General features: G+C 34.9%; 5 protein-coding genes and 1 pseudogene across 11 annotated transcripts in view; 3 read left to right on the top strand and 3 right to left on the bottom strand.

Moving 5' to 3' along the window:
- The window catches only part of LOC109075418 (bile salt export pump-like), a 24,014-nt gene extending 4,843 nt beyond the window's left edge, over positions 1–19,171 (bottom strand). Inside the window, exons 1-22 of the mRNA XM_042731841.1 lie at positions 18,913–19,171; positions 15,244–15,337; positions 15,137–15,149; positions 12,610–12,667; positions 12,283–12,524; positions 10,818–10,902; positions 10,431–10,564; positions 9,863–10,035; positions 8,977–9,100; positions 8,475–8,649; positions 7,500–7,613; positions 7,288–7,398; positions 7,068–7,193; positions 6,010–6,213; positions 5,680–5,850; positions 4,490–4,691; positions 3,467–3,548; positions 3,261–3,381; positions 3,012–3,176; positions 2,677–2,781; positions 1,828–1,989; positions 648–851 (exon numbers count right to left, since the gene is read on the bottom strand). Coding sequence (XP_042587775.1) covers positions 648–851; positions 1,828–1,989; positions 2,677–2,781; positions 3,012–3,176; positions 3,261–3,381; positions 3,467–3,548; positions 4,490–4,691; positions 5,680–5,850; positions 6,010–6,213; positions 7,068–7,193; positions 7,288–7,398; positions 7,500–7,613; positions 8,475–8,649; positions 8,977–9,100; positions 9,863–10,035; positions 10,431–10,564; positions 10,818–10,902; positions 12,283–12,524; positions 12,610–12,667; positions 15,137–15,149; positions 15,244–15,319 — 2,847 coding nt within the window. The 5' untranslated portion in view covers positions 15,320–15,337; positions 18,913–19,171. The remainder of the gene's footprint in view (positions 1–647; positions 852–1,827; positions 1,990–2,676; positions 2,782–3,011; positions 3,177–3,260; positions 3,382–3,466; positions 3,549–4,489; positions 4,692–5,679; positions 5,851–6,009; positions 6,214–7,067; positions 7,194–7,287; positions 7,399–7,499; positions 7,614–8,474; positions 8,650–8,976; positions 9,101–9,862; positions 10,036–10,430; positions 10,565–10,817; positions 10,903–12,282; positions 12,525–12,609; positions 12,668–15,136; positions 15,150–15,243; positions 15,338–18,912) is intronic.
- An 808-nt stretch (positions 19,172–19,979) lies between these two features.
- LOC109102611 (retinol dehydrogenase 7-like) lies at positions 19,980–24,750 on the top strand. Of its 2 annotated transcripts, XM_019116002.2 has the most exons (5): positions 19,980–20,136; positions 21,039–21,353; positions 22,173–22,431; positions 23,773–23,936; positions 24,056–24,750. In XM_019116002.2, exons 2-5 carry the CDS (start codon positions 21,041–21,043, stop codon positions 24,277–24,279), a joined length of 960 nt encoding a protein of 319 aa, XP_018971547.1. In that variant the 5' UTR covers positions 19,980–20,136; positions 21,039–21,040; the 3' UTR covers positions 24,280–24,750. The 2 variants fall into 2 exon arrangements, with proteins under 2 accessions (XP_018971547.1, XP_042587774.1); XM_042731840.1 differs by lacking the exon at positions 19,980–20,136 and having other exon boundaries at positions 20,957–21,353.
- A 3,490-nt stretch (positions 24,751–28,240) lies between these two features.
- LOC122138358 lies at positions 28,241–31,319 on the top strand (annotated as a pseudogene).
- A 2,493-nt stretch (positions 31,320–33,812) lies between these two features.
- On the bottom strand, positions 33,813–40,554 carry LOC122138536 (low-density lipoprotein receptor-related protein 2-like). 2 transcript variants are annotated; one of them, XM_042731838.1, is made up of 8 exons: positions 40,435–40,554; positions 38,762–38,829; positions 38,373–38,490; positions 37,046–37,172; positions 35,965–36,072; positions 35,730–35,846; positions 35,514–35,585; positions 33,813–34,570 (listed from the first exon to the last, which is right to left on the bottom strand). In XM_042731838.1, exons 1-8 carry the CDS (start codon positions 40,443–40,445, stop codon positions 34,400–34,402), a joined length of 792 nt encoding a protein of 263 aa, XP_042587772.1. In that variant the 5' UTR covers positions 40,446–40,554; the 3' UTR covers positions 33,813–34,399. The 2 variants fall into 2 exon arrangements, with proteins under 2 accessions (XP_042587772.1, XP_042587773.1); XM_042731839.1 differs by having other exon boundaries at positions 33,813–34,564.
- A 9,057-nt stretch (positions 40,555–49,611) lies between these two features.
- Positions 49,612–138,360, bottom strand: LOC109072964 (low-density lipoprotein receptor-related protein 2-like). Of its 5 annotated transcripts, none has more exons than XM_042731834.1 (61): positions 138,159–138,360; positions 125,868–125,981; positions 124,449–124,571; positions 124,050–124,166; positions 121,704–121,814; positions 119,778–119,891; positions 119,560–119,676; positions 119,304–119,447; positions 117,935–118,054; positions 117,708–117,836; positions 116,125–116,294; positions 109,403–109,626; positions 108,688–108,894; positions 108,371–108,573; positions 107,111–107,251; positions 106,748–106,951; positions 104,535–104,727; positions 102,919–103,044; positions 102,533–102,663; positions 101,972–102,109; positions 101,531–101,812; positions 100,880–101,119; positions 98,500–98,619; positions 98,103–98,219; positions 96,996–97,376; positions 95,934–95,948; positions 94,093–94,341; positions 92,367–92,578; positions 91,923–92,107; positions 91,604–91,835; positions 89,419–89,593; positions 88,212–88,346; positions 84,993–85,159; positions 84,715–84,858; positions 83,305–83,414; positions 82,848–83,025; positions 82,203–82,416; positions 80,436–80,675; positions 78,885–79,073; positions 76,640–77,560; positions 75,673–75,838; positions 75,422–75,580; positions 72,913–73,202; positions 69,881–70,081; positions 69,721–69,744; positions 68,757–68,789; positions 68,353–68,595; positions 68,081–68,206; positions 66,860–66,979; positions 64,862–64,993; positions 62,141–62,342; positions 61,028–61,323; positions 59,313–59,979; positions 58,733–58,903; positions 57,348–57,571; positions 55,597–55,774; positions 55,277–55,472; positions 53,934–54,179; positions 53,661–53,789; positions 51,404–51,523; positions 49,612–49,631 (listed from the first exon to the last, which is right to left on the bottom strand). In XM_042731834.1, exons 1-60 carry the CDS (start codon positions 138,343–138,345, stop codon positions 51,515–51,517), a joined length of 11,331 nt encoding a protein of 3,776 aa, XP_042587768.1. In that variant the 5' UTR covers positions 138,346–138,360; the 3' UTR covers positions 49,612–49,631; positions 51,404–51,514. The 5 variants fall into 5 exon arrangements, with proteins under 5 accessions (XP_042587768.1, XP_042587767.1, XP_042587770.1 ...); XM_042731833.1 differs by having other exon boundaries at positions 89,419–89,596; positions 91,607–91,835; XM_042731836.1 differs by lacking the exon at positions 68,757–68,789 and having other exon boundaries at positions 89,419–89,596; positions 91,607–91,835.
- A 1,899-nt stretch (positions 138,361–140,259) lies between these two features.
- The window catches only part of LOC109075947 (coiled-coil domain-containing protein 89-like), a 9,250-nt gene continuing 5,330 nt past the window's right edge, over positions 140,260–144,179 (top strand). Inside the window, exons 1-3 of the mRNA XM_042731832.1 lie at positions 140,260–140,398; positions 140,612–140,695; positions 143,522–143,994. Coding sequence (XP_042587766.1) covers positions 140,369–140,398; positions 140,612–140,695; positions 143,522–143,994 — 587 coding nt within the window. The 5' untranslated portion in view covers positions 140,260–140,368. The remainder of the gene's footprint in view (positions 140,399–140,611; positions 140,696–143,521; positions 143,995–144,179) is intronic.

Here is a 144,179-nt window from a genome sequence, read left to right as displayed (position 1 = left end):
GTGTCACATGATCCTTCAGAAATCATTCAGATATGCTGATTTGCTGCTCAAGAAACATTTCTTATTATTATCACAGTTGAAAACAGTTTTTATGTTTGTAGAAACCCTGAAACGTTTTATTTCAGGATATCTGATGAATAAACACTGTTCTTTTGAACTTCCTATTTGAAATAGAAATCATTTGTGACATTATAGATATCTTTACTGTCACTTTGATCAATTTAATGCATAATTTCTTTAAAATCTTACTGACCCCAAACTTTTGAATGGAAGTGCATGACATTTATTTCTGTAAATATATTTTCACATATCCCTGACTGAACATATTGGGATAGCTTACAATTCTTTTAGTAATTTTGAAGGACACCAGTATAATTGTTCCTATGTAATGCTAAATGCTACATAAAAACAATACTATTTAACATATTATGTGTTTCTTAAACTAAAGTACTATTTACTGCAAAACAAACTTCAAATGTTCATTTTTCACAATACTAAATACTTCACAATGCTAAAACCAGTAAAAAAAATTTTTGCTGACTACACTGGTTGCATTTTACGCATGTGTATTTGCTGCCTCAGTGAAAGCATGAATGTTGCATTTAAATGAATAAATCAGACATTATTTAACATGACTTTTATTGTACCTGTCCAGCAGCCTCCAATGCATTTTTATCTTCATTAGCAAATCCTGTCAGCATTTTAGCCTGAAAAACTCCAGACAGGCCGATGAGAGGAAGAAAGCAAGTGACCACTAGACTCAGTTTCCAGCTGAAGTAATATGCAATAATGAAGGAAGCACCGATGTTGGTCAGTGAATTCACAATCATGCCGATCTGTGAACCTGTAGCCTTTGGTGAAGAGCACATTGAACACAATCAAACATACACTTAACTATATAAATGATCTTAAATCTTTAAAGGGGCATTTTTTACAATGTCATTTTTCCCACTAAAGTCCTCTAAAAATATTTGTTTTGAATGTCATAAATTTGTTTGTTTTTGACTTTACAAATCATGCCCCTTGCTCATGAAATCAGTGCTTTTTTTAATGTAATGTCATGTAACTGTTTCCCCCTAAAGTCCAATTATAGTGTTAGTAAAGTTTAAAAGTCCCAAATTCGGTCCTAATTTGTTTTCATATCCATTTTTTATGTTCTCTCTGATCCTTAGATTTAAATACTCTGTTTTCGTTTCTGCGCCTTTAAGAAACACCCCATTTGCATATTAAAATGAGTGCTTTTTTCAGCTTTGCAACATTTTTTTTATTATTGTATTTTCTTGTAAACCTTAACGGGCATATGAACTTTTCACTCCACTTATAATGTTTGTAAAGTTTCTATGTGCCAAAATCAGTCACAAGTATGTTTTATATCCCTTTTTTGTGCTCTCTATTGGAATTAAAAAATAAATTTTTTGCTGCTGCACTTTTAAGAAACACCCCTTTGCATAAGAAATGAGAGCTTTGTTCATTATACAGAGGAATGTGGTTGCTGAAACTGTTTGGTTACCCACATTCTTCAAAACAACTTAAGTTGAACTTCGTAAATATTGGTATAGAGTAGATAAACTTGGGATGAGTATACGACAGTAACTATCCCTGTAAAGATGTAATTTTATGGAACTTTCCCCCTAAAGTTATAATGTTAGTAAAGTGTCTGTGTGCCAGAAACTTTCAGTCACAAATATTTTTATTTATTTATTTTTTATTTTTTTGCTGCTGTGCCTTTAAGAAACAACTCTTTTCATATGAAATGAATGCTTTCTTCAGCTTTGCAACATTTTTTGTTATTATTGTATCTTCTTGTTTGTATCTTTTGTCACTCACCCCCTGCACCATGGAGGCGTCAGTGGCTAGTCTGGTAGTCAGAGCACCAGGACTGTTAATGGGGTTGTCAAACCAGCCGATCTCTTGCTTCAACATCGCCTGAAATCCAACCTTCCTCAGCCTGCGAGTCAACAGCTCTCCTGATTTGGCAAATGAGTAGCCCTGCGATAAACATATCACTGTATCATTGATCTGCTGTAATATCACCACACAAATTTCTCATGGGAAATGTTAAAGTGCCCCTATTATGGATTTTTGAAAATGACCTTTCATGCAGTGTGTAAAACATCCTGCAAAGTTTTAAATCTGAAAGTGCACTGTGTATAAACTTATTGTCTCTCAAAAGAAAGAGTCGACTCTGAATCATTGAAACGAGTCGTTTTTAAAACGAATCCCAAGCCACTTCATGTTGACGTCATCATGAAACATTAGCATATTGCCTGCCCACTTGTTTGTCTTTTCTTGTTGGTCTGAATGAAAATACAAATTCATTCTTTGCCACTAGGTGCTGCTTCTGGAGCATAACAACAGTGGTTTCCCCGGTAATGACTGTAAACAAAGCAGCACTGCGCTCACAAACACAGCTTTTATTATGAAGTGGAGATAAAATCGACCAATCACGGCAGATTAGCGTCACGCAAAGGAGGGGTTTGGAAAATGAATCCTTTAGCGAATCGTTTGGGCATCATTGAGCAAATAAGGTAAAAATAAATGCATATTATAAGACAATAAAAGTGTCAACCTGTTGTTGGGGACTCCCAAAACCAAAATATGAAGCTTTCATTAACCATAATAGGGGCACTTTAAAATGAAGGTATACAAAACCTCAACAAGGAACTGTAGAAATACCTGTAAGAACTGTGAAAAGAAGCTCAGGACTCCTATGCTGACAAACAAAATACAAATCCCGTTTATCTGCCTCCTCTGTTCATCCAGGTCTTGAATGGAGAATGTCTGAAAAGCAACCATGATATTGTTAAACTCCGACTAAAATTATCATCATAAGTTGATTATCTAGATAGCGCAGAGTATACATACAGCTAATGGGATGCTGCATTTTATTCAAAACCCTTTCAACAAGGTAGACATCGAAATGTAATATTTAGGGATAGGGATTAAAGACAGAATTGCTTTAGGGAACAACACTAATCAGAATGTATCTCATGTTCATGTGTGTGTCTCACCCCAAGGATTTCACTGAATAAAAGAGCATAGATGGGGTTGACCGATCCATTGATGGCAGCACCTAAAGAGCCCAGCAGCATATATGGCCACTCGGGACAGTTATACTTCAGGATTCGTGCCACAGGAGCCGGTTCAATGACTTCTTCATCTTTACGCTTGCTTTTCTGCAAGACAAGATAGGGAACTTTAGCTAAAAATTGAAAGCATTGCATGTGTGATGCTGTATTTAAATGCACTCGGTTCCAGACCTTGTTGTTTGCGTCAAATTCCTCAGTTTCTAAATGATCCGAGTGGATTTTGAATTTTCCAGATATGGCATCTGGTATGTTGTTTGACATCTGAGAATGTGATCGCTGTCTCAAAGAGCGCCTATAGGAAAGGTGTTTTAGTTTAAAAACAGAACATTTTGGACTCTCCTCTCAAAATAATATCAAAAGTCATAATGTTTATGTACCTTAAGGCACTCTCGTAACTTCCTCTGCTGAAGCTCTTTACTTTCTCAAGTCCCTCCTCCTCTGTAATGATCATCTCTGCAGCTGTGTGATTCAGTATCATGTTAGAGTTTAAAGAAACCGTTCACCCAAAAATGTACACAAGGTCATTGACCCTCATGTTGTTTAAAACTCGCTCCATGCTGTTTTAATATAATTTAAAATGTAATTTTTTTATGTGTGTTAAACCACCTTCGTGTGCTATTTTATTGCATCAATTCAGAATAATATACTGCAATATAAAGGTTTTATGTTGTTGTGTTATTGTCGCTGACAGATGTAGTCACTATTGCTATGCTTCCATCAAAATTTGATAAATTAGAGGACTGCATAAAACATCAGAAAATAAAGCATTTCCATCCCATGTTTTCAAGACAACAAAATCGAAAAGCCTGTTTCCACCACTGGATAAAATAATAAAAAAAATGATCTCACAATTTTTTTACTTTTTCTTTGCAATTGCTTTTTTTGTTGTTGTTGTTGTCAGAATTGCATGATATAAATATGCAATTTGGTCTTTTTCTCACAATTACTAGTTCATGTCTTGCAATTCTGACTTTTCTTACAATTCTGTTTTTTTTTTTTCTCACAACTGCAAGTTTATATCTTGTAATTCTGACTTCTTTCTCAGAATTATGAGATGAACTCGCAACTGTGAGTTATAAACCCCAATTCTAAAGAAAAAATAAATAAATTGGCATCTTTTCTCAGAATTGCAAGTTTGTCAAGCAATTCTAGGAAAAATGTCAGAATTGCAAAAAAAAAAAAAAAAAGTCACAATTACCTTTTTAATTTTTTAGGCTTCCAGAGTTTTTTTTTGTTGTTGTTGTTGTTGTTTTAATTCAAATAAAAATACATGGATGGACATGTAGCTTACAATGCATGAAAATTCACAGGTGAAGTGATGCAACATTTCTGCTTTCGTGTTTCACAGAAAAATACCAGCATACAGGTTTCCAATGACCTCCAAAACTCTCTGTACTCACTGTACTCTGGTTTATCGCTGTCTGTATCCTTTCCTTGATTCTGCAGGGTTACTAGTGTGAAGTAAACTCCGTTTCTGTCCAGTAACTGTCTGTGCGTGCCTCTCTCTACAGTGCGTCCATGTTCAAAGCCCACGATCACATCAGCGTTGTGGACGGTGGACAGACGGTGTGCGATGCTGATAGTCGTTCTTCCCTGCCGAGCCTGAAAAATGCCATTGAATTTTGAAATTGTGAAAATTTTGCAACAACAAATATTTGGAAATATCGCTTTCTTAAACAAACCTGCATTTGCTTACAAGTAACGTTAAATTATCGGATGCTAAAACATTAAATTATAGGATACTAAAATTGTTGAAAGATATTTTAAAGAATGATGGTAATCAAACAGTGTCCCCATAGTATTTCTTTCCCTATACTATGGAAGTCAATGGGGACCAACAACTGGTTTTTCAAAATATCTTGTCTCTAAGTGGTTGCTAGGGTGTTGCTGGACACTTAAGGTGTTTTATGTGGTTGCTAGGCCCTTAAGGGGTTTTAAATGGTTGTCGGGTGGTCTCTAGGGTGTTTCTGGGTGCTTAAGGTGTTCTAAGTGGTTCTTAAGTCTGTTGCTAGATAGATGAAATAGATTCCGTCAGCTATGAGAAAACCATCCAGTCAGTTAGAGGAGATATACAGTCAAACCAAAAATTCCAGACGTCAGATATCATTTTTGATATCTTTTTACTAGTGGGTGCAGGACACTATACAGTAGTTCATTCATGTAAGTGAGGATAGCAAAATAAAGTGAACTGTGACACATTATACCCAAATACTTCATACAGTGGACTACCAGTAAAATTTGGGACCAAATATTATTCAGACACTTCGACCTGACCTTGTTTTGCTTAAGTGTTTTTTTTTTTTTGTTTTTTTTTTACACCACAGACTGAACAAAATGAAGCATTGCTTGGTAACTGGTTGACCTAATTTGTTATTATCAAATTGTGTACTAAAAAATTTAACAGCTGAATAATCCATTACATACCTTTTTATCAAAGTTATCTGACATATTTAAGATGAATTTGTTTTGACACAGTTTAACTCTGAGTTATTATTTTATTACCATTTTCTAAACTACAGCAAATAAACTGTGATAATGTGAGAAATGTTCTCTGAGTAAATTTGAGATTGACTATACTTCAAAAAGTCACCTTATCCAAGGCCTCCTGTACTACAGCCTCACTCTCGTTATCCAGCGCTGATGTGGCCATGTCTAACAGGAGGATTCTGGGATTCCTGACCAGCGCTCGAGCAATGGCGATCCTCTGTTTCTGCCCTCCACTCATCTGACCCCCACCTTCACCCACCAATGTGTCAAATTTCTGCATGATACGACAATGTCATAAAATGTATTTAGTTTGATATGCAAAATTTATATGCGCAAAACTAATATAAAAAAAATCTCCAAGCACTTCCTGTGTTACTCTGTGTAATTTATCAGTGAGGTAATGCAGGTACTGATCTTATGCAGTAGCTATCACCTGAGGAAGATCCATGATGAAGTTGTAAGCATTGGCCTGTTTGGCGGCTTCTATAACCTCCTCCATGGTGACTCCAGCACGGCCGTATCGGATGTTCTCCGCGATCGTGGTGGCAAACAGAACAGGCTCTTGCTCCACTATGCCAATAAGGGAACGCAACCACTGGATATTCAGGCTTCTGATGTCATGACCATCCACGGTGACCTAAAAATGACAATAATTTAGATTTTCAACACTAGAACAGTCACTTAGTTTTAGATTTTACTGCATTACTAGTATTTCAGGAGGTATTTTAACAAATAAGATGAAATAAGATTAATTAATTTATATATACATATTCATTCACTCATTCATTGTTCTATTGTTGGAAGCAACTACTGTCCTATGAAATTGTGTAAGTGTGAACCAGTGTTGTGAATGTTAAATTAAACTTTTTTTTTTCTTTCACTAATTCAAATATAATAAAATGTAATCAATAGGTGAAAAATGAAAATTCAGTACTAAATAAATAATTTTATTGATTGATTAATTATTTGTAAATAACTGATGTCCTATGAAATAAAGATGTTTGACCAGTGTAAATATTGTTAACTAAAACTATTTAAAAAACAATTCAAGGTGAAGATAAAATATTACAAAATCAGATGAAAAATGCAAATAAATGCTAAACATGTATTTATGTATTTATTTAATTGTTTGTTTGTTTAGTTGCTTTTTGTTGTTGTTGTTGTTAACCTTTTGGTAATTAAAATTAAGATAAAAAAATTATAAAATATAAATACTTGATGAAAAATAAAAATTAGAGCTGACATAATTAGCAGTCCTTAAATAAGTCAAAGTCTTAGTTACTAAAACTAAAACTTAAATAAAAATAAATTAAAGCTAAATAGAAATATTAAAAAACAAAAATGTATAAAAAATCAAATTGAAATGAAAAACATGAAATTGAAAATAAAATTAAATAAATGAAAACGTGAAAATAAAAGCTAAATAAAACTATTAATAAATACTGTACCAGTATATATAGTACTAATTAACACTAGTCTGTTTTACTGTACCATTCCTTCTTTTGGGTCGTAGAACCTCTGAATGAGTTGGATTGTTGTGCTCTTTCCTGATCCACTTGGTCCAACAAATGCAGTCGTCTCACCAGCTTTGACCACAACATTCAAATCATCTAATATCTGAACATAAGATACAGCCAATCAACACTGGATTCAATTTAACTGTTGAATGCAAACATTAGATTAAATTATGCATGCTAAAAACATAACCCACTTTCACTTCAGGACGAGAGGGATAGTTGAAGTGAACACTGTGGAATTCAATGTCACCTTTAACTTTGTCTAACACATGACCTTCTTCTGAGAAGCAATCGATTTCTGGTTCCTGTATGGGAACAGGATGTGACAGTGATTAATCTTTCCCTGAAGCTGAAAGAATGAAATTCATTGATTTTGGGAGAAGAACTGTGTGTGTGTTATTCTCACCCTGTCAATAGTGTCGAATATACTTTTGGCTGCGGCCCGACCAGAAGCAAAGGCTTCAAGACAAGGAGAGGCCTGGCCCAGATTCACGGCACCCATAAGAACACCAAAGAATACCTGAAGAGAGCAAACATTTCATAAAATAATGTGTTGCATCCTTCTGACTGAAAGATACAATTGTATTTTTTATTTCTCTATACTTTTCTCATTTCTTTTTAATACATTTCCTATTTTTATTGATATTTGTATTTCCTGCATATCTTTTATGGTTATTTTTAATCACTTTCATGTATAGAACTTTGAATTATCATTAATGTAAAAAAAATGCTACAAATAAATGATCAAAATAAATTTATCAAATAAAATAAATAATCAAAGACCAAAAAAATAAAGGGTTATTTAAAAAAAAAACTAAAAAAAAAACTAAATAAAATTAAAATAAGAATAAATTAAAGATACAATTAAAGAATAAAATAAAATAAGATAATAAAATGTGAGCCTGGAGCACAAAACCAGTCTTAAGTCTCTGGGGTATATTTGTAGCAATAGCCAAAAATACATTGTATGGGTCAAAATTATCGATTTTTCTTTTAGGCCAAAAATCATTAGGATATTAAGTAAAGATGATGTTTCATTAAGATATTTTGTACATTTCCTACCGTAAATATATTAAAACTTAATTTTTGATTAGTAATATGCATTGCTTAGAACTTCATTTGGACAACTTTAAAGACGATTTTTTCAGTATTTCGATTTTTTTGCACCCTCAGATTCCAGATTTTCAAATGGCTGTATCTTGGCCAAATATTGTCCGATCCTAATAAACCATACATCAATGGAAAGCTTATTTATTCAGCTTTCAGATGTTGTATGAATCTCAATTTCGAAATATTGACTATTAAGACTGGTTTTGAGGTCCAGGGTCACATATGATAATAATAATGTTTCTCCTTCTGTGTCCACACTTGGATGTCATACCTGAACAAGGCCGCCGGGCGTGAGCTCCTTGGTTTCAATGACCAGTTTTGAGCCGTACCAGAAAGCCAGTGCATAACACAGGAATATGATGCACCAAAGGTAACCCTGAAACACACCAATGATCGCTCCCTTCTTAATACCCCACGCCTGGGCCTCCACGAGGTTCCTGTCATACCTGTGGAAATAACCATTAAAAATCTCTCACTCTACAGTATCTAGCTGTGCATGACTGGAAGATTCATCCCGATGAAAACAATGTTTTCATAATCTTTCACCAAGATGCAATTACTTGCTCTGTCTTACCTCATAAATGACATCACCACCACTTTTACTCTTGCCATCCCTTCATTCCAACAATAATGCCCACTTTTTACAATCCACATTATTCCAGGTTCAGAATACCTTTACATTCAGTGTGTTTTCTCGTTAAATATACCAGTTTCACTTGATATATCCAGATGTAAAAGGGTTTGCATTGGCAGATAAAGAGGGCATGCTGTACCTTTCTGTCTCTTTGTGCTCTCCTCCAAAAGCGGCAACCGTTCTCATGGAGGAAAGGACTTCATCAGCCATTGATCCTGCTTTAGCATAAGCCGTCAACTCATGACCCGTCAGCCTCGCCACAGCTCACATCAAAAATATACAGTACATTTTCATTTTTTTTAATCTAACTAAGATGTAGATGAGTTTGTTTGTTCATCAGAATAGATTTGGAGAAATGTAGCATTACATCAGCGTCTCAGCAATGGATCTATTGCAGTGAATGGGTGCCGTCAGAATGAGAGTCCAAACAGCTGATAAATACATCACAATAATCCACAAGTAATTCAAACCACTCCAGTCCATCAGTTAAAGTCTTATGAAGTGAAAAATTTGAATGTTTGTAATAAGCAAATCCATCATTAAGGCATTTTAACTTTAAACCATGCAAAATACAGTACAAGTCCATAATCCAGAATAACACTTCCTCCACTGAAAAAGTCTATGATGTTGTCTCACATCAAAATCCACTGATATATTTAGAACTGTTTAGGATGGTGTTGATCGGTGCATATTTTTCTCCTGATTCAAACAAGATCATTTTTTTTGTGTGGATTACTTGTGGATTATTGTGATGTTTTTATCAGCTGTTTGGACTCTCATTCTGACGGCACCCATTCACTGCAGAGGATTCATTTGTGAGCAAGTGATGCAATTCTAAACTTCTCCAAGTCTGTTCAAATGAAGAAACAAACTCATCTAAATCTTGGATGGCTGGAAGGTGAGTAAATTTGCATCACATTTTTGGGTGAACTATTCCTTTAAATCATGCATTACATCATGAGATTTCTCCCATTCATGTTTCTACATTTACAGTTATCATATTAAACTTTCTGTAGTGATACCAACCATCGCCATGAGTCCTGCAGCCAGTCCAATGAGAGGACTGACTGCTATCACCACCAGCGTCAGCTTCCATCCGCCGATGAATCCCACCATGAAACCAAATATGAATGTTGAGATCCTCTCGATGAAGATAGATACCTGGTCTGCTATAGCGTTGTTGATTTTGTTGATGTCACTACGTGGAAAAATAAGTCACAAACATGAAAAATAAGCTAGATTTTATTACAACGGATAAAAGATTTGTTTTGAAGCATTTTTTCACTCAGAAATTGCTAGTAAATTTAACTAATAATTACAAAGAAATTACTAGTAATGCATTTAATTAAAAGTGAACTTTTGAAGTAAATTAAAAAATATATTTTTTGTAAAGCATGCTCCAATAATCAACTTCAAAAAATATTTTTTTACAGTGTACTTCATGTATTGTTTATTGTTCACTAAAAAATCTGATCATTCTTCAAAATGCACGTTTAGATTTGTCAATGCAAAGTTTAATATTTAACACCACTAACAGATTCATGAACAAATCTAACAATAGTACAAGACAACACAGAAAGACTTGAATATTACTCAGATATCCTTGTGTTCAGCTCCCCGACAGAGTTACAGTCAAACCAGCCGATCTCCATGCACATTATCTTCCTGAAATACATTTTCCTGATGCGTTGGATCTGTCTGGCGGCAGCAGAAACCCAGAGAGCGATCTGAAACCAGAGTGAATGCTCATGAATACTGTGAATTTATAACAAACACTTCTTCTTGAGATTTTGGCATAATAATATCTCAGTCTCTTGCGGATCTGGAGCACTACTAAGAAATAAACGATGTGTATGTTAAAACCATGACTGCATCTCTAGACAGACATTAATATTGCACCATTTCTTTGAAGTACATTTGTCTGAATGGCCATTACAGTAAAAAGTTTCAAATGAGATGAGAACAAACTTTCTCATATACCTGAAAGTAACTCAGAATAAGGACTCCAGCTCCAATTCCAACATAGTAAAACGCAAACTTGGTCATTTCAGCCTCAATATCCACACTGTAAAGGGGGACAGCGCAAGAACATTTAAATGCAAAGTGACACATTTGACAATGTTTGAACCTATCCTGCAGTTCTTTCTCCAAAACCCTTTTCTGGCTATTAAACTTGTTGGGAAAAAAAGCAAATAAATAAAAAAATATAAATAATTAAATGTAATAAATATTTATATAAATATTTTTCAAAAAATTATAATATGTTAATATAAATATACAAATATTATAAACTTGTTTTAAAAAAGTAAATAAACAAAAAATAACCAAGAATTAAATGTAATAAATATTTGAACAATGCAAAAATTCTAAATATATCTATTTAAATAATAAAATATAAATAAAAATGGAATACAAATATTATATATATAATAAAAAATATGGAAAATAAGTTAAAAATAATAAATGCAGTATAGGTACATAAATATAAATATTTCTTATTTATATCAGAAAATATATTTATGTAATTAATAAAAAATAGAAAAAAAAAGTTGACTTCCCAAATTTGAGACTTTGAGAAAATGAGAATCAAACGGAACAGTTTTAAGTTTCCAAATGAAAAAAACAAAATAAACACAAATGTTTGTTACTCATAAACGGCAATGTGGAGCTCAAATATAGACTTTTGATTAAGTCTCTTGCTTTGTTTCTAAAGAAACAGATGCTGGGAATCTCATATGCTTTTCTCCTCTAGAGTTTCTTAAGAGATTTTATGTGGGAACCCATTTTGTCCCAGGTTTGTACCTGGCCCCTGGCTGTAGCTGTCCTAGGCCTATGTAGAAACTTGTGAACAATGCTCCTATAGATGTGGCATCACCATTTAGTGACGTCACTGAATGTTCCGGGAAAACTGAAGTTGTATTGTTAGTGTCGGTCACGGTGCCTTTTAATTGCTGGATATCAGAAAGCCTGAAGTCCTGACTGTGGCAAAAGGAGGAGTTGGGGATGGAGGAGGGTAATTTGCTCCTGAGCAAGTGAAAAAGCTGCTGAATAATACTGTATAGAGCTAATATAGGAATGCGTGATAGGTGTCGTATTCTTATTAGTAGATGTGATCAGCTGAGAGTCAGCGATGCAAGCATGATGCTATATGGTTCATTTTTGGATCCGGTGATTATTCATTTACAAATTGAGCACTGATTAATTGTCTCAGATTTAATTAACTTAAATTCAGTCTCAATGAACTCAAATATTTCTCATCAAATTCTCCTAGAACCAAAGAATCTGAGCTATACATGATTATTTTAAAGCTCTATAATTGTCTCAGTTGTGTCTAATATTTGTCCTAAGGAATTTACATTAAGTCTGTTGCACTTTTAAAAAGCAGCACAATTTTCCTGTGAGGACACTCAAGTTGCAGGTTCCATCTTGAACCATCCTCACTCACCCACAGTACGTGGTGCTGTTGTCCAGCCGCTCGACCACAGTCCCGTCCAGCCAGGTGATGGTGTTATTAATGCAGGTTTTGTTCGGGTTGGCCAGTTCCTGAACCTCAAGCTCATAGCCCACAAAGGTGTTGGTCATCATGCCATACACCAGCAGCATGAGAGGAGATGCGGCGCCGTGGACCAGAGAGCACACGCTTCCCACCACCATCATCAGCACCTCCTTCCATGTGGCAAAGCGGAACTGGACAGAAATCAAAAACAGTGATGTGAGAGAAAAATCAAGGATTAAATCCATCTAAACAGCAGAATAACATTGAAACGCTTACCAGCTGAAAGAATCCAACGGTCAGCGCTTTCTCTTTTTTTGTTTTGTCAATGCCATTCCTTCAAACACAGACAGAATTTAGATTTGATTGCAGACTTTATTGCAGCGTAAAAATTAATTTTCAGATCATTTGACTCAGATCGGAACTTTGGTGCAGGGATCGCGGATCTTTTTTTCTGATATCTTTTTTTTTCACAAAACAGTAGAATACATCAAACCATTAAGGCAGTACAGTTATAAAAACAAAGAAAGCATACACAATACAGATGCCTTAAGAAAATGAACCCTGGTTGAACTATAGTAAAAGTGTAGTAACAATAGTTTCCATGTACTTGTATAGATCAACTTCGAATAAAGAAAAGAGAGGTTCAGAGCCAGATTTTTGTTTATGAATGTAAAATTTAGCCAAAACGTGTGAATGGCATCTTCCTCAGAAGAGTGACAAAAACAGCAACTCATTCAGTGTTTGACTTATATTATAATTACATCCATAAGTTTTTTGTGAAATTTGAAGTAACTCATTAATCTGTTGCTTGACCTCTTCCTATTTAAGAGAACTACAGTTTACAAATCTGGAAATTGCTTGTTATGATGTCCCCACCATTATGCAGCAACTACTAAATTGTTGCCAGTAATCATTTTGATTAAACAATTAAATGTCTGTTGTCTGCCGTTATGTCCCCACCAATGCCGAAAGCAAACCTACGCTCTTGAACCAAAATTAACAAAAATGCCACACAAATTCAAGATAAAGAGGCAAAAAAATGCCCCTGCACTATTAAACAATCGATTACGGCTGTCACAATTAAACATGTAACGTGAAAATAAATGAAAAGTGTCTATTTGCATAATTACATTTTGATTCGCTCACACTGCATCAGATTGCTTTTTACGTATTGTTTTTTTGGCAACGATGAGCCTTATAACCAACCACATGTGTTTCTGTTGAGCTTAAGAATGCAGTGCCCAATCACGAGATGCTTAGATTAGTCAGCGCTGAAAATGCAACAACCAGAAACTTTCAGATAAGTAAGTGGTGAAAACTGTAGAGTTGCTGTGGAGTGTGTGTGCTCACTGATTGAAGTCTTTACGCTCGTCTAACAGCACAGTGAAGAGACAATGTAATTATATGATTCATTTCGTAGCTTCAGTGATTATAGCGGGAGTTCTTCCGCAAGACTAGACTAACGTCATGGACTGACATGTTTGTCTGTGAAGCCAGAGCCAGAAAATATGTGACCCTGTACCACAAAACCAGTCATAAGGGTCAATTTTTTTTTTTTAATTGAGATTTATACATCATATGAAAGCTGAATGAATAAGCTTTCCACTGATGTATGGTTTGGCAAGAGATACAACTATTTCAAAATCTGGAATCTGAGGGTGCAAAAAAATCAAAATATTGAGAAAATCGCCTTTAAAGTTGTCCAAATTAAGTTCTTAGCAATGCATATTACTAATCAAAATTAAGTTTTAATATATTTACAGTAGGAAATGTACAAAATATCTTTATGGAACATTATCTTTACTTAATATCCTTATGATTTTTGGCATAAAAGAAAAATCAATCATTTTGACCCATATGTATTTTAGGCTACAAATTTACCCGTGCTGCTTTTGACTTATTTTGTGGTAGAGGGTCACATATGTTGAACGGTTTCTCAAAAAAAATATTTATTGAATAATGAATAATGTATTCTATTAATCAACATTAATAATCATCACAATATCAAGAGCAATAATCAACAATAACTAATTTTTGTCATAATATTGCAGCCCTATAAGCTCCTGTTTTTAAATGTATCATATAGATACAGTTAGGTTCTAAGTTGGTGATAAAAATTGCCTTAATAAATGTAAAAAAAAAAAAAAAAAACCTGAAATCAATTCCAGGAGGCAAAAATTCCCTCTTAATGGAAAAGTTCATTTCTGACCCTCATCCACACAGTTAGTGAACAATTAACTGAACCAAAAACCATCTGAACAATCATGGCTGTTACTTCTAAATTAAACCTACATGAAGTATCTGGACAAGCAATAATGTAAATAATAAACAAATGAAACAGCAATGAAAAAAATATTATCAGTCATATTGTTATACTGTCAGTGTCAACAGTAGTTATGGTGAGTTTTTTTTAGTTTTTGTTTTACATTTCATCAAAACCCACTTCATATTATCTACACATTCAACAACAACTCTGAGACTACAAATATTTGAATCCCTAAATCCATAGAATAGAACAGTTCACCCAAAAATTAAAATTTGATAAAAGTTTATTCAGCCTCAAGTGATCCAAGCTGTATATGGCTTTGCGTAATAAACTCATCTACATCTTAAAATGTGTGAAGGTGAATACATTTTCAGCAAATTTTGATTCCTGAATGAACTATTCTATAAAAAAATTTCTCCGATGTTAAATTCAGCAGATGATTTTAGACATATGTGACACTTTCTGTAGCATTTTTTTTTGCCATATCATGTATACATAATATTGAAAGAAGCCAATAAATAAAAACAAAATACTCACTTGAGGTCAGCACCTGTGTTGTAAGAAAACAGAAGAGATCAGCTGCACATTGTAAAACATTAAATAGTTTGCAATCGAAATTAATGACAGCACACTACAGTTCATACCTTCATCAGCTTTGTATGATTTTGTGGTTTTATCTACACCATCCCTTGGAGAGTTTTCACTTTTATTCTTCTTCATTCTTCAGTTTGGTCGCATCTGACATGTGGTTTTACAGAAAAATACACGTTTAGCCAGTTTTAACTTCCCAACAGCATCAAATCACACAAACTTATGAAAAAACAAAGCATTTAGTATTATCTGACTGTAGTCACAATGCCTGTGTGATGAACTACAGAGACAATAACTTTTTACCTACTATTGTTAACCTGGCATTTCATAGTGATTATATAACAGATATATGATTACTGAATATTAAAGTGCCCTTATTATGGATTTTTGAAAATGACCTGTCACGCAGTGTGTAACACAGCTCTAAGTGAATGAAAACATCCTGCAAAGTTTTAAATCTGAAAGTGCACTGTGTATAAACTTATTGTCTCTCAAAAGAAAGATTCAACTCTGAATTATTGAAACGAATCGTTTTTAAAACGAATCCCAAGCATTTCATGTTGACGTCATCATGAAACATTAGCATATTGCCCGCCCACTTGTTAGTCTTTTCACTTTGGTCTGAATGAAAATACAAATTCATTCTTTGCCACTAGGTGCCGCTTTTTTTTTTGGTAACGGCTGTAAACAAAGCAGCACTGCGCTCACAAACACAGCTTTTATTATGAAATGGAAATGAAATCGACCAATCAGACCAATCACAGCAGATTAGCGTCACGCAAAGGAAGGGTTTGGAAAATTGAATCTTGAGCAAATCTTTGGGAGTCGTTGAGCAAATAAAGTAAAAATAAATGCATATTATAAGACAATGAAAGTGTTTTTTGACCTTGCATGCATGTCAACCTGTTGTTGAGGACCCCCAAAACCAAAATATGAACCTTTCATGATAGGGGCATTTTAAGAATCCTTCATTCTTCTCCACACATGATTTTGTCCAAATAAAAATGACAAGAATATTTGAAAACCACTAGTGGACAAAATAATAGTTTACCCCCTAGATTCAATACAAAACTCTTAGTAGAAACAAAATAATGATCATAAACAAGCTGAGGTTGTGTAGTTGTAAAGTTTTTAATATATGCCGACTTGCGCATATGATCCGCTCCGTGTGATCGTGTCTCCGGAGCCAAAGTCCGGATCATACTGTGTGCACTGCCGCGGTTCGTGTGAAACAACGTGAAACCAGACCTCATTTGCACCAATCGAAGGCTTATTTACACTGTCTGAATCGTTCCCTATTGCCTACATCAGGGATCCTCAAATCTGGACCTCGAGATCGACTTTCCTGCAGAGTTTTGCTCTATCCTTATTCAAACACACCTGAGCATGCTAATCAATGCCAATCAATGTCTTTGGGATCATTAGAAAATCACAGGCAGGTGACTTTGATCAGGGCTGGAGCTAAACTCTGCAGCACATTGGACCTCCAGGGCAAGATTTGAGGAAGGGGCCCTACATTGTGCACTAGGGGCCATTTACTGTACAGGAAATACTACACTGTGAACAAGTGACTGATCTCAGTCAGTGCTTCAGTGTCTATTTATAGTGCAGGAGGTGGGCACTTCGGATTCTAGAGAGCATTTGATTGGTCAGAAGATTTGATGAGAAGATGAAGTATGATGTGATGTCAAAAAAATAGTTGAGCTGTTTTGGCGGAAGTGACGAACTGCAAGCTTTGAATGCTTATATCTTCTAAATGCGAATTTTGTCACTGTTTTGGAGCACACTGTCTTATATATAACCTTAAGACTAACATATTGATACTAACACCCAAAAAACTTTCATTTTGATTTCATGGGGACTTTAAGACACGTGTGATTAGTGACATCTTTGCTTTGGGAGAAAACAAATCTAAGAAAAAAAAATGGTGTGGGTTTTGCCTTAATAATAATCTTCACTCCTTAACTGCTAGTAAAAGCAGAAAGAATTAAACAGTATTTTCTTGTAAAACATATTCCAATAACCTTTGTTTTATTTACAAAATGTTTTTTTTTAAAAAATCATTCTTTACAGTGCAGGTGAAACAACTGAGATAACAAATAAGATCTTACTTCCAAATAAACTTCCTAAAACATATCAAACGAGCATTCAATGTGATAAGAGTTTTTTTGTAGTAGAGGAAGCGAGACATTTCTCTCATGTCCGAGGGGCTCTTCTATCAGTCTGTTCTCACCTTCTGCACTATCTTCTCTTTTATTAGACTGATAAGACATTACCTGACCAAGGTCAAGGTGTGCACAGTCAGTTCTCCAAATAGTGTATAATGAGTTAGTGGGGGGAAAAAAACAATGTTAAAACAGTTGAGTTCAGTCACATTTGTTAATCACTTATCAATTCACATTGAGGTTTGCAGTTGATTATTAACGTCATCTCATAGACATCAGTAATAAATTGGGTTGAATGACCGTTGGGTTGTTAGTTTATTAGGTTGGTCTTACAATATTGAGTATGATGATAGAGAGTCTGACAGACGGATCCTTCTTTATTTATTTATTTATCTATCTATTTTCATTTTTTTGATTTGATTTGATTTTGATTCTGGTGACATGTCATCTCAAAAACAATATAAATAATCAATAACTGATAACAAAACTCTGATGCATCTCCACTATCTGAATCCAGTGCAGTAGAAATGAAAAAAGAAAAGAAAAAAATGCATGTATTAGTGTTAAAATTTTAACATATTCCTCGTGGATATAGAAATTACTTTGATCAAGCTTTGACAAATATATAATAGGAAGTATATAAGTGTTTTTTCCCTGTAATATTACTATTTGTAAGATTACTATTTTTACTGATGTTTTTGGAGCCTTCAGAATAGCCAAATTTTTGACTCTAATAAAATGTGACGCTGAGGGTACAAGCTATGTCAGTCCTTATCAAAAACCTCTGAAAGAGCTGGTTCTGAAAATATTTATATCATAAGGACTTAACTTAAGTTAAAAATTTTATTTTCGTGCACAGCCAATCAAGAGAAACATAGATAAGTGTAGTAATAAAAAAGTAATAGAAACACCAGTGTACTAATATTGACATCTGGTGGCCAAAAAAAAATGAAAAACAAAAAAATGCATTTTTTAGGCTTAAAATCATGTTAAGCAACAAAAATGGCATGTATGCATTTGTCAGCTAATTACAGCCTTACAAAAGCATGCAAAACATGGATAGGTTTTATGTATTTGGAAACATATATTTTATATATCGGACACTCTAATATTGGTGAGACAAAATTTTACATAAGTTAACAAAATAAAAAAATAAAAAATTCACCAAAAACCAAAAAATGAATAACTGCACTGTATTTTTTGACCTGTGATAAATCATTTAGCAATTATTAATCAGTTTTACTATTAAAATGATAAAGGTTGGTGTTGTTGTTTGTAATAATCTGCCATAAAGTTGCATCTTGCAACTCTTTGTCATTTGTACATCTTGTATAAATCCTTGACTTTTACATGATATTTACATGATAATGGATTTTAGTGGATGTAAAAGGAGGGCTGGTAACACTTTACAATAAGGTCCCATTAGTTAACATAAGTAACAATGAGCAATATATTAATATTCTTTGTTAATTTTAGTCAATAAAAATACAACTCAAAGGCCTGGCAATACAAGTCTTGATGTTTACACCTCTAGAAAATGACTGACTAGAAAGTTACCTGTTCATATACATTATTGGCTCCGTTCCTGTTAGCAGGTATATTCTGGGTTGTCAGTCTTAAACACAGACTGAATGTATCCAGTGCATCTCATCTGCGTCTCAGTCCCAGCTCACACTTTCTGTTGAATCGCTGAAGTCCTTTTGTATATCTGCTTCTGTTAAATGAACGATCTGAATGCGCCTCAAGGACTTGTGCAGCAGACTTGAGCCGTTACAGCCGCAGTTTACAACAACACAAGTGATTCCTGCTCAGTACAGAATAGATACACAATTTCAAAGAAGCCTGAGGTTGCTTCCTGTGCTCAGGAATGTACTGTTTATAGATTCACAAACACAGGAAACTGTTTGATCTGTTTCTAGAAACAGATCCAAGGACCAGTTGCTATTGTTATTTAAAGGTAAAACTATTTTTAAAAAATATTTAGTTAATTATATTAAAAATAAAATAAAAATTAGAAATGTTGCCTTTAATCTACATAAAATATTTTTTTTAAAAATTAAATCGAATTTAAATATAAAACTTAAACAAAAATGTTGCTAATTTAAAATATTAATAAATACTATAATATAATAAAAGATTAAATAAAATAATAGTAAATCATCCCTTCTTTGAACTAGAATTTTTTTTTCTATAGACCTTGCATTTTCTATTTTTTTAAACCTATATATATAGTTTTTTTTTTTTTTTTTTTTTTTTTTTTGTTTTTATAAATTTCATCCAGTGATGCTTTTGTGAAAATTTTTGGAGTTTTTATTGTTGTTTTTTTTTTTTTTGTTATTATAAATTTCATCCAGTGATGCTTTTGTGAAATTTTTTGGAGTTTTTATTGTATTATTTAATGAACTGAAAAAAAAACAAAAAAACATCTAAATTATACCAACAGCATTACCATCCATCAGTACAAGCTTCTTTGCAATTGCAAGAAAAAGGTTGGAGAGATGTATCTCTGGTGTTTTAACAGACTTTCCCATTGAGAAACATTGTCACATTTCCCACAAACTGCCAATTAGTGTGGAATCTCAATGCGCCTGTCCTTTCTGGTCATCTAGCGCCCCCTGCAGGAGCATCACGGCACAGTTATTACATAATAGCAGAGACTTCAGTAACCGGTATCAGATGCACACGAAGCCTGAAGGAAGAACAAGCACATTCACAAACTACTGAGACGACTTACTAGTTTCTAGAAACAGGTATCTTAGAAAGCTGACTTCTAAAGCAAGGGTAAGTAGTCTATATGGCAAAATGGGTTTGTACAGTCAATTTTGTAGAGAGGTTCAAGTGAACAAATTCCTGTTTTTTGGTAAATGCATGCTGTTTGTAAAAGGGTTTTTTAGAACATGTTCGAGAAGGCCTTCTGTCTTATCACGCGTTTTGTAATGGCATTTCATCGTTGTCACAACTTGGTTTCTTTCTTTTATTCGTTCCAAGTTTGCAACAGTTCAGTGTAAAAGTTCACTATTGTTGACATCGCCTTAATTTTCACCCCCCATTTAATTATACTGAAGTGAAGTCCGACCGACTCCTTTCCGGGAATCGGTTCTTTCAAACAGTTATTTTTGACAGAACCGGTTCAGAACAGCTTCCTCGGTTCTTTCACTTCGAACACAATCACGTGATCTCGACATTGATATCGCGTGTTCTTATTGATATTGTTGACTCCAGAACCGAGGCGACCTATTCAGTCCGATTTGTCAACAAATCCTGTACATCGGCTTGTGTGATCCGGTTCAACTGGTTCTTTGACAAGATCCAATTCAAACGAATGATTCGTTCACGATTCGAACCGTGGCTTCCGTGTGTTTCACAATCATACAGCATTTACTTGCACATGTGTCCAATATGTATTCATAAAGAAACAGACAAACTTATTAGTCCGTTATTTATCATATATTGGTATTTATCTTTATTTTAAATGTGTCTTTTGATTTTTCTTGCTTGTCTATGACATCTCTCTTACTTTCTGATCTACAATCATAAGCCAAAAAGTTAATGGTTCACTAGGGCATGTACTATATGAGTAGAGCTTTGACCACATGCACTCTCTTTGGTGGTTTTGTATGAATCTGGATCCACTTTTCTTATAAAAACAATTTATTTTTTATTATTTTTTTTTTTTTTTGCAGAAATGTTCCTGTACATTATAGGTCTCATAGTCTGCTTCTATGTCTATCGGTGGTTCAGAGAACTGGGACGAGTTCCCAATAAATCGGAGAAGTTTGTGTACATCACAGGCTGTGACACAGGGTTTGGGAATCTCTTGGCCAAACACCTGGACACCAAGGGTTTCCGTGTCATCGCTGGCTGCTACATGGAGAAAGGAGAAGTTGAGCTGAAGAAGTGCTGCTCTGACAAACTCACAACGCTGCATTTGGATGTGACCGATAATTATAGCATCAAAAAAGCTGCAGAAACCATTAAAGCCCTGGTGGGAGAGAGAGGTAGGTCACAGAAAGACGTTCAGTTCAGCTTTGCATCACAGGAATAAACTACGTTTTAAAATATATTCAAATAGAAAATGTCTATTTTAAATTAGAATAATAATCCACAATATTACTGTTTTTACTGTATTTTTGAGCACATAAATGGAGCATTGGTGAGCAGACATCATTTAAATGTCAAGAAATTAAGAATGCATTCAATATTTAATTCCTGATCTTAAATGGATGCATTTAAAAATGTAATGCAAGATTTGACTTTAAAAGTAAAATTAAAATTCAAAAAAATTAATTTGATCGTAATTGCATGTTATGATATACACAATGCATGGGGTAATGCACAATATATACATACATACACAATATGTATTTCCAGAAACCTTAGATGATATTAATAACCAGTATTTGAAATGTCATCTAAACAAAATTTATTTAAATGTATTATATTTAATTAACAAAATTTCATTTTATGGACAATGGGGAAATAAGAGCATAATTTTCTGTCTGCTCATTTAAGCAGAAAGTTTCATTATTTGTCAATTAATTTTAGTTTAGTGGTCTCAATAAAAAAAAAAATATATATATATATATATATATATATATATATTAATTGTCAGGAATAATTAGTAAAAATAAATGCTTTAATTATGTTCTTGTTGTTGGAATAATGAAATTCCTAATATTATCCTTATTATTATTATTATATTATCTTTCTATTCTTTAATGAAGTTGTTGGTCGAGTAGTTTCTTCACATCACACTTCCTGTGTATTTCGTAATTCGATGAAAGAAAACGGTTTTATTGATTTTTGTGTGTTTGCAGGTCTGTGGGCCGTGGTCAACAACGCTGGGATCTCTTTCCCAACTGCTCCCCATGACTGGCTGGAAATTGAGGACTTCAAACAAATGATCAATGTCAATCTGATCGGGGTTGTTGCCATCACTCTGAGCGTGTTACCGCTCATTAAGAAGGCCAAGGGCAGAGTGGTCAATGTGGCCAGTGTGTTTGGAAGGATTAGTACTCTGGGAGGAGCGTACTGCATTACTAAGTATGGAGTAGAGGCTTTTAATGACAGTCTGAGGTCAGTATGTCCAGTGACCACTTCTTTTTTTAAATATTTTGATATCTCCAGAAAAAACTGGTCAAAGAAATTAAAATTCAATGCATTTCTCAGATACAAGCCAATGTTGTATTTGGGTGTGGCATATGCATTTATCAGCATCTATTTAATGAATGCAAAGTCCAAACAAAAGGAAACCATGTGCTATTAGTCATCATGATAATACAGCAACCATTCAGTCGAGTACATTTAATTTGGCAAGCATTTTGTCTGCTGCAAATGCTAACATATTCAAAAAATATCTGATTAGTCAGCACAGACTACAGCTGAAATATAGTAGCTGATAACTTCAACTGTGAATGACCAATCATAACAAAAGCTTAAATATATGTCCAGAGTGTCTGCAAGAGGCTGTGTAGAGAACTCACCAAAAGGTGCATTCTTGTATCAAGAATTATGCAGACCAGGATCTTAGTTTCTCTTTCCCCTGAATACTTTTTATGTTTCTAGAAATATATGTAGTTTATATCCAATTTACCTGTATATTAAGAGATGCAATACGTCCAAACACAGGGCAACAAGACAATCGTAAAACATGTAAAATCTCTTTTACAGTGCTTTAAAAAAGCTGTTATTTTAGTATTATTTATATACTATTATAATATTTATTCATATTTTGAATTCGCTTTTATTTTTATATTTTCAGTTTTGCCCATAAGTTAAAGCAGTTTTGTTATGTTGTTTTTAATATTCTTATTTCAGTAATTTTGAACTTAAACTTATTACAGCTTGTTGCCAACATTTCTAATTTTATATTTTCAGTATATTTAATCAAAAAAGTATGTATGTATATACACACACACACATATACATATACATATATACATACACACACACACACTACTGGTCAAAAGTTTGGGATCAGTAAGACTTGTAATGTTTTTTTAAAGCAGTCTCTTATGTTCATCAAGGCTGCATTTATTTGATCAAATATACAGAAAAAAACAGTAATCTTGCATAATTTTATTACAATATAAAAAAAGGTTTCTATTTTAATGTCCTTTAAAATAGAATTTATTTCTGTGATGCAATGCTGAATTTCCATCAGCATTACTCCAGTATATATATATAATTAGTAGTAGTAGTATTAATAGTTCAGCTTTATTCCATTTGCTCAAAATTATTTAGTTTTAGTTTTAACAGTAATAAATTATCTCAATGCACAAGTGTAATTAGGGAAGTTGAAATTGACCACCAAACCAACATTACCACAATCCATTCTTTCAAATCTGGCAATTTTATCTTTATCTCTACTTTTCCTGTGCTTGTATCCTGATTATATTGTTTGTCTTTGTTCTCCAGGAGGAACATGGCACCGTTTGGAGTGAAGGTTTTATGCATCGAACCTGGATTCTTCAAAACAACTGTTACTGACTCCACTGTCTTTGAGAGCCATTTGGAGAGATTATGGAAAAAGTTGCCTCAGGAGGTCAAGGATGAGTACGGCAGTGATTTCATAGACAAAAGTGAGTTCAAATCTCACTGAAAAAGTGATTTCAAATAACAGTCACACTCCCAAACTGTTTGCAGTACTAGTTCTGAAAGCTAATATACATTCCTGATGTCTCTATGGTTGTGTTTGCAGCAAAACAGGCGGTTAAGGAGAGGTATGAGAAGTTATTGGATCCAGATCTGATGAAGGTGGTCAGCTGTATGGAGCATGCGGTGGCTGCGGTCCATCCTCGGACCAGATATTCTCCAGGCTGGGATGCCAAGTTCTTCTGGCTGCCTCTCTCCTACATGCCAACCTTCATCTCGGATGCTTTTGTCTTAAAAGATGCTGTTAAACCAAAAGTGTCAGTTCTGTAAGCATAAACAGCCAATTCTCTGTGCTGCAGTCATGCAGCGTACGGATGGAGTAAACCATTTTTCCACTTTCAGGGGGATGTATGGTTAATAATGAACAAAAATAAATATTGTCTTATTTGAACGAAAATTAAATTTAAACTCAATCTATTTTTCAACGGCATTTAGATTGTAAGAAATAAATTTAATATAGATCATCTTGACTTTAACATCTTTATGCATTATTTTTGAGCTCCAAACACAAGGACATTGCAAAAACTGTAATTTCTAAAACTAGGCATTTTCAATCAAACAGCGTGCACAAAATATTTGTGTGAGATTACAGTATGATATTTCTGAAGAAAATTGGTAGAAAAAAATAGTTATCATCAATGGACACGAAAGGTACCCTAATTATAAAAATGACCCACAATTAAAACTTTAATGTACATTTTTACAATATTGAATATAAATAAAAACAAAATTTTAAAATAACATTTTTGGAGAGTTTCATTTTTCCTGTAAGGTTTTCTAGATCACAAAGAAATATTTCCCTTTACTTTTACAGCATTTCAAACTTTCCCACGCAGTACAAATATACTCTTATTATATAAAATATCTCAACTTTCTTTAAAGAATATTAAACAAGTGATATGATTGCTTAAGCACAAAACTGAATACCTTTCTTAAAAAATATATCTATGACATACAGAGTTACTTTTATTACACTTCGTTAACCATCACCTTACCAGCATGACACTTGTGAAGCCTGTGTTCTTCAATCAGTTAAATCTGAACCTGTCAAAGTGTCATTTCACCACCTATTTTGACCTCAGATTTAGGAATACATGGGCATTGGGCAAACAACTAAATATTGAATGTTTAGAAGCCAAAGTAGGCTTTTTGGTTTATTGCACAACCTCAGTGAACGTACTTGCGTTTGGCGCCATCTGACCCCGCAGTCAGTTTGTGGCCCTTGAGCTCTTCATTGCACCGGGATCAGGACAGCAGTGGGAATTGGGAGATCTGCTGGTTTTCACAGTGAAGGAGTATTGATAACTGTTTGTCAGTTCTGAACACAATCAGATAATTTGTAAGTAAAGTAAAGTAGTGTGCATGATTTGTTAAAGACAATTTCAGTGTTCAAGGCTATAACTGATTTTTGCAATGAATCATTGACGGAGAAATGAGGGAACATACAATTATAGTTGCGACGCTAACTAGTGGCTGTTGAATGATCTGTCTACAATAACGTTTTTGTTTAGCATTTATATTAAACAGATTAAATTATAAATATTTCCTTTCTATATAGCAAATGTTCTATACTCAAAAAAAAAAAAAAAAATCGTGTTAGATTTAATGAAGGAATTTTATTAAATCATGCAATTTTGCATTAAGCTTATTTTGTTAACCAAAGAGAACCTAAAGAAAAGAGTGCTTAATTGCCATAAAAATTACTGCAAAGAATCATAATTTTTTGAGAGAGTCAGACAGCCAAACATTGTGTTTCTCCTTTTGACCGCAAGGTTGTGCACTATAATCAGTTTTAATCTGGTCAGCATGCCCAGTGGAAGATCTTGCGTATAAACTTTCACACAGTTGCAAGACAACCTCATTTTAACTAATTACTAAATAGGAATCTGCCAGCCACACACTTTCAGTCTTAGTGAGGACGCCAAGGGTACATTTAAATGTAACCTTTTCTCTCAAAGTGTTGTCACAACTTTTGCTCTCCTGTCTCTTCATTAAAAGTTAATAAAGTACCCTTGTTGATAGGTTCTCTTGGGAAACACTTAAATACATAAATAAAAATACATAAATATCTACATAAAAAATCCACTTAATCTGTGTAAGAAAAAAAGAAAAACAATTTTAAAACATTCACATAAAATTCTAAATAAAATCTAAATTAAAATCTATAAATATATATAAAAAATGAATAAATGAACAAAAACTAAAATAAATATACAAATATTTCTGCAATTATTTATTGATTGATTGATGAAAGTGGGTTCACATACCAGTGTCACAGTGTTATTGTACTAACAATAACTGTTACAATTGCAATTGAACATAAACATGGGAGCCTGAGAAAAATACTTATTTGTGACCCTGGACCACAAAACCAGTCATAAGGGTGTATTTTTTAAAATTGAATAATTTGATTGCTGAATAAATAAACTTTTCATTGATATATGGTTTGTTGGGATATGACAATATTTGGCTGAGATATTTGAAAATCTGGAATCGGAGGGTCCAAAAAAATCAACATATTGAGAAATCGCCTTTAAAGTTATCCAAATGAAGTTCTTGCAATGTGTATTACTAATCAAAAATGAAGTTTTGATATATTTACAGGAGGGAATTTATTTTTACTTAATATCCTAATGATTTTTGGCATAAAAGAAAAATCAATCATTTCTGATATACATAGATTCAAGATTTTTATTTGTCACATACACGATTATATAGAGAATATATAACCAGCAGTGAAATGTGAGTCAGGTCCGCTCCATGGACAGTGCAATTATTAAATAATACACAGAGGAAAATATAAGTATGAAGAAATGAAATAAAAGTAAACAATAAAAATTAAATTAAATATAGAATAGAAAATAAAATGTGTATGAAAGTATTGTAGTCTTGAATATAAAGATACACGGGAATGTGCAAGAGGTGAATGTGCATATGTGCATTATAGTGTAATCTTAAATATTAAAATACAGGAATGTACAAGAGGCGAATGTGCAAACAAGTTTTGACACTGACAATATGTCAATATGACAATATGAGGTAGAGAATGATGAATATCTTACTGATTAAGTGAATATTAAGTGGAGACATGTAGATGTTAAGAGGCTGGTTTTGAGTTTAGGAGCTTGATGGCCTGGGGGAAGAAACTCCTCCTAAGTCTCTCGGTTTTTGCCATCAGGCCACAGATGCGCTTACCGGATGGTAGTAAAGTGAAAAGATAGTTACTGGGGTGGTTTGAGTCCTTGATGATTTTAACTGCTCTGCTTTTGCAGCGTTTGAGGTAGATGTCCTGCAGAGAGGGGAGAGCAGACCCTGAGATGCGCTCAGCTAAGTGCACAACTCTCTGCAGGGCTTTGCAGTCTTGACTGGAGCTGTTCCCATACCACACTGAGATACACTGAGTCAATACACTTTCTATGGCCCCCGAATAGAAAGTTTTCAGGATTGCAGGTGAAACCCTGAATTTCCTCAGCTGTCGCTGATGGTTCATTCTTTGCCTGGCTTTATTAACCTGACTTTGGATGTGTGAAGTCCAAGTCAGGTCCTCGGAGATGTTTACACCGAGGTACTTGAAGCTGCTCACCCTCTCCACGAGGGTCCCGCTGATCATTAGAGGAGTATAGGGCCGCTGCTGTCTCTTCCTAAAGTCAACAATCAGCTCTTTAGTTTTGCTCACATTCAGAGAGAGACAATTGTCCTGGCACCATGATGTTAATTTCTCTACCTCATCCAAGTATGCAGCTTCATTACTGTTGGAAATGAGGCCCAGAATCACAGTATTATCAGCAAATTTGATAATAGATGTGGAGCTGTGGGAAGACACAGTCATGTGTGTAGAGAGAGTAGAGCAGGGGACTCAGGACACAGCCCTGTGGAGCTCCTACGTTCAGGGTGATGGAGCTGGAGATGAACTGGCCTTCTTTCACCACTTGAGGTCTGCCGGTGAGGAAGTCTTGAATCCAGTCGCAGAGTAAAGAGTTTAGACCGAGGTCTATGAGTTTAGAAGCTAGCTTTATGGGGACTATAGTATTGAAAGCTGAGCTCTAGTCAATGAATAGCAGCCTCACATAGTTCCCAATGCTGCTGTCAGTGTGCTTGAGAGAAGAGTGCAGGATGTAAGAGATGGCATCTTCAGTAGATCTGTTGGGGGCGATAGGCAAACTGAAGAGGGTCCAAAGTATCAGGGATCGAGGAGCAGATGCTGTTCTTTATAAGTTTCTCAAAGACCTTCATGACTGTTGACGTAAGGGCAACCGGACGATATTCATTCAGGCAAGAGGGGTTATTGTTCTTAGGCACAGGGATGATGACAGATTTTTTAAAGGAGGTGGGAACCACCGAGGTAGCAAGGGACTCTATATTAAATAATAGATGTAAACAAACCAGTGAGCTGATCAGCACAGGACCTCAGAACACAACCAGAAATGACAGCCGTGTAATAATGAATTCATTCATTCATTCATTCATTTATTTCCTCCACATTTCATTTTCAATGTTACAGAATGAATGAATGAATAAATAAATAAATATGCATTTATGTATTCAGTTATGTATTTAACGATTTATTTATATATTTCAACATTTATTTAAAAAAAATAATTTTGAGTAATTTGGCCCTCCATATCATAGAAAAACTGGAAAGGTCAGCGTTTATCCAGCACATCTTCATCCATCTCCCTCCGCAGGTGTTCTTCTGCGCGGATCTGCTGCTGTTCTCTGGCCGTTCTGGCGCTCGTCGCCGCGGTCTGGTTCTTCCGAGACTCCCGTCAGATCCTGGTGACGGGCTGCGATAGCGGCTTCGGACAGCTCGACCGGCGGGGTTTGCACGTGATCGCCGCGTGTCTTACGGAACCTGGTGCCTCCAGACTGCGCGCGGCGGCCTCCCCCAGACTCGAGACGCTTCTGCTCAATGTTACCGACAGCGCGAGCGTCGAGAGTGCGCTGGAGCGCGTGCGCAGCGAGACCGGGGAGAGAGGTGAGACGGACAGTCAGATAGGGTGCCAGCTCGAGTCAAGCACAGCGAGAGATAAAGCCGAGATACAGGCACTCTGACGACCACACAGCCCCCAGACCAACTCATAAATCTGCAACCCTTGGACAAGCGCTTTCAGCTGACCTGGAGGAGCATCTTCAGGCGAATGCCATTCTCATACCAAAGCTGCATCATTTATTATAGAACCACTTACTTTTCTCATAATGCCCACCTGACATGTTTGCACACCTCAGTGACTTTTGACCTTAAAAGGATAGTTCAGGCCAAAATTAATATTTGCTGACAGTTTTCTCACCTTTAGGCCATCCAAGATGTAGATGAGTTTGTTTCTTCATCAGGGGCCAGTTAGCCACCATGTTAAGACTGTGTCTTAAGAACTAGTTTGACCAACTAGCAGTTGCCAGGGGGTAATCAGTCTTACCTTTTCAATACAAATAAGACTAATCATAACTGAATAAAAAAAGTAATCACCAGTTTTGAAGAAAAAAATTAGATGACTAACTTTTTAAGACTAGTCTAAACAGTTTATGCAAGCATCCCCTGAACAAATTTTTGGAAGTTTAGCATAACATCACTTGTTCACTGATGGATCCTCTGCAGTGAATGGGTGCCGTCAGAATGAGAGTCCAAACAGCTGATAATGACTTTTTTTTAATATCTTGTGAAGTTTAAGGCATTTTAACTTTAAACTGTTGCTTCTGGCCAAAATACAAGAACATAATCCATAAATTTTCTGCATATCTCACATCAAAATCCACCAAAATATTTGTTTAGAACTGTTTAGGACTGTTCTGCTTGTAAACGGTGCTTGATCTGTGCAGGGGCGTTGCACAAGATCCCGGGCCCTATGCATTGGCAGTCCTGATGGGCCCCCATGACCTCCCAATGAAAATATCCAGGTAAAATAAAATATATTACAGACTTTTCAAGGGCCCTCTCTTCCTTTGGGGCCCTGATAATCAGTACTGGTTTTACCCCCAGTCCGACGCCCCTGGATCTGTGCAGATTTCTCTCCTAATTTCTCTAAGTCGCGACAACTTTTTAACTGAAGAAATCAGTATTATGGAGAGGACTGATATTTTATCTGTAAGCAACATTTAAAATGAAGTTAAAATGTCTTAATGATAGATTTGTTTCTTAAAAATATGGAGTTTTTCACTTCACAAGACTTTAACTGATGGACTGGAGTGGTGTGGATTACTCTCATTCTGACGGCACCCATTCACTGCAGAGCATCCATTCGCCCCCATGGAATGGATGCAGCTGGAGGACGAGGTGACTCTGAAGTTTCTTCTTCTGCTGAAGAAGGCTCGTGGTCGGGTGGTGAACGTGGACAGCATACTGGGCAGAGTCTCACTCATCGGGGGAGGATATTGTCTCACTAAATATGGTGTGGAGGCTTTCTCTGATAGCTTAAGCTATGTTTAGGCAATTAACAAGAAAGTAAACTCCGAGACATGTAAACAAGGTCTTTTAGCATGTTTTGTAAAAAGTACATATTTTGAAGGTCCTCATGACTTACATTTATTATTTTTTTTAATTAAAACTTTTTTAAATAAATGTATGTATTTATCAAATATCTTCATTTATTTAAATAGATATAAATACATATGAATGAATAAATACATAAAAAGTAATAATTACAAATAAAAATAATACAAACAATAAAACATTAAATGTGTTCAATTATGTTGTTAACAAGACAAAATAATCTATTTATCCATTTTTTATTTTGCAGGTCAACATGGATTTTTTTTCTTTTTCAAATATAAAATATATATTTAAATATAAATAAATCAATACAATTTTAACAAATACATAATGCATTTAATAATTTAATAATTAATAAATTAATAAAAATGTATTTTATATATTTTTATAATATATTTTATATTGCTATTAAGCTGATAATATCATCTGACTTTTATTAAAAACAGCAAACAAAATCAATTTCCAAGTATTGTCATTTGTCTTTGTAAGACCTCTCATCAGACCACAACTACAGTCTTTCTGAAGTTAACCTTGAAACACTTTGACATTTCATTGAGTAAAATACTTCATCTTTTTTTCTTTTTTGAGATTTGCATCTTTCATTCAATGTCTCCAAAATCATTTTATTCTCTCTCTTGCTGCTGTCAGGAGAGATATGATGCACTTTGGAGCGAAGGTAAGTATCACTGAACCAGGCTTCTTTAACACACAAGTAACAGATTTGAGCCTCATTGAAGATGATCTGAAGAAATGGTGGCACAACTTCCCAGCAGAGGTCAGGAGAGCCTATGGAGACTCACACTTGCAGGACTCTGAGTGCTTCTGATGCCATATCAGTGCAGATTTCATGCAAGACTACAGGTAATTTAGAATTTGAAGACTGATATCATGATGCATTCAAACATGAACTCACAACTTAAATTTCAATGTTGTTTAGCATGTGCATATTGGTAATCAATGCAATGACACTCTAAAATACATTGCATACACAAAACAAGTATATTTTTAATTATATTAAACCATTTTTGCCACCTTATATAGATGGAGATGTTTGAAGCAGAGCCTCATGTGATGCTGTTTCGTTGTACCGACTGAACTCGATTGACATTTCTGCATTTCTCTCAATTATTTTTTAAAGTTGCAGGAGTTCTCCATGAAGACTCTGGCTATCAGTGACCTTTCTAAAGTGACGTCATGTATGCATGCCATCCACAAAGGAGAGCTGAACATCTCTACAAATAATTACTGAAAACGCCACTGCAGCTCAACATATCTTATTTGTGAAGTTTTGTCTTTGAAACTGTGATTGCTGTATGCAACAATTTTCAACCAGCCCTGCATTATGAAAACAATTATTTGCAAAAAAAAAAAAAAAAAAAAAGAGATGGTGCTGAGTTCAAAAATCAGCATGTGAGTTCATCACATACAGCATTAACATCTCAAGTGTTTCATATTATTTAACTTACAATCTGCAAAGTAGCGGAAAAAGTGGAAATGAGAATTAGGCATAAAAAAAAAAAGTCTTCAGAAATCATTCATATATGTGAAAATGGGCTGTGAATTGAACAAATGATTGCAACCTGACTCAGAGTAAGATGTGAAAAATATCTTTGTGGCAAGTTTTCTGCTGATTAAGGGGAAATACAAGAAATCTTCACCTTGTAAATAGTTGTTGAAAGCAAAAAATGCTATGAAATGCATATTTTTTGAGAAAGTGATGCTTAGAGTGAAAAAGGCACTATTTTTGCTTATTATTTTTACCTAAAAAATTAGTAAAAGTATTGGATTTCATATATATGGATAATGTGCTTTGAAGGAATAACTCAAATTAAGGAAAACTCTTCAACACTCTTAAAAATTCATGTTTTGCAAATATTGAAGAGCAGGCTTAAAGAGAACCAAGAACCTAGATCTCAAAGCTCTTCATCAAGCACATGCCCCAAAAATTAAGCTTTCATTTTCCCCCCAATTTTTTTACGAAACACACACACACTCTGCACAATCACTCTTCACTCAATTTCTTCAACCCTCTCAATCAGCACCAACTTTTGGAGAGTTCTTTAAGGCTTCTTTGTAACCAGTATCACCTGTCTTCACTAATTAACCCAACCCACATCATTCAGCCTATTACCATGTGGGAATAAGGGGACAGACAGAAAAAGAAATGTGTAATATATATAAAATACATTTTATATAATGTTGACATATATTTATGTGTGTGTGTGTGTGTGTGTGTGTGTGTGTGTGTGTATATGTATTTATTTGTTGTACAACAAAAAGATCTTACCATTTCTTATAAAACAAATTTATTAGATTTTTTCACAGCAGCATGAATTTGTTTCCAGTTTTTTCTACAGTAACATAATCGACATGTCAAGATGAATAAATTCATAATATTACATATACATTTTTACTGTCTTTAATATTCAAAATCATTTAAAATATAATGACTTCACAGCCCATGCACTTCATCAGAAGGGAAAGCAAGTATGAAAATCACTTGAAACGCTGATGGGACATCAGAAATAATCACATTTATATAAACTGGGGAATTTCAAGTATTATTTCAATATATAAAACAGAAGTGGTATGTCTTCTACTTCTATTAATATGTTTTTTTTGTGGTGTATTTTGTTGCTTTAATTATAATTTTTTAATTTTTTTTTTGGTAGTCCCTTTCTCTGCATGGCGAGAGTCCCTTTCTCTGCATGGCATATTTGGAGTAGTTCACCATTTCTGTCATTATTTCCTCACCCTGATGTCATTTGAAACCCATATGCTGTTATTTTGAGGAAAATAAGCAGATCTTTATCATGCAATATGGTGTCAGTTCCTTAAACTAAGATACTGTACAACTTACTACTCACAACTGGAGCAGGAGAGTAAATAATGACCGATTTTTCATTTCTGGGTGAACTATTTCTTTAATAGCTCTCAGTAGATCTGCACATGAGTGATATCTCAGACATACTGTGATGCTTCTGCACTTTTTCTTGAATCTGGCCACTCCACAAATGAGGTATAAGTACATAAGTGATCCATATGTGCTGTGTTTTCTCAGTGGTGAAAACTTTAAAGGAATAGTTCACCTAAAAATTAAAAATTGCACTGGAGGAAGCATTATTATGGATTGTGAACTGGTATTTGAGCTGGAAGCAATGGTTTGAAGTTAAAAACACCTTAATGATGGATTTTTTTATTAGAAAAATGTGGATTGACGGATTTATGGTTGTTATGTGTTTTAGTGGAGTGGTGTGTGTTTTTGTGGTTTTTTTGTAATGTTGTTTTTGTTCTCATTCTGACGGCACCCATTCACTGCCATTGGTGAGCAAGTGATGTAATGCTACATTTCTCCAAATCTGTTCTGATGAAGAAACAAACTCATCTACATCTTGGATGTCCTAAAGGGTGAATTGTAATTTTTGGGTGAACTATTCCTTTATGAATAATCAGATCAAATGTCAAAGTCTCAGCTGGCTCTCAAAGCACTTTTACTCAGTATCGTTGGCATATGTGTGTGTGTGTGCGCGAATCTCCAGGAATAAGTGATAATCAATTTTTAAAATAACATCTGACCAGAAGATATCATCAAACAAAATCTTTTCAATTTACAAATGTACAAAATATTCATAACATTCTCCTTCAGCAGCATCAGTGCAAAGATATACAAATATGACATCACAATAATAATACAAAAAGAATCATACAACATGAATTGGCATACAAAGTATCAGAAGGCAAAGTCTCTTTTCTGTAGGCTATACAAACATTTAATCTATTCTCATCTATACTTTTTTTTTATTTGTTTCAAAAATAATCTTAAATTGATTTCTGTCATATGCAGGCTGCTTATAAAAATAGATTCTGTGCAAAGGGAGTTTTTCTTTGTATTTTCCCGTGTGATGGTCATATTTCACTGTCCTCTTTAACCAGGTTGGCCGTGTCTGTGAAGGTGTCCTCTGTCGGTGAATAGGCGCTCAGTTTCTCTCGTTTCTGGGGTTTGGGAGGAGGAACGAAAGGAGACGGCTGTGATGAAGCGCTGGCGTCTGCAGCTCCATGATTCTGCTCATCCTGCATCTGACACAAAGACAACGTCAACTTTGACCACATGTGCATCATTCTCACATTAACACCTATATTCTGGTTAAAAATGTATTCTGAAAATAACTTTTACATGTTTTACAGCTATGGGAATATTCCTGTCCACATGCATTTCATTTCTCCCATGGAAATGCCGGTGATGGTTTATTATGATACATTGTTATTTAAGTATCATTGATATGCTATTAGAATTTTAATAAAATTTGAAAAAAATATATATAAATATATGTTTAAGTTCAAAAAGTACTAAAATTACTATGGTGAAAACTGAAATACAGCTGAATAGAAAAAAGTAAAAAAAGAACTAATAAAATGACAAAAGGACAAAAGTACCAAAACCTAACCTAAAATTAAATGGAAAACAAAATAAAAACTAATTTAAAATATTAATAAATGCTATAATAGTATATAAAAAAGGATTTTATATTTTAGTCTGTTTTATTTCAAGTAATTAAATTGTTTTTTATTTTTATGGTTTTTAATTTTAGCTAACGATAATAACTCTGAAGAGTATAACGTTTCAATATATATATATATATATATATATATATATATATATATATATATATATATATATACATATATACTGTACTTTTGTTAGACTATATATTGAATTGTGCTCCTTTGTTAATATTTATCTATTAAAGATAGATTTCACCTATGTTCTGGCTTACGTACTAATTTTGTTAAATGCTATAAACTTGGCATTGTGTACTATGAATATTGTTGGCAATATTCTTGTGATTTGTAAATCACTTTCGATAAATGAGTCTGCTTAAAAAAAAAATCTAAATGTAATACTTGTGTTTCCTTGATCGCTTGACTTTCTACAATTGGCTGTTTCTTCTTTAACGCAATATTACTTTTGTTTAGACAAGTGAAGTTATAAATTAATGTTAGCATAGTCAGTTCTCCTCACCTCTGAATATGTAGGGTTTTCGAATGTTGTGCTTGGCATCAGTTTTCTTTTAAAGAAACTCCATTTGGACTCCTGCAAAAATAAAATAAAATAAAATAAAATAAAATAAAATATGAAAAAATAAAATAAAACAAAAAAATAAAATAAACGTGGTCGCATGATGGAGAAACAACAGGAAATAATGACTAAACTGGACAAATGTTCGGATGTTCCCACCTGTGTGGTTGTTTGCTCTGCAGGTGTGCTCTTCACCTCCACTGCGTGTTCATGAGCGTTAAACGTAGGGTTTGAGAAGTTATTCTCCACCTGGTCACTGCTGACGTTCACAGTGACCTGTATGAAGCACAGAAACACAAAACTCAACACAAGACCCGCTCAGGTCGAACATGTTTTATTTATACTGTTAGCAATGTCCTGAAGGTTATGAAATGCTTTCGAGAAGGAAGTATACCTGTGTAGCGTGTATTACTGCTGGATCGCTGGATGGGCCGGCTGCAGTCGAGTAAAGAGGATTCTCGAATGTGATTGGCTGCCTGCCAGAGTCTGCAAAATTCTCATCCTAATAATAAAAACCAGAGAATCCAGATCAGACACAAATCAATGCTTCAACACACAGCTAGCTAGCTAGACTGAAATCAATGAGGTGAATTAAAAATTCAGGCACTGAAATCTGAGATTATTCGCAAATAACTGTTTACTTGGCATAAAGTAGTTTGCCATCAAACATTTTGTGGTCGGTAAGATTTTTTTTTACTGTTCCTAAATGGCTCTTTTGCTCACAGAGTCTGTATTTGTTTTATTAAAAATACAATAAAAACAGTTATATTGTAAAATATTATTGCAATTTAAAAGAACTGTTTTCTATTTAAATATATTGTAAAATGTAATTTATTCCTATGATGCAAAGCTGAATTTTCAGCATCATTACTCCAGTCTTCAGTGTCACATGATCCTTCAGAAATCATTCTAATATACTGATTTGCTGCACAAGAAACATTTATGATTATTATCAATATTGAAAATAGTGGTGCTGATTCATATTTTGGTGGAAACTGTGATGAACAGAAAATTCAAAAGAACAGCATTTATAAAATTATAAATGTACAACTTTATAAACGTCTTGTCACTTTTGATAAAATTAATGCATCCTTGTTGAATAAATTATATATATATATATATATATATATATATATATATATTTTAAATCTTACTGACCCCAAACTTGTGAATGATAGGGCAGGTGTTCATTTAATTATCGCCACTGCTTCATTTAAAAAAAAAAAAACTTATATTTGTCGACCACTAGTTTTAACATCTTAATTAGACCAGAGTTTTCATTGTGATTAATGATACACAGAATCCCATTAGAAACTAGTGCACTGATACTGTAAGTCTTGGAAAAGATGTAACATTAACACTGCGGCCAAAAGGTCAACCAGGGATTTTACACCTCACAGATCAGTCAAGAAAATGTGCTGAGTGCACAGGAGTCAGAAGTTACTGTTAAATCGACACAAAAGACCAGCATTTACCAGCTGCATGGCCCTGTCGATGAAGGACACTCCCAGAGTCTGAGGCTCCAGGTCCATCGTCACATTGTCACCTGAACGAAACGACACTCCATTTCCTGTGTCTGCCGACTTCACCAGGCTGCTCAGACTAAGTGGAGAAAAAAATGGTACATGAAAAACATACCAACTCAAACACTGTTAAAATCAGAGACATAGACACATCTTAATGCTTTCTTCGATCCAGTCTAATTATGTGGAAACTTCACAGAGAAATTAAAAGAACATCAAAACCATCGCGATACTTTGCGAATGTTGCTTAGTTTGATATAAACACTGAAGCCACTGCAAATATAACACATATATTCATCAGTATAACGCAGAGCTCAGGCTGCAGGTTAAGTTTAGTAATCAACAACCTTCAAATCTGTAACTAGATGTTGTTTTGATGTTGTGTTACTGTGACAAGCTACAGTATAAGTTCTCAGTTTGACATTAAAAATCAGTTGACAAAGGAGGAGGAGATGGCAGGGTTTATGAATGACATGACTAGATCCGTTCAAAAGTTTGGGGTCAGTAAGATTTTTTATTTTTATTTTTTTTAAATAAATTAATGCTTTGATTTAACAAGGACTCTAAATTGATCAAAAGTGACAGTAAAGACATGCATAAAATAAAAAAATAAAAAAATAAATAATAAAATAAATCTATTTCAAATAAATGTTTTTTGAACTTTCTATTCACTGAAGAATCCTGACAAAATGTATCATGGTTTCCACAAAACCATATGAAGCAGCACAACTGTTACTAAAAATTATATATTAAAAATAATAAGAAATGTTTCTTGAGCAGCAAATCAGTATATCAGAATGATTTCTGAAGGATTATGTGACACTGAAGACTGGAGTAATGATGCTGAAAATACAGCTTTGATCACAGGAATAAATAACATTTTAAAATATATTCAAAATGAAAATTGTTATTTTAAATTGTAATAATATTTCACAATGTTACTGTTTTAACTGTTTTCGATCAGATAAATGCAGCCTTGGTGAGGTTTCAACTCAAAAACATTAAAAAAAAATGTATCTAACCCAAACCTTTGAACAGTTTTGTAAACGATGCTTAAAGATGAGCAAAATATCAAACCAAGTGGCATTTATTTTAGAGAAATAAAGCATTTTTCAAGCAGCAACATCCCCAAAATAAGTCACAATACTGACAGTAGATATACTCATATATTCATACATGCACTAAAAGCACAGTGAGACCGGCTGCTTAAACTGAAGTCATAAAATATGAAGTCATGTAGCTGAACTGTAGGTAGTTGAGTGGTGTGTTTGTGTTGTACCTGGGTAGTTTAGGCATTGACGGGATGAGAGAGCCGGTGCGCTTGTAGTTGAGGAAAACTCCCACAACCAGAGCTCCAGTAATCAGAATAATAACCACTGCTAACAGGACGGTCACAGCTACACACACACACACACACACACACACACACACACACACACACACACACACACACACACACACACACACACACACACACACACACACACACACACACACACACACACAGTATGTAAGACAGATGAGTGCAGTCTCATTAGTTTCCATTTCAAATTAACATGCGTAATGAGACAGTTGATAAATAACAGCATCACATGTTACAAACCGTGAGTAAATGTGTTTACAATGAAAGAGTTGTATAACTAATTAACAAAGGAAGGGTTTGTTCACCTGTTCCTGCAGGAGCACCTCTAGACTTCCCCATTTCACAGTAACTACCCGAGTAACCGTATGGACACCTGAGGAGCATAAACACTGAACCGTTACAGACAGTCTACAGTATGGCTCTGACAAAAATGATTCTTTTTACAATCTGACACTTACTGCATATTTTTAGATTTTCATGATGATTGTCATTTGTGTTCACATAGTCGTATTGCATTTGCTACTGTTGTGTTTATTGCATTTATATGTTGCAGAAGTTCAGGAGTCATTTGTATTTTTTTTTAATTGCAATATTAATCTAATTATTAAAAAAAAAAAAGTAATAAATTAAATAATGTATTTTCATATTAAATACCACCATATTAAATATCAGTCAATTATCACTAAATAAAGAGGTTTTGCATATGACAAATTATGTTTATAATTGAAATCTATCTATCTATCTATCTATCTATCTATCTGTCTATCTATCTATCTATCTATCTATCTATCTATCTATCTATCTGTCTATCTATCTATCCACACACATACACACACAAAGTTAGGTCCATATTTATTTGGACACTGACACAATTTTCACAAATTCGGCTCTGTATGCCACCAGAATAGAATTAAAATGAATCAATCAAGATGAAATTGAAGTGCAGACTTTAAGCTTTAATTCACGGGGTTGAACAAGAATATTGTCACACCTTATGGATCTTTAGTTTGCTTTCTCTCCTGGTGTTCTCTGATCTAGTTTTTTTCTCCCCCTAATTATGTCAATTGGTTCAGGTGTGTTTTATTAATTATCCTCATTTGCCTTTGTACTTATGTTCAAGTCTGTTCAGTTCAACTTTGTCCGGTCATGTCAATGTGTACGTGCGTTTCAAGCCTTCCTTGTGTGGATTACCTTCATGTGGATTTATTAAAGACTGTTTAATGTGATGCATTGACTTTTACATTTAATGTATAAGTGAGTCAGCTGTCCATTTACTTATGGTCCCTTGAAAAAGGATGGAGGTACATGTAATTCCTTAACCTTTTCTCCAATTGTGATGAGAGATACCCTCAAATTAAAGTTCAGAGTGTGCACTTAAAGCCCATATTCATTATATAACTGTAACTTGAATATGTTTTGGTCAACAGCAAAAATAATAAAAATTGTGTTCGTGTCCAAATGCATATGGACCTGACTCTCTCTCTATATATATTTATATATATAGCTGTGTCTTTAATATAGTGTGTTGTATATACAGTTGCAGCAAGTTTTCTTAGAACAGTGAACACATATCACAAAATATCATGATATGAGGCCTTTAAATAACTCTTATCAGCGGGGCGGGTGTTGTGATGTTCTATAGTGTTGTTCACTCTCTTGTTGTTCTTCGGGAGTCTTTTATTATGTGTGTAGTGTTTTTCTATTTTTGTGTATGTGTGTGAGTGTGGTGTAGGACTCTGCCTCAATGGCTGCATGTGCGAGGCAATGCATCAGTCACAATGCAATCACATCACAAGTCAAACACTCACTTTCATCACAATATCAGAGCACTGAAGTCAAAACATCACATGACAATAATGAAATCATGCAGCAGTAGATGCAACACATGCATGTATGGTATGAAATGTATTGATGGGATGCAATAGAGCCATTCAGCTCATCTCAAACTAACAGCAGCAGGTGTGTGTTCATCTCTTACCGGCATCGCATTCATTCTTGTTGAAGGCGAGCAGTGTGGAGCCCTGCGGACAGGCACAGGTGTATCCACCCGGCCGCAGCAAACACAGGTGACTGCAGACACCCTGACAGGGGTTCAGCACTGCAAGAGAATGTCAACAGTCATTTAATAGTACTATTACAGGAATTATCTTTGGCTAAAAGAAACGCGGTGAAAAAGAACTGAGGAACAGGTGCTTTCATTCTACACAGTCGCTCTTGGGTATAAAGACAAATGCAAAATCACTATATGTGACCCTGGAGCAAAAAACCAGTCTTAAGTCGCTTGGGTATATTTTTAGCAATAGGCAAAAAAACACTGTATTAGTCAAAATTATCTATATTTCTCTTTTATGCCAAAAATCATTAGGATATTAAGTAAAGATCATGTTCCATGAAGATATTTTGTAAATTTCCTACTGTAAATATATCTGTGACGAGGGGGACGAGGCCGAGAGCCGTGGGAACGGAGCGAGGCCGGTGGAGTGATTGGGAAATGAGCGACACCTGCTCCACTCACCGGTCTCGAGTCCCACGGAGGAGATCGGGAGGATACAAAAGAGTAGCGACGACAGTGAAGGACGAGAGAAGACCAGGCCTGGGTTTTATTTTGTGGTTTGGTTTTTATTTGTGTGCCGCAGTCACCCGTGAGGGCCTGTCGCGCTGTTTTGGGTTTATTTTGTCATTAAAGATTTATTTGAATGTTCGCCGGTTCCCGCCTCCTTCTTCCCGTAATTATGGAGTTTTTATATTGTTACAATATCAAAACTTAATTTTTGATTAGTAATATTAATTGCTAAGTACTTCATTTGGACAACTTTAAAGGTGATTTTCTCAGTATTTAGATTTTTTTGCACCCTCAGATTCCAGATTTTCTAATAGTTGTATCTCGGCCAAATATTTTCAGATCCTAACAAACCATACATTAATGAAAAGCTCATCTTTCAGATTATGTATAAATCTCAATTTCAAAAAAATTGACCCTTATGACTGGTTTTGTTGTCCAGGGTCACACACACACACATATATATATATATTAATTACACGTAACTTAAAGTTCACTGGCATTTGCATCCTTTTGTGCAGATACAAGTTGTATTGTTACGTCTATGTTATGTATCTAAGTTATCTGCTTAAAATCATAGGATGTGTCATAGAACGTGCATCAGTTTACAGGCATAAAGTCACTCAGCTTCAACCTCAGGCAGCTATTCCTTTTTAGATGCTTCTTTTTTAATAACATTGCTGCATCATAATTATAATCTAACAGTGTTCTTATAATCATGTTTTCATATACAGGTTTTCATGTCATATTTTTATTTTTAACATTCATTTTCATAACAGTCCAGATATTTTCATTATCTCCATAACAGATGGCTATGCCCCGCCCCCCGAAATACTTGTTTTTGAAACCTAATGATGATCGAAATAAGAAATTGCCCTAATTACATACATGTTTTTTTTTTTAAATCATTAAAAGCGATGTCAAAATTCGATGATGAATGGCTCTTTTGATCTGGTTTTTGCTCGTGAATCACTTGAACTGAATGATCAAATTCACGAGTTTGAATCAATCAGAGCGGTTCCAGCATCAATGACTCAATGATTCAATTGATTCGGTTTGTCTGTTCCACTTTTAGTGTCTTCAGCCACGTTTACACAACACTGTCAATACTACTACTGGCTTAGCTCGCTAGTTTTATGGCATTAACTGAAATAAGCGAAAAAGTATGATGTTTAAAAAAAATCTTTTTTAAATATAACATCCAACACAAATTTACGAACATATTCAGGTGAGGTAACACGTTTACTGCTAACTAGGGAAAACACTCCATTAATATGACGAGCTGCACCTCAAAATACATGTTAGATGGAAACATTGTGCATTATGATTAATTCAATGTATTTTAATAGTTTGACAAATGCACTGTTCAATAGGAAATCAGTTGCATGAATATTAAATTCATCAGTCTTTATAGAGTGTATGTAAAAAGACCAAATGGGAGAAGCAGCCAAACAACATAAAGTTAAAGAGGGATTCAACTGAGCTATGCACGTATGTTTTAAACACTTCAGATACCTTATATGTTAACTTCTCAGGTAATATTAAATTAAATTTTACGTGGCCCTTGTTGAAACGTCAGGATTCCCGGTCTCACCCGAGTGGTTGTGTCGGTGCTGCTGGTAGATGCGCACTTGAGTCAGCCAGGGGTTTATGGTCAACACCTTCACCTTGTCTCCTTTCCCGAACTTATCTTTTTTCCACACTTCGCCCTTCTCTTTAGTCGTCCAGTACACGTGTCCCTCGAACACATCCAGACTGTAGGGGTGACCGATGTCTGCAGTGACAACAAACGTGAGAACATCGGCCTGTCAAAAGCTGTTTCCTCAGATGTAATGCCCTGACATCTCACCTCCTGATATGATCATTTGACGGTCTGTTCCGTCCGCTTTCATCGATTCAATGATGTTTTCTTTGGAGTCACACCAGTAGATGCGGTTTTCATTCAGGTAGTCCAAGGCTAAACCAGTAGGCCAGCCCAGATCTTCATCTAACAGCACCTCTCTGTGCTGCCCATCCATCCACGCCGTCTCAATCTTGGGCTTTCTGCCCCAATCGGTCCAGAACATCTTACTATAACATATACACACAAAATAATCATCATTAATGACCAAAACAGCAGTTTTGAAGAATCGGGGTTCCAACATTTTATGATCAATGAATTTTCAAGTGGTCTGTGATTATTAGACAAGTTTTTTTTTAGTGCCTAAGATTTTTTTTTAAAATGTATTAGATTTATTTATTTTATTACCAGGACTTTTCCCACACATAAAAAATCACAATTTTAAAACTTTCATGACTATGCATCCCTCAGGACTGTCCATTAATTATGTTTTAATCCCAAATGACAAAAAAAATGTATATGTACATACATATATATGCTGTCAAACGATTAATTGCAATTAATCGCATCTAAAATAAGTTTTTGTTAACATAATATATGTGCATGTTTTGTGTATATTTATTATGTATGTATAAATACACACACAACCAGCATATATTTTGAAAATATTTACATGCATATATTTATACTCATATAATTTATATCATATATAAATATATTTAATATATAAACATAACATATTTTTCTTAAATATATACATGCATGTGTGTGTATATAATATATATATATATATATATATATATATATATATATATATATATATATATATATATAGTATATATATATACATAATAAATATACACAGTACACGCACATATATTATGTAAACAAAAACTTTTATTTTAGATGCGATTAATTGCGATTAATCATTTGACAGCACTAATATATATATATATCATTTCCATGACTTTTCCAGACCTAAAAATCACAAATTTAAAAATGTAATTACTATATAGTAAATATATAGTTTCGTTCATATTCTCATTCATATTCATATACTTACCCTAGACCAGGATTGACCACAATAGCGGCTGGCTGATCAAGATCACTGTGAATCAGCCACTTTCTGTAACGTCCATCCAGTTTTGACACTTCAATTCTATTAGTCCCAGCATCTGTCCAGTAAATATGGCTGATGGAAAAGACAAAATGCATAGCAGGAGGGATGTTTATTTCTCTGGAACTGTCCCAGTTAGACAGTCTGCATCAGAGCTCAAGTAAAGTATAGAGAAGCATGTCACATACCCTCCAATCCAGTCCACAGCGATGCCATCAGGACTGGAGATGTATCTGAGGTTCAGGTCCACCTCTTTCACAGGATTATTTCCATGGTCATCAAACGTGGTCATGTAGGCCCTCTTAATCGCACCGAACTCTGAGCCTCGTCCCAACACTGTCCAGTACACGATACCTGAAAAATCATTTCCAAATATGCTTCAGTGTGCATTCATAACCTGATTACAGAAACACAATAATACAGTGTAACAGTGATCATGTTTTCATAAACCTAGGTTGGTTTGGTAAGGATTTCAAAACATTATTTATATTCAAAAGAAATCCTGTAATAGAATATAAAGAATACTAAAATAACACTGGCTTTGCCTTATTGTGCTGTAAATTGTGCTTCCCTGCGCTGCATCTGCATCGAAATATTAAGCATATTTCATATTAGATCCCGTGAATACTGTCTTACTTAGACCGAGGCCTTCTGGGTCCCACAGGTAGTCCAGTGCCTGAATGTGCTCTGCATTATCCACATAATCAGAGTACTGTGCTGATGAGAGATTAAAGCGGCGGATCCGCACGTTATCAGGCAATAACAAGACGGGAGGATTTCCTGCGGAGAAAAACAGGAGTTGTCACTGAAAGGAGAGGAGTTTGCATCTATGACTTCTAAAGGTGCGTTCATATTTAGCAATGTTCATCACATTTTCAAGTTTTAGGCTATAGAAGGTCTAAAAGAGGATAAATAATTTCAGATTGAAAGGCCTTACCCTCAGCAGCACATTCGGCTCCCGGCTGCTCTCCCACTGATCGAAACCCGTCAGCGCAGAAACACTCATAACTGCCCTTAGTGTTCCTGCACAGCTGCGGGCACGTCCCGTAAATCTCACACTCGTTCACATCTGCAGACGGGCAGAAAACACCTCACATTATACATACACTTCTAATGGTGTGCCAGTGTTGTGTTGCTTTCATGCAGACAGAAAAGATTCCATGCCAGAGACAGAGTGAAAAACTAACTTATTTTCTGAACACCTCTAGTTATACTTTTATGGTGGATTTATGGTTTGTTTTGTTTTTTTTTGTGTTTCAGTAACTTTCCATGTTAATGTATTTTAACTGAACCCGGGTTTATTATAATTAAGTGAAACTAAAATAAAAAATAAAAAAAAACATACAAAACCTTTTTACTTAAAATAATCATTAAAAAAATAAAAATAAAAATAAAAAAAACATACAAAACCTTTTTTACTTAAAATAATCGTTAAAAAAAAAAAAAAACATACAAAACCTTTTTTACTTAAAATAATCATTAAAAATAAAATAAAATAAAAAATAAAAAAACATACAAAACCTTATTTACTTAAAATAATCATTAAAAATAAAATAAAATAAAAAAACATACAAAACCTTTTTTTACTTAAAATAATCGTTAAAAATAAAATAAAATAAAAAATTAAAAAACATACAAAACCTTTTTTACTTAAAATAATTGTTAAAAATAAAATAAAAAATTAAAAAACATACAAAACCTTTTTTACTTAAAATAATCATTAAAAATAAAATAAAATAAAAAAAAAACATACAAAACCTTTTTTTACTTAAAATAATCGTTAAAAATAAAATAAAAAAAATAAAAAAACATACAAAACCTTTTTTACTTAAAATAATTGTTAAAAATAAAATAAAAAATAAAAAAAAACATACAAAACCTTTTTTACTTTAAAACCTTAAAAATTTCAGCTAGTTGCCAAGGTAGAACTTCTCAGAATTTAGTATTTAGCTTAACTTGATGTACTAAAATAACTGAAATAAAACTAATGAAACCACTATAAATTAAAATGAAAATTTAAAAAATATACTTAATTAATACAAACTATAATATTATCTCAGTGGTACTAATATAACACTGAATTGACTTGAGCTAATTAATGATGCTATTATATCTGCTGAGCTGCTTATAGATGAATGGAATTAGTTTTATAACTGATGAACTTTGCAACACTAGCTACGTCTACATGCAACCAAATGATCCGCTGGTAATTGGACTGATGGCTCAATCAGACTGAAATGACTGAGCTCCTAAACTCTTGATCGGATTGAGCACGGAAACTGGAAAGTACTGCACATGTGCAACGACAGAAATGGCGTAATGACGCATGATGCATGGAACGAGCTGTTGTTTTTGTAGAATGAAGTAAATAATGACTGAGTTCCTATTGGGCTTCTGGAGCACCACTATAAGCCTGTCTTCCAATAAAGAAGTAAATATTGAGGTTTTCTAATGAATACAGTATTCAGACAATGCCACACACCATCGCAGTTGTTCTTGTCCTCCGGGTTGGGTTTATATCCAGGTCTACAGGAACAGATGAAGCCTCCGGTCGACAAATCTGTGCAGTTATGCTCACACAGATTCTCACTGCATGTGCGTCCATGGCCGTAGTCTAACAGAGACAGATGAAGAAATGTTACAAAGATGTGCAGGCAAAAGAATCTAGACCTTTTTTGGAGAGTTTTTGGAGCTTTCTCCACTTTTGTTTATGCAAGAAAGAAAATAAACCACATGAGGGTGAGTGAATGAGCAAAACTCACAGCAGCCGAGTTCATCGCTCTGGTCTTCACAGTCGTCGTAGTCGTCGCATGCGTACTGCAGAGGAATGCACTGACCGTTCCCACATTTATACTCGTCTGCAGAGCAGGGCCCATGTGTGGGAGTCACACCTGAGGAGTCATTCACACAAAACTGGGTGTTCTAGTAGTTTCAATAGAATTTAGGGAATTAAAAGAGTTTAATAGGTAAATCGTATATTTGGTTATATTGTATATCTGTCACTCACAATGCTCCGGCCTCTCGTCGGTTCCATCACCGCAGTCATCTACAGAGTTGCAGAGCTCGTGACTGTAGATGCAGCGGGTGTTATCACAGCGGAAACGGAACGGAGGATCACATGAGATGTCCACTGAGGAGACAAGAAACATGACGGTTGTGCACTTTGTTCCACATCTACCTTATTGCGTTATATAACTGATATACTATAGAAATTATATTAGAAAAAGAATGTTTAGTCAGATAGTCAGGCTGTGCAATAAATTGCATTTTGATCGGGATCACGATCTCTGCTTCTTTCAGTTTATTATGCATAATCATATGCTGTATTTTTTCTGTTGTTTTGGTTTTTTATTGATGAAATTTTTTTTTTTTTATTTGCATTGGTAACAAGCCTCCACAAACTTTTATGGCTATGGTTGCCAGATAGTTTAAATCCCCCAATCTGAGCTTTTCTCCTAAATCGATACATTTTCTGCCCAGTGGTTTACTTAATCTTCCCAAAATGGCAACCATGCACACACTCTTCATTACTGAAAAAGTGCTGATGAGCTGAAAACACTGGCAAACATGTAAGTTAGAGCAGTCTCAACTGAGATATTATGCTCAAGTAAAAGTGTAATACAGCCAGTCTGTTTTCTTTTAGATGGTCATTTCTGCTGTTTGCTGGGACTAAATTTACGATCTGATCAGGGTTGCCAGGTCTGCGAAACAAAAGCATTCTAACTGCTAATCTAACTGCTTTTCTGTGGTTTTCTCCCCTGTCGGTGGGTCCCATCCATCAAAATCATTTTCTGGGGGGAACGTTTAACCTGTGGACTAAAAAACAACCCACTGCTACGGTGAAAATGTAGCCCAATTCTGCAGAAAAACCACAGACTAAGCAACATTGGAGTTAACTTTCTCTTGATTTGTGATTTTGTGAAAGTACAATAATTCTAATTAAATGTAAAGAAAAATAATAATAAAATGACAATAATCACCAATAATGGTTAGATTTGTGAGCAAAATAATCATGGTTAACCTTTTAAAATAGATAAACAGAACAAAACACAGAATGATAGAATGACAGAACGACTGATAGTTAGATAGAAATATAACGAAAAATAAACGATAGAAAGAACTGAATGATCGACAGATAGAAAAAATGAACAAAATGAACAAAAGATAGAAAAAAACGATCGATAGAAAGAAAGATAGAAAAAACGAACGATAGAAAGAACTATAGAAAAAAATGAAGGATCGATAGATAGAAAAAATTAACAAAAGATAGAAAAAAACAATCGAAAGAAGAACGATAGAAAAAAACAAATGATGGATAGATTGACATACGATTGAAAGAACGATAGAAAAAACAAACGATTGATAGATAGAAAAAACGAACGAACTATAGATTGGAAAAACGATCGATAGATAGATAGATAGATAGAATGATAGAACTGTTTTCAACACTGAATGTGTGATAGATAGATAGACAGACAGACAGACAGACAGACAGACAGACAGATAGATAGATAGATAGATGGATAGATGGATAGATGGATAGATAGAATGATAGATAGATAGATAGATAGATAGATAGATAGATAGATAGATAGATAGATAGATAGATAGACAGATAGACAGATAGATAGATAGAATGATAGATAGATTCTCACAGCAGAGATGCAGTTCCTCATCTGAATTATCCCCGCAGTCGTTATCTCCGTCACATATCCAGTGCTGCTGCACACACACGTGGTTCTTGCACTCAAACAGAAAGGGTGGACAGTAGGTGCTGTTCGGGTAGCGTGTGGCTGAAATATGCACACATGCAGCTCAAAGTCAACTTTCTTAAGACAAGATGAAGGTGTCTAACACTGCATTCAAGCATTCAGTTGGAAACAAACCCCTAGTGCTGTTTCAACTACTGGCTGCTCAAAATGATCCTGATGTTATTGTGAACATATCATCTGTGCATATTAAAAAATATAAGTTTGTCTTTATCGTCTTTAATCAAAATGTCAAATTCCTTGATATTCCTTATGTTTGCATGATGACGGGAACAGTTGCACAACACTTTTTGACTCTAGAGGGCGCTGCAATACAGCTCACAGCTGTCTTCTGGTTACATTTCAGGAGCATTTCAGAATTTAAATAGATTTATAAAAACAAAAACATGGCAGCACACTCACGACAGGAGCTTTCATCAGTGAAGTCGAGACAGTCAGCATTGCCGTCGCATTTAAAGCGCTCAGAGATGCAGTGGCCGCTACCGCACTGAAAGTACCCCGGGTGACAGGTCCGCAGCTCTGAAACACATTCATTCACAATGAATTAAGCCAATCTCTCAATATGCCACGGAGAATGAATTATGCACACTTCCTGTAAGTCATTCACAAGGTATCCAGGCACACAATTACATTGAGATATCACCCACTGAGGACCAATCTGTAATAAAAAGACTGTATTGTGATGTCGAACACGGTGGCAAGTGCCACGGCTCTCTCCATCCCTCTTTTAATAGTCTTTCCTTTCTGCTGTCTCTTCTTTTCTTTCACTCACCACAGTCTCTTTCATCAGAATTGTCCTCGCAGTCGTTGTCATGGTCACAAACCCAGCGGTCAGGAATGCAGTGCAGGTTGTCACAGCGGTACTCGCTCTCTGTGCACGGACGAGGGGCTGCGGATGCATAAGAAGAGTGCATCTGCCACTTACCAACAATTAAAAAATTAGTGCAATCAGAATGCAAAAGTACATTTTGTGAACAGAGGTAGCCAAAATGCAGCCGACACACCATCTGAACAGTTTTACTAAAACACAAGACACAAATGAGGGCAGGGATTAGTCTGCGCTTCACTGTGTCACAGGACTAGAGGTTTATGTGATGAGATACAGCTTGCTCTTCAGGGCCATTTTTGGGAGGTGAGTTCATAGCTGAACTCATCAGGGGAGTGACCCGCGCTCACCACCCCTACAGCTCTTCTGCAGGGAGGAGAACAGTGCTGAAAAAATCAGCGCTTCTTTCAACATGCAGCTCAGAGGTTTAGCGCAGACCATTTGTCAACCTTTCACACCTCACAGAACCTTGTCTGCCATCACGTCATCTCCTCCGCGCTCTCTGTCTATCCAATTTGTTCCTCTCAATCTCTTCATCTTTGTCTTTACTGTTACTCTGGTAAAGCAAATTTACAGGTGTCTATCTCTTATTAAGGGAACAGTTCCTCCAGCAATAATGTATTCACCCACATGTCATTTTCAACACAAAGAAAGTGAAATGTTAAAGGATAACCGAGCCATTCTTTTTCAATGACAAAAAAGTAGAATAAAAGTAGTTTTTTGTATGGTTTATATACAGTATGTGACCCTGGACCACAAAACCAGTCATAAAGGTCAATTTTTTTAAATTGAGATTTATACATCATCTGAAAGCTGAATAAATAAGTTTTTTGGATAGGACAATATCTGGCCGAGATAAGGTTTGAAAATCTGGAACCTGAGGATGCAGATAAAAAATAAATCTAAATATTGAGAAAATCGTCTTTAAAGTTGTCCAAATTAAATCCTTAGCGATGCATATTACTAATCAAAAATAAAGTTTTGATATATTTATATGGAAAGTAGGAAATTTACAAAATGTCTTCATGGAACATGATTTTTATTTAATATCCTAATGATTTTTGGCATAAAAGAGAAATGGATCATTTTGACTCATGCAATGTATTGTTGGCTATTGCTACAAATATACCCCAGAGACTTAAGACTGCTTTTGTGCTCCAGGTTCACATATTGTATTCCAAGTCTTCAGAAGCCATACAATAGCTTTATGTAATGAGTAAATCAAAATTTAAAGAAACAGATCACACAAAAAAGTAAATTCTCAAAACCTGTATGAGTTTCTTTCTTCTGTTGAACATAAAAAAGGAAGTGTGCTGGTAACCAAATAGTTGCTGGACCCCATTGACTGACTTACTGTGGAAAAAATACTATGAAAACATCAATGGAGACCAAAAACTGTTTGCTTACCCACATTCTTCCAAATATATTCTTTTGTGTTCAGCAGAAGAAAGAAATGCATACAGATTTGGAACAACTTGAGGGTGTTAATGATAACAGAATTTGCATTTTTGGGTGAACTATCCCATTAATTCAATATTCACAGAATATCTTGCCCTGTACAGTATGTATCATTGGTTCATACATGTCTCAAGCATTAAAGACATCATATTTGATTTAAGAGCTCGTGAGAGTTTACCATTTATGATATTTATTTGGAGTTTATTTGCATTTCTGCAGCTTGACAGCCCCAGTCCTCATTCACTTTCATTAACATTTTTTTTTCCATTGAACCACACAAAGGTGATTAAATAATGACTATTACTTAACTATCTCTCTGGTTTGTTGCGGTTTTATATTGAACTGACTGAAGCTAAGAGGTCATTGCTGTTACTCACTGCAGCTGCGTTCGTCAGATCCGTCGCCGCAGTCATTGTCTCCATCGCAGCGCCAGCGCAGGGGGATGCACTGGTGGTTATCACAGCGGAAATCACCCGCCGGCTCACAGGTCAGCTCCTCTGCAAACACAGCACAGACACACACAAGCGAAGGTATTTATGAAGGTAAATGTAAGATTTTTAAAGACCTTTATAAGAACAAGTAAAGAAAGTTCAAAGAATAAATGGAAGGGGACACAAAGAAATCAATCAAAATGAGTTTATGATTAAAACTAAAACAAATATAGGCCAATACAGTCAGAAAAATAACCTTTTCAGAGGGAAAATAAGTTTATGTATCCTACTGGCAAGATATATGTTCTTGTTTTAAGCATAAATACACTCCAATTTGTTACATTTCTCAGACTTCATACTTCATATCATTTTGGATCTCAAGTATGAATCTTGATTTAAAAATGTTTAAGTATTTGTATACAAAATACTGGGTGAGATATTTATTTTTTTTGCAGTGCAATGCAACATTTAATGCCATGACTTAATGAATTTAAGACTTTCTGCTCTGATTTAAATTGTGGAAGGGCGAACTAAGATGGAAACCCTGTAAAAGGATTGCAGAGTTTAAAAAAATAGGTGAGAGGAGAAGAAAAAACAAGAAAACTGACACTGAGGAGGAGAAAAAGTGAGATAGAATGAGACAAGGGTGAAAAAAGTTCATGAGACAAGAATAGGTCAAATGAGAGGAGTGAAGAGGAAAAAATAAGAAAGGAGAATAAGTGCAATAAGAAGAGACAATGAGAGGAGAAAAGGAGACAAAGTGAGGTAAAATGAGACAAGAGGAGAAGAAAATTAAGAGGAAGGAGAAAATTAGAGGACAGAAAGTAATGAGGCATAAAATATGTACATTATTATGGACAGAGGAAAGGAAAGAAGAGGAGGAGATGAACACACACACACACAAACACACACACACTGGTGCCTGACACAGACATACCTAACACACACATAAATCAGTGGTGTGGCCCCAGACAGGAGGAGGGGTCACCGAGGGCCCGTCCATCACAGACAGACTGAACTAACACTCACTAACGTAGACCTCCTCGTGATTTCAATCCATCATGACAAACACACACACAACAAGCTTTACACAACATAAGTGATAATGGGAGCACTACAGACACATCTTACTGAGTTTGACTGAAATTTAAAGGTGGTGGTAAATTTTAGTCATTTTGTTTAAGTCAGCATGAAATGCAAACTCCGTCCATTTTTCAAGCATTTTTTTGAGTAAAATGGCTTATTGCACAAGAAAATAAAAATGTAGCATGGAACTTGATTCTATCGGTTGTTTATTGGATTTTAAAAGGTGAGCATTGCATATATTTCATTCTTAATAAACAATGACAATAACCTGATAAAAAAGACAATAATGAAAAAATACAATTGAAAAAACTCCAGATTTCCAAACAAATTTTACAATTTTTAAAACATGTTTTTTATGTTAATATACAAAAAACAAAAGGTTGGATCCAAAATGGATTTTTGCATCCTATTTTTAACAAATGGATAACTATACTGATTTACCCTTTTGATATTAATATTTTTTTTCTAACAATTTAAACATTTTTATTTAATATAATTCCAATATTGCTTTACTATTTTTAATAAATATCTAAATTTTTGTGCTTTAAGCATTGCCGTGTGAATAAAAACAGTTACGCTGAATCAAGTTTTGAATAATGCTGTGAATAATACTTACATTTTAAATGTTTTATTTTATTTTATATATTAATTTATATTTACATTTACACATTTAGCACAAGCTTCTATCCAAAGCAAATCATCTCAGAACCAGCAATATTCCAGGTTTATTATAAAGCTATAATAAAATAATTTAAATATCTAAAATTAATATTTAATATCTGTTTCTGAATAAAAACTTTTAGCAAGAGATTTTACTGAGTCATTTTTGTATTTTGTATTTTGTATTTTGTATATTTAAATTTTTATAATTTTGTTATTTTTTTATTGCTTTAATGTTGATTATTGCTTATTTTTCAGTTGTAAGCAAGAATACTGTTTTCAGTCATGTAATAAATTTTCAATACTTTTTTATAGTAATTTTAAATTTTTTTAAAAATAATTTTAATATTAATACTTTTACTATATTTTACTATTTCATTAATAAATATATAGATTATGTACTTAAATATATGTATTGGTAGTCATGTTGTGAGTCGTGTGTTGTCTGATGTCTCACCACAGTTCTGTTCATCGCTGTCGTCCCTGCAGTCGTTGTGTCCGTTGCACACGGCCCACAGAGGAACACAGCGGTAGTTAGTCCTGCAGTCAAACTCTGTGTGATTGTCACATCTGTACGCCGGACCCACTGAAAACAACATTGCACAGATGATTAACAACAAGGAGATGTAAGTTCACTTCATACTGCATAACTTTTTCTTCCTCTAATGTAAACTAATTAAATAACAAAACCGATGCATTGTAACAGTGCAGTAATGAGTGCGCAGCTCACTGCATTCGTCGATGGGCTCGTCCGAGTTGTCGCCACAGTCATCGTCCACGTCACACTTCCAGCTCTGCGGGATGCAGCGGCCGTTCCTGCACTTGAACTGTCCGGGTCTGCAGGTCCTGCTGGAGCAGTGAGCGGGATCCTCGTCAGATCCGTCGCCGCAGTCGTTCTCCCCGTCGCACTGCCAGGCCTCAGAGATGCAGCGCTTATTGGCACACTGCCACTGATGAGACTCACACTGATGTGTGGCTGAAGGGCAGAAGGAGAGGAAGATGCATCTCCAAATACATGGCAACAGTTTAATCAAAAGCAAATATCAGAATAGTAGGGTTATTATAGTTAACTAAAAGTAAAACCATTAAAAAAAGTCACTTAAAATAAACATTAACTGAAATAAAATAAAAAACTTTTTTATTTCAGCTAGTTGCCAGGAAACATTTTAATCTGAATTTACTTAACCTGATTTGCTAAAATAACTAAAACAGAAATAAAAATTAATATAAACTACAATACAAAAACTTATAATAAAAACGATACAACTATATATATATATATATATATATATATATATATATATATATAATATATATATATATATAATTTTTTTTTTTTTTTTTTTTTTTTTTTTTTTTTTTTTTTCAAATCAGTGTTTGATTTTTAAATAAATATTAAAGGTTAGAAATGAAATAAATATAAATATTTCACAAAAAAACTAAAACAAAAAATTAGAAATTAAATAAGTTCAAGTACTAAAATGTAAATTTAAGCTATACAGAAATATTAAAACAATAAAAAAAAATCACATAAAATCACTAATATTTAAAATGAAAACCAAAAAGCTCATTAACAAAAATTGATAAACAATATAATGGTATACAAATGATTTAAAACATTCAATACATCTCAGTTTTTAATGAAATATGAAATGTAAGAATTAAAATATAAATATTAAATAATATACAAATACATTATAGTATTTAAACTTAAAAAAAAAAAAAAAAAAAAAACTTAAATGGAAATCAGAAATGTTGCCTAAACTAAAAATAAATGAAAGCTTAAGCAGAGAGGTTTTAAAAAAAGACAAAAGCACATTATCTTAAACTAAAATGAATAGTACATAAATAACACTGGCCTCATTACTGAAAGTCTAGTTTTGGCATTTTTTTCCCTTCATATAATAAAATGTTCTAGCAAAAATGTATGTACTGTAAATACTGCTGTTTATTACAAGATTTTATTATGGGGCTCAAACCTACAACTTTTCAACTTCATTCCCAGATTGTTAACCACTAGCAAACCTACAGAGACTGACATGATATATGATAAATGATAGTTTTTTTCCATACCACACAGCACAGTGTCCTCGTCAGACCCATCGGGACAGTCCTGATTAGAGTTACACAGGAAGTGCGGGCTGCTGCAGTTTCCGTCATTACACTGGAACTGGCCCAGTCTGCAGTGCCGGACGGGACACGTGGAGGGTTCATCCGAACCGTCTCTGCAGTCCCGCTGACCGTCACACTTCCACCAGACAGGGATACACTTCAGGCACAGACAGATACAAGGTTCAGTTTCAGTTAGGATGCTTGCTCATAAGGCAGCTGTCTATGTAGGTAGTATACAGCAGGCTTTGGAACAGAGTGTGTGCATGGATGGAGACACTAACCGTTCATTGTCTGCACATCTGTACTGTGTGCTGGAGCACATGGGCAGGCAGCGTGCGGCGCCCCCTATCTGCATGGTAAGGAAGTGATCAGGACACTCGCAGGTGAAACCCTGACCTCCGGCTCGAAGAAGACACAGGTGAGAACAGCCTCCGTTATTGACCGCGCAGGGGTTCGTCACTACAGGAGAAAGATATACAGTAGTGTGAGTGCGTCACAAACACACAAACAAAAAAAAAACAGGTTTCAGGTCTGTTCTGGATCTGTCCTGAATTATGGACGCATAAATGCAAATAATAAAATACAACTAATCATAATCATATCATTACTATAAACTTAAAAGTAATAGATGACTGAGAATATTTGGAATGTTTATTTTAATTCAAACACTGAATACATATTGGTGTTTGTTTTCTAGGGAATTTGTTTATTGTTTGCAATAAAAAAACTGTTTATTTATATTTAATTTTAAGATTGTTCTATATTAGTTTTATAAAAGTACATTTAAAATAAGGTAAATTTAAAAGTAATTTAAAAAGTCTCTAAAATCTTTTCAATTATTGCCTATTATTAGTATAAGTATAAAACATAAGAATAATAAATAAATGCTAAAATAATTTTAAATAATAAATAACTAAACATTTAATCATAATAATAATAATTCTAAGAATATTATATATTTTTATTTATTTTAATTTCGCACATTAAATTCCACTGTTTGATTTGAAGGACATTTTATTTAATTATTTATGATATTAACAGAGAATAATAAGCAACAATAAAAATTAATAACCTAATATTAATTTTAATTTTAAACATTGGAATTATTTCAGTGTTTGATTTTTAAGGAAAAATTCAGTGTTTGGGATGCATTCAGTGTTAGCAATTAAAATAAATATTATTTAATATTTTTATAATCTTATGATTACTCTCTATTATTTGCACAAAAGTACATAAAATGGCCTTAAAATCAAACACTGGAGTTTATTTAATGTTTAAAATGTATTCAATGTTTGAAATTAAAATAATAATAACAATTATTATATAATAAATACTGATTTCTTCAACACTTCTGAATGAATAATGGGGGTAATCTTTAGTAAATTGTTCTTATAATCAAAAACAAAAATATTATAAGAATAATAAATAAATGCTACAAATGCTAAAACAAATGCAAATCATAAGTAAGGGTATAATCATAGGAGTAAGTGTAAGAATATTATAAATTAATATTTAACTTCATACAGATTTAGTTTTTATTTTCAGATTTCAATGTTTAAATCTAAGAACATTTCACTTTTATGCAAATAATAGAGAAAAATATTAAGAAAATGATGAATTAATATTTATTTTATTTCAAATATTGAATAAAACTCATACATTACATTTGGGACAGCTTTATTTACTCTGATACGATAAACGTGCGGTATTGAATTGAGTCGTTCTTGTTGTGAAGTCAGTCGAAAACCACTGAGTCAGACTATATCCTCTTACAAAGAACCAGGATGTGGCTCCACAACATGTAGGTGTAGCTCCTCTTTCTAAAGAAAGCCACAGATAAAGAGTTTAAACTACCTGTCCTGGCCATTACAGCGACGATAAAGAGTTTAGTCTTTCCTGTGTCCGAGAAAGGACAGACTGTGTAACTATTGGCAGAGACCCTTAAGTGCCTCAGTGGACGTTTAAAGGAAGTGATAGCGATCTGACGTGAGATAATGAGCGTCCCGCTCGGGTTACGCTGTCCTGGGCTCACCTATGGGCTGGCGGTAGGGATGGCACACGTGGATGTCGAACGGTCGGTGTGTGGTGTTGACGAGCGCTTCCCGTCCAGAGCCGTTGTATTTGTTGCCCTTCTCCACCGTGCGCGTGTTCCAGTCCGTCCAGTACACGCTTTCCTCGAACACCGTGATCGCGAAAGGATGCGGCAGGACGCCGTCGTACACAGTGTGCCTGTGATTCCCGTCCAGATCAGAGAATCTGAGGAGACAGAACCGTTTTAATAATGTTTAACGTTCATTTTGTGCAAAAAAAGAATGCAGCTAAACAACATGCACAATTAGTCAAGACACAGCATCTTAAAAATGATAAAACAATGTTGAAAAACAGTTTGAATGATGCACGAGCAAATCTTCATTTGGTGGATTTGTCAGCATATAATGATAAATGTGATTCATTTAATCAAATTGATCAATTTATTGACATATCATATTTAATGTAGAGAAGGATAAATGTGACCAAGGACCACAAAAACAGTCATAAGGGAGATTTATCCATCATCTGAAAGTTTAATAAATAAGCTTTCCATTGATGTATGGTTTGTTAGGATCGGACAATATTTGAAAATCTGGAATCTGAGGGGGCAAAAACATCTAAATATCAAAATATTAAAATGAAGTTTTTATATCTTTATGGTAGGAAATTTACAAAATATCTTCATGGAACATGATCTTTACTTAATATCCTAATGATTTTTGGCATAAAAGAAAAATCAATAATTTTGACCCATACAATGTATTTTTGGTTATTGCTACAAATATACCCCAGTGACTTTAGACTGCTTTTGGGGTCCAGGGTCACAAATGCAAATAATGAAATGCTAACCATATAAACAACAAAAAACTGATAGACAATGACTGTAAGAATATTCTGAATATTTAATTTAATTTCAAACATTGAACACATTTCAGTGCTTGAGTTTAAGGACGTATTTAATGTGTGAAATTCACTCAGTGTTTGCAATTAAAAATATTATGAATTTATAATATTCTTAAGATTATTCTCTATTATGCATGTGAAAAGTAAAATCAGAGAAGTTGTTCAGTGTTTGAAATTAAAATAAATAGTTTTTCTTATAATTGTTTCTTATTATTCATACAAAAGTTTCAAAATAAAAAAAAGAAATAAACAAATGCAAAAATGCAAATGCAATAAGAATAACTGTAAGAAAATAGTATAAATATTTCTTTTATGTTTTGTTTGAAACCAGCTTGCGATGCAACAACCAATTTGTTAGCAAATATTGATCATTTGTGATTAATTGAATTCATAACCATTTATGATATATATTTAATTACATAAATTTGCAGTAATTAAATCTTGTGCTCTCGATGGCAGGATATAAAGGCGAGGTAGTCTTACTCGATGTAGTTGAGGTGAGCGTCAGACCAGTACAGCTTGTCATTGGTGTAGTCAATAGTGAGACCGTTGGGCCACTCGATCTTAGTAGTGATGATGGCCGACTTGTTATTCCCATCCATCCCGACACGTCCAATGAAGGCTTTGTCCCCCCAGTCAGTCCAGTACACATATCTGCACAAAGATGACATCTGATATTAAAAAATAGAAGCTAAAACAGTTTCCAGCAATGTTAAGACCACATACTGTACACTACTGTTTAAAAGTTTGGGGTCGGTAAGAGCTTATACTGTTTTGCAGGCTCTTCTGCTCACCAAGGCTGCAATTATTTGACCAAAAATGCAGTAATATTGTGAAATATTATTACCATTTAAAATATCTGGATATACTGTAAAATGTAAATTTAAAATTTATTTCTGTGATGCAATAGCATCATTACTCCAGTCTTCAGTGTAAATCAGCATTTACTACACAGAGCCGTAGTTCACTGACAAGCTACGCGTTCATAGTCGCAGACAATATAATAATTTCACGATGCCAATCTTTCGTCTGGGACAGCCTCTGTAAAAGCTGGCAAACTCACCCAAACTTTGGATGCAGAACGATGGCTCTGGGATTCTCGAAGCAGTATGTGTTATTAGCATCCACACAGTTTTCTGCTAACTTCCTCACAAACCGGCCGTCCAGCTCCGACACCTTCATGCAGTCGAGAAAGCTGTCGACCCAGTACAGCTTCCTCCCGACCCAGTCCACCGCCAGGCCCTCGCCGTGCAAAATCCCATTGACCACCACCTCTCGTCCCGTCCCGTTGAAGAACATCCGCTCCAACACCCTCCGGCTCACGTCGATCCAGTACAAGCGTCTGTCCACCCGATCGAAGTCCAGCGCCACCACGCTGGTGAGGCCCTGCATAATGAGCGAGTAGGCCTCGCCGTCCGTCGACAGATTGCGCAGATAGTAGCGGTTGCTGAAGATCAGGTAGGGGCTGATGTTGCTGTTTTGCCTGCAGCTGCGTCCGTCGGGTTCGCGGAGGAAGCCTGGCGCACACTTGCACACGTACGAGCCCATGGTGTTCTCGCACACCTGGCTGCACACGCTGGGCGTGACCGAGCACTCGTCCACATCATCGCAGGTTTTGTTGTCAGACATGAGGCGGTAACCATGGCGACAGGTGCAGATGAAGCTGGTGGGAGTGTCGGTGCAGTTGTGGTCGCAGTGGTGCATGGATGGGTCTGTGCACTCATTGATGCCTGAGACAATAAAACAGACAAATAATTTAGATTTTCTGTTCATCCTGAGTTCCCATTAATAAATATATATATTACACAGAATATATATATATATATATATATAGATAGATAGATAGATAGATAGATACACACAGATTTTTAAAATAGTTATAAAAACATAAACAACACAAACATTACAAAATTATAACTATAACTTTTAACAAATTAAAATGGAAACAGAAAATATGAATAAAAAAAATCCAAAATTTGAAATATTTATAAAAACTATAATAGCATCTCAAAGATAGTAAAACAACACCAGCATATTTAACACAAATTGGATAACCTATAGTTTTTTCCTTAAAATGGAACTAAATTTTTTAACTATGAATTTTTTTTAGTTTCATATCAATTGTTATATATATATATATATATATATATATATATATATATATATATATATTACACACACACACACACACACGTATATAATTTCTTTTTAATTTTTAATTTTATATTTAATTTATATTAATTTTATTTAATTTGTAACTTTTTTTTTATTTAGGTGTTTTTTTTTTTTTGCTAACTATAATAACCCTGATTTATCACTCAGACTCAGTAACACTCAGTAATGTATTAATTTCATGATAAAACACCTTTGCTCACTTTACAGACATAATCTTACATGCTTTTACAGATGGCCTGATGTCTTCTATTAGTGTTCACATTTACATTTCTATAAATGACAGTGATGACAGTGTTTGACTTGCATTGAGTCACTGAGTCATGCAATGATGCAAATGACTTTTGTTAAAAATTCCAATGGATTTATAAATAAATTGCTTGTAAGGAAGGTATTTTGCCATTATTTGCATGCATTGCATGTTTACACAAACAAGTGAGACACAAATATACATGTATAGCAAAATGACTCCAAGAAATCCAAGAATACTTGAAAAACACACTTAAGTACAGCACCAAAGTACAAATACAGACCACAGCAGATCAAGATCCCCTAGACAAAAAAAAAAAAATCTAATCACAGGTTGTCACATGACGCAGTGCTTACCACAGCCTTTCTCATCACTGTTGTCATTGCAGTCGTCGTTCCGGTCACACACCTCGCTGAGAGGTATGCAGTTTCCGTTGTCACACCGGAAGTTTCCAGGAGGGCAGGTGGGTGCTGGAGTCCTGCACAGATGATCCAGCTCGTCGGATTCATCCCCGCAGTCGTTGTCCCCATCACAGACGAAATCCTGCGAGACGCAGCGGCCGTTCTGACAGGTGAACTGATGCTGTTGGCACGGCTGATAGGTGCAGCCCTGCTCATCACTGCTGTCTCCACAATCATTACGACGGTCACACCTAACAGACACAACACACACAGCAGGGAATTAGGGGAGAAATTGCTCTTTTTCACTGGAATCAATCACCAAAACAAAGTTTTGTATAAACACTGCAAACTCATTTTTTATTTTATTTATTCATTTATGAATATATAAAAAGTGGTGCTTTCTTTCATAAATAAAAATGGAAATAATAAATTAATAAATAACTTAAAATGATATTTTTTTTTAAATAAATTAAAAGTATTAAAATTAATCTAATTACATTTAAAAATAATACAATATAATACATTATATAATACAATATGATACATTATTATTATTATAATATAATACAATATAATGCATTATTATTATCGTCATCGAATTTCACCCTCTTTCATTAAAAATAAAAAAAAATTAAATAAAAATTAAATTAAATATATTTAATACAATGCATTATACAATATATACAATGCACAAATAATATAATCCATTATTATTATTATTTTTATTATTATGTCATTTCCCCCATTTCATAAATAAAAAATTATAAAATTTTTTTTTAACTATTTTAAAAATTACAATTGAAATTATATAATGCATTTTCTATATTTATAACAATAATAAATTATTAATTTTATTAATTTTATTAATAACAATAAAAATAATTCACAGTTTACGTCTTTCCATTTTATTATAATGAAAAAAAAGACAATATTTAAAATGCATTTCTGCATATCTGTGTTATGTGTTATCAAACACACACACACACACACACACACAAACACACAAAAAATATCAGCCATAAAAAAAAATGCATCTGCAAACTTTCCTGCTCTACATATAATTCTAACCTGTAGGAGTTGCGGATGCAGAGGCCGTTGCTGCAGGTGAATTCGTTGGCGGAGCAGGATCTGCGAGTGCAGTTCTGGTGCTCATCGTATGCTTCCGAACAGTCTGCATCTCCGTCACACACCCAGTCCCATGGGATACACTTCCTCTGAGGAGGCCTGTTATTTATACAGGTGAACTCCTGAGGAGAACAGGTACGGTTTGCTGTGTGTGTGAGACAAAACAAGAGCACAGAATTTAAAAATGACACTTTTTGGCACAACATTTATGTTCAACCCAACATAATATATTTGTGTACAAGACTGTAAATTCCATTATGGTTCTGTTGCAAAACCCTTTAAGCCGCCTACCTAGACAGCACTTTAAGTAATCATAGACTTCCAACTTCCAAAGCTGTTCTAATTAATATTTATGCAATAATGATGATACATTTTTTCCCATTGAAAATAATATATATTTTTAAGTATTTTTATATTACTTTTCAATTAAGGCAGTATTTCTTGTTAAATTAGAGATAATGCCTTTAAAATCTAATTTTTGAAGCCAGATTAGTGTCGTCTGGTGGGAGTAAATTAAGAAAAACATCTGAAATTCCATGCTTTAGACACTAGATTCCTATATAGCTCTATATAAAATGACCTATAAATTCTCTAGTTGATTTTAGACATAAATACTTATTTTTATTAATTTGTAGATTTGGATATATATTTAGACATTCTCAAAGACAACTTTTTGTAAAGGTTTAGATTTTTATTTTTTGGGGGTTTGAAATGCTGAATTGAAGTATCAGTTATTCAGTTTTTATTCAGTCAGTTATTATTATTACAGTCAAACCTGAACACAGAGAAAGCATTTTGTTACACAAAACATTTAAATTCTAAAAAAATTTAACAAAAACGAACAGGAATGTTTTAATTAGGGCTTAATTTTTCTGAATCTGATCTGATTTCAGCCTCTAATTTCAGTTTTCTGACTTGTTTTGGCTATATGGTTATAGCCATACCAATTTGTTTGAGTGTGTATAATTGTGTATGTGTATTTGTGTGTGTGTGTGAGTGAGTGAGAGAGAGAGAGAGAGAAAGAGAGAGAGAGAGTCTAATTATTGCTTTTATTTGACATATTTGCTGTGTTACAGTCACACCAGTTCATAGGGGTGTGTGTGTGTGTGTGTTGATTTTGCACTCTTGATGTTTTAGAGTTTTAATTTAAAATTTTATAAAAAAGTATAATATAAATATATTAATATAACATTTTTTTTTTTTAAATGATGAGTAAGTAATTTATTTCTTTTTTTTTTGTTGTAGAACAATTTTTTATTATAGGTTTTAATATTATTTATTGCAAATCTCAATACGAACTCAAACTTATCATCAAATTCTTTTACATTATCTAAACTATGCTATCCACATTCTGCTTAAAGCTCTATACTCCAAGTGTGTGTCAACAGTTATCTAATTTGTGTCTGTTTTTATTTGTCATTTTTTAGACAAACTTGATAGCTCAGTTAGAGTCGCTATGGAAGAACAACCTCTGGAGAGAACAGAGAGTCTGAGAGCATTCAGCTAAACACATCCACAAAGCAGTGAGTGAGGCAGGAGAAATTAGGAATGCAGACTCCTTACACTGAGATCCCACACCCAACCACCAACACTACCTCACTGATGGACTGAGGGAGAGGAGGAGAAGAGGTGCAGAGAGGAAGGACTACAGAAGAGAGATGATACAAGAAGACTAAATATAGACAAAAAGTTGAGGATGAAACAATAAAGTTGTGTAAGCACTTTCACAATAGAACATTTGGTTACGACCAAAGTCCAGTAGATATCAGAATAGAGTTACTACTGTAAAACTTAAACGATTAATATATTTTTGTTAACAGATATTAAATAAAATCCTGGATAAAAAAAATGTAATGAAAATTTTGAAATGTTTCATTCACAAATAACTGAAATAAATCAAGTTTAAGCACTAAAATTACTAACTGCAAATAAATCAAAACTAAAGCAGAAATAAAAATAAAACTGAAATAAAAATTAAAATTAAACCTAAACAGTAATATCTCAATGAATGAATGAATGAATGAATGAATGAATAAGTAAATAAATGGCAAAGCAAGACATACAACTAAAACTGAAATAAAAATAAACCTACTTAGTAATACAGTATCTAAATAAATGAATTAATGAATGAAGGAATAAATAAAAAAATGGCAATGCACACAATAACATACTGAAAAGCATACTACAGTTTGTTTGTGTGTCTGAAAAGGTGGTCTGGGGTTCATAGATAAAAAACAATGAAAATAAAAATTATGTAAATATAATAATAATATTAATAATAATAATTTACATTACATGTTTTTTGTTTTGTTTGTTTTTTTGCTATCAGTATGAAAAAACAGAAATTGAAAAATGGGTGCATTTGGAAATGTAGAGAGGGATTTATAAATAAAAACGATATAAAAATGATAAACCAAAAATTTGAATAAAACATTGAAATTTTTTTCCTGCATATTGGTTTTTGTAAACTACAATTAAGTAAATCTGTATCAGTCATAAAAAGGAAAATCTATCAATTTCTATAGTATATGCACTTTTGCAGCTGTTCTGTGTGTAAACTTTTGGTGGTAAATCCAAAGGGACAAGTATTTCAGTAACATGTTGTACCAAAAGTACATTGTGAAATGAGACCTGTGATTTGGGTTTGGACCAAGCAATACTGACCACAGTTGTGTCTCTCGTCCTCGTCGCTCATGTCCCCGCAGTCGTTGTCTCCATCACAGATCCAGGACGAAGCGATGCACCTCCCGTCATCGCAGCGGAACTGGTCAGAGTTGCAGGTCCTCACCACGGTGGCTGCAGGGATGAAACAGACAGCAGTGAGAAGAGCCACCTGCCCGAGGGCCATGTCTCACTCGGATCTCAGAGGAAACTGAGGAACATGCGGCCTACGTAATCCATTTAACCATTAAATCCCATCCCGAGCAGCAAGAAACGTGGCTGAGCTGCTGCTGGGATTCCACTGCCAGAGGAATTCTGGGAGAGAATAAGCATTCCTCTCTCTAGTGTCCCGCTTGAACAAAAGGCACCGAGGGGTGCTGTGATTAACGGGACAAAAGCGAGAGGATGGGGCAGTGTGTGTGAGAGGGGAGGGGACAGAGACTGTCAAAGGAAGGGTCGGTGTGTGTGTGTGTGTGTGTGTGTGTGAGGGCTTTTCTGCTGCACGTCACTTTGGAGGAATGTGACACACAATAGATGGCCGGACTGACCGCTGGCATCACAGACACACACCCAAACACACTTCAGATACCACTCGACTGTCATTAAGAAGAGCAAACCTTCCTCATATTATTTTATTGCACTTGTAACTTGTATTGTTATGTTATTTTACTGGTCTGTTGTGACTTGCTTGTGTTGTAGTTTATAATACTTTTTTTCTATAATTTGTTTCTACAGCATATGGGTATATCAGAATTGTTTAGTATTAAAAAAAAACCTAAACATTACTTATTAAAATATACTTACAAGGAAAACTGCTTGAAACATTTTGGTCTGAAATTCCAAATTCGTTTTGAAAAAAATTCAATTTAGTATTTCTAAATAAATGGACATACCGAAAATGACAATATCTACTGTAGAGTAGTGAATTTAATTAAAATGTAACCCTATTTTCACTACCAACTACTGTATCTAACATACTACCATTAGAAGAAATGTATACTTTAATTCAACAGGGATGCATTAAATTGGTCAAAAGAGACAGAACACATTGTGGTTCTTTTGAACTTTCTATTTATCAAAGAATCTTGAAAAAAAAAATGTATCACTGTTTCTACAAAAATATGAAGTTGCAAAACTGTTTTCAACATTGATAATAATAAAATATTTCTTGAGCAGCAAATCATCATATTAGAATGATTTCTGAAGGATCATGTGACACTGAAGACTGGAGTAATGATGCTGAAAATTCAGCTCTGCATCACAGGAATAAATTACATTTTACTATTTATTCAAATAGAAAACAGTTATTTTAAATTATAATAATATTTCACAATAATACAGTCTTTACTGAATTTTTTATTAAATTTATGCAGCCTTGATGAGGAAAAGTGACTTAAAAAAAAAAAAAAAAACTGACCCCAAACTTCTGAAAAATAATGTATGATATCTAATATAATAAGAAAACTTTTGGGGAACATCAATTGTTCTTTCTGATTTAAGTATATATTAAATTAATGAAAAACCAAAAAAAACAAAAAACAAATCAAAACCCCTTATTGATGTAAGAATCTAAACATCATAAATCAAACTTATTTGTTTGGTGATTTACATACATATACACATACTGTACACACTATTCACAAATAGAACTGCTAAATGTCTTTTTTTTTTAAAGAAGCTCTCAAACCTTTGTTCTTTTGTCATGGCATTTGACATACTGGTCTGAATTTCTGCATTGTAAGTCTTTTTCTGCCAAATGAACCAGTTTCTTATACACAACATCTGCTTCATCTTTCCACTTTTTGACTGCATGCAATACCAGTGGAGCGTAAAATGGGGGGGGACATCACCATGGTAACCCATCATTAACTCACCACCCAAAAACATGGGCAACGGTTTCCCTTGAAAAACACAGCTTCATCCTCATATTACAGTGTTTTTATAGTTTTCTCCCTAGTATAGTCCAAAATAACTTTGTCACATATACAGAGTGGTACTTACTGCAGGTAACGGGCTCATCCGAACCATCACTGCAGTCTGTACCGCCATCACAGTACCAGTGTCCGGGAATACAGCGTCCGCTCGAGCAGCGAAACTCGTTCTGGGAACAAGTAGATGTGGCTGAGGAGAAAACAACAAGAAAAACCAGAAATGAACTCAACATAACCCAGGTGGACCCGCTCATATACACGGGTCACTAATTTAGCTGATATTACAGGAAGGCCAAGTTGAGCAACAACTTTGGCTCAAAAAGCAACAGGAAATTATTAAACAGTTACTCATCCAATTCCACACTAAAGGAGATAAAAACAATGAAAATATTATTATTACACATTTTGTCATTCTTACATTTATTTTATTTTGTTATGTTTTTCCTCTGCCTTTCATGTTAGTATGATTTAATATTATTTAAATACCTTTACAGTTGTTTAAATAATATATTGATCAATAATTATTCAAAATTATTGATCAAATAATCTAAATGATTGACCAATAATAATAATAATTTCATTATCTTTTCATAAAAAAAAAATAATCAATAATTTAAGTAATTTATTTATGTGCTTTTGTCATTTTTTAAAATGATACTTTTTATGTTTAATTTATTTTAATTCCAGATTTAAAGTAGATCTAGGTTAAATTTTTATTATTTTCCAGCTAGTAATTTTAGTACTTCAACCTATTTCAGTTAGCTGACAAGATAAAATGTCAATTTTTTTAGTTTACATCATCTTCTAATCTTTTTATTTTATTTTATTTTATTTTATTTTATTTTATTTTATTTTATTTTATTTTCAATGAGCACACTAAAGAAGGCCTTGAGCCGAAACGTTTGTGTTTTGACATTGGTGATCAATTTAAAAGAAACGTGAAAAAGAAGATTATTTATTTATGTGAGTATGGATCATGGTCTCATGTGCCAAGCATTTTTTTTTTTTATGAACATAAATGTTTTTTAGTGGATTTAGTTTTTTGTTTTAGTTAACCCTAATAACTAAAATAAAACTTACTTTTTTCATAATTATATCATTAATAATAATTATTATTTTTTTAATTATTATTGCATTTAATACAACAATAATAAAGTTGTCAATTTTACATGAAATTAGATTTGCGTGGCAAATTAAAAGACATTAAGCATAACAAAAATCAGGGCATTTAAAAACCTAACTACAGTATGTTTCCACAGTCAGAAGGAGACAGTGGGACAGAATAACTCACCACAATGGGTTGGGCTCTCGTCACTGTTGTCACCGCAATCATTATCTCCATCACACAGGTACGAGCGCGGGATGCAGATGTTGGTGGTCTGGCATTTGGTGTGCTCTGGCTGACATGTCCTCTCAGCTGCATTTTATAACAAGGATCCATTATGGATCGCTTAATATCAACTATTTTGTATTATATAAATGCTGATTAAGCTGTAGGCTGTTTATACAGTAGTTGACAAACAACCTAGCAACTTGCTGTGGTAACTGTGCAAATGCACTTACCGCAGTTCTGCTCATCAGAGGTCCCATTGTCGTAGCAATTGTTCATTCCGTTGCAGACGTATTCCCGTGCAATGCAGCGACCGTTATTGCAGGTGAACTCAGTGTTGGGGTCACAGGGCCGGAACAGGCAGCCGGTCTCGTCGCTGTTATCCCCGCAGTCATTATAGTGATCGCAGCGGTAGTGATATGGCACACAACGACCATTTCCACATGTGAACACAGTGGGCTCGCAGGTGTGAAATGCTGCCATGCACAAAATGCAAACACACACACACACACACATACACACACACAAAAAGATTCATTTTGACATTTGCAGTAAGAGCTGAATGAACTAACAGGAACTACTGGAGCTGGAGCTGGAGCTCACCTCATCTCCTCTACCTATCTCTATTTCAGTTTACCTGAGAGTGAAATGAATGCTGCTGCTTGTGGGACTGCATGCGAGAGAGAGAGAGAGAGAGAGAGAGAGAGAGAGAGAGAGAGAGAGAGAGAGAGAGAGATGCGGCGCATTGTGGAAGAGGTTAGTATGTGTTTATGGATGGTTATTAAAGTTTATGCAGTCTAAGGCTCTGTTCTAAATCCTAGTAAGATGCCTTGGTGTCCACTGACTCACAATTGATTTCAATAGAATATTCCATTAGCATGCTGAGCTAACAATTCGATAGTCTTTTTGCATGCATACATGCATGTGTGTACAAAGTACACACACATATAGTATGTAAACAAACTTTTATTTTGAATGCGATTAATCACGATTAATCGTTTTGAAGCCCTAAAATAAACATTCTTCCAGTAACATTATTAGAATGTTTATTCAAAGTTATCTGACCTTTGACAATGTTCTAAAAATGCTAGCACAAAATAATAATTTATTTAAAAAAACTTTTTTTTTTTAGATTTTTTTTTTGTGTTTTATGTTTTTTTTATGTTTTTATGTGTTTTTGAGAGATATTAAAGAATGTTCTAAAATATAATTTCCGTAATGTTTGCAATATTATAAAATAGAATGTTTCCTTAACATTCAGATAATAAAAACAAAACAAAACAAAACAAAAACAAAACAAAACAAAAAAACAAAACAAAACAAACAAAACAAAACAAAAAAACAAAACAAAACAAAACAAAACAAAACAAAACAAAACAAAACAAAAAAACATTCAAGTGTTCTTAGAACAGAATTTTTTGTTAACTGGGTAGCTTGTCAAATAATGCATTACGCCATTATCTTCTGCAAAGGATGAATGCAGTACTGCTTTAGGATTTGGCCCAAAGACAGTATAATCATGTTGCCTATGTAGGCAGCACTCTAGATTTTGGAACAGAGCTTTTAACTACACATGAAGAGAGGTAAGCAAGAATACACACCAAAAACGAAATGACTCTTGGATCCTGGAGCAAAAGATTTGAACAGATTGTGCAAGCAATAAAAAAGCAAGAAGAAACATGTTAGTGAAAGATTGCGCAGCAGTGCAGGAGAGGAAAAGTCCTCTGAAGAACATGTACAGTAAGCAACAACGCATCTCACCGCAGACCCGCTCGAGTTCATCACTGCCGTCCCCACAGTCATCATCGTTGTCGCATTTCCACTGGGCACGGATGCAGCGGCCATTCATGCAAGTGAACTGGCCCGACTGACAGCGTGTGCCATTGTCAGGGATACAGTGTTTGTTATCGGCCAGATACCAGCGGCCCTCAGAGGGACACTGACACTCTGCTCCCTGAGGACCTGAAGGAAATAGTGTTGTATTTTAAAACAAAGTTCTTAATTTCATAATTTATTTCATTTATGCTTATTAAATGGGTCATATGACGATGCTAAAAATAACATTATTTTGTAAATTTGGTGTAATGCAATGTGTTTACACAGTTTAAGGTAAAAAAAACTCCCAGCCTTTCTGAAACATGTCAATTTTTACAAAGCTCATTGTTCTGAAAAGAGAGGTGTGCTCTGATTGGCCAGCTATCCAGTGTGTTGTGATTGGCCGAATACCTTAAGTGTGTGACGGAAATGTTACGCCCTTTACCATATGTGACCCTGGACCACAAAACCAGTCATTAAAGGTACAATTTTCGAAATTGAGATTTATAGTTCATGTGAAAACTGAATAAATAAGCTTTCAATTGATGTATGGTTTGTTAGAACAATATTTGGTTGAGATACAACTATTTGAAAATCTGGAATCAGAGGGTGCAAAAAAATCTAAATATTGAGAAAATAGACTTTAAAGTTGTCCAAATGAAGTTCTTAGAAATGCATATTACTAATCAAAAAATAAGTTTTTATATATTTACAGCAGGAAATTTGCAAAATATTTTCATGGAACATGATCTTTACTTAATATCCTAATGATTTTTGGCATAAAAGAAAAATCTATAATTTTGACCCATACAATGTATTTTTGGCTGTTGCTACAAATATACCCCAGAGACTTAAGACTGTTTTGTGCTCCAGGTTCACATATTTGGAAAGACACAGCATCTCCATGACATGCAGCGGCAGCAACAATATTACAGCGAGAATAAATGTTACGCCTTCTTTCTTTGCGTGAACATTTGGCCGGTGTTATGCAAATCTTCCAACACAGTGATATTGATATGTGGGGGCGTGTTTAAATGAGGTGTTTTAGGGGGCGTGGACATGTCATAACTTTTATAAAGAATATCTCTTTGGGTCTGAGACTTTAGTCTTTGCAACTTTACTGATCTTATACAGGTCCTTCTCAAAAAATTAGCATATTGTGAAAAAGTTCATTATTTTCCATAATGTAATGATAAAAATTAAACTTTCATATATTTTAGATTCATTGCACACCAACTGAAATATTTCAGGTTCTTTTATTGTTTTAATACTGATGATTTTGGCATACAGCTCATGAAAACCCAAAATTCCTATCTCAAAAAATTAGCATATTTCATCTGACCAATAAAAGAAAAGTGTTTTTAATACAAAAAAAGTCAACCTTCAAATAATTATGTTCAGTTATGCACTCAATACTTGGTCGGGAATCCTTTTGCAGAAATGACTGCTTCAATGCGGCGTGGCATGGAAGCAATCAGCCTGTGGCACTGCTGAGGTGTTATGGAGGCCCAGGATGCTTCGATAGCGGCCTTAAGCTCATCCAGAGTGTTGGGTCTTGCGTCTCTCAACTTTCTCTTCACAATATCCCACAGATTCTCTATGGGGTTCAGGTCAGGATAGTTGGCAGGCCAATTGAGCACAGTAATACCATGGTCAGTAAACCATTTACCAGTGGTTTTGGCACTGTGAGCAGGTGCCAGGTCGTGCTGAAAATCGAAATCTTCATCTCCATAAAGCTTTTCAGCAGATGGAAGCATGAAGTGCTCCAAAATCTCCTGATAGCTAGCTGCATTGACCCTGCCCTTGATAAAACACAGTGGACCAACACCAGCAGCTGACATGGCACCCCAGACCATCACTGACTGTGGGTACTTGACACTGGACTTCAGGCATTTTGGCATTTCCTTCTCCCCAGTCTTCCTCCAGACTCTGGCACCTTGATTTCCGAATGACATGCAAAATTTGCTTTCATCCGAAAAAAAAGTACTTTGGACCACTGAACAACAGTCCAGTGCTGCTTCTCTGTAGCCCAGGTCAGGCGCTTCTGCCGCTGTTTTCTGGTTCAAAAGCACACGCTTGTGCACGGTGGCTCTGGATGTTTTCTACTCCAGACTCAGTCCACTGCTTCCGCAGGTCCCCCAAGGTCTGGAATCGGTCCTTCTCTACAATCTTCCTCAGGGTCCGGTCACCTCTTCTCGTTGTGCAGCGTTTTTTTGCCACACTTTTTCCTTCCCACAGACTTCCCACTGAGGTGCCTTGATACAGCACTCTGGGAACAGACTATTCGTTCAGAAATTTCTTTCTGTGTCTTACCCTCTCGCTTGAGGGTGTCAATGATGGCCTTTTGGTTAGCAGTCAGGTCGGCAGTCTTACCCATGATTGCGGTTTTGAGTAATGAACCAGGCTGGGAGTTTTTAAAAGCCTCAGGAATCTTTTGCAGGTGTTTAGAGTTAATTAGTTGATTCAGATGATTAGGTTAATAGCTCGTTTAGAGAACCTTTTCATGATATGCTAATTTTTTGAGATAGGAATTTTGGGTTTTCATGAGCTGTATGCCAAAATCATCAGTATTAAAACAATAAAAAGACCTGAAATATTTCAGTTGGTGTGCAATGAATCTAAAATATATGAAAGTTTAATTTTTATCATTACATTATGGAAAATAATGAACTTTTTCACAATATGCTAATTTTTTGAGAAGGACCTGTATATGCACGAACAGCTTGTAACACTCCAAAGACAAAGGAAAACTTGAAATTGCACCATATGACCTCTTTAATGGAGTGCTAATGTATTTGCATGATGCACTGAGTTGCTGTTTACAGAGTGTTCCAAATTAGTTACTAATGAGGGTTCATTTCCATATACAGCAATGCAGCTCAATAGGTTTGGGAATAGAGCTTTGGTTTTGGAGGATACTGGCTGTAAAAGCCATAAGTAGTATTGCAAAAGCTTATTGTTTGGAAATATAAACCAACCTGGAGTACAAATATGGCTGCATCCACCATTGAATTGTTCGCAGGGACTGCTGCACTGCTGCTGTTTGCTGTTGGAGAGCACGTGGATGTCCATGGGCCGCGATGGAAGGTTCTGTAGCATCACCCTCTGGTCGGAGCCGTCATGCTTGTTTGCACGGTAGATGCTGCGTGTGTTCCAGTCTGTCCAATAGATATGTTGACCATACACTGTCATTGCAAACGGGTAGATGGCGGTGCTTACGATGACCTCACGGTTAGCACCGGTGAGTGAGCATCTCTCGATCTTCTGTCTGCATAGAGAGAACAGTAAACCTTCACTTATCATTATGTAGCACAAATATTTAAAACGTATTAAGTATAAATTTAATATAAATTTATATATTAGCTATATATATACACACACACACACACACACACACACACAGTATATAATATATATGTACCTAACCCTCACCAAGAACAACAACTGTAACAGCTACAATAATACATATATAATATATTTTTAATAAATTATTGAAAATATAATTTATTATAAAATTAATTTTCTTTTTATTATTAAAATGTATATTATTACAAGTATTATTATTATTTTATTGTTAATCATTAATTATAAATATTATTAAATAAAATTATATATATTGTAACGTGGGTTTTTGGGTTTTGTTGGTCAGGCTCTTGTAACCAGACAAGTCAGGGTCCCATTGGATTTAACAACTGCTTCAGGACAATATTAACTTGTAAGTTCAGTATGATGGATTGAAATTTACTCATACCTGACACAGAACTTCGTTGCTGTACAGAATTTATAATTGCATGCATAGAATGTTCTACATAGATTAGTGAAATCATTATGATAATATAATCTGAAATGTTTAAATTTGTGTGAAATTAAAAAAAACACTAAACTTTTACTAGTGGTCTTACACCTTTGGACCTTATTGTATACATAGTATATTGCAAAGCTTGTACAGTCAATACACCATTGGAAACACTTTCTGTGCTGACATATTTATAAATAAATTTTCCATCAAAATAATGCTCAGATGAACCGCTCACAATGCCTCATACCCCTCTCAAAAAGCCTAAACGAGTGAAAGCAGCACAGGATAAAGACGCGATTTCCACTAGCGTTCTTTACGCCGTCATCCAAAACTTCAGTCGGAAGTTTGTTTGGTTCGTATAAATGACTTTGACATATTCTTCCTATATTTACCACTTTGAATGCATATTGCCCACCGTTCGCTGTTTTCCAAAGGCCAACAGGTGGTGGTGAGCCGGGTGCGAGGGCCATTTCAACGCTGCTTGCAGCTTTAATTGATTTACTGATTTTTTAAAAGTTATTTTAGTGTGAACCTCTGTCCTTATGAGAAAATGGCAGGGAAAACTGGCAATCATGCCTATGTGTCTTCAGCTTCAGCATGTGAGGAAGCTATGGATGTAATGGAGCCTGAAGTTTGCCAAAGAGCAAAAATTACAGAGTCTCTGGATGCAAATACGATGGCGATGAAAGGTGTTAAGTAGGATGTGGATAAGCTGAAGGCACAGATGGCTCATATTCTGAAGGAAAATGACCTGTTGAAACAGAAGTGTGTGGAACATGACCGGTACAAGCGTAGATGGTGTTTGCGGTTAAACAGCATTCCTGAAAAAGAAGTTGAGGATGCCAGAAGTGTCGTGATCGATATTCTGTCACAGATCATTCCTCACTCTACAGAACAACTGCAAAATACAGTGGACACAGTTCATCGTCTTGGCAAAAAAAAGAAAGGGAGCAAGACCTCGTCAAATCATCATGCAATTTGGCATGAGAACTGTACGCAACATGGTATAGAGAATGTATAAAATTGCACTGTTCTGCATGGAGAGAAAAATCCACTTTAGAGAGGATTTTTGCTAGGACGACAGAGAGGCTCATGCTTAACTATGGCCAAAGGTTGAGGAGGCAAGAAAGAAGAACTTGAAAGTCTATCTGTGTGATGGGTATGCAGTGATTAATGGTCAGAGGATAACTACTTAATTCATAGGGAATATATTGATGTGCCTGTTTTTTGAGCTGTAACCCATTTATTTTATTTTTTTGGTGAGGAGAGTATTCAAATCTAAGGCACATAAATATTTGAATCAAGACATTGTGACTGTGGAACTAGGTATTTCAGCATTCTATATACAACGTTAAAAACGAAATTATTTTTTGAATGGTTGTCATCGTAGGCCATAGGGCCAATAACTGAGTTCTTAAGGTTATATCGGTCTTAAATGTATGATACTATATAATACGGCTGTATAAAAGAACAATATCTGAAAGTTAGTAGTTCTTTAATCTAAGGTTATGTCTTTTTCTCTGTTATCTTTAAATGTTCAAGGTATTAGGTGTAATGTTAAACGTAAGGCAATTTTTCTTTTTTGCAAGAAGCAATTAAAGGTTAATTGTTTCTTTCTTCAAGAGACACATTCGACTGATTAAATTAACTATAAATATTATGAATATAATTAAAAGATGAGATCTTACAAGCTGGCATCTGCCCAGTACAGCCTTTGTTCGTCATAGTCCAGTGTCAGACCATTTGGCCAAACCAGGCTAGTGTTGATGATCTCTGTCCTGAAGTTTCCTCCCAGAGTTGCACGCTCTATCTTTGCATTGGTTCCCCAGTCGGTCCAGTACATATACCTGACCGCATACACAGAGAAATGCATTTAAATTAGATAATAAAATGGCTCATTATACATCTAAACCACAGTCTAACTGAACAAGGGACTCACCCTCTACATGGATCCAGCATGATGGCTCTGGGTCTGGGCACCTGTGCTACAACAGTCCTCTGAGACCCATCCACTGCCATGGAGCTGATGCTCTGGTTAATGTAGTCACTGTAATAGATCCTCTTATTGATCCAGTCATAGGCAATGCCATCAGGAGCTCCCAGATCTCCACAGAGAAGAAAATGTTCAGAAAAAAAGTTTATAAGGAGCAAAGGTTCGGAACAACATGAGGTGGAGTAATTGATGACAGAATTGTCATCAAAAAACTGTCCCTTTAAATCTCATTTTTGCTAACTTTCTAATTTAATGTAGTTATCAACAGTTTTTATCATTATATTTGGTTGTTATACTGCATTTATCTTTGTGTGTATCACTCAGGCAGCGTTGTGTGCTTGCTGAAGATACTTATGCAGCCCTTCTTTTCAAATACATAATGTTGCTTTAAAATACCAAAAGAAAAATCACGTTGCATGTTACAGAACAATCTTCAGGTTGCATTTGGTTGATTATTTTTATTATGTTATGTTATGTTATGTTATGTTATGTTATGTTATGTTATGTTATGTTTTTTTGGCATAAAAGAAAAATCGATAATTTTGACCCATATAATGTTTTTTTGGCTATTGCTACAAATATTCCCCAGCGAGTTAAGACTTGTTTTGTGGTCCAGGGTCACATATTATATCATTATCAACCAACTGACTCTCAGACAGTATAATTTTCTGCCTGAGAAACAAACAACTTCTCTCATGCTTTCTTTCTTTTTTACATTTCACAATAAAAGAACAAGTTTGCTTGCGTGGTACTACATAAGGCCTAAATAACCTCCAGTCTGCGAACTAACCATTGTAAATGTCACGCAAGATACTTTGTCAACCCAACATTCAAAGATTGCCTTAACGAACTTTCCATTTCCAGCTAAACCTGCCGTGTCAGGGTGCATTAGGAGTTTAAATAAGCTGCTCACCTGAGGCCACCTCTGTCGCAGGAGAGGTAGGTGAAGCCAAAGTAATGAAGCTAATCTTGCTGTGGCCCGCTCCCGAGCTCTGGGTGAAATAGATCCGGCCGTCCAACCGGTCAAAATCAAGGGCTACCGAAGTCCGGGGCACGTTAACCACGGGGAAGGGCAGCGAATGATCCTCTGGATCCAGCCGCAGAGATCGTACGGTACTTTCGGTTGTATAGATAAGGTAGTCATCCCGGGATACCACACAACTGCTGCTATCCGCAGCCAGATTCCCAAAGGCACACGAACACTTCCTCGTCTGAGATCCTCGGATGGCGAAGCAGAAGTGAGCGCAGCCGCCGTTAGACTCCAAGCAGGGGTTGTTATTGAGCTCGTGGGCCGAACTTGGCTGCATTCTCCGGTCGAAGATGGTAACATCCCGCAGCATGTTGATGTTGTCTCGGATCACGAGCGGCTGGTCGGTCGCACCTGGCTGTTTGCTCGCTTGAAAGACTTTCTTCAGGTTTCTGTCCACCCAGATTACATTCCCCTCGAACACGGTGACGCCGTACGGAGTCGGATAGCGACTCCCGTACCGTACGACCTCCGTCTCACCCCCCTCAGGCCGGACTCGTGCGATCATGTCCAGGGAATCGTCCACCCAGTAGATGTATCCGTCTCGGTGGTCCAAAGCCAGGCCTCTGGGGGTGATGATGCCTGAGGAAACCAGCACGGTCCGGTTGGAACCGTCTAGAAAAGCTCGCTCGATTTTGGGTGTCTGTCCGTAGTCGGCCCAGAAGAGGTATCTGTTCATGGGGTCCACCACAATATGACGAGGCATGTCTACTTGGGTCTTTAGAAGCACACGACGGAACGTGGTATTGAGTCGAAGCACTTCAATGTACGTCTCGGTCAAGAAGGCATTGGTGAAATAGAGGTTTCCTGTGGAAAGACAAAGACAAGAAACACCGAGAAACTGTGAGAAACCCTGACACTTAATGTTGCTTTGAGAGGCATTAGGATTAAACACTTTGTTTGTCTGTGTACACATGCACTAGATGGATATCTATACTTTTTCAGCCTCTTGTACCATTAGTGAAAGTGAGTGCATCAGAGCTGTGTTTTAAATATGGCATGTCATTTAGTCCGTTATGAACGGTGTTATAGAGTAACAAAAAAGAACAATATGCGCAACAAAACATGTTGCACAACATTTGTTGTTTCATACAAAATCTAAGCCCATTTTTAGACATAGTTGAGTAGAATGTATAGTAAATATAAACAAATAAATAAATAACTACATAAATCACTATGGAATACTTCATTCTGATTGGTCCATTACAACATTCTGTGCTCATACACAGTATATTAGTTTTCTGCCATAATGATACATTACATTCATCAAAATTGGCCAGGACAGACATTTATAATGATTTCAAAAGATTTCTTTTTCATATAAATACTGTTCTTTTAAACGTCGTATTCATCAAAGAATCCTGGAAAAAAAAACTAGACAATGTATCATGGTTTCCACAAATATTTTAAGCAGTTAAACTGTTTTCAACATTGATAATAAGAGACGTTTCTTCAGCAGAAAATCAACATATTAGAATGATTTTCGAAGGATCATGTGACACTGAAGACTGGACTAATGATGCTGAAAATTTAGCTTTGATCACAGGAATAAATTACATTTTGGTATAAATTCAAATAGAAAACATTTATTTAAAATGAAAATAATATGTAACATTTTTACTGTATTTTTGATCAAATTAATGCAGATCCAGTGAGCAAGAGAGACTTTTTTTAATGGTAGTGTATATATATTGAGAATAAACCACCTATGATGTTAGATTAGGTCAATGCCAATTAGAACTTTGGGTTGCTTATCCACATATTCAGGTCAAAAGTGTATGTTTAACAAGCCATGGGTCACTGAGGCCTGAACCATCTGAGCCTCTTTTTTGTCATATGTTAATCTTTAATCTTCTCCAATGCCAGCTGTCTGTGCTTATTCTGATGTGAGTTAATGTTAATGTCCCTACGGTAAGGCTGTCACCATTCTGACCTCTAAAGCTGCTCTAGAGCATTCCTCACGTAACACTCCATGATTCCAGTGTATCTGAAGTACTTTGAAGTATTTCTTTGGAAGTACTTCATGCTTTAGAAAGTGGTCAAATTTGTTTCATTCAGAATGTCACAATTGTACTTATTACCAGAGTCAAACAGGTTACCAAATCTGATTTCAACATATACAAGCCCTCACCTGCGGCCCAGTCGACAGCAATGCCCCGTATGCCATTACGTCCGATTCCAGAGGTGACGATACTGCGGAATCCAGATCCGTCCGGTTTGATCCGGCGGATTCCATTCTGAGACGCCACGGTGCTGCTGAAGTCACACCAGTAAATGAATCCAGAAGGCATGTGCACGTCTACATGAAGAGCATTGCGGCCTACAGGACACACACAGAAACACACATGCACAAAGTTTTTTATTGTACTATGCATGTATAATCACACACATTATTCATATATGTGACCCTGGAGCACAAAACCAGTCATAAGTAGCACAGGTATATTTGTATACATTGTATGGGTCAAAATTACCGATTTTTTTTTAATGCCAAAAAATCATTAGGTTATTAGGTAAAGATCATGTTCCATGAATATATTTTTGTAAATTTCCTACCATAAATATCAAAACCTAATTTTTGATTAGTAATATGCATTGCTAAGAACTTCATTTGGACAACTTTAAAGGTGATTTTCTCAGTATTTTGATTTTTTTGCACCCTCAGATTCCAGATTTTCAAATAGTTGTATCTCAGCCAAATACTGTCCTATTGTCCAAAAAATTGACCCTTATGACTGGTTTTGTGATCCAGGGTATAATATTTGCAATTTTGTGTTGTTTTTTTATAATGGGTCTAATTTGTGAGTTTGTGTGTTTTTTATTTGGCTGTAAAGTTTAATAGTGTCTCTGACCAAAATATCAGTAGCAAAAATGACATAATGACATATGTGTATATGCATAATCTATTATTAAATTGCGTGTCTGTATGTTTATGTATATTCTTTTTTATTACAAAATAATAAAAAAATTATATAAAAAACACTTTATGAAGCCTTTTTATTATTTATAATCCAAAAGAATAAATATAATATAAAAAGAATAAAATAATAAAAAAAGAAAATAATTTCTATTTTTCTCATAAATTTCTTTGTGTGCCATTTTTCATGTTAAAATAGTTTAAGTATCATTCCACCTTGTGTTTACGTATAGGCAATATGAATTTATATTTTTTAAGCTAGAATTTTTACTGTATTTTAATTGATTAATTATTCTAACATTTTGAATCTATTGGCTTCAATGGAAACACATAAATAATAAAATATTAAGAGATATATTGTTTTGTGTGTCCGTGCATGCATGTGTGTGTGTGTATGTGTGTGTGTGTGTGTGTGTGTGTGTGTGTGTGTGTGTGTGTGTGTGTGTGTGTGCGTATATAATGTGATAAAGAATATTTGTTCTCTTTATTACAAAATAATAAAAATGTATTATTTATAATACAAAAGAATAAATATCATATAAAGAGAATAAAATAATATAAAATATAAAAAACAATTGGGAAATAGTATAGATATAAATAAATAAATATCCATTTAAATAAATAAATATAAAATCATTATAATATATATCAAAATTATATTTAAAATATTTTACACATAAATTTATTTAATTACTTCATTAAATATATTATAATGTTTTATTTAACAGTATTTTTTTCTATACCACCCAGTGCTACTGAACCCACCTCTGCCTGCCACAGGCACCATAGACTCGGAGTGATCCGCTCCCTCCAGACTGAAGCCCTTGATGGCAGTGAGCATAGAGATCACCACGTAGGACTGGTATGGAGAACAGGTTCTGTTATCAGCACTGAGTCTGAACCCTGTCGCACAGGCGCAGCTGAACAGACCACCGGGACGAGGCAGACACAACTGCTCACATGTCCCAATGTTATTACTGCAGCCGTTAGACGAGCCTGCTGAGGCTGTGAGGAGACAGACAGAAAGACAAACAGCAGATAATGAGAATGAGAGACATGCAAGATATTTAATACTGCAAATATGTAACCGTAAGAGTACATGATACTGACTCATATCTATCTATTCTGGTAATGTATACACATTCCTGGTGCATATCAGTGTGTAGCAGTACTGATATATTGGGACTCTGCTTTGCTAGCACTTCCAGATCTTACTGGAAGCACTTATACAATAGACGGCGTTCACAGCCCTGGAGAATGAACATGTGCACTGAACACCGAACAAAGGGACACTGATTCTTCTCCGCATAAAGCTGAGTGTCCCCCTGAGGCAGAGGGGAACTAATTGGTAAACTGATATCCTATTGAAAGTCATTCATGGCTCTCTGGTAATTGCTACACGGCCATCAAGGTTACGATGACTTCCAGAAAAGACCACCCTACAGTACGTCAACCGCAGAATGAATCAGAGATAAATGGTAAAAAAAGTGGCACTGAGAGATGCCTACACAGGCAGCAATTTAGCTTATATTAATAAAAAATTGACTATTTTACCCAACATTTCTGTGTGATGTGTAGTTTTATGTGTATTAACAGTTCCCACTGTTAGTTTAGCAACATGCTAACAATGTCAAAAGCTGTATATTGTTATTGTTATATATGTGACCCTGGACCACAAAACCAGTCTTAAATCGCACGGGTATATTTATAGCAATAGCTAACAATACATTGTAAGAGACAAAATTATCGAATTTTCTGGTTTTGTGATCCAGGGGTCACATATATATGTATATATACAAATATATGCTTATTTTTAAATATATATTTCATTAATTTGCAGCTTGTTTTAATAAAAAATGTGAAACTGTTGTTCGTTATTGTCATATAGTATTTGTTTGGCTTGTTATTGCTTGTTTTCTGTATGATTTAGCAATATTGTATGCAAAAAAATTATGCCAATAAAGTACTTTAAATTAAATCAAAATTTATAAAAAATTGACTTTTTTTTACCCAACATTTGCGTGTGATGTGTAGTTGTATGTTTATTAGAGTTAGCAACATGATCACACCGTCTTGATAAATGTCTGTTTTATATATTTATTATTTATTATTATCTTTTTTAATTCAATAGCAGCTTATTTTAATACAGTTTTTTTTTTACTGTTGTTTGTTATCATATCCTTGCTGAAAGAACACGCATATGCTGGTTAGGTATGTTTTGAAGCATGCTAGCTGGTTTGAGCTCGTATAAGTTGGTCCTTAGTTGGTCATGAGTGGGTTTAAGCTGGTCCTGAGCAGGAGCTAGTTGCTGAGGACCAGCTTAAACCAGCTACCATGCTTCAAAACATGCCTAACCAGCACAAGCTGTTTTTTTATCAAGAGGGTATTGTATATTTTTAACTTGTCATCCCTTGCTTTACTTATTAGAGCACCAAACTCCACTGAAATCAATCACTTTGTGTGGGAGGAGCTATTTGTATGAAGAGAGCCATTATGCTATACGTATTTGTTTTAAGTATTTATTATACTCACAGTCTCTGTAGTGCACTTTGAGTACTCTGAGACCGGCCACGTTGTCCCGCATTACGACCCGGTTGAGTCCCGTGGCTTTGTCGACGCGTTCAATCACCTCAAAGTCTCGATCTGTGAAGTACAGGTAGGAGTCGTATACGGCCACACCCCACGGATGGGACAGTCCATTCACCATAGTGATGCGGTTTGATCCATCGGGATCACCGCGCTCGATCTGAAACATGGAGGAAACAGTTGAGTTATTCTGTTAAATAAGTTTCAATTTGGTGGAGATATGGGTTCTAAGGTGGATGCAAAAATAAATAAATAAATGTGTATACATAAATGCACTATTACAGGAAATACGACAATTTAATTAGAAGTGGGTGTAAACATTTAGAATGTTACAAAAGATTTCAAATAAATTCTGTTCTTTTAAAATTCCAAATCTGCAAATTAGAATGATTTCTGAAGGATCATGTGACACTGAAGACTGGAGAAAATGCAGCTTTGCATCACAGGAATACATTTAAACAGCACCTAGTTATTTTAAATTGTATTAATATTTCACAATTTTGCTGTTTTTACTGTATTTTTGGTCAGATATACTCAGCTTTGGTGAACATCAGATATCTTTTTCTACATTAATGTTTTTGACTGCCATACCACGCCAGTTCCTGTAACGGCCCAGTAGAGCTTGTTCTCTCTGATGTCTATGGTTATGAACTCCACATGTTCCAGATTATGGGTGAAGAGGATGGCTGCGTTCGATCCGTCCATATCTGCTGATGCCACCTTGGCCGGGATCCCACTCTCTGTTCCCTGATCTGTCCAGTACATCTTTCTAAAACAAAGACAGATCATCACTAAACAGGACAGAATCATGTATGCAAACCCATAACATATGGGAAATACTGCTGTGTTTGTATACAAATACAGCACTTTCATGCTTATACAAGTATATAATATAAGGACTGATCATGACTATGTGTGCTTCAAGTTGACTGTTGTTTAGTGAGCTCAGGCAGTTCAGTCCTGGCAGGTGACATTAAATCAGCTGGAGCTTGTTGAATTTGGGGATCAGGGTTAATTCCAGACCAGATTTCTGCTTATCTGGACTTACCCACGTGCCGGATCCACTGCAATGCCAGTGGGAGCTCCTGCACCGGTAGGTGAGCCGTTGTTAGTGATGAGAGTCTTTCTGTACTGAATCTCTCCTTTCAGCCTGAGAACCTGAAAAAAATCAGATTGTGTTTGATAACAGTACCAGTGACATTTCCCAATTATTGTTACCCATTTAAATACCACTGCATAACTAACAACTTAAATATTTAAAATGTAAAAAAAGTTTTAAATTACATTTAAAAAATTAAAATTAAGTAAATATTGTCTCAAATAATAATCCAGGTAAGTAATACAAAAATAGAGAACAAAGAAATTAATTACAAGCAGAACAACAAAGAAAAACAATCCAAATGAAATTTGTAGCAGTATTAAGTATTCAAGTAAATATTCAATATTTGAAGCCAAATGCACAGGTCTAATATTTTGACATATTGTATTTTTTTTTGCCTGTTTACTTTACTCAAGACAAACTGACAGTGTTTACATTAATTATGTATTTTTGTGTTGAAAACATTTTTTTTCCCATTATTTTTAACTCTGATCTTCTTAGTTCCAGTGTTTTAGTATTATTTATATATTATTATTATTATTATTAGTGCTGTCAAGCGATTAATCACGATTAATCGCATACAAAATAAAAGTTTTTGTGGTTGCATAATATATGTGTGTGTGTTGTGCATATTTATAATGTATATGTAAATACACACACATACAGTATATATTTTGAAAATATTTACATGTATTTACATGTCTATATTTATATTCGTATAATTTATATTATAAATAAATATATTAAATATTTAAACAACATTTTTCTGAAATATATACATGCATGTGTGTGTAATTATATATACATAATAAATATACACAGTACACACACATGTATTATGTAAACAAAAACTTGTATTCTGGATGCGATTAATCACGATTATTATTTAAATACTAAATATTTATTATTAATTAAAATGACCTTTTTCATATTTTCAGTTTTAACTTGAATTTTAGTTTAAGTTTTAGTATTGTGCTTTTGTATTTTATATATATATATATATATATATATATATATATATATATATATATATATATATATATATTTATATATATTTTAAATTTACTTTAATTTGTCTTTATTTCAGCTTTAGTTTGAGCAACTTCACTCTCAACTTTATTTCTCATTTTAAATTTAAAATTTTATTTTAATTTTTAATTATTTTTTTAACATTTTGTTACTGATAACAACACTGCTTTGGCACATAGAACTACTGGTTACAAGACCTAAACTAGTAAACACTGATGAAACTGGTGTGTTTAAAATTTTCTTCAGAAATCTTCAGTACGTAGAAATAACCCTCAACCCTAACAAGAACAATTTATGATGCAGGGGAATGAGATCTAAAGTCTTGCCAACCTCTATAGACTGTGATGCAGGGTTGGAGTAGTACAGGTTCTGAGACATCCAGTCCAGAGCCAGTCCGACCGGAGAACCCAGGATGGCTGCTGGAGCGAACTCAGTTCTGTTGGTACCATCTGACTTTACTCGATGAATCTCCCCCTGTGCAGATAAATAAGATACAATTAATAGACAAAATCAGAATTTTAGCATTCAAAACACCTGTTAACTAGTTAAAATTAATGATACAACTCATTTGAGATAATTTGAGATGTGGAAGTGTTTATATGATTTACCGGATGCTCCACCCAATAGATCATCTGCTCAGCATCATCAAAATCGACATCATATCCATTCAGCAGCCCGGCGACCGGCACCATGGCGTCATTGCTCTTGTCATTCGGGTTGAGTGGGATGCCGTAAATGATGCTGTCTCTCACCACCACCAGGAATGGATCCTCAACTGCAAAGTCATCAGTCATAATTCATATGGTATTCATAAAAATGGGCTTTTTAGCAGTGTGACACATCTTATTTTCAACCAAACAATTACACCATGTGAGATAAATAAATTATTTAAATTTTGGGTGAACTTCCTGTAAGCAAGCTCACATATGCATATCCTTGAGAAAAGAAGTACACTTAAGCATATTTTGATAAGAGCACTTATTAAGGAAATAAAATACCTTAAAATAATATGCTTAAGTGCAAACTCAATATACTGTCATGTCTGTGGATACTTAAGTGCATGTTATGTGCAATTAAATTAAAAGAATTATAGTTTAAATTTATATTAAATGCAGTTAGGCGAACTTAAGATCGCTTTTTTGACTCACTTTAGTAGGACCTAAGTGCATCTTTATATGTCATTTTAAAATTAATTTGAAATTGCCTTTGATATGTGGTTTAAGTGTACTGCCAAATGTATTGGCAAGTAATTATACTAGTGCTGTCAAATGTTTAATCGCGATTAATCGCATCCAAAATAAAAGTTGAATAAATTATATCATACATAAATTTATTTAATAAACGCAACATATTTTTCTTAAATATATACATGCATGTGTGTGTATTTATATATACTTATTAAATATACACAATACATACACATATATTTGTCATGCTACGGTGAGATAAACGCACAAAGAAGATGAAGATAAATGCAAATAGTTTAAAAAAAAAAAACCCACAAGGATAAATTCAGGACAGAACAGGCAGGAGACACTTAGGAGCGTAGTACACCGGGCGAGAAACAGAGAACAGAACACAAGTTATATATGAGGGCTGGTGACACACACCTGAAACCAATGACAATAATCAAATGAAGACAGAAGCTAGGTCACACAGAACACATGGGGGATCAAAACAGTTCATAAGTCTGACAATATTATGTAAACAACAACTTTTATTATGGATGCGATTAATCACGATTAATCGTTTGACACCACTAACTTATACTATAAACTAAAATATCCAAAATATATACATTTCTATTGAAACTTGTTTTAAATTTATTTGTAATTGCATATTTATAATGATGATGCTCCAATTTAGTGCATTTTAAATATATTAACTTTAAACATAGTATTGAATAACACACTATAGATACATTTACAGTTAAAAAGTACTTTCCAAATGCCTTTTTATCGAAATAAGTACAATTCTTTAAAGCACGACAAAGTATTAAAACATAATGATTTAAAATGTACTTTAAGGTATTAATTTTAATTTGACATTATTACAAAGTGCACTATTTTAAAAGTGTATTTAAGTGTGTTAAGAAAAATAGTAATGAAAGTCATTTCTTAAGTTTTCTTATCTTGTTTTCTAGTACAAATATCTAAACGTTCTTCAATTAAGATGCATTTACTTCAGATGTAAAATGACTTTTATTGAGAATATTAAGCCTTGTTTTCTGAAAGATCTATCAAAATGAAGTCAGTTTATGCTTAAAACAAAACAAAACAAAAAATAGTCAGTGAGGTAAGAAAAATAATTTTGTTTTCCCTTTGAATAAAGTTTATTTTTCTTACCCCATTTAAACAAAACCTTTTTGTTTTCAGAAAAAAAGACTTAATATAAGTCATTTTTCTTTTCAAGTAAATGTATCTTGATTTAAGAATATTTAGAAACTCTCGGTCAAGTACATTTAAGTGGCCTTTTATTTCAGTAATATTTTCTGCATTATCTGCATTATCTTTTTAAATATACTTTTAAGATTTGAAGTACACTACAAGTACCCATTCAAAACAGTTAAGCACACTTTTTTTTTCTCACAATGGATAGCACAGATTCCCAGAATTAGGTATCATCTCACTACATTTAGTGCAGATATGAGCTACTGGTGAAAAAGGTCTTGCGGAGTAAACATAGCTGTGTCAGCACAGTTGATTGCGATAAACAGCCCATTCAGTTATCATTTGTCTGGATTAATTGTTAAACTCTCATGGAAGAATGCACTTGACAGCACTAACAAAGGCTGAAACCTGAGCGAGGTTGAGAGTTTGGCCTAAGAGAATGTTAAGGGCTTCTTAAGACTAAAGGCCTCTTGCGTGCTTTCATCCGTTACCGTCAGCTGAGCTAAGGCCTTTTATAATAGTAAATGTTTGCCTCTGCAAAGAAGCTTACTAAGTAAATTTAAAATGGGTTGCTGTTGACAAGTTTTCATTCCCCTGAAATCTATATCCAATTTTAACAGAAGACTGCTTCATTCATTCACTGTGAAGTAGATTAAATGGACAGAGGCCAGCGTTAAAGACATAGACACATGCATTATTCATTAAAACGGCCACAAGCAGGAATAAACTGTTAAACTCATTGCATTAATTTATCTTGTCCATTAAAGTCCTTTCAGTTACAATGGTTAGCATCAACCTCTTTCCCTCAACAGAAACCCAGTAGGATTTTTCCATTAGCTTTTTGGCTTCTTTAGCCTTTGATTCTTACAGGTTTAATTCATTAAGAAAATCTTTACAAACTTTTATGAATTTTAAAGCCTACATATAACAACCAGAAGCAAAAATCTGAAGTTAGACTACATCTTGGTGACATGACTTCATTGTCATCGCCATGAAGTTTACTAACTCTGTCAATCTTTATTTTAATTTATTTGAAACCAAGATTCTTTTTCTTGCACTACTGGCAGATATTTTTTCTTGTTTTAAGCATTAACAAACTTAATTTTAAAAGATTTTTCAGAAAACAAGAGTTAATATCTTGTGTCATTATGCAACTCATGTAAATGCATCTTGATTTTAGAAAAAAAATTATTCCAAAAAAAGTTATTTGCTTTGAAAAATGTGAGACACAGGCAGTGGAATGGGGGGGGGGGGTTCCAGACAAGTTTTTTTAAAGTTCAACTGACTTTAACTTGAGCGCCATGATTTTATAATGGCATGCTGTCATGCGTGAGATGCGTGAAAATGCTTTCTGTGGGAGAGGCCCCTTCACCATGAGAAACTCTGCTCTCTAGATAGCCACATTGGCCACAAATATTTGGCTGATGTATCTCGTACCTCTAGCGCATGTGAACTGGTCAGCGGCAAGAGTCCATCCAGACGGACAGGCGCAGGAGTAGAACCTGGGACCGATCGCTGACAGGAGACAGATGTGAGTGCAGGGGCTCGAACGGGGGTCACAGGGGTTATAACCTGCAGGAAAAAACACATAAAATCTTTGAAGTCAACATGAAATCAGTATTGCCCCTGTTTTCCTTTTTATAACAAGTTTCTGGTTTTATTGTGTACAATTCATTGGTGCATGTTATTCTACAGTAAAAGATGTTATTCTTGGATTGACACAAAACTGTCAAATATTATCCTTAGATTGTAATCATTATAAACACAAACTGTTTTCATCACCTAACAGGTTCATTTGAAATGGTATGTATTGCGAAAAGCACTATATACATAAAAAAAAACAAAAAATTAAATATTAATTATTTAGACTCTGAACCATTGTAAAAATAAAAAAGTATACTGTTCTTCAACATACTTTTTAAAATAAATAAATAAATATATATATATATATATATATATATATATAGATATATAGATATATATCTATATATATATATATATATATATATATATATATATATATATATATATATATATATATATATATACTTCAGAATAGAATATATTTAAGTGTGAAATGAATGTAATGTCTTTGGACACTTATGTGCATGTTAATTGCTGTTAAACGATAATTAACTCTAGTTTAAATTTATTAAAAGTATATTTGTGATGACGAAGTTGCAATTTAAAAAATTTGACATATATTAACTTCAACACAGTTAAAATTATGATTTAGTATGCCAACACATCAAAATAAGTTTACTTCTTCAATGCCTGACAACAGGTTTTAAAGTAAACTTCTTAATTGACATTATTACAGAGTGCATATTTTAAAAGTGTGTTAGGAAACAGTCATAAAAGTGGCTTTTTATATCATTAACATAATCTGCAAGTATATATTTTTAAAAAATATATATATACTTTTGATATTTGAAGTACACTACAAATGCACATTCAGTGCAATTAAGCATGTGACAAAAAGCTCTTATTATTCAGCACTTTTCAAACCTTTTTTCTTATCATAGTGACTTCCAGAATTTTTTTTTTTTTTAATTTGCTGTATTTTATCCTAACTATCACACCTTTCTCCTCAGGTAGCAGCTAGCTGATCTGGCTGTATTTCAGGCTTGTGACAGTGTTGTACCTGCAGGCTGTCGGGCAGGATGAAGAGCCACCAGACCCATGGGCTGGGGCAGATTATACAGCATCACTGTCTGGTTCTGTCCGTGCCACTTGTTGGCCCGGATCACACGGTTGACGTATCTGTCTGTCCAATAGACAAAATCCTCAAAAATGGTGATTGCGTGGGGATGTTGCAGTACTTTCATTGAAAAACAAGAGGTGTTTTAATTATTCACACAGTAAGATGGAAAAAAGCATTCATAACTTTTTAAGATACTTAGGGCCAGTTTTACTAAACAGGGCAAATTAGCGCGAGAGCGCAATTCCAGAACAGCGCCAATGGACGTGGAAATTTCTGTGGGTGATTTACTAACAACGTTCAAATTAAAGAACACAGACGCAACATCTCCTTTACATATTAACCAACACAATATACCAAGCGCTGCGCAAATTAGCATAGTTGCGAATTAACAATAAAGAAATAAATAAGCTTCAGTATGTTGAAAAGAGGCCAAAAAATGAAGGGTTGTAACAGTTCTGATAGACCTGGTATTGCGTGACTCCTAAATGAGTCTTTTATTTCCTGAAGCAAATTAAAAATAACATGGCTTGGCAAACGATATGTTCGGATAATGTGTTCTTTCCAAATAAATTAATACGTGTGGATGCTCTCTGTTCTCTGTGGTGCCTCCTTCTATTTATTTCAGGCGCAAAATAGTTTAAGGCATGCTTTTTTGGGTGTTAAATAATGGCATAAATGGTATACCAGTAATTTTAGGAGATGTTATTTTATTTAGTTTCGTTGTTTGTTTTATTTGTATCCTCCCATATATTTTGCGTCTGAAAGGGAAACTCGTAGAAATGCATATTCAATAAGGTCAGGCGCAAAAATGACTGTGTCCATGCCTTTTCAGCGCTAATTCATCAATGCGCGTCTTTAGTAAAACCTGGTTTGCGCTGACGCAAGCTGTTAGTAAAACTGGCCCTTAGGCTTGAAATACACTGCATGCAAGTATGCAAATACAGATATACTGCATTTCAAACTAGAGTTTATTTTGCATGCATTAACATTTACTTAAACGTGACGTTTTAGTTGTAACACAACTTAAAGCACCATTTAAACACATCACAAGGACAGAGAGGAAAAATGCAAGGTTTTGCAAATGTAATGCTCTGCCTTGTGACTAAAAATGGCATCTAATGTAGACCAATTAGAAATTCAGAGAAGCAGTTCTTGCTGTGCTTCTGCTTGATTTTCAAACTTTCCATACAATTAAAATGCATCGCACACTCAAATATCAACATACATTTACTTCTGATGCAAAATAAAGTGAGTTTATGATTAAAACAAGAAACAAAAAAACAATTTAATCAGAAATCAAGCCTATTCTTCTTACTCCACTGGCAGATATTTTGTCTTGTTTTCAGCAAAAACTTGCTTAATTTTTATGAGAAGTCTTATTTTCTGGAAAATGTATCACGTTTTTGCTGAAAACAAGCAAAAATATCTACAAATGGGCTTCGTTGTACAGCACTTTGGCGTAACTCTGTTGCTTTTAAATGCGCTATAGAAATAAAATTTGACTTGACTAAGAAAATAAACTTGTTTTCTCTTTGAATTAATTGGCAGATATTTATGGAAGCCCATTTCTGCCACAGAAAAAAAAAAGGTAAGTGCAACTTTTTATCTCACAATTCGGACATTTTATTGCATTTTTATTATTAAAAATGAGATTTCTGTGGGACAATTGTGACTTTACATCTTGCAATTCTGTCTTTTTTCGCGGCCATAAAATCAGAATTTCAAGACAAACTCTGAGAAATAATTGTGCGATATAAAAACTCACAATTGTGTTATAAAGTCAGAATTGCAAGACATTGCAAGACTCTTTGTATCTCACAATTGTGACTTTATAAACTCACAATTGACTTTCTCAAAATGTTTTTCCCAGTTGCGACTTTATATCATGCAGTTCTGACTTTATAACTCTCAACTGCGAGTTTATATGATGCAATTCTGAAAGAAGTTGCGAGATTAATTACTTTTTTATTTTTACTTCAGTGGTGAAAAAAAAACATAAAATTTTTCTTGATTTAAGAAATTTTATACTGAAGAACAGGACAAAAACATTTTTGCAGTCTGCAATGCTACAGTATCACCCATATTCATAAACATACAGTAAATGAGTACATAAAACAAAAGGTCTCACCAAATCACTGGCCAACACTTGTTTTCGGTTCTTTCCATCATAATCACAGTAGTCGATAAAGTCTAAATAAGCATCTGCAAAGTAAAGCAGGTTGTTGGGGTAGTCAATAGTTAAGCCATTAGGCCAATAAAGTTTGCTGCTGATGATCGTGGTCCTTAATTTCCCATCCATGCTGGCTCTCTCGATACGAGGATTTCTGCCCCAGTCCGTCCAAAACATCAGATGTGTGCTGAAATACATAAAAATGAGTTTCGTTTTCAACCTCTGGTCATTCAACTTCATTTTCATATGCATGTTATTTGGTCACTGATCTTACTTGTTTCTAGGGTCCACTACCAGACCTCTTGGATTGGTCACGTTTTCACTAATCAGCACCGCTCTGTGAGATCCGTCCAGTTTGGACACCTCTATGGTCTCTAAAATATAATCCGTCCAGTATAGGTTTCTGCCAACCCAGTCGACAGCGAGACTCTCGGTAACAGTCACTCCACTGTCAAAGATCTGCCCGGGAAGACAAATTATATTTAAGGGATAAATGTTGGTCATGTTGACTGTAAAGGTCTTTGCACACTGAGTCCGAAATCCCCGTTTGAAATTTTCGCATGTTAAAAATTAAATGCGAGCTCACATTGTGTCAGTCATGTTTACACACTGCCTCCTTTCGTCCGTCATTAAAAAATCTGGTTCGATTTTCTGCGTACATTTCAGACTCAGTGTGAAAGGACCTGAAGGGTGCCGGAGTGGTTTTCGTGTCACTCACCACGGTGCGGTCGGTCCCATTTTTGTGAGCGCTCCATATTCTGTCCTGGGTGGTGTCAGACCAGTAAATACGATCCGTAACAGAGTCAAAATCCACTGCCACAATATTACGGCCATCGCGCACTAGAGACCGAATGATGTTTGGCTGTGCGAGGATGTCATCTGATACAATCTGATTCCGACTGGCCACTAAGAGCAAGGCCTCTCGAGATCCTGTTAGATTGAGAAAGAGCGAATAGAATAATGTTAAATATTATTCCAATTTTAAATAACTTTTTATATTAATATATTTTTAAATGTAATCTATTTCTGTGATGAAAAGCTGAATTTTCAGCATCATTACTCCAGTCTTCAGTGTCACGTGGTCCTTCAGAAATCATTCTAATATTCTGATTTGATGCCCAAATAACAGAAAGTTCAAAAGAACAGCATATATATATATATATATATATATATATATATATATATATATATATATATATATATATATATATATATATTTATATAAAAAAAAAAAATTCTTTTTTTTTGGTTACTTCCGGTGAATTTAATGTGTCCCTGCTGAGTAAGATTTTTAATTTCTTTAAAAAAAATCATATTGACCCCAAACTTTTGAAAATTTGTGGAAATATTTCAAATATTAAATGATATATATATATATATATATATATATATATATATATATATATAAATTTTTTAACATAACATAACATTTTGAATAAAAAATTAATTTAATTTAAAAGTGCACAATTTTTGTATATAAAACACAATCCTTTAAATCAAAAGGCTTTCACAATTATGAGAAACAATTCAGTCAATAATAAAATACTTCAAATTACATTTGAAGTATTCAAGTGTTTAAAATATATATATAACATATAAATATTATATATAACATTTTAAAAAACAATACTTCTTATTTTACTATTTTGCAAATATCAGAATAATTGTAAAGTCATCAAAACTATAAAATAACTATGAAAGTATTAAAAATTATGAATTGACAAACATGTTAAACAACATAATTCACTATCCAGTCAAATTAATCCAATCTAATAAAAATTTAAATCACTTATTTTTAATAAAAAAAAATTAATTAAAACTTTTTGTAAATAAACTCAGATTCCAATCCTTCAAGCATAGTCCTTCAGTCCTTCAGATCAAAAGGTTTTTCACAATGATGAGAAACATAATTCAGTCAAGTGTGTCTGACTTTTGACTGGCAGTCAGTGTTTTGTGCTTCATATTTGGATCGCAATATGTGATTATAAATTAAAGTACACTGTTATCTCAAAATATATCAAATAACCAGGACTAGAAATGAATCCAAACACGTATCAGCTCTCAGTTATAAAACTATGCAAGACATATCTGACATGGCCAAATAAAAGTATAAAAAAAGAGTCCCGTTCAAAAGCGTCATTCAGAAAGAAGACGAGGTATATCGGATGACAGCATTTTTCACCAGGTTATCTCGAGGGAATGGACTCTTGTCAGCGGCAGAGCTTATAAACAACCCTTTGTTGGTGATTACCACCTAATTACCCCCATAAGAAAGTTTGTGACTGACATATATGTTATTCATCTTATCTGTGGTAATCCGAGAGGCTACACTAGACCCCGCTGAGCAGGTCCAGTTGGCCTCCGGAGTCCGATCGTGGCTCCACTCCACTAATATCTGTCTTAGCACTGTCAGAGATCACAAAGCTCAGAGGAGACGCACAAACCTGAGGCCTTGCAGGTGCGTCCGTCTGCCTCTAGAGTGTATCCTTCCTGACAATGACAGCGGAAGGAGCCTCTCTCGTTGAAGCAGTGCTGACTGCAGATGCCCGGAGGATGGCACTCGTCAATATCCTCGCACGTCTTTGAGTCGTTACTCAGCTGGAAGCCCATAGGACACGTGCACTGGGCTCCAAACGGGCCTTGGATGCAGCCGTGAGTGCAGCCGGCATTGTTATCCGAGCAGCTCTCCTGATCTATGAGGAAGAAGAAACATTTAGATGAATGACAATGGAAAGAAAAAGCATGCATGAAGATGCAAGGTATTCTGGGAACATGCTCAGCACAACCATTAAACGGGAGGAGTGCTAGGGCTGGGCAATATCTGTATATAAATCTGTATTTTTATACATTTTGTTTAAAATTGCCTAAAACATGTTTTGTTTTCATTCAGATGAACCATTTTTGTGCCCAAACAACCAGTTTAATATATTTTAAATGTTTAACAATAATAGTGTTATTATAGTTAACTAAAAATAATAATAAGTTACCTGAAATAAAGTATTTTATTTATAAAAAATACATAAATAAAGAAGAGAAGAAAGTGGGGGGGGACTAAAACATATTTTATTTCAGCTAGTTGCCAAGAAAAATTTTTATTTAGTTTATCTTGATATACTAAAATAACCAAAAGTAAAGTAAATATAAATATATTCTATAAACAAAAAAAATTCAAAATTAAAAGCGTAAAATATAAAACTAAAAATGATTCAAACTATTAATAAAAACTATAATAGTATCTCATTGATGCTACAGTAAGAATGATGCAAAAAGTACAATACAGTAAAAATTTTAGTTAATAATACCCAAGAAACCAAGAAAGTTTCCACTCAGATTTTCACTAAATGAATCATGAAGGAACAAAGATATTTTATTATTTTCATGAATATGCACCGAAAACCTATACACATTAATGTAAAAACAACAATATTTATCTACATACATGTATATTTATATTTCAAAAATTTTAATATACAAAAAAAAAATTTAAAAAAATGTCACATGGACAGTTTTGTGAAGTTTACTGATGGTAAAAGTAAAACAATGAATCGGTTCGGCTATTAGAAAAGAAATCAAACATGCCAACTCTAATGTAATTTTTGTTACTTCAGTTCAAATAAGAGTTTAAAAACAAAAAGTGTTTGCAAAAATAATCTAATGACACTTTTAAGGAAACTAAATGTTCAAGAACGTGCTAAAAAAGTTAAATTAATGCAAGAAGTGAAATGCATTAAAAAAATTAAGGCATGTTTTACACATTTTTTCACTAAATAAAAAATGAAGGAAGAATAATATTGAATTATTTTCATGTATATGCACAAAAAAGCAATTCAAAGAAATAAAAAGCAATAGCTATATACATATATTTATATTTATATTAAAGCATTTTAATTTACAAAAGTCACAAAGAAATCAAGCTTTCCAATTCTAATGTTGATTTTGCTACTTAAGTTTAAATAAGAGTAATATTCATGATATTGCTTAATTTTTAAAATCACTGCAAATACATTGTGAATATTCAATATATTGCCCAGCCCTAATGTTTACTGTTGAAATCTAAGCTACTTTGGTGGTTGTGTACCATTTCTATGGACTAACACATGTAACAAATTTCAAAAACAGTACTACACACTACATCTCTAAGTGTCTATAATGCTAAACACACACAATCTTGCCATATTTAGACACTGTGATCGTAACTGGACGGTTAGTGAGTACAGCCAGACAGATACTGGGATAGATTAGTGCTTCATGCAGAGGATTGTGGGTGATTAGGGATTTAGCCTACCTGGTAAAGGCTCATCTGTGAGAAGGGAGAGCAACATGGAAGGAAAATCACAGATCATTTCAATGTTAATTTCCAGATTAGCTAAACACATGCATGATTTGACACATGGGATTTATAACACAGACGACGTACTGAAATACTCCATGTATTTGAATCAACTGCCTGACCACAATATCAATAGAAATATTAAAGATTCCAATGTAAATGAATGTTCTGGATTCAAGACAAGTTAAGCGTTTGTAACATGAATGTGTAACCAAACAACTGCTGGACCCCACTGGCATCCATATGGAAAAAATGCTAGAGAAGTTAATGGGGACCAGAAACTGTTAAGATACCCACATTCTTCAAAACATCTTCTTTTATGTTCAACAGAAGAAAAACTCAAACAGGTTTGAAACAACTTAAGGGTGAGTAAATGATGACAATTTTTTTATTTTTGGGTGAACTATGCCTTAAAGAATATCTGCCTATATATGCAGCACGTTAGGATTTAGAACAAAGCCAAAATGTTAATTAGGGAGCTACTAGCTAAAGACTAATCTTAACAAAAACTAGTCAATATCTTATACTGTATGCTTTATCTGACATAATACAGTTTATACACTACCATTCAAATACCATAAAAAAGTCAATAATAATGTTCCCAAAGATTTCTATTTCAAATAAATGCTGTTCTATCAATTAAAAAATCCTACAAACAACAAAAATATTAAGCAGCACTATTCTTTTTAACACTGATAATAATCAGAAGAAATGTTTATTGAGCAGCAAATCAGCATATTAGAATGATTTCTTAATGAGAAATGATGCTGAAAATCAGCTTTGCATCACAGGAATAAATTACATTTTAAAATATATCCAAATAAAAAACAGCTATTTTAAATTGCAATAATATTTCACAATTTTACTGTTTTTACTGTATTTTTTATTAGATAAATGCAGCCTTGGTGAGACTTATTTCAAAACCCTTAAATAATAATGCCGCCCCAAACTTTTGAACAGTACCGTACATGTCTTACATACTGCTGTAAATCTCATTAAACATATGGCATGACTTACTGCAGAGAGGGGATTCATCTGCGCCGTTGGGACAGTCTGGCGTGTTGTCACACACCCTGCTGAGGTTAACACACACACTGTGTCCAGGGCATTGCCACTGCCAGCTGGGACAGCGGAACGGCGGCGTGGGACAGTCTCGCTCATCGCTGCCATCCCGACAGTCGTTATCACCGTCACATATCCAGCCACGGAAAACACAGTTCCCATTATCACAGCGGAACTGCGAGGTGGGGCACGTGCGCGGTGGGCACGCGTGGTGTTCGTCTGAGCCATCTTCACAGTCTGGGTGCCCGTCACATTCCCAGTTTGAGGGAACACAACTGCCGTCTGACTGGCACTGAAACTCACTCTCGTGGTGACACATGCCAGGCGGCCTTGTGGCTAGAAGTGTCAAAGGTCGTGTTAGCTTAATTTAACATACATTGTTATACAAGCTTCCCAAGGTTTATAATTAATGTTCAATATAATGTTCTTTAAGGATGAAACAAGAAGATGTCCAGGTCATATTCCACTCAAAAAAAAAAAAATTACAATGATTAAATTAAAACTTTCTTTACAAATGTTTTTTCTAAATTATTTTCATTACGCTTAAGCACATTTCTCCATACATTTAATTACTTCAATGCAAAACATTTTGTATCCTCAGTACTGTAGTATAAATAAATATAATAAATAAAATAATGTATTCATGCAGTATTTGTTGTATCACTTTTATTTTACATAAAAATTAAATATATATAATTATTATTGCTACAGTAATTGTGTTATACAGTTAAAAACAATTATAACGATGCAAACTTAATAAGAATTACCATCCAGAATAATGGACATTTTAAATCTATAATTATAAAAAAAAAAAAAAAAAAAAAGATTTAATAATGTCATATTGCAAATAATAATAATAATAATAATAATAATAATAATAATAATAATAATAATATAGTATCTGTAGTATTAAATCTTTAGTTTGTAGGGTGAACAGTGACCTGGAAATGTTTTTTTGTGAGATTCACTCATTTATAAACTCTATATGTAATTCAACTAATGCAGTATTTTAAGATTATCAGAAATGAAAGACAAATTGAAGATTCATTAGTTTATACTTACGACAACCAGATTCATCCGAGCGATCGTTACAGTCAAAGACTCCATCACATCGGTAGTAGGAATTGACACACTGATGGCCGTTTGCACACTTAAACTCATACGCTGTGCAGTTGTACACTGATGATCAGAAGAACAAGAATCACTCGGATCAAGAAAAACAAGTCAACAACTATTTAAAACTTCCATTAGAGATTTTATTATACCATTTATATTGGTATAATAAGTTTGCACAGCTACTGGTGGGCATGTCTGGTTTATGTTGAAATAGTAGTTTGTGAAGAGTTTAAATGGCATTAACACTTTGTTAATATATAAACCATTTTTATATAAACAATAAGGACTGTTATGATGAAATGCAATAATAAAGAGTTTGGTCCTACATGTAATGAACTCTTACCACAGCCCTGTTCATCCGCTCCATCTGCACAATCTCTGTCTCCATCACACACGTAATTGGGGTCAATGCAGCGGTGGTCCGGACACTGGAACTGATCAGGGTGGCATGTGCCAATTGAATCTAGAAGAAGAAACACCATAAGAAAAGTTCATTGCACAAAAGTTGCTCTTTCAAAGCTCAAGACTTAATGGGATTCTCAGTTACGTTTCATTCACAGAGGAACGTGCGCGGTCGGTGCTGAGCTGCTTGAATTTGTTCAAGGGCAGGACAACGGTCCCACTGAAATTTCAGAGGCTCCTTATGGCAGCTGCAGCGGCACTTACACCACTAGGGCTATTGCCTATTAGACCGCTTCAGCACTGGCTTCATGGCCGAGTCCCGAAGTGGGTGTGACAGCGCCGCACTCACCGGGTCCAAGTTACACCAGCCTGTCGCCAAACATCTTACGTTCCTCCAGGCAGGAGTGCCCCTGGAACAGGTCTCTAGGCATGCTGTGGTTTACACGGATGCCACCATCACCATCTGCACTGGCATATCAATTGCCTAGAGTTGTTAGCAGTGCGCCTTGCCTTGAACCGTCTCTAAGGGCACTTATGAGGCAAGCACGTGCTGGTCCGAATGGACAACACAGCGACCATTGCGTACATCAGCCGACAATTTGGTCTGCGAGCTAAAGCTTCTTTCATTGAAAACTCTGCTCCTGCTTGCACTGGCCTCCATCAAGAGGATAGGGGACCTGCATGCATTTTTCGTCAACGATTTGTGCCTACAGTTTGGGCCGGCTTACTCCAAGGTAATCCTGAGGCCCCGGCCCGGCTATGTGCACAAGGTTCCCACTACTACCTTCAGGGATCAGGTGGTGAGCCTGCAAACACTGCCCTCGGAGGAGGCAGACCCAGCCCTAGCTTTGCTCTGTCCCGCCACATACTTATCAGGCACAGGGTGTGCCCTGCGTGCTCAACTTGCGAGCTCACTCTACTAGAAGTGTTTCATCCTCCTGGGTGCTGGCTCGTGGCGCCTATGGGTAGAGACACTAAGAGGCCCCGGTTAGTGTCAGCTTGCTATAACTGCTCCAGAGTGTCTGTACTGTAGACCCTGTCGAGCTCCTCCATCCCCTAGGCAGCCAGATGCAGCAGAACGCCCGGTGGCAGGCCTTCACTCTGTGAATCCTTGAGAACCGGTAGAAGGCTGGGTTTCATATGTGAGACCTAAGTGGATCCCATATGTGTATAGCCTCATAGCCCGTGTTTCCCAGGCAGACTTCTCCCATTTCTAAGAGGGTTACAATCACCTCCAATCTTCCATACGCACCTAAATGGATGTTCATATGTGCATTTGCTTCCAAAACCTCCTTTGGGAAGGATGGGGCTTCCGCAACATCCCTGTTCCAAGTGGAATGGGTAAATTTTTCCAATGTTATCCAATCTCACTGAGTGGGTAGTGCTATGACAACAGTGAATGGTCTTCTTGTTGCAAGCCCCGCCCTACACCAAAAAGGGGTGCAGGCGGCTCGCACAGGGCACTGGAAGGGGCAGCATCCATGGCGCTTTGGTAGAGGATCCCAATTCCTCGGTCACCGACGTGATGTCGAGAGTGACCAACTGAAAGGCAATGTCCCAGTTACGTATGTAACCCTCGTTCCCTGAAGGAGGGAATGGAGACATCATGTTCTGTCGCCACGGCTGCTGTACCACCACTGAGCGGCCGGGTCACCGGCTCCTCAGCGAAAACCTGGTATGCATTGCACCTTCTGCCTTTTTATGCTCATGCTGTGATCAGCGGCAGCTGGATGCAATGATCGCATGCCAATGTGCATTGGCTCATTAAGTTTACACTCAAAGTAGATTGGTCTATCTAAGTGAGATCCCAATTCGTCGGTCACCGACGTGACGTCTCCGTTCCCTCCTTCAGGAAACGAGGGTTACATACGTAACCGAGACGTTTTTATATATTAATTATATGTTTGAAAATTCTCAGTGAGTTGATTGCCACTTCAATCAACAGTGCCCAAGGTGTTTTTTTCATCGATCTCACTGATTTCATTTAAAGTATCATTGATATACTTTTACATTCTTTGTTAATATTTTAATTTAGATTAAATTTTTATATATATTTTTATCACCTTAATTTTAGTTAAAATTTTTGTAATATTGTTGAGTGTTTTAAATTTAAATATAGTTTTAATTTATAGTTATTTATTAATTTTTATTTATTTAGTGTTAGTTATTTTAGTACTTCAAGTTACAAAACAAAATGAGAATGAAAAATTTTGTATCTGTTTTAGCTGTAAAAAAAAAATTATATTTAAATTTATTTCAAATTGCAAAAATGTTTTTAATGGTTTTAGTTTTTAATTAACTATAATAGCCCTATGTCTCACCGCAGTTGTTCTCATCGGATCCGTCTCCGCAGTCATTGTCGGTGTCACAGAGCCATGTGCGGGGGATGCAGTGATGGTTGGCACAGCTGAACTGGTCAGCCTGGCAAGTGCCAGGGGTTTGGGTGGGACAGTCCCTCTCATCACTGCCATCAAAACAGTCATTGTGTCCATCGCAGTGCCAGCTTCTGGGCACACAGCGCTGATTGGCACAGGTGAAGGCAATGGGCGAGCATGTGTTATCTGTGAGCCAGCAGAGTGAGGAAAAAATTAACATGCTTATTTTCATGGTGAGTGGAAAAAAACTTTAAAAAATCTCATAGAAATGCATGCATTATTTTAACTCAAAGAGAAAAGCATGGCCCTAGCAATGCCATGATCATGGGTTTTGATTCTCTGAGCATACATGATACAATGTAACTGCATGATGCAAATGTATTTTGTTTGGGTTGTTTTTATTTTTATTGTCTATTATGAAGTGTTTTGGTGCTTTTAATGCATTTTTATTGCTGTGCCAAGCTGAAAGTTGGTAAGTGTATCCGTGTAGAGAGTTTTGAAAAAGTGACCTAAGTAATGAAAATAATGTCCTTGTGATTGCTCATTATTATCTATCAGCACATGAATATTTGCATGAAATATAAAGTAAAACATTACTATTAGTGCCGCAGTTGGCCTCGTCGCTGTTGTCATGACAATCATCGACGCCGTCACACTGGTAGCTCTGGGGGACACATTTCCCGTTAGTGCAAGAGAAGGAGTTAGAGCCACACTGGAGGGTTGGTGGCTCATTGGATGGATCGTCCACACACGTCTGCTGATTCGCTTCCAGCTTCATTCCATATGGACAGCCACACACTCGCTGGGAGTATGGCGCTGGGAAACAGAAATGACTGCAGTCTCCATTTGGGTTTGTTTGCCTGTTGCAGAAATTAGATCCTGTTGGGAGAAAAAAAAAAGAGTTATATTGCAAACATATTTGATTCATTTGCTTTTATTTGAATAAATGGCCTTTACAAACTCTAATACCTTTGTGGAGGCATTACATTCAATGCAAAAATGAGTGAAGTAAGTGAATAAATAGAAAGTGAGTCTCACCAATCTGCGAGTCAGCGTTGAAGGATTTGACATGCATGATGTGGCTGATCCCTCGGCGTATGATCATCATCTCCCCTCCGTCTGTTTTACGGACCCTCACGATTCCACCCAGCCTCCAGTCGGTGAAGTACACATAACCTGGACCAGCAAACTTCATTATTGTAATCAAACAGGCCATCTCTGAGAAATACCATTCCGTGAACTCTGACTTCTGCACTTTTATCTTTCAGCACCGAACTGACAAACTACACCGAGGTTGTAGTGACCTTCATTTTTTTACAGATACCAGACATGAATATCCATCATCAAAGAAGAGGCCAATGAGACTAACATGTTTAAGATGACAGTGAGATGATGACAGACATCAATGAATGGCAAAATTAACATTTCATCAGTCAGTGGGTTTAATTTAGACTTTTTTTCTAAAAGTTAACAACATCTCAGTACATGTGATACAATGATAGATACATAGATAGATAGATAGATAGATAGATAGATGATAGATAGATAGATAGATAGATAGATAGATAGATAGATAGATAGATAGATAGATGGATGCACCTCCAAAGACAGTGAGTCCAAACGGATGGGAGATCTGAGTGATGCGATCCAAAGACAACCTGTTTTGTCCGTCAAAGTTGCTGTGCTCGATCTTATCAAAGAAGGCGTCCACCCAATACAGCCGCATGGCACTGAGAGGCAGAGACACGATCAAGAGAGAGTTTTAGACCAATGCTGAGAAACTATGTCAGATCATGATTTAAGGAGATTAGGAGTGAGTGTGCAACAAAACAAATAATGATGAATCACGGCTTCAGGAAGCCATCAAAGTTAAAGCAAAGAGAGGAATGTTTATGAATGTAACAGAAATGGATCATTGTTTGTAGTATTATGAGCACAACTGAATGCTGTATTGTTGTACTTTCATTCTGGGAACTGTAACTCACCTCCAGTCAATGGCCAAGCCATTCGGCCAGCCGAGAGTGGTGTTTACAATCGACTGAGCATGTGACCCGTCACCCCAGGCACGCATAATCTTCGCAGGACGGTACCAGTCAGTCCAGAAAATATAACTGCAGAGCACAAAGACATACACTGCTTTAAAAGAAATAGCTCACCCAAAAATAAACATTCTGTCATCATTTACTCACTCTAATACCGATTTTTTTTCTTTTTACTATATTTCCTCAGATGAACACAAGCTTTTTTACATGCAATTACAATGAATGGGCACTACAGCTTTCAAGCTTCAAAAAGGACACAAATACACCTTAAATGTACTATAAATGTTGTTCATATTACTTTTGAGTTATATTAACATACATACAATAACGTTCAAAAGTTTGGTAAGATTATTTAAAATGCATTTAAAAGAAGTCTCTTATGCTCACCAAGGCTGCATTTATTTGATCACAGATCGAAAATACTGAAATATTGTGAAATATTTTTAACTGATTTTATATTTTAAACTGTTATTTATTAATATTATTTTTCAGGATTCTTTGATGAAATCGGTTGTTACACATCAGTTGTATTAACTGTCACTTTTCATTAATTTAATGTATCTTTGCTGAATAAAACTATTATTTTCTTTCAATAAAAAATTAAACTTTTAAACAGCACTCTATATACAGAATATATATATATATATATTATATATATATATATATATATATATATATATATATATATTGTTTTTATACAGATGATCAATTGTTCAAATTGTTCTTTTTTCTTTCTTTTGTATTTCTTCAATTTCTGAAGTCTTCAGAAGTCATATGGACTACTTTTAAAATATACCTTTAACGTTGGAGTTTGCCAGCCCCAGTCCTCATTCATTAAACTGAAAAGAGGGGCCAAAAGTCATAAGGGTTTGGGACGGCATGTGGATGAGGGAACAAAGCCAAAATCACCACAAATCTTCACCCCGTGCCCTCACCAAAAGCCAAATTAATAGGTGGGGACGTATTTGAAACCATCCGCTGGGTTTTATTTATAAACTGTGAGGTATAGACAGTTATCTGAGTGCTCTGTGGGGTTTTCCCCCATTAAGCCAAGTTCTTAGTGTGCACTACAATACCGGCCTTCATGCAGCACTAATCTAGTCTCATGGGCCCAGAGGCCTCATGACTTTGAAGCCATTGGAAATGTCCCACTAGCACGGCATAAAGAGCTCCTTTATCTGTGCCAGGTTCAAAGCAGGAGCGATCTATGAATGGCTGGGCACCTCCTGCATTATGAAAGGTGTGACTGGACACAAGTGGCCCGATTGTTAATGCTTTTTCACGGTCTTAGGGAAACAGAGAGGCAAGGTGAAAGCAGGGCTCCCCCGAGCTGTGTTTCTGGCTCAAGGTCACTTGCTGAATTGTGTCTGTTGACATCTGAACGTGCCTGTGGTTTCACATTTAACAGTTTACATCACCAACTAAAACTATAAAATAAAATAAAAAAAATATTTTTGGTGACACTTCCTGAAAGAAAGAAAGATATATATATATATATATATATATATATATATATATTTAGCAATATTATCTACAAGACTAGCCAATAAACCACTCACCCAGCCACTGGGTGGACCACTATGGACCTGGGGTTGTTGAGGTTTCGTACAATGGCTCGTCTGGACTTATCTGCGACCTTCATGACAGATATACTCCTGTAGCGTGGATCCGTCCAGTACAGGTTCTTCGATATCCAATCATAAGCAAGATCTTCCGCACCATCCACCCGATTGGCTGCTAGTACCTCCCTGCCTGTGCAGTTTAAAGCAAAGAAACACAAAGATTAGAGCGCGGCCCACTCCTTGAACTTTTCAAATAATCAGTTTTCACAAAAATATTATGCAGAGCACAGCTGTTTTCAGTACTGATAACGGCAAAACATGTTTCTTGAGAAGCAAATCATCATATTAGAATGATTTCTGAAGAATCATGTGACACTGAAGACTGGAGTAATGATGCTGAAAATTCAACTTTGCACCACTGGAATAAATAACATTTTAAAATATATTAAAATAGAAAACAGTTACTGTAAATTATTATTACTTTTTTGGATCAAATAAATGCAGCATTGCATCTTAGGGGAAAGTAGTGCAAATTAATATGATATCCCTTATATGTGGCTCACAGGTGTTGAATGAAATAAGCGAACTGTCTATATTGTTTTGGGTTGAGTCAGGGGAGGAGGGTATTAGTGTCCTGGATTTCTATTAGAAATGTAGTCCAACACCAGTGTACACATTATCTCATGTAGTTGGCCTTTGAAGGCAGCTGATAGGCGAGATCACATGCAGCAAAATGTGTTGTTGGCACACAGCAAATATCCCGAGGGCTGAGAGGAGTATTCAGTGAGTATCAGTTTCTCACTTTATCTGCTTAGAAGTAAAGGACATTTCATCAAGCAGAGCACAGATTTGGTGCTTTTTTTCACCAACAAAACGAACAAGAAAATCTGAACTGAAGAACACTCCAGTGAATACAAGCAATTATATACTAGGGTCAGAAAATAAAGGCAGGGTAGGTGATTTGGTTCAAAAACATTTTTTGTTATGCTGGTTAAATGTAAGTGGTCTTCATCTGTGGAAGGCGTAGGACCGTAAAATGTTTGTCCAATCACATGCCTCTGTCCAAGGGCTACGATAGGCTGTCTTGCTTCCCTGTCAGCGTATGTTTTTGCATACCTCCGTGCATCCTTTTCGTGCCCTTATGATACATCATCAGTGCATTTCATTACGCTACTGCAGAAGTGAGTGTCTAAGGTGTAGTTATTGTAATATTTTGCGCTTTGTACTGTAATGTTTTCTCACCGGTGAATAAAACATGAGGTAATCTGACAGCGCTGAATTCAACCCTCCACAACGTCATCTCTCATCTCTGGTCTGCCTGTGTGCGTTCATGTGTTTTGGAGGAGGCGTGGCTTTGGAGAGTGTTTTGCAGGGAGGGTGAGATCTTATGCTTTTAAAACTAGCTTGCTATTGCTAGCCTCTATGAAATCGCCTACCCTACATTTAAAACTGGCTCGCAAAATTCAAGATATGGGGCAAAAAATGGCCCTTAACTCTTTCCCTACCATTGACAGGGTTATCTCATCATTTAGAAGACAACGCTTCCCCGCCAAAGACAAGTTTTTACGGCTTTTCGTGTTTTCAGTGTTATACACTCAGGGGCGCTATTACACATCTTCTGAACTAGTACAAAACCTCCCGAACAAAAAACACACGTGAACAGGATGTAGAAACGAGCGATCTCTTATGTAAACAAATGCATATGATAAATAATAAATAGACAGCATATAAATGAAAACTGCATAGTGTTACGGAGTAAAATGGTGATCCAGGAAGTGGTGTATGTCTTTGCAAGCTTTGGAGGTGTTGATGGAAGCGATTTACTGGATTTATACTTTGATAATCATACTGAATATTATCCTGATGTAGTTTTTGATAAAAATTTGATTTTCTCACCTTTTTGCTCAAAATTATACATTTTTATGAAACCTACCTATATTCAAGTGTTGATAAAAAAAGAATACTTTAAGCTAGAATAAAACTGATTTTTTTGTTTAAAAGTAGAGGGTTTGATCTATATTTTGGTGTATTGCATATTCAAATATTCATATAGCAAAATATACTGTAGGCCATCAAATTTTAGTGAAAATCATCAAAATTGCTGGAGGTGGCTGGCAACTTTAAAAAAAAATGCTGGCGGGGAAAGAGTTACAAAAAAGCAAATTGTTTCTAACTGTTGTGGTTGACACAAATTCCCAAGCCATTCTCACCGGTTCCATCAACTTTCTGTTTGTAGATGATGTCCTTCACCGTATCAGAGAAGAAAATGGAATTATCTGCAGCACTGAAGTCCACTCCAACGAAATAAGATGGAGTTCCTGTGATGGGGAGAATGATGTCCTCCTGCGTGGACAGATTGAAGGGGATTCCTCTGACCGCCAGCTGACTGGAGAACAGCAGAAACTGCCTCACAGCTGCAAGACACATATTGCATGCATATTGTTTTCTTTAAAAATCAGGCTGTTGCATCTCAAAAGGATGTTTTTTTTCATGATACGACCTGATTAAAAAGCATAAGATGCAAAGATGCAACGGTAACCAAAGACACAAGGTATGACTGAGATCTGTCTTACACACGCATCTCTTGCCGTCAGCATGCAGATCGAAACCCATCCGGCAGCGGCAGCGATATCCCAGACCGCCGTTATCAGTTCTGTGACTCAGAACACAGATGTGTTCACAGCCTCCTCGAGCCGTGCCACACGGGTTACTTACTGTCCAATCAAACAAAAGTACATGTCAATAAATCACAAAAAGAATAGCAATAACTGAATGATGTCTAAGCACAGTGATTTAACCCTGCTGTCCTGGATACAACATGACAGATTAACTTGATGTTTAAACTACAAATATGATGCAATGCAATCACATTGCATTTCTGGCTATCATCATTTGTGGTTTCAGTGACTAATAACAAAACTTTTTGGGCCATGTTTTCACCTGTATTTAGCGCAGACCATTTCTGAGCGCATTACCAAAAAACAAATCCTAGATGAAAGCAAAGTCATTGGGAACAGAAATTGCACCATATATATAGTTAAATATTCAACATTTTGTATATACAGTATTTATATATTTATTTGAATATATTTGTTTATAAATTTGCATATGTAAATTTTAACATGCAAAATAACTTTTGTATTAAACTATTTTGTATTTCATACTTAAAACCAGTAAATTTTGCACACATTTTTTTATTTAATTACGTAATTTGCGATGCTTTATAAAATAAGTAGTTAATTCCTCCAAAAAAAAAAACAAGACTTCTGATTTTTTTTGTTTTAAATAATAACAAGTTGCGATATAATCTGAGGTCAAACTGACTGTCATGCTATTTTAGTAATATTTATCTACTTTTGTAAAATGTAATAATATTTTGAATTATTTTTCTAGTGTTTTTCATTTTTTATTTCAACTTTAGTTTAAGTTTTAGCAATTCTATTATGCGCTTTTGTAGTTTTTATTAATTTGTTTTAATATTTCTATTTAGATTTGTTTTTGTCATTTTAGTGCTTCAGCCTAACCTGTTTTATTTCTGTCAGTTGTGAAAGCCAATATTTTTAATTTCCATGTAAGTATTTTAAGTTAAGTTGTAATATCTAATCTAATAGTTCGATTTTATTTCAGCTTTATTTCAATTCACAAAAATCATTTTAACAGTTTTACTTAAAATGATCGCAGATCGGTTTGATTTATTGCGTAGAATTTTTCCTTTTTTGATAGTACTACTATAACCAAAACCACAATGAAATGCTAAATTTCCAGAACCAAAACTGCACTGCAATCTTGTTGTCGACATCCAACAGTTTAATATTCATAACACAGCTCCTTACCAAAGGGCTGTCTGTATGCATGGACCACAGTCAGGCCATGTGGTCTCTGAGAGGTCCTGTAGAGCTCTTGTGGGCTGTTGTCGCTGTATTTATTAGCTTTCATAACGGCCATCTTGGTCCAGTCAGTGTAGTAGACCGAATGCTCAAAAAGAGTAATGCCAAACGGATGAGGAATCACAGAACCACCATGGACCACGGTTTTCCTATTGGAGAATTCAAATAAGAGTTAATAACAGAAGTGTCCGGAAAGTGTGAACAAATGATAAAAATCAGCATGCATTTCCAAATAAAACATCTCTGCAACCCCAGGAAGATACCTGTGCAAGCCATCATAAGTGGTGGTTTCAATATAATCGTAACGGCTGTCCACCCAATACACTCTTTTAGCTTCAAGGTCCAAAGTAATCCCAGCAGGCCAGCCGAGTTTGGTTCTGATGATCCCATAGCGATTGGTCCCATCCATGTAGGCCCTCTCCAAACCCGGTTCCCCATTCAAAGTATCCCAGTCAGAGAAGAAAAGGTACCTAAAGTCAAACGCAACAACCTCTTTGTGACACAAGACTTTGTTTTAATTATCTAAAATAGAAAGAGGAACGAATCCTAAATGATGCTATCCCGTTATAATGATGAATTGTGATTTATTATTCTCATGTTGCACTAAAAGAGATGAAGAGCAACTTGAACTTCAATGGTATTTGCACAAACATATTGTTAGCGCACAGCATTGGGTTACGGATAAAACCCTTGGGGATAAGAATGAGATTTTGAAATGAATACCCAAAGAACGTTATTTTCAAACACCAAAGCAATGCAACTGTATGCCTTTATTGTCACTTCTCAATTTAGCAGGAGGCCACCTGGCCTGGGTTTCTGTGAAGCTCATCTTTGCTTAATTACTTCTGACTAATCCTCACAGACAGTGTACAACATTCCCGTTCTCAGTATCTGAGGCTCCAGATCGGAGATCAGCTTTACGATTGTGATTAGGCGGAGGAAGCAAGGGTAAGATTAAAGTCTCCCTCGGGAACTCACCCCACGGTCGGGTCAAGCGCGAGACCTCTCGGGTTGCCCAGGTGCTCGGCGATCAGTGTGACCCGGTTGCTCCCGTCCAAGTCCACCATGTCGATTCTGTTGACGCTGGCCTCCACCACGTACAGCTTGTTATTCACCCAGTCCACGGCCAGGTTTTCAGGATAGTCCACGGATACGTTCAGCACCACCTGCAAATGTGACCCGTCCATATCCACGGAAAACACCTATTTGGAGCAAACAAGATGTGGTTGGAGAAGTTGTCGTTGCGGTTTTGACATCCTGCTGAAAAGGCCAGCATATGTTGTGAATGTTGGTTTCAAACCGGTTCAAAAAACTAGTTCAAACCAGAGTTATAACTGTTAACTGAAACTAAAACTATTTAAAACATGTTTACTAATTAAAATAAAGTGAAATCAGAAATGTTGCCTTGGCAAGCTGAAGAACTGGAATTACTAACTAAATGAGTAAGTAAATATGATTTATATTGTAAAATGTTATAAATAATAAATATTACAAATTAACAGAAATTACTAAATATATAAAGAGTAAAAGTAAGCATGTTAATTAAAGTAAAGTAAAATATTTCATGAAAACTTTAATGAAAAGAAACTTTTAGAACTTTAATTACTAACTAAATTAGTCAGTAAAAATTATTTATATAATAAATTGTTATAAATGATAAATATTAACAGAAATTACAAAAATATATATATAATCTAAAACTACCGAAAAATATAAGCATGTTAAAAAGCATTATAATTGAAATAAAATAATAAAATTAAATATTAGATGAAAACTTTAATTAAATGAAAATTTGTAATGTTGCTAAGGCAAGGTGAAGAACTGATATTATTAACTAAATTACTAAATAAAATGAATATCATACAAAAAATATTATGAAATAAATAATATGAATTAACTTATTACTAAATGAATAAAAACGAAAACTTTTTTATTGTACATTTAAATGATGAAATAAAATTAAATATAAATAATAGATGAAAAATGTCAAATAAATGAAAATTAGAAATGCTGCTTTGCTAAGTTGAAAAAAAAAATGAATTCACTAACTAAATTAGTAAATAAAATTAATATTAAAGAGACGTATTATAAATAATATTATAAATACATAAACTATTTAAAAATGAACTGAAATTACAACATAAACAATAAATAAAACATTTTTGTTAAATGGAATAAAAATGAAATAAAATCTAATTATTAGATGAAATATTTTAAACTAAATGAAAATTAAAAATGTTGAAATTACTAAATAATTTACTAAATACATAAAATGAACATTCTGAATAAAAAATAATTAAAATGAAATTACTAAATAAATAAAACTAAAACAGAGCTAACTGAAATAAAATTAAACTAAACATACTGTAAATAGGACTTTGTTTTAAAAAAAAATGACAAAATGGCTACAATGGGTAAAAATTAAGCAAATTAAAACTGGAAATAAAAAATAAAAGCTTATTTAAAATAGTAATATAAAAACTAATCAAAGTACAGTATATAACTAATATTAAAAACCAGCAGAAATCCCTTGGCTAACCAGCTTCACTTGAAAAGACCATCATTGTCAACCAGCCTCAAGCTAGGATAATGAATGGCTAAAACTAGTTTTTTCTTTAGTATTCAGCATGAAATTAGTCTATAAAAACTCAAACTGATCTAAGGTGGTCTTTTCAGCAGTAATCCCACAAGAACATAATCAAAACTTGACATTACATTCTCTTCTTAAATAATCATGGGTAATAAGATTGTGGTCTGGCTTATATCATCTGACATCCGCGAGTTTGGCTTTCTCCGCTGCCCCAGAGGTGGTACTCTGAAACCACTGCCCTATTGATTAAAAGATGGCACCAGTTTCTCAGGCTGGATCTCTTGGCATCATATCACTTACTAAGGCACCAATGCTCTTTGCATGCTTCGCCCTTTGGAAACTAGAGCTAAACGTCTAAAAGACTGTGATTCTGAGCTGACCCGTTTACAGAAACTCAAGCTGTGAAGGTGGTCTGGTGGTGTGGCTCTCTGAGACCCCCTGACACGGCACTCAGACTGTGACTATGACTGTGACTGTGACTGTGACTGTGACGTGACATTCAGCCAAGTATGGTGACCCATACTCAGAATTTGTGCTCTGCATTTAAACCATCGGAAGTGCACACACACAGAGCAGTGAACACACACACACACACTGTGAACACACACCCGGAGCAGTGGGCAGCCATTTTATGCTGCGGCGCCCGGGGAGCAGTGGGGGGTTCGATGCCTTGCTCAAGGGCACCTAAGTCATGGTATTGAAGGTGGAGAGAGAACTGTACATGCACTCCCCCCACCCACAATTCCTGCCGGCCCGAGACTCGAACTCAAAACCCTTCGATTGGGAGTCCGACTCTCTAACCATTAGGCCACAACTCCCCCCAGTATAACGTTTTGTTGAATGTTCCCACTTTTTTTATTTATTGGTTGATATTTAAGTAAATAGTTTGCTAGGTTTTTTGAAACAAAGCTCTTTGAGCTTGCCAAAGAATGCATAAAAAAGAGACGAATACTGCACGCTCACTCCAGATACTCTCAGGTTGCATACAATTACGCAGAAATATGCGAGCATTTCCTCTCATATCAGACACTTTCTGGAGATTAGAAAACGTGGAGTCTAGCACCGATCCGAGCCAGTTACCCTTCGGGAGCCAGACTGGTCGCCCATTATTAACGTATTAGCAGTATCTACAGGCATCAGCTGAAGAATCCCCTTTCTGCTGATGAAGAGCCAACTTCCTTCATAGCTTCCACAAACTGTTTTTTTTCTTTAATCCACACTAAGTCTAAGCACTGACATTTAATATATATGTATATATATATATCAGCAATTTTTTTGTACATGTTTAAGGTGCATCTCAATAAATTAGAATGTCATGGAAAAGTTCATTTATTTCAGTAATTCAACTCAAATTGTGAAAATCGTGTATTAAATAAATTCATTGCACACAGACTGAAGTAGTTTAAGTCTTTGGTTCTTTTAATTGTGATGATTTTGGCTCACATTTATTAAAAACCCACCAATTCACCAATCTCAACAAATTAGAATGATTCATAAGACCAAAAAAAAAAATAAAATTAGTTGTCCTTCTGGAAGGTATGTTCATTTACTGTACATGTACTCAATACTTGGTATGGGCTCCTTTTGCTTTAATTACTGCCTCAATTCAGCGTGGCATGGAGGTGATCAGTTTGTGGCACTGCTGAGGTGGTATGGAAGCCCAGGTTTCTTTGACAGTGGCCTTCAGCTCATCTGCATTTTTTGGTCTCTTGTTTCTCATTTTCATCTTGACAATACCCCATACATTCTCTCTGGGGTTCAGGTCTGGTGAGTTTGCTGGCCAGTCAAGCACACCAACACCATGGTCATTTAACCAACTTTTGGTGCTTTTGGCAGTGTGGGCAGGTCCCAAATCCTGCTGGAAAATGAAATCAGCATCTTCAAAAAGCTGGTGCTCCAAAATTTCTTGGTAAATGGGTGCAGTGACTTTTTCAAAAAACACAATGGACCAACACCAGCAGATGACATTGCACCCCAAATCATCATAGACTGTGGAAACTTAACACTGGACTTCAAGCAACTTGGGCTATGAGCTTCTCCACCCTTCCTCCAGACTCTAGGACCTTGGTTTCTAAATGAAATACAAAACTTGCTCTCATCTGAAAAGATGACTTTGGACCACTGGGCAACAGTCCAGTTCTTCTTCTCCTTAGCCCAGGTAAGATGCGTCTGACGTTATCTGTGGTTCAGGAGTGGCTTAACAAGAGGAATATGACAACTGTAGCCAAATTCCTTGACACGTCTGTGTGTGGTGGCTCTCGATGCCTTGACCCCAGCCTCAGTCCATTCCTTGTGAAGTTCACTCAAATTCTTGAATCGATTTTTGCTTGATAATCCTCATAAGGCTGCGCTTCTCTCGGTTGGTTGTGCATCTTTTTCTTTCACACTATTTCCTTCCACTCAACTTTCTGTTAACATGCTTGGATACAGCACTCTGTGAACAGCCAGCTTCTTTAGCAATGAATGTTTGTGGCTTACCCTCCTTGTGAAGGGTGTCAATGATTGTCTTCTGGACAACTGTCAGATCAGCAGTCTTCTCTGTGATTGTGTAGCCTAGTGAACCAAACTGAGAGACCATGTTGAAGGCTCAGGAAACCTTTGCAGGTGTTTTGAGCTGATTAGCTGATTGGCATGTCACCATATTCTAATTTGTTGAGATTTGTTGAGTGAATTGGTGGGTTTTTGTTAAATGTGAGCCAAAATCATCACAATTAAAAGAACCAAAGACTTAAACTACTTCAGTCTGTGTGCACTGAATTAATTTAATACACAAATTTCAATTTGAAATAAATTAACTTTTCCACGACATTCTAATTTATTGAGATGCACCTGTATATATATAAAACAAAAGTAAAAAGTAAAACAAAATTTAAAACAAACAAACAAAAAAGTTTTTTTTAAGGCTGTAAATTTGCACCATTGCATTTTCTACACTGTAAACTGAAAAAAAAAAAATACAGTATTTACAATATAACATACTACAATTTAACAAATACATACACTGGTGTTCAGTGATGGTCATTAAGACGTTTTTAGAGAAATTAATTTAGACAAATTAAGAATGCTTTAAATTGATCAAAAGTATCAGGAAAAGACATTTATAACATTGCAAAATATTTCAATTTTTAAATAAATGCTGTTCTTTTGAACTTTCTACTCATCAAAAAGTCCTGGGAAATTAAAATATATCACAGTTTCGAGAAAAATATTACGCAGTGCAACTGTTTTCAACATTGATAATAATCAGAAATGTTTCTTGAGCTGCAAATCTGAATGATTTCTGAAGCATCATGTGACACTGAAGACTGGAGTAATGGTGCTGAAAATTCAGCTTTGATCACAGGAATAAATTACATTTTAAAATATACTAAAGCAGAAACCAGTTATTTTAAATTGTAATAATATTTCACAAGATTACTGTTTTTACTGTATTTTTAATCAAACAAATGCAGCCTTGGTGAGACTTCTTTCAAAAATATCTTATCGACCATAAGCTTTTGAATGGCAGTGTGTCTACATATATTCATATACTGTATAACTGTTACATTTAATACAAAGCAGTCACTGCTGAGAGACTCCTACATGCTGGAAAATTCACATTACAAAACTGTTAATTTGCTGCTAATATGCATTTGAAAGTTGAATATTTTAACCCATTATTTAAACACTTTAAATCTGTTTTCATTTCAAAGTGGATCTCTGAGGGTTAACGTAATATTGCTCTGGCCTGATTGCTTCAGGAAGAGTTTAGGGAGGCTTGAAAGATACTGGCACACTCTGTTTGAAACAGGCAGACTTTATTTGGGCCTTTAGCCAAACGTTGTTGCTGGGGTGTATGAGAGGTGAGATCAGAGCAGACTGACTGGCACAATGAAGATGTGTGTGTGTGTGTGTGTGTGTGTGTGTGTGTGTGTGTGTGTGTGTGTGTGTGTGTGTGTTGTGTGTGTGTGTTGTTTGTTTTTTTTGTGTGTGTTGGTGGTTGGTATATCTCTTTGTAGTGTTGTTTTTTATGTTGTAGAGTTTTGTTATCAAATGTAACATCGATATCTTACAAGGTTAGAACTTCAGTAATCTGTGAAAAGTCACTTATTAAATTCGGGAAAACTGAGAACCCATGTCAGGTGCCAGAGCATTAAATGAATATAAGTGGGAAACATTAATGCCACACACTTAGCCATGGAATATAAAAAACTGTGGTCTAAGTCCATAAGGACTGGCCAATACATATATATGGTGATTATTAGATTAAGCTGGAACTATGAAACATAGGGCCGGTTTCACAGACGGGGCTCAGACTAAACCAGGATTAGATCTTAGTTCAAATCAAGACATTTTAGCAATTTTTAAAAATGTGCCTAAGACATAAAACATTACTGGTGTGCATCTTGAGACAAAACAAAGGCACTGATATATTTTAAGATCAGTCAATGCAAGTTTGGTTCAGTTGAAACAGCTCAGACTTACATTTTAGTCTAGGACTAGGCTTCCGGGGGATAATGTATAAAATCAAGCAACACTGTAAATATTGTCATTAATTAACAACAGGTTAACTATATTTAACTTGCATTAAACATCTACTAGGATATAATGGCTGTTTGATGGAAATGACTCAAAAATGCAAATGCATAAAGAGTGTCATAACAACTGAAAAATATCAAGATACACCATTTAAACATTTGGGGTCGGTAAGATAAAAAAAAAAAGTCTTGTTAAAAATACAGTAAAATCAGTAATAATGTGAAATATTATTGCAATTTAAAATAACTGTTTTCTTTTTTAATATATTTTAAAATGTAATTTATTTCTATGACACAAAGCTGAATTTTCAGCATCATTACTCCATGTGTCTTCATTCAGAAATCATTCTAATATGCTGATTTGCTGCTCAAGAAATATTTCTTATTATTACCAACGTTGAAAACCGTGCTGCTTCGTATTTTTGTGAAAACTGTAATACATTTTATTTTTTTGAGGATTCTTTGTTTAATCTTTAAATCTTATGTAACATTATAAATGTCTTTACTTTATAAATGCCAGTCCTGATGCTATTTCTTAGCAACTATATGTAACTTCAGAAGGACTGTTGTTGTTAGTCTGTCATCAATTTGACCTTGTTTTGGATTGTGTCGGTCCAAAAGACTCTTTGCAGCTGGAAATGGAAGTCCACACCAACAGCAACTCCTCGGTTCTGGGACTCGACCAGGGTTTGAGCATTGTGTCCGTGGACATCAGCAATCAGCAAGTCTCTCCCGTTGGAGAATATAAGCGAAGGCACCCCAGCTGAAGATTGCAAAACAAAGTGAATTAATGTGGCGAGCTTTAAAATGAAGGATACAGTTTGACAATCTTCGGAGAACTCACATAATACAATGCACTTTTGATAAGACATAACTAATGTGAGAGAGTTTGGGATTGGCTGTGTGGTGCCAGCGTTTGCTATTCATTTCCAGGGCCTGCCAAACAAATGGTTGGGAGGCAGACATTTCAGGAGCTTAATAACACAGTGGCATTCAATGCAAACTGAGGCGCTTGAAGAGAGATGGGCTGCAAAAAGCCTGATTAATGGACATATAAGATAACAGTTAACACCAGGAATATTAGTCTCAAAGATACTTATGTGAAAGCATGCAGGAAAAGTAAGAAGTAACAGCAAAAATTTAAAACAAATATATGTAATAAAGATTTAATTTAATATGATTTCATAAGGTGAAAAGTGACACTGAGTAAAGAAACACAATTAAAAATATGTGTAAACCTGTGTAAAAAAAAATATATATATATATAAAATATGATTTATTATGAGAAAAATTACCCAGAGAGAATAAATACATTTTTTAAAATGTGTGTTAACCTTAAAATATATTTAAAAGAAATATTAATTAATTTAATGTGATTTAATATAAGAAAAAAGGATACTGCATAAATAAATACTTTTTTTAAATGTGTAAAACTAATTAAATTTAATAAGTATAAGAATAAAAGTACACTAAGTAAAATTAAATATATATATATATATATATATATATATATATATATATATATATATATTTAAAAGAAAAATTATTAATCGAGTATGACTTGTTATGAGAAAAAAGTACAAATAAATACAATTAAAATATACTTGTAAAGCTGTGTAAAATATATTTAAAATAAATAAAATAAATTTATCATAAAAAAATGAACAGAGCTGTAAGTCCATTAGGACTGGGTGACAAATATGTATATTTTAAAAGCTCACAGAATAAATGCAAATATTTTGCTTGCACTATAAAATCCAAAACAAAAATAATTAACTGTGCATTATTTTAAACTAGAATTTAACTATATTTAAAATGCATTTAAACAACTATAGGCTACAATTGCTTTTACAAGCTGCAAAGAATTGCCTGTTTAATCTGATTACATGATGTTTCCTAACCATACTGTGAAATAAAAAAACAGTTTATTTGATGATGTAAACTGGAGTATGTTTTACAAGAAACATACATACTCTTTCAGTCTTTCTACTTCAAAATTTACATTTTCATTTTATGTTGCCGAATACTTTCTGACTGTAACATTGAAACATGAACTTTCTGTGAAGCTGCTTTGAAACAAGAATTGTGAAAAGCTTTATACAAATATGAACTTGAAGTAAATCAGTTACAGCCCTTCATCAAACACAGAGACTGAGTATATACTGTAGGGACTCACATGAGGGATTTGCGCGGCAGTATCTGTGCTGCTCCAGAAGGTAACCGTCCCGACAGCTGCAGCGATGGCTTCCGGTCCGATCCTCACACAGCTGGTCACACATGCCCCACAGACTACAGTCATCATAATCTGCAAAGACGTGCACAGAATACAGAGAGAGTGGATGCCAAGTCACCGGTTTGACTGAATATGAGCAACTATTTGTTATCACCAATCAAAGGTTTTACCAATGCATGAGCGGCTGTCGTTTCTGCTGACCATGTATCCCTGCGGACAGACACAGGTTCCTCCGTCAGGAGAGGAGTGACAGTGATGCTCACAGCTCAGAGACGCACAGCGCCAGATACCTGACACAAAACACAGCCATACAGCACTCCAAATGTTAGGAAAACCTTAGAGGAAACCGAAAATGTACAAAGCGTTAAAGCAAACACAGAATTCTAAATAAAGATTCTTGGAGTACGTTTTACAAGAAAATACTATTTCATTATTTTTTACTTTTCACATTTATTTCAAAGTGTTAAATGCTTTTCTCTTTAATTATTTGTGACCCTGGAGCACAAAACCAGTCTTAAGTCGCTGGGGTATATTTGTAGCAATAGCCAAAAATATACTGTATGGGTCAAAATGATCAATTTTTCTTTTATGCCAAAAATCATTAGGATATTAAGATCACGTTCCATGAATATATTTTGGAAATTTCCTACCATAAATATATCAAAACTTAATTTTTGATTTGTAATATGCATTGCTAAGAACTACATTTGGACAACTTTAAAGACGATTTTCTCAATATTTAGATTTTTTTACAGCCTCAAATTGCAAATCTCTGCCAATTATTGTTATATATTAACAAAATATACATCAATTGAAAGCTTATTTATTATTCATTATATTATTACAATTTATTCAGTTTCAGATGATGTATGAATCTCAATAAAAAAAAAAAAAAAAAAGACCCTTATGACTGGTTTTGTAGTCCAGGGTCACATTTGTGAATTTTACTAGCAATTTGAAAACTTTCCACATATTTTTTTTCAGTGTATTAAAAATCAATTAACATTAAAAGAAATAAAGCTGAAGTAAAATAAAATATAAACATTACATAAAAAAACTTAAAAAAAAAATTAAGTATTAAAATGACTAAAACTGAAATAAAATAAATTAAAAGAAAAATATATAATGAAAATAAATAAAAATAAAACTGAACTAAAACCAAAATGCAATAAAAAATAAATAGTAATGTTAAAAGAACTAATACAAATGACAAAAGCACATAACAAAATTACAAACATTTACACTAAAATCAAATGTAAACTGAAAATATAAAAATAAAAGTGAAAGCTTTAAAAAGGTGACTAGCTAAAATAAAATAAGTTTTAAGTTGAAGTATTATAATTACTAGAAACTCAAACTGAAATCAAATAAATGAAAGCTACATCGAAATATAAAAAAAAGACTAGTAAAAATGAAAAAAGCACAAAATTAAATAAAGAACAAATAAAAAAAGGTCATTCGATACTATAATAGTATATAAATAATACTAAAACAACACTGGCAGAAATCGGCTTTAGTGATTTTAAGGTGGTAACTGACTGCAGTTGCGTGCAGCAGTGGTGTTGGTTTCGTCTTCTCCGTCCGGACAGTGTGCCGTCCCGTCACAGAGATGCTCCAGAGGGATGCAAACACCAGAAGAAGGACACGGCCATTCCCCGGGATAACACTCACGCTGGACATTATCTAAACACACCACAAAAAACACCATGCTCAGTCAAGACGCTTTCATGTCGTACAAAAACACGTGCAATATTTTGAAATATTTAGCATGCAGAAAGAGGATTTAGGGACGCACCACAGCCTCTCTCATCCGCATTGTCCTCGCAGTCATCCTCTCCATCACACAGCCAGACCTGATGGATGCAGCGGCCGCTGGGACAGGTGAAGTACGTTCCTCTGCAGGTTGGGTAGGCTGTAGAAAATACATTACTGTAAATATTCACACCACTTCATGACACTTTTTTATATTCTTTATGGCTGGATTTGAGAAACTGTGGAATGAAATAAACATACTGCAGTTCTGTTCATCACTTCTGTCTCCACAATCATCGTCATGATCGCAGATGTATCCGCGAGGAATACACTCCCCGTTACTGCACTGAAACAGACCGCTGCTGCACCGCTGGGCTGAAAACAAACAACAAATACGTCTATCCACGACATCATTTCATAAAAGTTACAAAAAGCTGAAGAACTATACTTGGTATGTTTTCACCACACCAAAGGGTGCAAAAAGGATGAATATCAAAACAGAATTCAGCATACAATACAGTATTATAAATGAGTTTTTTTGTCATGATTTATTCACCCTCTTGTTGTTCCAACTCTATTACTTTCTTTCTTAGAATTTGTTTAATATAATACAAATATAAAGCAATGCAAAAGATTCGTGTGAGATGCGGGTTTGGAACGACATGAGGGTGAGTGATTAATGACAGAATTTTCATTTTTGGGTGAACTAACCCTTTAAGGCTCTCAAACATAATTTTGTGCTTGTTTTCATTTCACAAATGTCACATTTGGACACACTGCACCAGGTTTGACATCATCACTCATTGCAAATGCCATTGTTTTTTTGTGTGTTGTGATGAATTGTGCCAAAAAATTGACTGCAAATGATATAATCAATCAACAACAATTTAAATGTGCTTTGTTAGTCACAAGAAATTATGAAATGGCTTTATAACGCTTGAAATATAGCATGAAAGTCACATTTATTGATAGGTTTATGGTACTGTACTTTTATGGCGTTTTGCGAGCTATTGTGTATAAATCACCATCCACTTTCACTGTATGGAGAAACAGCAGCTTGAACATTCTGCCTGATATCTTATTTTGTCTTTCACGGAATCAGGGTTGTTATCGACAGCTTAAACTATTAAAAAAAATGTGTTTATTGAAATAAAATGAGATTAGATAAAAAAGCAAATACAAAAAAAAGTAATATTTTAAAAAGAAACAAATAAAAATGACACGTACGCAACAAAATTGAATGCAAAATGTGACCCTGGAGCACAAAACCAAAGTCTCTGGGGTATATTTGTAGAATAGCCAAAAATACTTTGTATGGGTCAAAATTATTGATTTTACTTTTATGCCAAAAATCATTATGATATTAAGTAAAGATCATGTTCCATGAAGATATTTTGGAAATTTCTTACTGTAAATATATCAAAACATAATTTTTGATTAGTAATACGCATTGCTAAGAATTCATTTGGACAACTTTAAAGGTGATTTTCTCAATATTTAGATTTTTTTGCACCCTCAGATTCCAGATTTTCAAATAGTTGTCTCTCAACCAAATATTGTCCTTCTGACAAACCATACATTAATGGAAAGCTTATTTATTCATTTTTCAGATGATGTATGAATCTCAATTTTGAAAAATTGACAATTATGACTGGTTTTGTGGTCCAGGGTCAAAACCTAATTCAAAATATGAATAAAAACTATAATAGCATATATATAATAATTTAAATATCAGAACAACATAAGCATGAGTAAAAATGTAAAAAATAAATAATTTTTTTGATTAAAATATTAATCTACACTCTTATAAATACTGGTTACAAAAGGGTTTTCACAGTGATGCCATAGAATAACCATTTTTGGTTCCCCAAAGAAAGTTTTTAGTGAGCAGTTCTTAAAATAATCTTTTTTTTCTTAGTATAAATTTTTTTTTAAAAAAAATCTATAGAACTTTATTTTACACTATTAAGATTTTTTTTGTCCAATGGAAAGTTCTGGATGGAATCACGGCAATAAAAAACTTCATTTTTAAAAGTGCAATCAAGAAGACAAAAAGTCACATGTCTAAACATTATAGCTTCAAAATGAACTGTAAAATTGCAATTGTAAAAGCAGCGCAGATGTTTTCCAGGCCATCCAGTAGATGACTGTGTCAGTGTGTGTGTCCTGCCAGAGAAATACACTCACTGCAGTTGGCCTCGTCTGAGCCGTCTCGGCAGTTGAGCACCTGGTCACAGCGCTGGCTTCTGTTATAACACGCCCCGTTAGCACACCTCAGCTCCGAGCACTCTGGGTAGACTGAGAGAAAGAGAGCACGTCCATCACTCACTCGTTCAATTAAATATAATCACTCTGTAATACGATACAGGGTTCCACTGTGTTACGGCATCGAGAGAGTGATCTTAATGTATTAGCAAAGAAACAGCATAAAGTTAATGTAGAAAACAAACACAAACTTCTGCAGCCAAATGAGCATTATGTGCATAGCAGGTCTGTTAGATTAAAGCAGCTCAGTGATGAACTGACACTCGCACTAATCCACAGAGGAATCTGCAATCAACTCCGACAAACAAGAAGCATATTGTGGCCATTTCTGTCCATCAGCGAGACTCTAAATCTTACAAATTGATTAAAATGCCAAAGGAGCCTTCGAGGGGAAGGAAACACACACACACACACACACACACACACACATACACACACATACACGCACACACACTATATAGGGCTGGGCGATATTTCAAATATTAATCATTTATTCACAATATATTGCTGTGATGTTTATGCACTTTATAATATTTAAATGTTGATTGACTAGTGCAAGCATGACAGTGTTAAATTCATGAAATCCAATGCAACGTCGTGACCGTTCTGCATCCTTAATCCAATGCATTTCCGCGTGAAATAGGATATTTGAGGAACAAGGACATGAGTTGAACCACTGGAAACTGGCTGGATGGTAAAAAGCATACCAGAATGGAGTCAGGTGGTTAAAGGAGAAGGCTTGCAATGTGTTTGATGTGAATTTATAAAGTAAATGGGCTCTATTTCAATTTCATATGGACATCTGATTTAAGCTAAATTAGCGAAAATGGCAACAGAGTTGGTCAATTTGATTCAAACTAGTTCAAACTAATTCACAGTTGATTCAAAAGTAGTAATTGTTTCATAGAAATGAAAATTATTAAACAGCAATTACATTTGTATTTGTTCATTTAATAGAAAATTGTAGCTATAGGGTTAGTATCTATTCTTGAGATATTATAAAAGTTTTTATATACTTTTTAAAATTCATTTTCATTTTCATTTTAGTTAAAGTTTATTTAATTTAGTTACATTGTCTATGTCCTTTTATTAGTTATTGTTTTTCAAAATCTATCTGTATAGGTTTTAACAAATTGTATTTCAGTTTTAGTCATTTTAGTACATCAAATTAAATTAAAATGAGAAATGCTAAATGAAAATGACAAATGTTTCTTCGGCAACTAGGTGGAATAAAATATATAATAAAATAAATCACTTTATTTCAGTTATATATTTAGTTTCAAACGAAAATGTTGTTTTATGTTTTTACTTTTAGTATGTTTGAACATTCTATCCATCAAAGAATCCTGAAGAAAATAATAAGAGTTTCCACAAAAATATTAAGCAGCACAACTGTTTTCAGAATCAGCATATCTGAATGATTTCTGAAGGATCATGTGACACTGAAGACTGAAGTAATGATGCTGAAAATTCAGCGCTGCATCACGGGAATAAATTACATCTTAAAAAATATTACAACAGAAAACAGTTATTTTAAAGTGTAACAATTTGTGTTTGTTTTTTGTTTGTTTGTTTGATTAAAACCTTTGCGACCCCAAACCTTGAATATCCATAAACAACTGTAATATATATATATATGTGTTTGTGTGTGTGTGTGTGTGTGTGTGTGTGACCCTGGACCACAAAACCAGTCATAATTGTAAATTTTTTCGAAACTGAGATTTATACATCATCTGAAAGCTAAATAAATAAGCTGTCCATTGATGTATGGTTTATTAGGAGGACAATATCTGGCTGAGATACAACTATTTGAAAATCTGGAATCTGAGGGTCCAAAAAAATTACAAAATATTGAGAAAATCGCCTTTAAAGTTGTCCATATGAAGTCCTAAGCAATGCATATTACTAATCAAAAATGAAGTTTTGATATATTTACGGTAGGAAATTTACAAAATATCTTCATGGAACATGTTCTTTACTTAATATCCTAACGATTTTTGGCATAAAATAAAAATTTATAATTTTGACCCATACAATGTATTTTTGGTTATATATAAATATACCCGTGGTATTTATGACTGTTTTTTTGGTCCAGCATCTCACATATATATATACCTATATATATATATATATATATATATATATATATATATATATATATATATATATATATATATATATATATATATATATATATATATATATATATATATTTAGCTGTATTGTCCAGCTCTAATCCCATCACACACATACCGACAGCATACTTACGGCAGTTTCTCTCATCTGCGCCATCTAGGCAGTCAGGTACACGGTCGCATCTGTATCCTCCCGGGATGCATGCCCCGTTCGTGCAGGTGAACTGTGAACTGGAGCACGTCCTGCCAGCTGCCAGCAAAGATCAAAGACACATGAATATAATATGAGTGCGCTGGGTGGTCCTCATCTTCACTAAAGTGGCATGCTCTCCCTACAACATATGCATTTGCCTTTTGTTTTTCAGACTGTTGCCTGCACATCTGAGATATCGTGTTTCTCCGACATGATGGAAATCACATCCCCGTACATTACTGGGAGTCAATGGAGCTCTCTGCTCTGACGGACAGTCGTAATTGAAATGGAAGCAGAAAGCGAGGGAGAGACGGACGGATGGAGATAAGGTGTACTCACGGCAGTGCTGCCTTTCATCGGAGCCATCCTCGCAATCCTCTTCATCATCGCAGACCCAGTGCTGAGGAATGCACTCGCCGTCACTCAAGCACTGGAACTGAGCGCTCTCGCAGGTGGGCTGGGCTGGAGGAGCGTAATGAGACGGCATTGTTAACCAAGAACAGATTTGAGCTGGCCTGCATTTTTCTTTCAAAAAGCTCCATGATATAGTGAAATAAACATGCCACATGATCTTCTGAAAAACTATTTTCTTTATTTATTGGTCCAAATGTGTTTGAAATAGCATATAACCAATACTTTTTCAGAAGTATATATGAAGAGTTTATTTGCGAAAACAGATAGTTTTTTTAAATTTTAGTTTATTATTTTTTTTTATTTAGTTTTCTATTGTTATAGTGTTTTTTTTTTTACCTAATCAAAATAACCCAACTGCAGTTTGATTGAGATTGATTGGCATGCACAATGAAAAAATGTTAAAAACGGAGCTATCTGTTTTTGCAAATGAACTCTTCGGGCCCTATTTTAACGATCTAAGTGCATGGTCTAAAGCGCATGGCGCAGGTGCACTCAGGGCGTGTCCGAATCCACACTTGCTAGTTTAACGACAGAACAGAAAGAAAATGGTCGGCGTGCCCGGGTGCATGGTCTAAACAGGTTGTCCCTATTCTCTTAATGAGTAATGGGTGTTTTTGGGCGTAACGTGCAATAAACCAATCAGAGTCTTCTCTATATAGATAGATATAGAGAAGACTTTAGAAACTTTTTGTATTTCATTTATGTATCTGATTTAAAAAAAATTTTTTTAGATATCTGTACCAAAAACATGAAAGTGTACAGTATACAGCAGTGAAACCTGCACTGGGTATTGTATACCACAACACAATGCACCTAACATGACCTTTTCACTAATTAATGAACTAATTAAATTTTCATCTTTTCTTCTGGAGTGGATCTGTGATAGTCATCTGACTAGATTTGTAGGTTTTCACCCCTCAAAACTTGTTTGGTCTTTGCCAGACTAGATTTTGAGCCATGACTTCCAGAAATTTGCTGTCCATAGAAAGCTAGCGAGATTTACACAATAATTGATTCAATTTCTTAGTTTCATTTCTTGAATACATAGGCTAGTATAAATGTGTGAAAATCAGCCCTTAAACTGATAAGAAACCTGTTTTTAAAACCCAAAATGGTGTATAAAACAAGACTTTTAATAAAAAAAAAAGTGATGTTAGCATAACTATGTTATTTTTAAAGTCAACACCTACTATACTAAAAACCTACTTGAAATTCCTGAAGGAACATATGGCTAGCTACTGCCAATGCTGTTCTGGGTTACGGATTACAAACTGCACAGCTGTATTTCACACTTGCCACTCTTTGCCAGTGTGAGCTTGTGACGGTGGATGAAGAGTTACTTACGGCAGCCAATTTCGTCCGAGTTATCCGAACAGTCGGTTGTTCCATCGCACCTCTGGCTTGCTGGAATACAACGGCCTGTCCCACAGCGGAAAGACCCCGCCTCACAACCTGAACCTACACAGAAAATGACAGGATATTCAGATCATCTGTTCAGATCTGATCTGTCACTGCAGCTGTGCCTTGTCAAAAGATACTAATACTGTATGCACTCTTTAGGTACTAATATGCACTCTTTAGCAGTAAATAAATAGTCCCTATGAAATCTGTTTTATTTTTTCCCAAATTCCATTGGAATTTTTCTGGATTCTCATAGATCTATGCACTGTGTTTTTGCACTCAGTTTCTTTTTAATTTGTGCAAAAAAAGGGTTTCTGCTTAGATAACACTGTAGCGATTGTGAATTTCAAGCCAATTTAGACACCTTTCTTTTTATGGAATTACTAGATGCTTTTTTCCCCCTGACACTGTCATTACTGGCTTAGCTTGCTGGTTTAATGTCATTACCTGAAATAAGCAAAAAAGTATAATGTTTGCAAATAAAATGTCAATATTATATTTCCATTCCAAATATAACATCCAACCCAAATCTATGAACATATTCAGTAACCGGTCAGAATTATTCATGATTTTTGATGGGACGACAGCTGGTAAGGTCAGAGAACAGCATTATTTCCCACATTAATTTTATGTAACATTCTTACCTGAGCTTTGACCTATGATTATGCCAGCTCTAAATGACTGATGCCTCAAACTTTTGCATCCATTAGCTTTAAAAAAGGAGAAAAAAAACACATTCATCATGCAGGCCTATGGGCTTACTCAGTGCCAACTACAAGACAGCAACCAAAGATCTACTCCCACAGATCATAAAACCTGACCATGATGGGTTTGAGACATCCAGATAATGTAATGTAATAAGAAATAATGTAAACATTGCAGGAGTTACTGCGCAAGATAAGGTTCAAAGATCTCCCCTACATGGACAATGCCCTTCTGCACACAACTGATCCAAAGGCCTCTTGACCGTTCTACATGCAATCGTCCGATACAAATGATCAATGCTGCAGATCCGTGAGAATTATTTTAGATGCATTCTTGTCAAAAATGTCTACAGATGTATATGGTTTTCTTTATAACAGTGACCAAAAAAGACTGTCAAGTTTATATCTCAGGAAGAAAACAAGATTTTTGAAGTTACTGTACTCTTAATATACTACTTTGTCAAAACTACTATATCTCATATTGTTTATTTTGTATATTTTTATTGAAAAACCTGTTTTGCATAACAGTTTGAAAATGTATGTGCAATAAATGAAAGCTAAGTACATTGGAGGCCTTATTTACAGACTGTTTTTCTCTAAAGTTAAATTATATTCTGTATATCCTGAGACTGAAAGAATGTACAAAGAAGGTGCTAAAAATGATGCAAAATGAAACTTAATTTGACTTTGATGATTTAAAATCTTCTTCCATGCCAAAGACTCACAACACTGCAGCAAAAAAAAAAAGTTTCTTGATGCTCATTACATCTTGTTTTCCAGAAAATGTATCTTTTTTTTTTAAACAAAACAAAATTACCACACTTAAAATAAGTGTAGAAACAATTTTCACTCAAAAAATGGTTAGTAAGTTTCACAAATAATTACAAAGAATAGGACACTGATCTTTATAATAATATATAAATAATAAAGAAATAATGATAATAAAAAATAGTAAATAATAAATCAGTGATTAAATGTGACACTTTGAAATGGAAAGACTTAAATATTATTTTCTTCAAAAACATACTTTAAATATTCTTTTTTTAGTTAACTATGAATTTAAAGGGATACTCATTCCCCAAAATGAAAATTTTGTCATTAATCACATACCTCCATGTCGTTCCAAACCCGTAAAAGCTTCGTTCGTCTTCGGAACACAATTTAAGATATTTTGGATGAAAACCGGGAGGCTTGTGACTGTCCCATAGACTGCCAAATAAATAACAGTGTCAAGGTCCAGAAAAGATATGAAAGTCATCAGAATACTCCATCTGCCATCAGACGTGCAATCTGGGTTATATGAAGGGACGGGAACACTTTTTGTAAGTGAAGAAAATTTTGTTATTGATTTTTTTATAAATAATTAATTTGTACTTTATCTCCTCTGTCTCTTATTATCACTGTATGCTGTGTATGCTCTTCTGACAGAGACAGAGGAGACTGTTGACAAAGGAATTATTGAATAAAGTTGTTATTTTTGTTTTCTTCGCTTACAAAAAGTGTTCACGTCACTTCATATAACCCAGATTGCACGTCTGATGGCAGATGGAGTTTTCTGAGGACGACTTTCATACCTTTTTTTGGACCTTGCATTGTTATTTATTTGGCAGTCTATGGGACAGTCTCAAGCCTCCAGGTTTTCAACCAAAATATCTTAAATTGTGTTCCGAAGACAAACAGAGCTTTTACAGGTTTGGAAAGACAATAAGGTAAGTGATTAATGACAAAATTTTCATTTTGGGGTGGAATATCCCTTTAAGTATGACTTTTTTTTTTTTACAGTGAATAAAAGCAAAATTGCATAAGATAAAACAGCTAAATTTAGTGAAAAAATAAGCCCAGTGAGCTCAGATTGATAGTTTTAATTCAACGTATGTTCTCTGTAAACAAATGGTTTTATGTTAAACAATTTTGCATCTCAACTAAATGTATTTTGTTTTTTGAGGATGTGTAGATATTTGTATTGAAAATCAGGACATAAATACTAAAACCGAAAGTCTGCAGTGAAATCAATCAAATCAAAGCAGCACCCATTTCAATTCTGAAAAGCAGTGCGCTCACACATCTTTAAGTGTGCATGTGATTGTTCCACTGATGAAGCGTTTGTACAACCGAATTGACAGCCAGCGGAGCCAAGCGTGCCAGTCTGTGAGCAAGCACTTCTATAGCCCTAATTCTCCTTCCTTTTGATCTCCCCCTGTGAGTGACATCTGAGGAGATAACGTACCACCCCTCTACCTTCCCCGACGGGCTCTGGGACATATCGACACCATCAGCATAGCTCAGCGGCGGAGCCCTCTGTCAGGGGATTCTGATTGTCTCTCACTGACACTGATGAATGGTGCGTGCTGTTCCTTGTCAGAAATGTAATTAGGATAAATATCGGTACAGGGTGGTACCGCAGCCCTTACACCCAAATTCCAAAAGCAAAGGGAGATGCAAGGTGGAATGACGTGGTGAAGGGCAGGAGGGCTGGAGAGGGGGTGAGCGAGTATGTCTTATCACCACTTACCTAAACACACACACACACACATACACACACACACACACACACATACAGGCAGTCCATGGTCAAATGTTTGTGATCTTCCCAAAAGAAGCTGCAGCAATTAAACTCAAAAGTTACCGGAACTAAAATTGTAAGGCTCTATAATTATTTGATTGTTCTAGGTTTAACCCATAAAATGTTCATGAATAACCTCATGCATAATTCTTTTGTAAAACAAATCCATCGTATCTAATTTTGCATGCTCTCTGAAAGCAGGTATAATCAGATTTGCGGTTAGGAATTTGAACAAGCACTGTTTGCACTGCATGAGTGATCCCTCACCTGGTAGACTATAAAATGGGCAAGAAAAATCTAGATTCCCATTGAAATAGAGACGGAAATATCATAGATATTAGAATTGTGGTCACTTTGAACTCTGGTTACTAATCAATCACATAGCAACACCCTAGAAACAATCCAGAACACCCATTTGCACACCAAAACAGTAGCAAACACCCAAATCTTTTATTCAAGTACATAGCAACATCCTAACAACCACCCAAAACACTTTTATTAAGTGCATAGCAACATTCAGGCAACCATCCATGACATTCTAGCATTGGTTTTGCATGGGCAAGTGCTACTCACATTTTCTTTGGAAAAAGCAAAAAAACACTGAAAAAAAACAAAACAAAACATTATATATATATATATATATATATATATATATATATATATATATATATATATATATATATATATATATTTATATATATATATAATCCCAAAAGAAAATACATATAATATTTATTTTTATATACTCAGAAAACACCCTGTTTATTTATTTACATTTCTCACAGGTTAGAGAATACACTTTTTTCACTGAGAAGTATAATAAAATGATATCTATAAATATTGCCAATATTGCCAATATTGCCTGCCAATAGGAAACTGAGAACTGCGCAAAACTAACGAGGTCATCATAGACATTTAGCTGACCAGAAACCTTGCAAAAAATCTGAGGTAATATGTTTAGACATCCGACTGACAAAAAATGAGTCTTACAGTGCAATAAAATAATCTCTAAATGGATGGAGGAACAACTCCCTCTTGTGAGACATGGCAGGTTGGAAGCATTATTAGCGAGATTTAAAGGAACAGTTCACCCAGAAATGCCATACAACAACAGCTTATCATAATAATGGCTCCAAAAAAGACAAATATTCAAGTTTGTTTTCCAGGTTATACATTTTTTTTTGGGGGGGGGTTATTCCCTTAATGTGCTTCCTTCAGTACGGAAGCCTGTTTTTTTCCTCAAAATTTCAAGTTTATATGTTGCAATTCTGACTTCTTTCCTTACAAATAAATTTGCAATTGCGAATAAAAAGTGCGATTCTGGGGGGGGAGGGGTATATATTTTTTCTAAGAATTGTGAGTTTATATCTCTCTATTCTGACTTTATAACTTGCAGTTGCTTGTTATAAAATAACAATCGCAAGATATAAATTTGCAATTCTGACTTTTTTTTGCAGAATTGCATAATATAAAGTCACAATTCTGATATTATTTCTCACAACTGTGAGTTTATATCTTGCAATTCAGACTTTTTTCTCACAATTCTCAACTTTTTTTTTGCAATTCTGATGACTTCTCTCTCACAATTCTGACTTTATAACTTGCAATTGCGACTTCATGTCATGCAATTGCGAGTTTATATTTCGCAATTCTGAGAAAAAAGTCAGAATTGTGAGATAAAAAGTTAAAATTACCTTTTTTATTTTTTATTCAGTAGCAGAACCAGGCTTCCATACTTCTGTACACACAAAGTTTGTAAAATATTACTACTCTCAATCCTGTCATAAATGGCTCTTCAATGTTAATTTAAACATATCATATTGGACAGCATTTTGGTTCTGTGCCATTGCAAAACAAACACTGTATTAGCAGAGCATTTATTATGTATGAGTCAGAAGTTTATCAGCCTTGTTCCCCGTGATGTGCTCTTTAATAATGGATTTTGTCCTCTGCCAGAGGGCCACGGGGGTTTGTGCTTGAGCCTCGGCGCTAAAAGCTCAGTGAGGGCCTCCTCATAGCAAGAGGTCTAGACCAAACACCACAGCAAATGCTTTTAAAGCATGCCAGCCAAATGGGCTTCCTTTTTAACTCCTTCGGCAGCCAATTGGGAAATGAACCTTTTTCCTGCTCAGTTTACTAATGATAAAATTGCTGCTCTACTCGCTCAAAGGAAGCCTTTGTTGGTAGGACATGATCCCGGAGGTTTCAGCAGCGTCTGTAATGCACAGGTAGACAATTGGCATATACAGGATCTGGGAGGTGAGATGCTCTTACCGACACCTGCTCGCAAGTAATAGAATTTTAAACATCAGCCATAGATCGTTTCCACAGACGCTGCCAGGATACGAGCGAATGAGAATGCTATATTTAAAACCTGATTTTCTGATTTTCCTGATATCTTTTTATTTATTTTTATTCCTTAATTTCTTTCCTTTCCTATACATTTAAGTTAAAGCACTAAACAAAGCAACTAAATCTGTAATAACAACTATACAGATTAATTAACTAAAATTAATTACACAGCACAGAGACAGCGCTCATTAAGGTAATAAATGATATTCACTTAAATTCTGATTCTGGCAAAATATCAGTGGTGGTACTACTAGATCTCAGTGCTGCGTTTGACACTGTCCATCATAACATACTTCTAGAGAGACTGGAAAACTGGGTCGGGCTTCCTGGGATGATTCTCAATTGGTTCAGGTCATACTTAGAAGGGAGAGGTTATTATGTGAGTATAGGAGAGCATAAGTCTAAGTGGATCTCCGTTTCATGTTGTGTTTAGAAGGGATAGGTTCTTGGACCGCTCTTGTTTAGCCTGTAAATGCTCCAACTACGTCAAAAAATGAGAAAGAACCAAATTGCCTATCACAGCTATGCTGATGATAACCAGATTTATCTAGCCTTTACGCCAAATGACTATAGCCCCACTGACTCCCTCTGCCAATGCATTGATGAAATTAACAGTTGGTTATGCCAGAAATTTCTGGCATATCCAGGTGCTTACACTGGCTTCCAGTTATATTTAGGATTGATTTTAAAGTACTTTTACTCGTTTATAAATCACTCAGTGGCCTAGGACCTAAATACATATAGCAGATATGTTCACTGAATATAAACCTAACAGACCACCCAGATCATTAGGATACCATGGGTTCACAAAAAACAAGGGGAGTCCGCTTTTAGCTATTATGCCGCCCGCAGTTGGAACCAGCTTCCAGAAGAGATCAGATGTGCTAAAAACATTAGCCACATTTAAATCCAGACTCAAAACTCATCTTTTTAGCTGTGCATTTATTGAATAAGCACTGTGCTACATTCGATCTGATTGCACTGTTTCTATTTTTAACTGTTATAAATTAATTTTAAATAATTTTTTATATCATTTTAAAAGTTTTTAAATTCCTTTTAAATGAAATAAAAATGAAAACATATAGAACAAACATATTTAAGGGGGGAAAAAATAAATAAAAATAATAAAACCCCACAACAAAATTACTCAAATTTGAACTAAAATTAAGTTGGCAACAAAAAATATAAAAATAAAAGATTATTCAAAATAGTATTATTATTGTATACACTAAAATAACACTGATTTTCACTTGCAAATGAATTGTTTTCTCTCAGTTTAACAGTATAAGTCATCTATACAACCTATCAGTCGTTGCCAAGAGCCGAAACATATCTGCCGAGAGCCTGGAAAATAAAGCCAGTGCTTCCTGACGGTATCAGCAACTGGGAAAAGCCACAGGTAAAGTAAACAGCAGTGGGCCTATCCTATTCCTGCACTCAGAAACGAAGCATTTAGCCCCGTCATTTCCTGGGGTGTCTTTAAAAGGGTTTTATTTGGACGTCTTAATTAAGATGTGCGAATGACAACAGTTATGCGATTGTCCCGGCGGGCCATTGTCAGGACAGCAGCTTGTATTATGCAAATGCCGTCCTCCTGTTGATGGGGTCTGCGCTTGTTTTTCCTTCCTTCATTAATGTCTTTGCTTACCCTGTTTTGTTTCGTTCGCTGTTTCCTTTTTTGCCCCCCTCAGTCCTCGTCTCCTCTCTGGGCATGTCTTTTCTAATTAGCCAACTTAAACCCTCAGCAGGCAAGAATCCCCGAAACTATCTGAGGGGAAAAACAAGGACGGACCAACGTCGGGTCACAAAGAGAGTGCGGTGGAGGAATTTTCATTAGAATGAAGCCTCCCAAAGGCTTAGACCCCACTGTGAGACCACAATGACACAATGGCCTGGCTGGCGGGGCTGCAGCCCCATAACTGAAAGTGTCAGCACGCCAAAAGGCCCGATGGAGACGGATAACAGAATGGGGGAATACAGTTGAGCTTCCTGCGAAAAAGAAAGCCGAAAAGAGGCCCATCCTCCTCCATTCTGCCACCCCTCTTTCCCTTTAAAAAAAATAAAGGCACTTGCCAGCCACTAGCAAGCCCCCCCAAAACATCTCTGTCCAGTCCCGCGGGGGCCATGGGAGAGGTGCCGCTTCTTTCATCAATGCCGCCTTGTTTTGGGGGGATGGCCGGAGTGAATGCATGTGCAGGAATGGCTGGCAGAGCCCAGCGCCAGAGCTGGCCGGCCATACCGCGGAGCCGAGTGCTGCAGCCTGTTTCATATGGAAATGGACGACGCAGAATGCAGTCAATTGCTTTACAACTGACTTTGGCTCGCATAGCCTAAACGGAGTCATGGAGAAAAGACCTACTGGTACGCCAAGGCAGCTTGGCATTGGTGGCGAGTGGAAAGGAGGCAAACATAGAGTCGGGAAGCCTATTAAACCATTCAGATCGGCGAAGTTGACTGCCATTTAGAATGAATTTGGAATGTGTGAGAACGAAATATCATCCAAATTATTTGTACTTTTTGAAATAATCTGCACCAATAGATGCATTAGGTCCTAAATCTACAGGCAAACATCATAAATAGTGTAAAAAATTAATAATAAACAACATTTTATATCATTTATCTAATTTGAATCTATAAATATAATATTCATTGCTTATTCATAAAATGCATTAGTATGCATAAATGAACATTAACCGAGATTAATAAATGCTGTAAAAATGCTGTTAATTTAGCCAGGGATATTATCGTTAATTGAAACTAAAACCATTAAAATAATAATAATAATAATAATAATAATTACTTAAAATAAAATAAACATTAACTAAATTAAAAGAAAATATTAAAAAGGCCAAGGCAACGTTGTTTAGTCTGAGTTTAAGTAACAAAATAACTAAAACTAAATAAACTAAAAACTAAAACTTAAATTACAAAAATAATAAAAATAAGACATAAAATATTAAAATAAAATCTGATTCAAAATATTATTGACAAAAACTATCAGTATATCAGTAATAGTAAAATAGCACTGCATTTAGTTCACAGTTTTTAAATAATTAACTAATGTTAAAAAATAACCTATTTAACAATTTACCCAGTGTTACTCAGACATTTTAATCCATTAAAGGAATAAAATGAAAACACATCATCATTTACTCACCTTCATGTTGTCAAACCATGAAAGAAGTTATTTTGAAAGTAACCCTAACCCTAATTTTTACTGACTAACAAAAACACAGACATTTTTAAAAACATTCACAGCAGTTTGGAATGACATGACGGTGAGTAAATGATCACAGGTTGTATATTTTTGGTTCGCTTTTAAGATACAATGATTTACAGCACACACTCCCTCAATCCAATGTGGTCAAACAAATGTGAACACCATCACACAGGCCTCTCAGCTTTCAGATGGCATCGCGGCAGTGACTAATACAGCCAGTGAGGGTGCTGTTTACACTGAGAGGATTAGAAGTCTTCATTAGTGCCAACTGTGTTAACTTCTGTTCCTGTTTCTAATACAGCAGCCCTGTTGCTAAAGGACTTTTACCGGAAAGGCCCAGAAGCATGTGTGAGGTTTAAGGAGCACGTGTAGAACAGGAAAAATGGGATTTTGGTATTTTCTCAGCGTTTGAAATGCAGACGTCATTACTGTTAGTTTAGCCTGTTCACACATTTGTATAATAACCTACACAGAGGAATGAACACCAAACACGCGTCAAGCGGACGTGCAATTCTTTCTAGAACAATAAACAATGACAATCTGAAAGTCGTGCTACTTAGCAGGCACAATTTCTCACTCATAGCTGTAAACTTTAAAAAGATACTTTTTTAAGAATCTTTGGAGCCTAGTGACTTTTGTGTAGACTTTTGAGTTGCTTCACGAGTACAAAAGAGCTACTTCATTCTCTGGCAAACCGAAAACTGCCCACTTTTTAAGCAGCCTTGGCTCTTTTCTAATTTTCATATTCATTTGATTAAGGATTTTCAACGTATTCTTCAATAAAGAGTTATAAGCCACACACTGTTTCAAAGCTTTATGATGTTAAAATTTCAAATATCTTAATATCTTCATGTCTCATTTAGTAGAAGATTAGAGCGGGACGGTAATATAGTTACATTTTGCGACCATATAAACAATTAAGTTGAGATTTCCTGTATATCTTTGCTATATGTCTAATATTTCTACGTTATATGAGTTTGCTCCATGATTTGGATAAAATTGGATGCACTTAATAGAAAACTTTAAATATTTTGCTGGGCGATTATATAGTTTGCATTCTGTGGCAATGAGTTATTGAGTTGAGCTATATAGTATATATTGATTTATGTAAGTTTACTGTATATATGCGGGTAAAGTTGGATATACTTGACTAACTTTGCAATAATATAGTTACAATTTATGACAAAATAAAGTTGAGATTTGTTATGTAGTAGTTCTGTCAAATGATTAATCGCGATTAATCGCATCCAAAATAAAAGTTCTTGTTTACATATTATATGTGTGTGTACTGTATATATTTATTATGTACCTATTAATACAAACACATGCATGTATATAGTTACGAAAAATATGTTATATTTGTATATTAAATATATTTATATATAATATCAATTATATAAATATATACGTATGTATATATATATGTAAATAATTTTCTAAATATATACTGTACGAGTTTTTATTTATATTACTAAATATACACATTACAAACACATATATTATGTAAACAAAAATTGTTTTTATTCTGAGTTTTTTCTTAGAACTGCAAGGAAAAAAAAGTCTGAATTGTAAGATTAAAAATCAGATTTTTTTTTTATTTTATTTTTTTCTGTGGCATAAATAGGCTTCCATAGATGTTTCAGTTTTAAAAGAGTCAAATGCAAAAGTGTTTAAGTTATGAACTTTAAAGCTTGCTGACAGCCAGGTTCAGATAAGATCCTCCGTCCAGCATCAGACTGATTTCCTCTCTTGATTTCGTGCAGGGAAATCCTGTTACAGATCATGAGGCCCCTCACTGATCCACATCTGATTGAGCCTACTGAATGAGATATCATTGTTCGCTGATCTTCACGGTATTGTGTGCACCAATGGCTTCACATAATAAAAAAAAGGCCACTGGTGAATGTGACACTGAGTGAAAGTGTCCTTTTAATCATTACAATCCAAAGACAGCTAATACGTGACTAATGAAAGTGTAAAAAATGACAAAAACAAGTTATAAATCGGCAGAATCATCACTTTTGCAAGCAATGAGTAACACGCTACTGGCTGTAAATATTAATTTATACAGGACAGTTTCACAAGCTGGTTAATAAACATCAGGAAACGAGGTGTCAAAACCTGTTTAGATTGTGCCAGCTCAGTTTAAATTAAACTGCATGCTAAACAAGGTAACAAACAACTACCTTTAAAGACCTTTGACCCTCAGGCCTGAAACTTGAGAGCTTGAGGAACCAACAGGAAGTGAAGCTCAGCGGATTAGAGAAAGTAACCCCTCCATCAAGACCCTTTTGGTCATTTCCTCCGAAAACACATGCTGAATAAAGCTGGATTAGAGGAACTCATTCCTGGCTCGCATTTCTGAGGAGATCAATCAAGGCTACGGCCACAAACTTAAACCTGATGCAAACATAGCGGCACAAAATCCCAAAAGACTGTGCGAGAATTTGTGATTTTGACGCCTCAAGGTCACAATGGTCAGTAAACTGAATTTAATTTTGCTTCTGTTTAATGCAACCATTCCAAGTCTCCCTATAAGCAAACAATCTGCAATGATTTCATATCAATTAAGACTAGTTTTCACTAGGAAACAGAGTGTTTCATGAGCAGCAATGGTCGTCTTGAGCGGCAGCTGCAGGGTAATTAGTTGCTTGATTCACATAAGAAGCTTACATACAAGGGTTGGGCAAAAAGAAAGCAGATTACATTTCGAGAAGCTCTAGGCATGCAACCACACAGAGCAACCTGTTGCTGTCAACTGACTAACAGAGAGTGCAATGGGGCAAAAAACGCGTCTCAAACTCTATCTCCTCTGCACAGCACACTGGATAAGTATTTTAGAAACAGGCCCGAGCGCAGAAACGTGTTGAATTCGCTTTGTACCAGCAGCTTGGGGTCTGCTAGAGATTGTCTTGGAGTCACATGCTCGTCTCTGTTACCTAGCAACGCCAAAGCCCGTGCAAAAGTTCTCCGAGAACCTCAAATCTGTCTGAGCGAGGCTTTGTGCGCCACAGCAACAGTGTGTAGCCTTTAACATTAACCTTAGAACTATATATCTATATTTTAAAACAAATGCACGCTTATTTTGTTTTATTTTCACGATGCAAATTTTATTTCGAGCGAAAATCCGTTCATTATAGCATGCATAAATAACAATACCGTTATTCGCACGCATAAATTGAGCGAGTGTTTATTTCTCAACAAACTCTGAGAATCTAATTGCACTTTTTCCCCAGTTATGTAGGTCAATTAAACCAGAATAATGGTGATATTATGCAGAGTTACTTGCCCGTTATGTCTATTGTTAGAAATAAAGTCCATTATATGCACTAAAGGGGACCGTATCTAAAACAAATATGATACGAAACAAGGTAATAACAAAAGTCGCAACGTACCTTGACAATCGCAATGAAGCATGCATAAAGTTATAATGAGGAGAAGTTGGAGGTGCATTGTGACGCACGGTCCTGGCTGGTGTGTCCAGCCCCTCATGAAGCCGGCCAGATGGAGCTCTTGGGACTGAGATGCAGTGAAGTGCCTCTTACTCACTTGTCCCGGGCTGATGAAAAAGGGCGTGCACATGACGCCTCCCCCCCCTCGGCTCGACCCACAGGATCAAATCCTTAACTGGCTCCCAGGAACCTGTTGAGATCACTGACTAGCCTGCTTAATGTGTGCATGGTGCAACAGTCACAGTATGTGAATTATATACATATATTCACTGCTATTATAGCTGTAATACATTGATAATAAGTATAGCCTAATGAATAATAATTGTTGTTTATGAAATATTAATTATTACTGTACATGTATTTTATTTACTGAGACACCTGTTGCTGCTTTGCATGTTTCCAGATTCTGCAATAGAAAGAAGGATGAGAAATTGTTTAAGATTGCATTTTTTTTTTTTTTTTTTACCGTTGTTTGAACACTTTTAAATGCTAAACTATATTTTTGAAATAGACACTGGGCAAAATGACCACTTCTGGTAATAAGATGACATATACTATGTATATACTATGTTTGGTCATCTACTATATATATATAGATGTATATGTGTATGTGTGTGTGTGTGTGTGTGTGTGTGTGTGTGTGTGTGTGTGTGTGTGTGTGTGTGTGTGTGTGTGTGTGTGTGTGTGTGTGCATTGCTTTAGCAGCGCAAAAGCTTGTGGGTTCGATTCCCAGGGAACACGTTAGGTAAAAAATGTTAGCCTGAATGCACTGTAAGTCGCTTTGGATAAAAGTGTCTGCTAAATGCATTGAATGCACTGTAAGTCGCTTTGGTATATATATATATATATATATATATATATATATATATATATGGTGTAGGATTTACTAAAACAATTTTCATTCAGAAATGTCTGTTACATGTCACAAAGTATTACAAAGAAATGGCAAGTAACATATTGACTTAGATGTAAAATTTTAAAGTATGAAAGACTGTATAGTATTATCTTGTAAGACGTACTGCAATAATCTGTTTTATTCTCCCAACCTGGAGAAGAAAAAAAAACTATGCAAAAATGTTCATCATTATGTTTTAACATCAAAACCAACTTACCACGTCTTCATTAGTAATACACTGCAGTCTGTAGCTTTTGGCTGTTTTACTTCACGTTTAGGGCAGCAAATTGAAGTTTCCAAATTAAAGTTGTGTTTGATTGAACAGGAAAGAGAAGTGGTCATTTATCCTAGAGTCCTTGTCAACAGACAGTACTCAATTTTGAGAAATATTGTGTCAGCAAAGAGTACATCATTGTCCAACCAGTTCAAGGCGGTCAGACTGGTGACCAACCACCTAATAACCAGCTTTCAGTTAATAACCAGTTTAAACCAGTTAGAAACCAACTACTATGTTCCAAAAGCAGCTACCAGCCTCTACTGGCAACAGACATAAAAAAAAAACACATGGTCAACCACTTCTTTTAACAAATTAAATTGCTTTAATTAATTGGAACAATTAGAACTTTTTTTTAATTTGTGCTGTACAACACCAGGCTAATTCAATAATGACAACTTGCAAAAATATGATGCTTATTATTTTAAATTATTATTGATAATAACCCACAGCTGTGTCTGATTCTCAAGACTGAGCACAAGTTCAAGTCTCCCAAGAGTCAAATAATGCAAAACACGGTTTTAAATGCATTACTTAAGGTCAGTGAGTTTCTATACGGAGTCACTCAGGCGAGTCAGAGATCTCATGCTCAGCTAATAAGTGAACCTTATCCTCAATGTATAATTTAAGAGCTCCCAACTAAAAAAATAAAAAATAAAATAAAAAAATAAAAAACTTTTTAAACCAGCCTAAGATTTTAGCTGGTTTCTTAGTCCGACTTGCTCTAAACAGATTGTTGATTTTTTTTTTTTTCTTTTTGAAAAGAGCTACAGCAATGGGTTATAACTTAATGTTAATCAAATCAATTCTTTATTCTTTACTCTTCTGATCAATGTAAACGTGTAAAAACAAGCCTGCATCTTCCGAAGCGGTATAAAGCTAAACCAAAGAGGAGTCGTGGCGACATCTAGTGGTGAAACTCGAGCACTACATCTGCCTTTTCAGCCCAACCTGCTTAACCTGAGGGGGAAACACAAAACAGACATGTCTAGATCAACAGGACGTGTTATAAATGTGAGTCGATTTTTAAAATGCTGAATTACATCCTCAAACGTAGTCTATCGAAAGGGAAAAATACGCGAAATAATCGCGACTGGATTCGCTGTTGCTAGGGGCAACCGGGGAAGCTTTGAATAGCCACAAGCCGTTGGATCAGAGCAGCTCACTGCGGGCGAGACGCCTTTGTGAAGAAAAAAACTGATTATTTTTTGGTTTTGTTTTCTGCAGAAACATAGCCTTGAAAGCTTCAGCATGACATCTCCTCAGAAAATCCCAATAGACCTAAAAACGATGATCAAAGACACTAAACAGGTACGTTATGTTCATACAAAATCGTTTCCGCCCAGTTCTGCAGCTGACACGCGTGATCTCGGTCTGCTCGTCATATCCATCAACCGCAGACTGTCGTGATTTTGTATTTGTGATGAAATATTGATTTGAAAAACATAATTCGCCCAAAAAAATAACAAAGCAACTGGTGGCGCATTACAAAAAAAAAAAAAAAAAAAAAAACGCTTTTTTCCATATGAAACTTAGATTTAATTCATTTTTAGATTTAATAAAAGTTTTAATTAACTGAATTAAATATATATAATAACTGAGGTGTGATACTTTTGCAGTCTGTGAGCTTTAAAACCAATAATCTCCCAGAAGTGTAAACATACCGGGGCTTGTTAATTTTTTTATTTTTTTACTCCATTAAGGCTACTATTTTCTACTATTAAGTTACTTCTTCCAATTCAGTTTCGTTGACAAACACCTTGAACACTTCCACCGATACTGCGTACGAAAATAAAAATAAACAATACAGTTCAACAGTACATAAATAGCATAATGCAAGCAAATGCAAAGTGTAACTTACACAAATAATAAACTACTGTTTTGGTTAAAATATATTACAGTTAGTACGCAGTGTAAAATTATATTAATAATATTTCTGTAGGCTATTTAAAATATGTGACAACTTGCCCCAACCAATACCCTAGTTCTGAAAACACAGATAATTTAAAATCTGCCATCATAATATATTAGACTCTTGCTTGGCTTGTGTATCCCAGTGTGGCTTTATTGTGTTCATTTGTCTAATAGAGCAGCCTATAAACCCCGGCCACAAGCAGTGCAAAAAAGGAGATTATATACATACATACATACATATATATATATATATATATATATATATATATATATATATATATATATATATATATATATATATATATATATATATATATATATATATATATATATATATATATATATATATATATATATATATATATATATATATTAAAGGAAAAAGAAATGGAAAAGTGCAGCTATCAAGAAGTTTTGCAAATAAACAATAAAAAAAGGAAATGGGAAAATCTGTTTAATCTTGCAAAAATACCTGATTATAATGTCTCTCAAATTTAATAGAAGCTCTACCCCTGATGAACAATTACTATCAAAGAATCACATTAAAAAGAGAGGGAGGAGAGAAAACTCTCCCAAACATAGATTATACAAACAGGATAAAGTCCTGACTCTACCATAAACATAGAAGGTATTAAACAGCAAAAAGACAAACCTCAGAATAATATGCATGGTTTTCAATTTAACATACGGTTGTATCCATAACTAAACTAATAAATGAATGAATCAACAAAGCTATAACAAAATGATGTGAACAGGTGAATGTGAGCCTCCCTCCTGACTGAAATGGTACAGTCCCATTTCCTGCTGGACTGACAGAAGGGTGGTGCCAAAGCCCCATTTCCCCTTTTTCCTGATTGTACCTGAAAATACATCCATGAAAAAAAAAAACTCTGTAATTCTACAGCTGATTTGTGCTCTGTAAGAACAGATAAGTTATTATACAAGAAGTGTGCATCCTTTATTATTTCTCACTGTTTCTGTATTCAAAATATGGCAAACATTCTATATACACTACATTTATTTAAAGCATATTAGGCTATACACTGTATAAAATGTAGTTTTAAAGGCTTTTAATAAAAATCCATGCAAATCCCTGGATGTTTTTATTACACAGGGAAACATTTTTGCCAGTACACTACATGCCCATTACAGTTTGTTCATCTTCACTATTTTACAATATGATGATAATAAAGTTTTTGTTTGGAGGATTGAGAAAAAGGATTGTAATTTAAAACGTTAAGACAAAGGTTATTTATTTTGCTGTTTAAACCTTGGCTTTTCAGTTCATTAGATTTGCACTATAAATTGCAGCGCTTTTTTATTTTATTTTATTATAAGAGTGAGTGATAGACTTATGATCCAGGCTGATTAATGTGCAATATTTGGCCATTTAAAGTCATTCTGCCAACAGCTTTATCAGTGCATAAATATTCAAATAATTGTAAAATACTTGTTAATGAATTTTGAGTAATTGGTTTAATAAAAAGTGTTATTTCATGTCATTTAAATTACATGCTAATTAAAGAAATAATTCACCCAAAGATGAAAACTGTATGGAAATGTTCTCATCCTTAGACCATCCAAATGCAATTGAGTTTATCTATTCATGGGAACAGATTTAGGGAAATGTAGCATCACATCACTTGCTCACCATTGGATCCTCTGCAGTGAATGGGTGCCGTCAGAATGAGTCCAAACAGCTGATAAAAACATCACAATAATACACAAGTAATATTTGTAAGAAACAAATCCATTATTAAGATGTTTTTAATTTATCGTAACTTACCGCTTATGGCTAAAATACAAATCCTGTATCCATAATATTGCTTCTCCTGTGAAAAAGTTGTCTTGTCTGAATCATAAGAAAAATATGCACATATCAAGCACTGTTTACAAGCAAAGCAAGTGATGTAATGCTAAATTTCCCCAAAACTATTCTGATGAAGAAACAAACACATCATTTTGGATGGCGTGAGGGTGAGTATATTTTAAGCAAATTTTCATTTTTTGAAAGAACTATTCTTTTAATTCTGTTGTATTGGCAATTGAATCAGCTATTGGGCAAACTTTTCTCTAAATATCAGTATCTGACTTAAAAAAAGCATCTAGAGCCAATGCTTCTTAGACCATTTCAAAGCAGAAATCACTTTTGTTGTTGAATATAATGACTGAAATGAAATCGTATTAGCACAAGTTTAACCCCAGATTGTAATCTTTCCTATGGATATGGACGATGTGCACCAAGCCCTGGAAAAGCTCAGAAGTCTCTCCCAGGAAGAGAGGACAGAGGCAGACGTGCTACGATCAAGAATCGACGAGCAGTCAACTCTCATCTGCATCCTGAAACAGAGAGCAGACGAGATGCTTCTGCGCTGTCAGGCTCTGGAGAAGATCAACGCAGAGCTGGAGAACCTGAGAGCCAATGTGCGGCTGGAGCTGGAGAACGAGAGGAAGAAATCCGAACTGCTGGAGCAGAGGTTCATGCACCTGGCCTCCAACCACCGAGAGCTGATCAACTTCAAGAACGAGCACAAGAGCCGGAATGTGAAGCTGGAGAAAGAGAACGAGAGACTCAGGAAGGAAAATGAAACGCTTTTCAGTCAGGAGGTGCAAGAAAAAGAGAAGATCATCCTCAAACTGACTCAAGAGCTCAAGGAATTGGCAGAGCAACATAAGATACTAGAAACAGAGTATCAGTAAGGAACTCTTCTCGGTTTCAGTCTGTTTTGGAAGTAGAAATTCTCCATAGAGAAATCAATTTTAAATGAGAACACCACTTAAAGGGATACTCCACCCCAAAGTGAAAATTTTGTCATTAATCAGTTACCTCCATGTCGTTCCAAACCCGTAAAAGCTTTGTTCATCTTCGGAACACAATTTA

The sequence above is a fragment of the Cyprinus carpio genome, chromosome B9 (genome assembly GCF_018340385.1).
Source record: "Cyprinus carpio isolate SPL01 chromosome B9, ASM1834038v1, whole genome shotgun sequence".
Classification (NCBI taxonomy): domain Eukaryota; kingdom Metazoa; phylum Chordata; class Actinopteri; order Cypriniformes; family Cyprinidae; genus Cyprinus; species Cyprinus carpio.
The sequence above is the reverse complement of the archived record's forward strand: the minus strand, read 5'-3'. Positions and strand labels throughout refer to the sequence as shown.

Excerpts from the sequence above, each read along its gene's own strand:
- LOC109102611 (XM_019116002.2), top strand. The coding sequence starts at position 21,041 with ATGTTCCTGTACATTATAGGTCTCATAGTCTGCTTCTATGTCTATCGG. Across the intron at positions 21,354-22,172 it reads AGCCCTGGTGGGAGAGAGAG|GTCTGTGGGCCGTGGTCAAC; the intron begins GTAGGTCACAGA and ends GTGTGTTTGCAG. Across the intron at positions 23,937-24,055 it reads CAGTGATTTCATAGACAAAA|CAAAACAGGCGGTTAAGGAG; the intron begins GTGAGTTCAAAT and ends TTGTGTTTGCAG.
- LOC122138536 (XM_042731838.1), bottom strand. Across the intron at positions 38,491-38,761 it reads AGGTGCTCCTGCAGGAACAG|CTGTGACCGTCCTGTTAGCA; the intron begins GTGAACAAACCC and ends GTGTGTGTGTAG. Across the intron at positions 37,173-38,372 it reads TCAATGCCTAAACTACCCAG|TCTGAGCAGCCTGGTGAAGT; the intron begins GTACAACACAAA and ends TTCTCCACTTAG.
- LOC109072964 (XM_042731834.1), bottom strand. The coding sequence starts at position 138,345 with ATGTGCACGCCCTTTTTCATCAGCCCGGGACAAGTGAGTAAGAGGCAC. Across the intron at positions 102,110-102,532 it reads TGGACTCACTGTCTTTGGAG|GTTATGTGTACTTCACCGAC; the intron begins GTGCATCCATCT and ends TTGCTGGTCCAG. Across the intron at positions 77,561-78,884 it reads TGCTGTCGACTGGGCCGCAG|GAAACCTCTATTTCACCAAT; the intron begins GTGAGGGCTTGT and ends GTCTTTCCACAG.